This window comes from Melospiza georgiana, chromosome 1 (assembly GCF_028018845.1).
Source record: "Melospiza georgiana isolate bMelGeo1 chromosome 1, bMelGeo1.pri, whole genome shotgun sequence".
Lineage (NCBI taxonomy): Eukaryota > Metazoa > Chordata > Aves > Passeriformes > Passerellidae > Melospiza > Melospiza georgiana.
The window spans coordinates 87603477-87747655 of record NC_080430.1 but is presented as its reverse complement, the minus strand read 5'-3'; positions in this window follow the sequence as shown (position 1 = coordinate 87747655).

Sequence of the window (144179 nt, the reverse complement as noted above, 5' to 3'; positions counted from 1 at the left end):
GACTGCATGTCTCAGGAATTCACGTGGTAAATCCATGGTTTCTTCTTTGGTTTCTGACCCATGATGGTGGAAAATCAAAGTTAATTTCCAAGTGGTGATGAAGAAAGGAGTGATACTGGTGGAAAGAGAAGGAATTACTCTTCCTACTGTGGGCCCAATGGCATCCTGCCTTGTATCAGAAATAATGTGACCAGAAAGACCAGGACAGTGATTGTCCCGCTGTAATGGGGCATGCCTTGTATTCTGGTATCCTCAATTCAGGAAGGATGTTGAGGTGCTGCAGTGAATGCAGATAAAGGCAATGAAGCTGTTCAAAATCTAGAGAATAAGTCCCACACGAGGAGCAGCTGAGGGAGCTGCGGTTTTTAGCCTGAGAAAAGGAGGCTCGGGGGAAACCTTATCATTCTCTACAACCACATGATAGGAGGCTGTAGCCTGGTGAGTGTTGACTTTTTCTCCCTGGCAACCTGGGACAGGATGAGAGGACAGAGCCTCAACTATGCATGGTGAGGTTCAGGTCAGACACCAGGAGGAATGTCTATGGAAAGGACAGTTAAACCTTGGAATGGACTTCCAGGCAGTCAGCATCCCTGGAAGTGTGTAAGAAATGACTGTATGAGGCACTTGATGCCATAGTCTAGGTGATGTGTTGGTGATGGGTCAAAGGTTGGACACAGTGATCTCAGAGATCTTTTCTAACCTAAACGGTTCTGTGAATCTGTGAAAACAAAGGACAAATTTGGTCTGTAGGGAACTTGCTCTAACATCTCCTCACTTAGGCACTAGCAAAATCCTCTCTGGTTTATCAGGCAGATTTGTTCTGTTTCACTCCAGGGATCCAAGCTTGAGTCTTAGGTGTCGCAGACATTTTTTCATAGAAATCCTTTCTTTGGGATTTGTTCATCTTCTGGGAAGCCGAGGCCCCAGAAGAAGAATGTAAACAATTGTTATCGGCTGGTGTGGAATGTAACAGGTGCAGCGGTGATTGGGCTTCTGTGAGTGTTTGGATTTGCTGACCACTTACAGGAGAGTTTGTCCTTGCTTTCTGCTGGACACAGAACTTTGTTATTCGTTCTTTTCTATGCTATTCTTAGCTTAGCAGCCTCTGCAACTTCTCTCCTTATTTTTTTTAGTATAGTAATAATGTATTATATATCATATATCAATAAATCTAGCCTTCTGATCATCAAACAAGATTCTCGTCCACTTCTCTCACCCTGGAAGACCTCATCAGGTCTCAGTAATAGGTAAGCTCATGTTCAGTGTGTGCAAACAACACTGGACATAGAGGGACTCCTGTAATTGCTTATGCTGGCACAGCTGCTTGGTCCCCAGCTGGCAGACACTGTCATCCTGACCCAGGGCATCACACTGTGTCATGAAGATTCAAAGGGCTTAAATTTCAATGCAGAAAATGAGTTGTGATAGAAATGAAAAGCCTGTTGGTTGGTAACAGACAGCTTCCACTGTGCTCATTATTCAGGTTTGGGATCACTTGCATCCGTGAACACTGAGAATCTGCCCTGGCATGGGCTGGCTTTTTTAAAGACTCCCCATTGCCAGCAGCTCTAAATCTTTATCTCACACAGGAACAGATGGAAATCATTCTCACATCTGAGCAGCAAAAATCTCAAAATGGACTGGGCACAGTGGCTGACATTTGGCTGGCTATTTGTTGTTTTCTTTGCTAGTTTTTTTCCAAGGCAAAGTACATATTGTCAGGCATCTGGACACAGTGGGCATAAATCTACCATGGAAAAAAAACTCCATCAAAACACCTGGTATAATGAAAGAGTCTTCCAGTAGGAATAATTGCATTCTGTTAGCACTCCTGAGCAACACAGGTAAACCAGACACAATGACCTCTGGAAAATGCATGACTATTTACCAGTTCAGGAGTTCAGTAGGAAGATATATCCTGGGTATACACCTATAACTTGCCAGATTTAAAAATTGCAATTGAATTGGAAAAAAAAAATAGCTGATGGAACTGAGGAGTGGATTCCAGCATTGTTTTAATTGCCTTCAAAATACATTGCCTCTAAAAGAAACCTTGCCAACACTTACCCTATTCTGCTTTCATGCAGAGCGAGAAATACCTAATTTATTTGTTTAGTGGCAATGCTTTTTAAAGGCTCACTGTTCAAAGTAACCAGAATATTTAAGAAATATAAAAATAAACTATTAGATTTGAGTGAAAACTGGAAAGATATGAGTAGAAGCAAATATTAAAGGGATGAAGCCCTCCTGTTCATGGTTTGTGAAAATAACTTTACTAAGTGAACAAAAGGAGCCTATGTTTCAGAAAACCATTGGATTAAAAAACACCTGTTCCAAGAAATTTGTGTTGAGTAGGCAGCAGAAAGACAGGTAATTAGTTTTCTAGCTTTGAGTTTTGTTATAGACTTACTTTGGACTATGCATGATCTAATTTAGAGGTCAACAGTATTCTCTGAATAGTTCATATAGATGCTAAAGTATTATGTAATCTATCAAAATTATTCAATTAATGTAAAGTTTCCATTAGAAATCTTGGCAGATGTTCCTAAAGTTGTAAAGTTTTATTAATACAAGAAGCATCTGCCAAAGACAAATATTGGACTATATCAAAGACTGAGGTGACAGACTGGTTAACATCCACTCAGATAGGTTGTCTTAAACCCTAGTGTTTTATATAAAGGCTCCCACTGATTGCAGTGGATTTAAATTGAAACAGAAGGATAAAGGAAAAGATTTGGCTGATGGTAAAAATATCTACAAATTAAAAAAAAAAATATGATAAATAGTATGATACCCAAAATTTCTTCTAATCTTATTTAGAGGTATCTATGTTCAGGGGCATTGGTTTAGATAAAGAAAGAGTAATTTTATTATTAATGCACAAGGCCTGAAGATGTGTTAAATCCATGGTCTCTTCTTTGGTTTCTGACCCATGATGTAAGAAAATCAAAGTTAATTTTCAAGTGGTGATGCAAAAAGGAGTGAGACTGGTAGAAGGAGAAGAAACTGCTCTTCCTACTGTGGGCCCAATGGCATCCTGGCTTTTTTCGGAAATAATGGGACCAAAAAGATCACTATAAACTTCTAATTTCCATCATATTGAAAGCTGTGTCTTGTAATATATGTTTGTATCTGTATAAGATGAAATTTGGTAACTTCACAGTTCTGATTTACTGACAATGACCTCGAAAAAGTTTTACTTTAAATTTTTTGGGTCTTAATGGTGTTTCTCAGCTGCATTGTGGAGCACTGGGTGACAGTGACTGGGCTGTGGGAGTCTGGCATACTCACACTTCCAGGGAAGAGGGGCTCCTACATGTGACCCCGCCCTGGCCCTCCTTTCCAAGAGAGGTACTTATACAAGGTATTCAGGTGAATATTTCCAAGTGTTTCACTTTGCAAAAGGGTTAAACAGAGCCATTTAGAAGTGCTATTTTCTTGTATGTGTATAGTTTCTTTTTTCTGGCAGGGAAATAAACGACAATGAAAATTGTTTGAAAGACGATTTTTGAAAGATGCATCTTCTCTTTCAATGGAAGATCCTCCACTGCTTCTTTCTGGATATTTCAGGCTCTCAAATGTGACTCTAAGTATCAGGGGGAAAAAAAAAAAAAGTAATAGACCTTCTCAGAAGTGTAATTAGCACAGCCAGATCTTTGCGTATTAGCTGTTTCCATTCTGTTAAAAATGGTAAAATGTTCCTTTGAATGTCCCACATGCAGACCATTTGGCATCTATAAATTAGTGAAATGCATCTATTATATAACAATTGTAAATCATCAGTGATAACTGTGTCATCTAGGGCAACAGAAAAAATATGTACTTGATGTTTTATTCAGCAGGAGGTTATTATAATGACACCTTAGTGCACAGTGAATGCAGTTCTCTCTCTCTACATAAAATTTTTATTAATTGCATTAATTAGTATATTTTTATTTTTAAAGCATAAAAAGCTTCTTATTCCAGGCCCTGAATACTTGCATATAATTTAAACTTATCATAAAATGTCATGATAGTCTGTCTACTCATTTAGCTTCAATTACATAGAAATATGCATAACTGAATGTAATAAAACAGACCCATTTCAGACCAGCCATAATGAACCTTCTTATCTATCATTATGCTCTTCCCCAAGTACCAGAAAGAATGTTCTAGGAAATTAGTAACTACTAATAATACTAGGAACAGACTGAGAAAGAGTGAAGTTGTGAGTCTCTTAACATCAGTGTCAAGGCATCTGCTGATTTCCTGGAATTGAGATTTTACCTTTCAGTGAATGATGTAATCAACAACAACTTTTATAAGCTGTTTGCATCATCTGTAATTTAGGATCTTCAGATTTAATGAGTTACTGTTTTAAAACTTTATTTCTGTGTAAGTTATTCTCCAGTTTTCTAAGTAATTATTTTCAAGTCCTTCCTGAATATTATTAGTATCATAAAACCAGAACCCATGTATTCTGTTGGGGTAAATGGAGGGAGCAAGGTGACTTCAGTGGATATTTTACAATTTATGATGAAAAGAATTTTTTACAATTATGATGAGAATGTGATTACCTTTGCCTCTGATCTTCAGAGGCAAAGGTAATCAAATTCTTATTTATCAAAAAAGCTGGGAGGATGAGTGTATACACAAATTATATGTATCATTTTCACATATACACAAATAATATGGATCTTACATTTTATATATATACAGTGATCCAGTCCCAGTCAATCACTGCAGTTTTGAAATCTTAATGACTGCATCTTCTGGATTTAGCAAGACCTAAATTTAGCAAGACCTAAAAGACCTATAAGTATGCTTTTGATTTAATATCCAAATAGATTGATCAAAAAAATTTGAATAGTTGAAAATAACACTAAATATTGGTGCTTCTCAGTTAATATACATTACTGTTACCATATTGAATTACCCAGTACACTGTTTTTTGTATGGTGGTTTTTTTTTTCTTACAATGCTAGAGAAATTGTAATGAAATAGCTCTTTTTTGGTCAGAGTTCTCAAAGAATTGAACTTAGCTTTTTTCCACAAGCTAATGGTGGCAGCAGAAGTCCAAGTCTGCTGCAGTTATATACAGCATAGGATCCCCTTCCTTTGCTGAGGATTGAAATGATTAATGAGAGCATTACATCTCCAGAGAGTGGCCCTCAGCAAACTTCCCACTAAAAGTATCCATTAAAAGTTGGCATACAATATGCAGAAAAGATTTAAAGAATTATGCTGGAAAGCCGTCTGGGATTTCAGTGCTTCCCAGAGGGTAATTTTTTGATGGCATTAACGATCTCCTGTAGAGAAATCTGGGTCTAATCATTCTCCATCCCTGAATGACTCTGTGCAGCGTGGCATCCTGCAGTATATATTGCTACATATGGACTCTAGGGTATTCAGGGGCTGGCAAATTGCTTGAGCGGGTTATTTACTTTAGCAAGAAGTTATGACTATTTCTGCACTTCAGCTCCTGATGAAAGATACACTTTGTTTCCCAAAGTCTTAACACTGAAGCTATCTTCATACTTGGTAAGCTAAAATTTACAACCCTAAAATCACTGCAAATATGCTTTCTTGTACCATGGTGAGTGTTTCTTACCTTTCATACTAAAAAATCACGATCAGATAAATTAGTTTGAAGTAGTGATCTAAAGCTTGAAATGGAAAGAGAGAAGAAAATCGTGGAGTCATCAATGCACATCACTGTCAGATGCTTACTGCTGTCTGGCAGGGGAAAGTGTGTGGCAACTGGGCATAAAAATGAAAAATAATGCTCTCCCTCTTTCCTTCAAACCAAAGATCAGGAAAAGCTCAAATCAGGAAAACTCTTGCCCTCCATCCACAGGCTGTGCTTGGCTGAGGGGACCAGCCTAGGAAGGTGATTCCTGAAGCTGACCTTATAAATAAAAAGAGTCATTCCTTAAGCCAACATTCATCATATGAAGTTTTTGTGCCACTAGGGAGGGTTTTCTGCCTATCCAGTTTCTGTAAATGCACTTGCAGCTTCATACAGAAGCTTTCAGAAATTTTAAATTATTTCACTGGCCCATTTTCTCTTGAGGAACAGAGGAATAAGAAGCAGATGGTTTCAGTGACATTTTTGTTTGTTTCTTGTTTGGTAAAATCTGAATATCTCTGTGTCCTCTGTTAAAGATCCTCAAATTTGTAGAAGGCATGCATTGCAGCAATGAATAGTTCAAAATGAAATAAAGCTGCATTTGCTGGATTTTACATACAGTTTCTAGAATGAAAAAGAGATCAATATTTTAACCACTTGCTACTGTAAACTCTCTCCAAAAATTTCCTATTTGTATTATTATGTTAATGTAGTTCAAGTTATGGTTCATCATTGTTCTCAAACTTACTAGGAAAGTATGAATATATTTAGAGACATTTTATACTTTCTCTCACACTATAATAAAGTGACATTCAGAAAATGTCCATGAGAGAGCATAAGGAAATAATTTTATTTATGTCCCCTACCAATGTTTTTACCCAATTTATTTAGAAAATTGTTTACCAATTTATTAATATGAGCCAATAATAAATATATTCCTCAAGTAGCTTCACACACAATGTTATTGCTGTATATCAAATGTATAGAAGAGAATAACTCATTCTTCAGCTATACTAGTTATCATTTAAACTTACCTTTATGACATGAGAGTAAATATTGCATCCTATTTCTGGCCAAATTCATTTTAGAATTTAACAGCCACAAAGAGAAATAGAAAAATGATGGAATCTTTATTTTCCCAGCTAAGAATTCGAGTAGCTTGTGTGTGAAGAAATAATCTTTTGTAGATACATTATTGAGTCTTTAATGCAATCATAAAAACAGTCTACTTCATCGTATTTTCAGCTGTACCTTGTCAAAGGTTTTATTCTATTAATGCCAAGCTAATCTAATTATAACTGAGCTACATTTTCTGGAATCATTTAGTATATCTATTCACAGCATCTATAACATTGACTTCAAACCCTTTTGTAAGGTAATTGTTGTGTTGCAGTAGCAGGATGGGTAATTAGAGCCTGCTCTAGTAAGCATTGTGTCATACTATTTTCAATGGTGTGAGAATGATACCTGGAGGTGTAATTGCCCTTATGTTTTTATGGATTCTTTTAAGATCAAACCTATCAATTATGAGACACAAAGACATTTAGACAATAAGAGCAAGCATATACATCAAGCAAAGTCAGATAAAGGTAAATCTGAAATTGTTTCAACTTTCAAGACAAAACTTTTAATGTTTATACTAATACATTACTTTAAAATAATTTTAAAATCTCCATAAAATAATGAAGAAGGATCATGTGTTGTCCTTGGATTATTAGGCAAATGACATTGTTTCTGAGCAACTTTATCAGTTTGTATTACTGCTAGACTTGATTGTACAACTTGCAAAAATTCCCTCCTGCCTTCATAAATGTAGAGTCTAGCTTTATTATTATACTATACTATACTAGTTTTAATAATACACAAGTAAAGGTTTATGTAAATCAAGCTTTTTAAGAAGAATGAATTTATATTCATTCTTCTTAAAAAGAAGATATTTGGCTGCAATAAGAACTTAATGAAGAAGAATTATACAATCAAAATTTTCTGTTTTCATGATAACATAAACAGATTTTTAAAAATACACAGAAAAGATGAAAAGCATTCCCCTCTTTTTTGGATAAAAAGCTGTTCAATGTTGTGAATATTCTTTCCTTTCTTTCCTTCCTGCATTGTGATGAGTAATGAAGTTATTATCTTTACATAGTAAAAGATTTAGAAGAATTAATAAAATATCTCCTAGAAGTTTGAAGTGTTGAAATATAAATTAGCATTATTTCTTTCAAAAAAGAAAATGAATGGTAGGATAGTTTTGGCTTATTTCAGTTTAAATGCTCTTTTTCTCTTGAACTTGAATGATTTATATTTTTAGTCAAAAAAACCAAAAACAAGACAGGGTGATTTTTTAAAAATTTTATTTAGGTAGCCTGACTTCCAGAAGAATTTACTTTAATATTCACTGTATTAATTCTAAAAGTAATTTTGTTTTTAACATTTGCTGTATGTTTCCTATTCAGGAACCACACATGAATCTGCAGCATAAAGTATGCTTGTGTCATCATAAAAATGTTTGATTAAAATTAATCCATCTTGTTCGTATTAAGCTGATGAAATTACTTTTTGTCATAAATCCCTCTATTAAATTTATTTGGGGAGGGGATTTTAAATTAAACTGTTGGTACCATAGCTATGAATCTCACCTGGAATACAGTGAAGAGTAACCGTACGGGATCACAATGCTGGAATATTTGCCAGCAGCTCTCCACACTGGGGAGCAGACCAGTCTCACAGTTTGCACAGGAGAGAACAACACAAGTCTGCTCTTTGCAGTCTACAGGCAGGTGCAAGAAGGGATCCCCGGGTTGTTCTAGCTAGTTTTTCCTGGGGGCTGCTTTAGAAAGAGGTGTCTGTGTAGAAGCCTCCACAAAAATTGCAGTGGCCCATGAGGGTTCTTGGGGACCTGCAGCCTTGCAGAATGACCAGAGCAAGTCCAGTCCTCTGTTGCACAGTATGCCCTATAATCTGCTCTGCTCCACTCAAAGAAGGGAGGTAGTTTAAATCCTTACTTCCCTGGCATTTTAGGTGAAAACGAATGCCTGATGTCGTCTGTGGAATAAATATGAATGAACACTGTTCATGTGACTGTTTTACCACCCTGAATCAACTCTTGGTCTGTACAAGAAACATTACAGAAAGAGCTATTTTCCATTGCAGTGGGAGAGACTCCCCTGAACAGATTTTAAGGGCAAAACTTCTGAAAGAGTGGTTTTAAATTTACATTTCAGCTTCACTTATAGGTTCATTCAACTGTGAATGATGGAGGGAAGCTGCAAATGTAATGGCATGACTATTAGTGGTAAGGCACAGGTGCTAGGACTGTTTGAATGGTGATAAATTTACATTGCAAATGCGATAAATCTGGTGCAGTTCTAATGCTACTGTAATGACTATCAGCTGCATGCATGAGGACAGATAAAAGCTGTTAAATGCATACTCTTAGTGCATGGAAAATGTATTATCTCAGCAGTTTATGTAGTGCTTGATATTCATTTATGAGGGCTTCTCTTCACACAGGATCTTCCATTTCTATAGAAATTTACTTTGCAATGTTTTATTTGTAAATTACACTATTTGGTTGTTAAGGCTGAATACATACTCATTGCTTCTTGGTAATATGAACATGTATGGGAGTTGTGCAGGATACTTTTCCATTTCAAGTTACTTTTCATCAGCTCTTTCTTTTCTGGCAGTTTTCTGCACTGCAGCAAAGTCATTGCTGACAAAGCACCACTCAACAATTCCAGTGAAAATCAGAATCTGAGAGATGGCTGATATCTGTAGCACTAAATTCAACGGTGCATCTTCAGAAAATTGTTTTGGTTTACCTTTCGTGTGTGGTGCTTAGTAATCAAGAGAGAAAGCAGATAAATTATTCCCAATGTGCTTGAAAATCTGGCCTGAGCAGCAAGAAGAGCTAAGCTAATACAGATTGTGAATGTCTCATATAATATGAGGTTTCCTATACTGCTGACTGAAATGTTGGGTTCTTTAGTATATGTAGAATATTAGCTTTTGAGATTTTCCACAAAACTACTTGCCCCAGTTGTGCACAGAGACAGCCATCTCTGCCCCATGGAAGTTCATATTCTTAGCAAATGTGTGCACCTGTGGGCAGTAATGAAGTGAGAAGCTCAGTAAGTTTTCTACCCTATATTGCAACTTTGGAGGCATCTCCTCACCAGAGAGCCTGGACAGAAATGCAGCAAAGCTGGAAGACTGGGCATCAATGGGGGTCCCACTGCACACTCATGTTGCTGGGCTATGGTCCCCTCACTCTTCTTTATCCCTTTGTCTTCTGAGCTACTGCTGGCCTCTCGTGGGCAGAAACTCATTTGCACACCTCAGGTGTTCATCATCTGGAAGGGTCTTGGACAATGGGAAGAAGAAAGCCTTGGAGGAAGGTCTGCTCTGGGAAGTGGACACTCACCCTATCTGCCTGGCTGAGAGTTTTGAGCCTAGACAAATTACTGGTTTATATGTCTTGGTCTATCCCTGTCACATGTGCATTCATTATTACCGTCTGTTACCTTGCATCTCTTAATGTTTGCCTCAAAAATATCTCATTCCTGTGTCTGGATATTACTAATCCCTCTAAGCCTTGGACTTACAGAAAGGTGTGGTTGTTCAGCCTCTCCGGCCCCGTGTACCCCCTTCTCCCCCACTGAAGCCATAACCTCCAGTGGGGGATGTGATGGCTGCACCCAGCTTACTCTGGACTTTGGGAGATGCATGGCAACCAGCAGCTGAGGGCTGTCTGGAGAGGTGACCTAGATGTCTTGCCAGTATGTCAATATGACTATAAATCAATCATCTGACTTCATAAATTGTAACCAACATGCCCATAGCTTTTTGCACTTTTGGGGTTTTTTTCCAAATTCACTACAGTTGTGACTTTAGAGGTTCCCTGCTGCCCTGTGTGGAATTTTGTTTGCTTCTTTGTTTGGTTTATTTTTGTTTGTTTGTTTGTTTGTTTGTTTGTTTTCCTGTGGACTTTCTGTTTGCTCTTTAAGCCCCATTGCATCGAAACAAAGATTCAGGCCGTCTGTAAGGGACTCTGGGGGTTGACTGGTCCAGTGCCCAGCTTGTATCAGTGGCAACTTCTAAGCTGGATGTGTTGTATCTGTTTGAGTCCTGTAATGCAGCTTTGTAGCTCAAAACCTCTGTCCTTCCCAATCCTCCTCAAAATCCAGTTTGTGGAAGGACTACAGGGGAAGATGACAGAAGTTACTCTTTTCTTCTGCAGGATTGGCTTGTTTGGCATCATAAGGAAAATGAGAAGTTATGGCCTTTCCCCTCTATGGGAAATGAAAGAGATGTAAAGACATGATACTCCAATGACAGGACTTACAGTGAAACACTGAATGTTATGGCAAATTATTTGCTTGATGGCTGCATTTTATCACTTCAAAGTAAATTTAATCAGTGGTTTGAAATGTTTATAAAGTAATGCATTTCCCTGTGTAGGGAAAATGAAATAGTAAAAGGCAAAAACACAGTTACCAACCCTTTTATAGCCTAGAAATATTGAAAGAAACTAATGTTTTGAGTATAGAAGTTATCCCTAGTTCTAAATTTCTTTTTTATATTGAAATGGTAATTCAGAGTATTCACCCAGGCCACATCTCTACACAGAGTAAAACAGCACTGAATGGTTATTCTAATGTTGTTCAATGTTTATTAAGTCTATTTAAAACTGATGTTATTTTTTGATAGCCTTGTTTTCATAAAGCCCATTTGGTTTGGATAAATTAATTTGAGAAAAGTAGACAGTAATATCTTAGTTGACACTATTGCAAGGGTTTTACAGGCTAGGTTAATTATAAATATGAGCCTATTGCTGCTATGTTCCCTCCCCCCCCATCTTTACCATGCTTTAAAATAACAGACATTACAGTGCTCCAGAGCAATCTAACTAGACTTCCCATAATATCCTTCACAATATGAGCCTCAAATTTCCTTTATAAATATCATATAATTAGGTCTAGAGTCTTGGTGACTTTAGTATTTCCCTGATAGTAAAAACCGTGTTGTGTGTAAGAACACTCTACTTGACAAAAAACTACTTTTTTTTCTGAGAAAAATGAAATGGCACTATACACTTAAAACAAGATATTATAAGGAACAAAATAACGAACTTGTATAAGTGTGGTTAATTGGAGCTTTTTCATCATTAAAAAAATAACCTAAAGGTGATATTTTTTAAAAACAAATAATATTTTAGGAAATGCTAAAGAAGAGTAGTGAGAAGCCGTCGGTCGCTGAAAAGTTCCCATGTAAAAGTATCCCTTCCCTTGTGAGCTTCTCATGGCAGGCAGAAACTTACAACCTACTTCTGTGCCCAGGTGTAGAAGTGCCCTCATGCTTCCCCCTGTACTGATTTTCTCATGTGTGAACCCCAATTTGTATATTGAGCTCAATTTTAAACCAAACAGTGTTGTCTATACAGTGAACATGGTGATTTAAGGCCACTCTTACAGTTGCTAAAAATCAGATTCCTGAAGTGCTGCTGAGAAGGGGTGGGTTAAGCTCTTTCCCACTGAGATACCACAGGTTAATACAATTGACCTTTTGTCAGAGCTTGGTGAACACAGACGATGCTGAGCATTAGTCAGTGCAAAGAAAGTTTTAAAAGTATTTATGCTGTAGCCATAAATCTAGTGCAAATAAGATTTTGCAAGAAGGCAGATCAACTCAACTCAGTGTTTCTGCATGGATCCAAAAGGAATGAAGGAAATGTATTATAGACAGCTAGGAGCATCATTGCATCAGATTAAAATATTCATATTCTCTACTCCAAAGACTACCTAGTTTTTCTTTAAATTTTAGAAATTTTCCCTCTTGGAAAAATAAAAAACAATGGAATTACTCACGCTGCTCTTTTTTCTCAGTAAGGACAGATATATTTCTTGATACTTCTGTTAAAGTTCATTAAAAGAAGTCAAAAATATTCTAATTAGCTATGTGAAGTTTTGCTTATTATTCAAAAATTGTCTAGGCTCATTACATACTTCTTTTTTAGTCTCATATTTACCTCAGCTGGGGAGTCCAGGTCATATTTCTTTCATTAGAAGCATAAAAATTTTTGCCTTAATGTGGATATTTTTCTAAAACAATACGTACTGAATCAAGGCAAACAATTATCTTTCTCATTAAAAGTAGAATTAGAAGTGAATATATCACTAAAGTAAGTCTAGCAGCATTTTGAATAGAATGGATGGGGAAGAGTTTATACTCTGAGTTTTATTTTACTTTTTTTTAGTTGTAGCATGTCTCTTCAATGCAAGTTCATAGGCAACGCCTTGAGCAAGGATCAGAGTTCAGGATCACTTTATCTGCCAAAGGTACACTGAATAGATAGACATACATTCCATCTTTCTTATTCTTTTCTTTGACCAGCAAATTATTGCTAAGCAATGGCTTTGTCTCTGACGGGAGGGACAGGTTGGTTCTCTCTACAAGTCTAGTCTATTCTGGTAGAGCTGGAGCAGTTAATGAGACAGTGATTTTTAAGACCACATTCAGTTTTTCCTGTTTGTGACAAAGAAACCAAGGCCGCTCTTGAAATCCTGTGTAGAAGGGAAAAAAGAAAGAAATAAAATTTTAAAGTGCAATTCAAATGCTGAGATTTAATATTCAGCATATTGAATAACTATGTGGCTTCCTTTTGGAAACAAAAATGCATGAATATTGGATTTGCATCAACTTTCCATTTCATATGTTGGTAGCTTTACTTATGTCTGAGTAGAATTTCCTTTTTTTTCCTTTTTTCAGTGACAGCTCAGATTCTTAAACCCAAGATGCGCTTAAATCAAAATCAAAACTCTCAAATCACATCCTGAACCTGACCAAGTGTGACTCTAATTTTTAAATATGAAAACTTGACAAAGAAGAATAAATGAAAACTTTTATTTGCAAATAAATACCATCTGTCACATAAAATTCAGTAAAGTAGTTTGGGTAGGATGTCATTAGTTCTTCGGGAAGCACGGAACAGTAAGGAAAGGGGAGTTGAGAAAAGCAGGTTGTAATGAAAAGTTTTTGGGATGCATGCTTTAACTCACCCCAGCTGCATTAATATCTGCACCTGTAGTAGGTTTGACCTTATTTATTTACAGTTGAGAATGCCAATTTGTATAAAAAGTGATTGATTTTCTTTTAATCTGGAAGTGCGTGGAGTGAGAACTACTCTTTCTGTTCTGACTGCACATCTTGTTCAGTCAATGTCTGGGATCCCTAGGTTCTACTGCAGTAAAACCAAATCATCATAAGAATTACTAAATTATTATTTCTTGTAAAAGCTTTTTAGCCAAGAAATGATTCTGTAGGTAGTTTAAATCTTGTAATAATCTGAAAAGGGGGTTAAGAAATGCAAAAATAATAGATGATACAAGAATAGAGGATGGAAGTATTTATGGCATTACCATCCATATTGGGAGAGCAAATATGAGCTGATCATCTTATTACTTCAAAGCTAATTTCATCTAACATAAACCAAAATAAACATGTACCTCTAGCTGGCATTAGGGATGACTCAATGGAAACATCTGGACAGTGTTTAGCAATGTGTATGAAAGTGCCATCACATCTAGGGAAGGAAAATGCAGCCAAGAATATAATTCTTGTAGAAGGTGCAATCATGTAAACTAAAACCTGGATGAGGTGAAATACTCTGATATTTTCTTTAGGTCAGAGGAAAGAATGTCAGAGAAAGTAGATTGGGGAGGGTAATAATTAGTAGCTGTGGCAGAAAAGGAGTTCAGGTGGATACTTAAAATCACTCCCTTTGCGTAGGAGACAAAACATTAAATTTTAATACATATAAAATTATTTAAAAATAAATAATTTCATACAATGTATAATCAGCCCCAGGAATTTGGTGTTATAATGAAAAAAGCTTATTAGAGCAAGAATTGACAAAAGATTTTCACAAAGATAAGAACAACTGGTATTGAAAATACTGGTGAAATAGCTGAGAGAATAGAAAAGTTTTTGCTTTGGTACACAGAGAAACACTAGGTAGTGTTTTTAAGAAATTTCTTCATGCACAGTTTATCACTTTGCATTCTTGTGTGGTTTACTATAAGCTGGAAAGCATGGAAAACATGATTGTTGAACAGGGCTGCTTCATCTCATATCAACAACAATCCTTTTCTGATGATAATACCTCTAAAAACTTTTAAGAATAATTTTTAAGGTTTAAGAATATCTGGGGTTCTTAATCTTCTTTTAAGATTCATAGTTGGAGAATGGTGGAGAAAATTTACTTCTTTCTGTAACAGTTGTTTCCCCATTTTAGTAGGGGAAAAAATGAAGGCAGAAGGAAAAGAAGGGAGGGTACTAAAAGGACAAATAATTAGTAATAATTTATCATTGTTTTGCTTATATAGTAGATGAAAAAAAATCCAGAAACCTATAGCTAAACAAAATCAGAGCTGTCTCTTGAATATCTCTAATTGTAGGTATAGTTGAGTAAAGTATATCAATGTTACAGATACGCCATTCTACAAGTGCAATTATCAATTTACAGTTCTGCTCATGTATATTCTAATAATAATAGGGCTGGAGGAGATCAAAAGGTTGTCCTGGACATCTCCTAACCTCAATATAGTATCAAAACTATCTAAATCATACCCGACAAGTGTTTGTAAACATTTCCAGTGAGAGATTTTACAATATTCACTGGTAGCCTGATGTTAGAAATGGATGTGGGGGTTTAGATAAGACCTTGCCTTTTGCCCAGGCCTCTGGCAGCAGGCAATAGCTTTATTGAGGTGGCCAGCATCCCAAAACCCACTCTTGTTCATAAGTTCTTTAATAATGGCTGATTTCGTCTATTATAGAATGAAATATTTATCTAATGGACATCGAACTAACAGACATAAGACTTTAAACAAACTAGTACGACACTGGAATAAGGACAAAAAGAGACTTCTTGTAGATATATACAGTATGAGGTTAAAGGTAGCAATTAATGTAACTGCTAGCGAAGAAATGATATAACTTAGGACTGAATGTATCTTACCATACAGTTGCTGGTGGGGTGCACATCAAGATCCTTTCCCTCCATCCCCAGGGAAATAACCATGGAATTTGCATCCAAACTCCATTGCAAAATCTTCCACACTTTCAGTAAGGTGTGTAGAAGGCTTCTGCCTCTGTGATAATTTTTGTGCCTTTTATAATTTGTAAAACAGTGTCTCTCAGTCAAGAATATTTACCTCTTTCCACATCTGCTCTCCAGACTAAAATGTTGATTCTTAGCTGAGGTCTGAGCTCTTTTGATGCCAGAGATGACCCCTTGCTGGTGGTTTCAGGCCCTGGGTTATCTCCTTATGCACCAACTACCAGTGGTAGATGGGGGTAAGGAAAGGCAGGGATGGGTAGATGTCCTGCTACGCCCAGTTCTTCCATCTCTTTACTGTTAATGGAATTCCATCATAATGTCTAACCTAAATATGTTGCAATTCTATTACATTTTAACTGCCTTCCAATTACCCTTAATCTCAAGAATTTTTTTCTTGAAATGAACACTACAGTTCAGACTGACTCTCTAAAAAGAGAAAACAAACAAACAAAAAAGAAAAAAAATAAAAACACACCCCCCAAAAAAAAAAACCCAAAAAGCCCTACCAAAAATGCAACAAAACCCTAAAACCCGAAGAAAGGCTTACTCCTTGAAAATGTAAGATTGTGAATAGGAACAGAGCAAAAAGCTATTTGTTAGTGTCTTACTCAGAACGCTCTTCTGAGGAATGTCAAGTTTGTCCATCCTACTCCAAAAAATATTAACATTAATGTTTTGAAATCTCAGTAGTGAGCTGTTTAACTGCACATGGATATTACAGAAACCAGCAACCATTGTGCTCTACAGTCCCCTTGGCTAGTACTTTGAAGTACTAGCTGCATTACATTTCTGAATGTCCCCTGCCTTTTTTAGACCATATTTTCTGAATGAAATTCTGTAGAACACTGAAAATTTTAAAATGCAAGAATACAATGAATTTAAAATTGAGAGTCATGATGACTATTAGAATACATATTGTTAGAGGTTATACTATTTTTCGTATTTCATTCAGTTGCAATCTAGGGGTTTTACACAATACCATCGCCATGACAAAATTCAGGGAGCTCATCGCTGGTCCCATGTTTGAATTTACAAATATACAGTAGGTTTTGATTTTAGCTAGTAAAGTGAAATATAGTAATGTGAAACAAAGCTAGGTGACACATGGAATGAGGAGAGAAATGCACATATCAAGTTACCTAAAAATTAGTGAATTTTATTAAATAGGGGCAAGCTTGTTTATGGTTGAGTTGGACAAAATCCCAGACGCGAGTAACCTGGTTTGCAAGTTTGGTAGAGAAATGTCACCATTTCACTATTACTTTTTCATCTGTTTCAAGGGAGTGACTTCAGCTGAAGAGGATAATGGGTTTTTGAGATATTTTGAAAGCAGATAGTCTTCCTTAGAGGACTGAGAATCGCTATTTTTTCCATTAATTCTTTTCTATAAAAATATTTTTAACATGGGTTTACTTTCCAGAGTCTTGGTGAGAGACTAGAAACAAAACATGACTATTTTATAAGATTCTTGCTGAAATAATGAAAGAAAGGGAATTCTGCTTCTGCTCCACATAATCATTCCTGCTGAAGATTTAATCTCTTACTAGCTTGACTTTGAGCCTATTACAAAATGACAAAAATTCTAATTGTAAACTGTTAATCACCTTACCTGCCTGAAAGATAAAACTCAGGACAGGAATTGCCTCTTCACAGATGTACAGCCCTAGTTCTTCCAGAACAGATGTACAGCCCTAGTTCTTCCAGGTCTGCTGCAGCTAGATCCTGGATGCTGCAATTATATGAGTGCTGGTAGGTATTAAAATAAAATATTTTTAAAGTACTTTATGGTTGTGTTTTCCAGTAATGACAACTTCAAGACAAAAAAAATTTCTGGTTTTGGACATGAGAGAAAGGAGTTCAAATTCTAACAGTATGGAAAACTGTGCACTCCAGATTCCTAAACTGCAAAAAATGTTATTCCTGATGCAGTTTTACTTAGGGAAGAAAAACCCCCAAACATCAGAAAAGCAATCCTATTTGCTTCCAAGTATTTGCCAGGAAGAATTTGACTGTGAAATGACTACAAATCAGATGTGTTTGTACAGCCAGTGCAGTACTCCTTGCACAGTCAGTTGTTATGCTCTGATATCAGCCATTTAGAGAATGCATGTTTGATACCGCCCGCCCACAGCGATACCAGAATCTGTACTGAAAACCAGAAAATGCATTAGAAAGCTGTGTGTTTTCCAGCTGGGGCATGAATCATAATTTCAGGACCTTTGTTTCTACACAGTTTAAACCCCAGCTGTAACAAGCAAAGTCAGAAACCATAATAAGAGCCTTTAGCTCCTAGCTCTTTTGAATTTCAGGTTCTGGGCAGATTCTTGCATCAATATGAAGATTACCAGCATTTAGCTGTAGATGGGTCGTTTATCACTTGCTTCAGTCTCTGCTTTCATATTCATGAATCAGAATGTGCAGTGTTCCTAGCTGAACTTATGTGCTTCTGTACTTCACAGCAATTAACACCCCTGACATTGTATCTCAAGATAAGATGCTCATCTCAGAAGACTGGTAGGAAGTGAAATGTAATCTGTCATATTTAAGTCAGCTCTTTAATAATAACCTATTCTAATAAGGACAAAGTAAGTCCATTTCTTTCCAGTTCTTAACCTTATGTCTTTGTAATTTACATCATAATTGGCATGTTATCAACAGTATCACCTGGGTATCCCAGGACTTAACGGGCTTTTGAAGAGCTAATTAGCTAGAGATAAGGACTTCAAGTCAATTTGGAAGAATGGAATGCAGCTGCAGCATGCATACATTTTTGATGTACAGCATGTTCTTTTTTTAGTTAGGATTTAAACGTGAGGCATTTGCGGATTGACAGGAAAGAGGAAGGGCTGTGGAAAACTGCAAGTTTCTGCAAGTGAGCATTGCCTAGCACACTATACATGCTTTGTGCCAAAACTTGTGCTGTCAGTTTGCATGGGCTTGCTATTTTTCACATGGTGCTCGCATTTGTATTTTGTCTCTCTAAACGAGCAGATAAGATACCTGATGACACTCGATGCATAATATAATGAATGTCAAACACCAGTATTTCTGTGCCTTACCTATCAAAACGTTCCCATCTAGAAGCCCTTTCATGGTGTATGCAATCAGTAGACAGTTCTTTTGCTAACAATATTTAGTTGCACCTTTAGTTTCAATGAGCTGCAGGAACAAGGAGGCTTCAAAAAAAATCAGCTGTCCCCTGTACTGTTGTGGTGAGGACTAAGCACTTAGAGCAGCGGGGACTTCAGAAATTCACCCTCTGAAGTGGGCATGGCTGGAAATTCTATCCTGCCTGAAACAAATGGGGCAGGAGGTCTTTCTCTTTTTTAATGCCTTTATTAAAAATCATCTCAGCTGGAAGAAACGAGAGGTCGCGCTCACGCCACCACTGCTTCCAGGAGTGGTGCGGAGGAGGAGGAGGAAAAGTAGAGCTGTGTCCGCTGGTCTGCAGGCAGAGCCGGCGCTTCTGTCCTCAGGAGAGCACCAGAAGCTTCCCACTATTTTAGTTTGACATTTGAGGTCCTCTTTCCAGCCAACATCTTTAGGTTAGGGTGAGGGGTAAAAAGGGTCTTAGCAGATACTGGATTCTGTTGCTCACGTCTAGACATCACTTCAATCCCTTAATTCAGTGTTGGCTCGTTGTTTTTATGGGTTATTGCTAGGTTTGGTGAGGGGTTTCTTCATTTTCATGCCAACCTCGATGTCCCCTCCTCTTCACCATTCTGGGTGCCATTCTCCAGGAAGCAGCAGGGTGTTACTCGACAAAAAGGGGAATCCCCAACCATCAACAACAGGTAGTTAGCGACAAACTATTAACAACAGGTGATTACAACAACAAACAGTTAGAACTCCACCCTGGCAGCAACTGGCCCAATCTCTAAACTCTGCAACCTTTTAAAAAAATGGGCAACTTTTCTACTCACAACACTGCCTAAGTGCTTCCCAGTGAAATGCAAAAAGTGGATATCAGTAGAAAATTTTTAGATGAGATTAAAATAAAAGCTCAGGTAGCCATCCATTATTTTTCTACGGTTTGGTTTTATTTCCTTTAAATTGTTGAAAGAAGTTAGTGACTCCAGGAGATCCTGAGGCTTCCTAAGTTCCACCTTTCACTGGCATGAAGAAAGTTAAAGGCAGTGAAGCTAAAAATTGATGCTTGGTCTTACTTGAATATCATAAAAATATAAAGAGACTTGGAGCAATATTTGTTTTCAATAACTTCATCTATGTATTCATTTATGTTGAGTCACTGTTCACTTTAAAATCAGCATCATGAAGCTGACTTGAAGTAAGAAGTGCAAGTGCTATGTGCATCCTAAACAAAAACAGTTCAGTGACTCCAGTTTTAGCATTTTTCTCTCTTCTTTCATGATGTCTTTTTGCCATCGGCACCAAAGAGAGACTAAGAAGGAACTTCACATTTTGACAAGCAATCTAAGCTATTACCCAGCCTGAAAAGTGAATGGGCGTGGGAAACTTATTTTCCCTTTAAGTAAGTGCGAATGTCAGAAATGCTCTTGATATGTGACAAATAGCATTCAGTCAAAGTAGTGGCTGAAATTGCTCAAAGTAGTCATAAATTGGCGAGTACAGCTGGCTTTATTTCAATTGTGAATATAATGCTAAGCTGTCATTGTCTTTAGAAGATAAAAGCTAGCTAGAGGATGTTCTGGTGTTATTTTCTATATGAACTGTGTGCATAAATGTCTATTTCTTCTGGTGGCTATTTATTTCACTGAAAAAACCTACTGAAAGTAAACAATTCTTAAAATCTCAGGAAAAAGTCACAGAAGAAATAAGGGGAAAAAATATGACAATTCTGTTTATTGGCTCAAATACATGGATTGACCTAAAAATTCCTTATCAAGTGTCCAAGGAAATCTATGTGGTTTTACTCCCTGCTTCTCAATCACTAGTAACAATAACTAAACTCTATTGCTAATGCTGTAGCAATTTTCCTTGAAATTTATTTCCTTCTTTATGAAAGAGTATAAGTCATCCTTTCAAAAAAATTATTTGTGTTTTAAGGGGGAAATTAAAGCATTATTTTTACTCCCTTCTTCATGCATATAATATGGCTAGGGGAGCTACTTTTTTTTTGCTAGGAAATATTTCCCTTTCACATTTCCAAAGTTTGGTGGTCTGATGAAAATGATTATATTTTTCTTTTTTATTTTTAATATTAAAAATTAAAAGGAGAATTTTAAAATAATACTTAAGATCAAAATGTATCCATTAGGATGTGTTTCTTCAGAAGAACTACAGTTATAAAATATGCTTCTGCTAAAAAGTACTTATTATTTTGCTCCTTGGAATACTACTTAGTAAAGACTGCATTTTTCTTCTTATGTGGAGAATAGGTTAATAGAAACTTGCTTTGGACTAGTTGGTTAATGCAGGATAGAAGACTTAGAGGATCCAATTCCAATTAAACAAGGTGAAGTGATTTTCACATAGTGTTTTCAACCAGAGAGCTATAAGACAGCATCATATATAGCTCTGGGGGTATGAAACCTTCCTTATTCATGTTTATTAGATGCATCTGGCACTTTCTTATAATTTATATGCAGTAAATTTCTATAATAAATACTAAATATACATACCACATATTTACTATCCTGCTATTATGTCTTTTTGATAATTTAGTAGTGGATATGCTTTGCATTTCAAATATTTTCTTTTCCTGACTTTCTATAACTGTGAGTGGAACTATGGCTTAGGATGATTACTAATTGCTTAGGAAAACATTTCTCTTGGTATTCATGAAATCAGAAAGAGACCTTGGTTTTGCTATGCATGTAAGAAGTTGCATAATGATGTGGTATGAAAAAAGATAAGAAAAAACAAAATAATAAACAGTAAAGAATAACGGGGTTTTAAATTCTCTTGGAACTGTGTAGAGAGTTAAACTTTAGTACTAGAGGAACTTATTACAGAGTATTTGCCAGCCAGTTATTAGAGAGGCTTATTATACCGCAGACTCCCTGCATGGCCTTATTTGAGACGCCCATTGCTGGAGCTTCCTGGATTTATGCATCGTGTATCCTTTTTACCTCCTGGAGAGACTGATGCTGCCTCTGCCTACTTCCCACCCAGCTGTGAAGAGATGGATCCCCACATTCAGGCACAGGTTTCTCTGAGAAGTCACCTCCCTGAAACTCCTCCCTGTGTTTCTGCAGAAATACCTTGGATAAGCTGTGGCTTACTCCACTGTTGAGAAATGTGTCTCTGTATAATAGTTTCTTTGATTCAGATGAAAGGACTGGTACATTTGCCATTGTCACTTAGCTGAACTTTCACAGTACAAACATATCATCAGTGCACATCAGGAGACAGTGTGGTCAAACAAACGTGTCCTCTGACTCTCCCATGCAGATGACTTGTTAACAAAGAAATAGAAATCCAGGGTGGTACTGCCTGGTGTGTCCAAGCAGCAGGAACTGGTGAAATAAAGGATGAAGTGGTTCCTACCCATGCACATCTGCAGTTTCTTCTTGGTGAACAATGGGAAAGGTTTCTGCTTCTTCCCAAATACACATTTGACAGTATGGGAATTACTTCCTGACAATGCCAACAAAGTAGATAGTACTGTAGAGAACAAATTAGTCTGCTGCTGAAAAATGAGAAGGGGAAGGAAGGAACAGTATTGCTTTGAGCAGTGCTAAAACTAGCTAGCTCTCCCCTTTCTTTTTCAACAACTGAAAAATCAGTGCTAAGAATGTCAGCAGCTCAATTTCTGAGTGTTTTTCTCTTATGTTTTGTCTCAGAATCATTTGTTTAAATATAGCAGGTGGAATCTGTTTGCTGTTCTATGAGCTCCATCAGTCTTATTAATTCATAATCTTTTTATTTTTGTTCTGCATGCATCAATAACTCTGGCAGTAATAAGAAATTATTATAGAGAAGCATAGTCTAGGTAGCACTGTTATCATCCTGATCTCCAGTGAACCAGCATTCCAGTGTCACACTGGTCCCCTTTCTGCTCTGAAATAGCTATTCAATAAGTTAATACTGATGATGTCAGGTTAAGCACAGTTATATATCAGGAGTTCATCCTTTGCTAGAATGAGCAGGAACTTAATTTGAAAACAAATGGAACTAGGGACACAGAGAAGCTGTTAAAAGATGACAGAATAACTGAAATATGTCTGCAACTTGTCTAGAGAAGTAGAACAGAGGAAAAAATCAATCAGAAATATACTGGGTGCAGACATTGATTACACAAAGGAAGATCTTGGCAAACAAAACATCAGATTGATTTCTCAGATCCATGCTGCCAGAGTGTAGAGCTACTAATTGGAGTTGCTATCAGCTTATTTTTTGTGACCTTTTTTGATACCAAAATGCAAGTTACTTGAGTTATTAAAATAGAGGCTTTACAAAGACATTTGCAAGAGCCTTTGATGGTAGTACCAAGGCAGCTCTTCTATTGTGCAGACACAGCTGGGAGCTCTCTGACAGCAAATGGGGTGTGAGACCATAAATACTGCCATGTAGTACCAAGGGGACAAAAATTTTGCAACATGGTAGATTACGAGGGAGGGTAATATTGGATATTAGAAAAGATTTCTTCACTCAAAGGCAGCTGACACTGGAAGTAGCTGCCAGGAGAAAAGGTGGAATCATCATCCCTGGAAGCGTTCATAAAAACATATAGATGTGGTACTAGAGGACACAGTTCAGTGATGAACACAGTGATGCTGGTTTAATTGTTGGACTTAATCATCTTAAAGGCATTTCCCAACCTTAATGATTCTATGATTATTTTTGGCCCTTAAAATTAACACTTATGGCATAGATTCTATCCCTATTGTGAAGGAAGATTGGGTTCAATTCTCCTGTCTCTTAAAAGGTTGGAGCTCCAAAAAATCAGTTTATTTCTGATCAAAAATTATAAAACTACTTTATGATCAGCAATTATGGAATGATTTGTTTTAATATCAACGTAGCAGCAACTGGCACTTGTTAAATATTATATATTTTAAATTGTCTAATCATATGAGATTGAGGGGCTGTAAGCGCTTTTGTGGCAGGGAAGTTTTGGTTTGTGTCTTGGTTTTGGATTTTGTTAATTTGTTTGTTGGTATTGTTTTGTGTTCTAAGCAAAAAATTCTCCCCTTGTGCTTCCTCTATACAAACAAGGCAAATTTCAGCACATTCGTATATATCCACTAAAATGAAAATATCATGAATTACCCTGCTCTTTTCCTCTTAGTGGATACTGATTATTAATTTTGTAAGAATGAAAGCAAACTGAAAATAATCTATAGGCTTTACGATGATGAGATTTTTTCCCCTTGTAGTACTTAAATACAGAAATTTTTCACTTTTATTTTCAAAATTCGTCTTTTCTGATTTTAAAGCTAAGATTTTTATGTAAAAAATAACTTCATCCAAGTTTGAATGAAGGTGAATTTTGTCCTTCAAACAGTGGTCGAGTGCACCCTCAGAAATTTTGCTGATGACACCAAGCTCTGTGGTGTGGCTGACACACTTGAGAGAAGAGGTGCCATCCAGAAGGACCTGGACAGGCTTCAGAGGTAACCCCTTGAGGACTTCATGAAGTTCAACAAAGTCAAGGGCAAAGTTCTGCACCTGGGTCTGGACAATCTCAAGTGCAAATACAGGCTGGGCAGGGAATGGAATGAGAGCAGCCCTCTGGAGAAGGACTTGGCTGTGTTAGTTGATGAGCAGCTCAACATGACCCAGCAATGAGTGTGCTGGCAGCCCATCAAGAGCAGTGTGGCCAGCACTTTGAGAGAAGCGATTCTCCACTTCTGGGTTCAGTTTTGGGGCCCCAAAAATGAGAAATAGAGGGAAAGGGACCTGTTGAAGTCAGCCCAGAGGAAGACCACAAAGATGATCAGAGGGCTGGACCCCCTCTGCCATGAAGGTAGGCTGAGAGAGTTGGGAAAAGAAGGCTCTGGGGGTGAGCCTTCCAGTATAAAAAGGTAGGCCTACAAGAATGCTGGAGAGGGACTTTTTACAAGGTCACGGAGTGAGAGGGTAAGTGGAAATGGTTTTAAACTGGAAGATGGTAAGTTTAGACTATTTGGATTAGATATTAGGAAAAAGTTCTTTACTGTGAGAGTGGTGAGACAATGGAACCTGTTTCACAGAGAAGTTGTGAATATACCATTCCATTTAAGTGTTCAAGGCCAGGTTGGATGGGGCTCTGAGCAACCTTGTCTAGCAGAAATTGTCCCTGCCTGTGGTTGGTGGGTTGGAACTAGATGATTTTTAAGCCCTCTACCAAGACTAAGTGTTCTGTGATTCTATGATCTGTAAAGATCTATACTTCTTGAGTGATTTTATGAAACAAACAAACAAACAAACAAACAAAAAGCAAAACAGACAAGCAAACAACAAACCCAAACAAAATATGAACAATTATTTATAATTCCAGAGTTTCTGGTGGATGCTGCCAACTGGTCTGTATTAAGAACTCTCTGGAAGTTGGTGTATATCCCAATAAGGTGATAAATAAATCAAAATAATAAAAAAGTATGAATTTGCCAGTGTAAGAGCATTAAGACCTGGAAGTACATAGAAGCATTGATTAATGTTGCTTACAGGAGGAGAGACAAATGCTTGCACTTTGGGACAAGCCTCTTGTCTCAACTGCACCTAAGATGTAGCATAAGTTGTAACTTGATACATTCTAGTGCCCCAAATCATTCATAATTGAGAGTCATTCTGAAATACTTGTGTTACCTCACAGGCAAATCTGTTGAAAATCTAGTGTACCCTAATGCCAAAACATGCCTTTTTTATATTATGTCCCTTGAACTGTAGCATGTTTATATATCCTATTATATCTTACTTTTGGTAGACCTCAGGACACCTCATCCTTTTCCTCTAAATTTCTTATATTTTAAATTTCCTTATTTCTCATGTCCAGGGAGTCATTATTGTGGTTTTAGAATAGTAATTTCTGTGTAGTTAACCAGACAATAGAAATATGTTTTTGAGGTGACTTTGCAGTCATCAAGATCCATTGCTTGGGATCAAAAAGGAATTATTTTGTATTACCAATCAGAAGGTCTGCCTAAAAATGCAGCAGAGGAATATGTTTATTTGTCCATTTAGTCTTCTAGAATAACTTTGAAGTGCAGTTGAGACTGTTGTGCCATTTTATCTTTGTCTTTTATAATAATCTCTGTCATCTTAATTGTTTTTTAAGAAGCCTGTATTTTAAATCTTCAAAATGGATTATTTCTGCTTCAGTGTTCTTCATTTAATATTCTTCTCACAGGTGAGTCTTATTACTGCTTAGGCATTCCAAATATTGCAATTTCTGATCAGTTATTTCTGTTCCCACATGGCTTTATTTCTGCCTTTTCTTGTAATGTTTTCCCTGGCAATCAGATACTGAAAATTTCTTCAAAACAGCAGTTTGTGAAATGTTCATTGGAGAGTCTCATTAAGTTCTCAGTTTGAAATTCTACATAGGGATCTTTATATTTTATTGAATATTCATACCTTACTATCCAGAGGTTTTGGTTTTGTCTAGCTGGATTCAGGATTACAAGGTAATCTGTTCATTGCTATTCTGACTTTATTTCATTGCCAATTGCATCAATTTAATTTTTTTTTCTTTCCAAGACATCTGAAGTACCGAATTTCTTTGGATTTTTTCCCTCATTGCTCAGTTTTTTTGTTCATCAGTGAACACCAATGATCACCATTTAAGGGGTGGAATTTGGATGGGGATAGGGAGAGTTGATTTTTAGTGATTTGGTTTGGGGTTTTTTTGTGAATTATTTTTTTCAGTCCAGCATACCTGCTCTAAGGCATCCCTGCAGATACTTGAAATTGGCTTAAATAAATATAAATTTAAATTCCTAATATAATCACAACTGTGTTAATGTTTTGGTTATTTTTTTGTAACCTTCCATAATAGTGCAAGAATTTATCTAAATTTATTTCATAAATTCTGTTAGACACATTGTGAAAGTCCATGAAGTCTATGTAGAAATAAATTACATTCATTCATTTTTGTTGAAACAATGAAGTAGGTAATTGATCTTTATAGTTCCCATCTGAATCTAGTCTGTAATAAATTTGTATCTGGTAATTTCTTTAACTGAAGATGTAGTCTAATAGAATATATTTTAATATTGTAGTTGATTTGCAATCATGCTACTTCTCTCTAGACATTGTGTTGGTTAAGATCTGTTCTCAATGACAGCCTTATAGCCTTACTGTCTGTTTATATTTATCTATCTAGGTATGAATTAATAGATATCTGCCTAAAGCCACACACTACTAACATCTCCATACACAAAAGCTTTTGGATAGCCATTACAGATAAAAAACCATTGATTACTGTGAACATATGGCAACTCCTGGCTTCTGCAATAATCTGCATTTAACTCCAAAGCAGCAAATTTCAACGGCCCTGGCGCATAGGGTAGACAAAATTCTGCCATCTTCATTGTGTCCAAAATGCTAATGATTTCAGTGGAATGTGGAAAAATTGTGGTCAGATTCTAATCTTTTTTTGGGAAAGAATATTTTACCTTATGCAGGATAACCAGAGATTGCCCAGTGAATGCAGCAAATAACATGGAAGTGCAAAGAATAAACCTGTATCAGCTGCTGCTGTGCAGTCCAAAGTACCTGGGGCTTGACTTGTTAATCACTCTGCTATCCTTCTTGTTAAAGATTGGTCCTTTGGGTATTTTCAGTGTCTAAAGGATGACCAACGATTTCAGTGAAGATATGACAATTCAGAAAAGTTTATGCTACCCCAGTAGAGACATCAGGTGGTTGACAGACACATTAGATTGATGTGACGGAAATTCCTTCTCTCAAAAGTTAATGCATTTCTAGCTAGCAAACCACAGTCTGCAAAAGACAAACTTTTTCTGTCAAATTAAAATGCTATAATTGAAAGGAACCTTTCCAGTATGTTTTTCTGTACTCCATCACATGAACTCCATCAAATGCTGCTTTGCTGCAAAGTTGGATGCATTCAAAAGGAGGATTGATTAAGCCTCTCAAGTAAATTACTTTCAGCTGAGTTGCTTATGCGAGAAGAATTCTTGCCCTGACCTCAAAGCATGCTCATCTAAATATGTTAATTCTGTGCAAAACATTAAAAAATCCTGTAGGACAAATAAATCCTGTATTATTTCAAATGTATTCTTCAGCTAAGCTTTTAGGAAGCACTTAGAGCTCAGTGTCTGCATTATCATTTATATTTCATTAGCACCTAAAGGCCTCAAGTGAAGCCAGGCCAGCAAGCATTTGGGAAAGAGAAATACAGTATAATATGCTACTCCAGCCCCAATCATCTGTCACTGTAAAGATGAAAGAAGTAGGAAGGGGAGCAGTGTCGTGCTGACATGTGAAAGACGGTTTTTAGCAGATCCCTGCCAACAGATTCTCTGAATTGCCCTACTGTGCCTTGTTTTTTCAGAGATGCTAATGCTAGTGCATCCCAGTCTTAGAAGAAACAGAGTTGCCACAAACTACTCCTATTCCCCCCAGTGATTTTCATAATTTTGTACTATTGGGAAATGTTGCATAATGATCACAAGTGGATTAACTTGTGATCATTAGCTATTAAGTGAAAAATTGTAATCCATAACTAGTTCTCTATTCTGTCATTCAAGATACAACATTGAGGACATTTTTTGCAGCTCTTTGCTTGAGTAAAGCTGAATACTCTTTTGCATGTATGTTGTATTATGTGTGACTAGTAAGTATGATAAGATTATTTAGATATTTTAATGTTTTAATTATAAATAGATATTTCTTCATTAACCTGCTGCCCACAAAGTCAGAAGTCTGCTTCATCCTTAATGATTAAAATCTGGAATGATAACTGGTGCAGAATATATGTAAAAAACCTGGTGATGTGGTAGCTTCATTAGGTTACTGTCTGTGTCACTTCTGTAATTAGGAAAAAAAATGTTTATGTTTGTCTCATTTTGATTCTCTTGGGGCCATTGGAAAAAAGGAAGAAAACCTCTCCTTGTGCTCCAGTGTCTCACATTTATTTTGTGGGTGTTTTGCTTCATGCCATCCATCATGTTTCTGGTAAAGTGCTTCCCTGAGCAAATCAGAGGAAGCATCTTTATCTTGTGTATGAGGAGAAAAGAGAGGGTGAAATTGGATGCTGTGAAATTCAAATTCTCCCTGGGGCTGTCAGGAGTGCAAGCAGTCCCACTTGCCTGCAGTCCTACTCCTCCAGTTAGGTAAGTTGGGGCAACCATAAGGAAAATGCTATTGAGATTATCTACCTGCTTTCTGAGAATATTTTTGGACTTGTTGAAGTTGTAACAGAAGTTAAGGACAAATTATTCCTGAAACATGACAAGGTTAGAAAATGTCTAACTAAACAGTAATGTTAATTATATTAAATAATGATAACTGGTTTTGTATCCTTGCCCTTCCCAAAGTGTTAATCCTTTCTTAAGGGATTTAATTGCTTTCCTGTCAGTCTTTTCTAAACTTCCTTTAAAAAAATTATAGTGTTAAACTATTTCAGAATAGAAAACACTATATCTTAGACACAACCAAAACAATTTGCTGAAAGACATTTTGAAGAAAAAATAAAAAATTGAAATGTGCCTGACCTGCATGGCTCATTGGAATTCCTGTTTATCAAAGCTGACTTTGTGTGATCTGAAACAACAAGGAGTTCAAACCACACTGTTGTTTTAAACCATGATGCAGATGATGGACCTGTTTTACTTGCACATCAATTTCAAGAACAGAAGACTTTTTGTTATCACTTAAAAAATTTAAAGATGTGAATGAAGAAAAGATTACCTCTGTTTCTCATTTAAATGTATAGAAACTGAGTAGTACTGCTCATTGAAAACACATTATGAATAGTTGATGGAATTTGCTGTCAGGTGTTATGCAACATTACTTTAGCCAGCCAAAGAGATTTGCCTTTAAAAAGTGTAGCTGAGGACTTAGTTTTATTCTAATATCTGCATAATCTCTTAGCTGTCTTTTCACATGTGAATTTACATTGGGTAGCTGATACTGAGAAACTAGAAAACAATTATTTTTAAATGTCAAAGGCAATGCTTCCTCATATAACTTCATCTATCTGAAATTAAATGTGCTGAGGGAATGGGGAGATAAATTTATTCTGTCTTGGTTTCCTTTTTTATTAAATTCCAGAGGTCTCAAATAGTTTGGCTTGGAAGGGACCTTAAAGAGCATTTAGCTCTAACCCCCTTGCCATGGGCAAGGGCACTTTCCACTAGACCAGATTGCCAGAGCCCCATCCAATGTGGCCTTGAACGCTTCCAGGAATGCAGCAACCACAACTTCTCTGGGCAATGCTCCAGTGTTTCACCACCTTCACAGTAAAGAATTTCTTCCCAATACCTAATCCAACCCTTCCTTCTTTCAGTTTATTGCCATTACTCCTTGTCCTGCATAACACTGTAAAACAATTACTAGGGTTGTGCTTCTTAGTGTGAGTAACTTGGTTGTTAATTCATTGTTGTAAAGATTTGGAGTACTCTGGAATGCACTGCAGATGCATGAGCAGATTGCTCAGCTTTATGTCTAGATCTCCAAGTATGCTGGAGGATATGTAAAATAAATCTTGGGCAGACCAGAGACAATTCATTAGTGACACGATGAGCACCATGTGCTGAGTTATATGGGGAGTCAGAAGTACATCACTTCTTGTCTCTCCAAATGACAGGACAGTGGCCATATTCCTGACCAGAGTGGAGGTTAGGAAGGGGAAGTTTCTCCTGTGCTGCCTAGCAAGGTATGTGTGTATGCTCAGTGAGTGATGTGCTTGAGGGGAGGAGAGGAAGGAACTGCTCTCCCTGTAGCAGTCTACCCCTGTAGAAGTCCAATAATCCACACTCTCCATGTGCATTGATGATCTGGATAAAGTGCCACCATTTTGAAGGCAGGAAATTAAATATTGTGGCAATTGATGTAACTACTGTTTCAGTCTTTGGGAAAAAAAAAAGCACTTATATGTGAACCTTGCCCCACTGTAAATGTGATAAAAGTCAAGTGTAAATATTAAAGAAAGCATAGAAAAAGTTTTTTTTTATATCAAGGTGAAAATGTCTAAAAGGACAGTGATGAAAAGAAATTACCAAGTCCCCTTTCTTTTGATTATAAGTGGAGTTTTTAACTAGCCAAATTTATTATTTTTTATTATAGCAGCATATGATACATCATGGGAAATAAATTTGAGTGTGTAACCTGAATCACAAAATGAGAGTCATGACAGCTATGTATTTCCTGCAAAGGCTTTTATTTCCTGATGATGAATTGTTATGTTGTGGTCCTTTATTGGAAAAAAGGCTACAGCACACCACAACAGTCCTTGTTTTCTTCAAAATCACACCTGTTTTCCAACAGACCCCGTTCAAATTCCTGTGCAGGAATGGACATCCTGTTGGTCATGATGCCCTTGTGTCTCACAAGCAGTCTAGAGGTGCTACATCATGCAAGTTGCAGGAGGGCTGCCCAGACTCAGTGGCTGTGGCCAGGAAAATCCATTACTGAGCTCGTCACTGGATTTTGTAGGGATGCAGCTCTACAGGAAATCTACCTGTGTGCCACTGTGAGGTTGAAATCAGTATAATCTGTAGCTGTGAAACCATCCACCTCTCCTTGCCAGTAAGCTCTTTGGAATATGTTGACAAGTCTTGTAGCCCTTGGATTGTAGAGAGCGGGGCCAGGAACTACAGCTGTAGCTGATTTTGGTCTGAAATATTCCCCAATGTTTATTTCAATTTTCTTCTGAGTCAGCTTGTGCCTGAATGTACATGTGTGAGCTAAGGGAAACAAAAACATATATGGATATCCCAGCTGAGATGAATTTTCATGAGACACCATTGGAAGGTACTAATAAAAATGCTTTTCTGTGACTTTTGAACTTCATGATCTCAAAATCTTTGAGCAAGTTCTTTATAACTAAGATGCGTACATCTGTATATTCTTTTTCTATTGCTGTTTTCATTTTTTCAGAATATTTCTCATTTAGAACTTTTAAATAAATCCTTGGAGCATAGCACAAACTATTTTTATTGTACAATATTGCTTCATAGGCTATTTAACACAGTGGGCTATGTTTCACAGCTGGCTGGATTTCAGGAAGTTAACCAAATTCTGCTTTCATTTAGATGAACAATAACATTTACAAAGATTAAAGTGGGACTTGGAGTTTTTGGTAGGTAAATTTGGTTGTCTCAGCACTTACTAATATCTGTATTTTCTGACTATCTACTCTATCCCTGTAACAGAGGGAGCTAGCCACTGGCAATCATCAGTAATTAAATTTGGAATTTAGCTTCAGCTTGTGCTTATTTGCACAAAGCTATGTTTTCATGTGATGTTTGCAGGAAATAAACTTTGAAGGATGAACTTATTTATAAAATACAGATGTATTGATACATTCTCATAAAAATCTTGTAAAAATACCTGCAGAGATGAAATACTGAACAGTTCTGTAGACTCCTTCTCTCAGTTTGGGGGGCATGGGAGTGTTTCAAACTCTCTAGGCCAAGCAGAGAGATCTTCCTATTTTTGATTTATGCCTTGTATGTTCTGTAAACTTGGAAAAAAATACCAAAATTTTTCATTCAGGAAATACTGTAGTCTTTCTTGTCTCCCATATTTTGGATCCTGATATATTTCAGATAGTAATCATGAATGTATTACTGGAATAGTGTATTGTTTGAAGTCCATGTAAGTTAACATGTATTGAACTATGTTTTACATCTCTTTAATAATACTCTATAGAGCTATACATATAGAACTTCTGGATACCCAAAGGCATGGCAGATTATGTAATGATTTTGGAATTGTCTTATATAAACACATAAGAGGGTCAACATTAGATATTCAAACAGCTATATCAATATTTTTCTAACAGTAAGCGAGAAACATTGTTTTATTTCATTGACCAAAACTACAGCAAATTCTGAATGGCAAATCTAGGATTTTGTTTCCCCACTATATCTCCAGGTAGTCAATCCTCTTGTGATTGTTGATTGCATATGGATTGTTGATGCAGAGTTTTATATATGTTTGCTTTGATAATTTGAAAACTGAGTCAAGAATTGAGACTTTTGGGTTTTTTTCCACATTAAATGAATTTTGCATAAGACTGTATTTAATCCAGGTGAATACATGTGTCCTAGGAAGAAAGAGGATTGCACACATTAGTTAGAAAATAAATTCTATTTGTTGAATTTTCTACCTGGATGGTGGCTTCCCTGTGGTTGCTATGTATATAATTGATGTTTTTTTTTCTTTTTAGAGGGGCATACCTTTAAAGTTTGATCTTCTTAGAGTTTCACAGATAATGTTGCGCAAATTTGGTGGATATCATTGATTTATGTTTCTTGAGTACAAACTGGTATTGATTTTTAAGCGTGGAAACAGTAAATATCCTGAGGCAGCTTTTCAGTAATCCCATACTTCATTTTACTGAGTGGAAAAAGGCAGCATAATTATGGAAAAAGTTACTTTAGGGACAAATCTGTACTGAATGATTTCAAATTCACTAAGCTGAATAGAACAAAGAAGGAAAGAAAAATAAAAGAGAGGATATTTGCGTTAAACAGGAACAGAAATTCAGGTGTTGGCCTAAAGTGACAAGAATCCAAGTCACCCCAGGAGACCTATTTTAGACTTATTTGATGAAAGTACACATGATATATATAGGAAAGTTATATATATATATATATATGTATTTAGGAAGGTACATAGCCAGGAAAGAAATGAATAACAACCTTTACATTTTGTTTCATTAAAACTTTCACAGTAGTTGGCAGAATTGGGAGAGGTAGGCTAAATAAAGATCTCAGCTTTCAGAGTAATGATGTCTTAAAGTGCCTCAGGTGACATGTAATTTGAGAAATATATTGATCGAATTTTTTGTGTCCAGTTTTTTTTGTGTGTGCACATTTTGCACACTGAAAATAAATTGGGTATATCAAAAGATGAACCCAGAAATCACTGCATTACTTCAGCTTGCACGCAGATCTACTGTACTGGTCTGCATTGATTGAAGTACAATCAAATGCTGCTATCAAAGCATCCCCTATTGTTTTCTAAGGAATACCTAAAATTTATTTAGAACACACAGAAAAATGATTGCATTTTTACTGGAGATCAACCAGAATATTCTGTATATGTAAATGCTGTAGAAGTGTTTACTAGAGTTCCAGGAAGCCCCTTTGTTGTTAATACAGTAGACAGACTGCATATCTCTTGAGGAATCCATCTACTTGCATATTTTTTTATATGCCAGCTATGTTAGTTCATTATTTGATTTTTGTAGCTACAACCCAGACAACATGATGAAAGGAGAAAGAATCAACAGAAAGAAAAATATGATCTTTCGTATAAAGAAAAACTAAGTCATACATTTGAATGAGATTTGAAATGCAGTGGTTAATTGAAGTTCTTTAATCTATTTTTGTCGCTGTATTTGAGGAGTAGTTCACTCTTCAGGCTGAAGAATTATTCTGTCTGGATTTACAGCAGAAATAAACCTTTTGGACTGAGTTAACACAGCTGTTATTAATATTTTGAAGGAATAGCTTACTATAATTTGCTTTAGAATTCACACCCAGTTGGGGTATTTCATACCTCACTTAACGTTTTTTAACTCTCATTGATCTATCTGTCCCTGTTTGGTTTGGGATAGGAATTTGGACTGGCTCAGTCTCAGCTGAGCATATCTCTCCAAGGTATATACAAGGGTATCTGTAGGGACATTCAGGTTTTTTGGTTAAGAACAACCAAACAGATTCACAATGGTTAATGGGGGTGGGAACAGAGAAAGGCAATACTTTCCTGTGAAATTGGCACTGTTAGAGGAAACAGGACAATTCTACTTCTGCCTTCTGGATGGCTGTGTTTCGGGGTTAGTGAGCACAGGCGTTTCAAAATAGTGTGTGTAGTTTCAAAATAGTGTGTGTCTGGCAGCTGAGCTGAATGGAGGAGGTGATCATGAATATTGTGATCTTTACATCTTTAAATGGCATCCTCTTTTCAGATGTGAATATGCAAATTCACAAACTGTACCTTTGCTATGTTGAGCATTGCTGTGTTCTCTTTACCCAGTACCTACACAACGTTTTTTGTCCACATGGTTTGCTGTTGTTTTTTATTCCTTTTTAACTCTTTGGAGATAAAATTATTCTAAATGCAGACATGAGAAATAAGGTTGTAGCAGAGAAACAGGTAGAAAATGTTATAACAACAACATACTTTTAATGCAAAATATGATTATGTCTTGTAAGTCCAAATGGCAGATGCTTTGTAAGAGACTAGGTCAAATCATGTGGGAATGAATTCTTTTTAACAGGATAAGATATTAAATGACAGCCTTAAATTTGTAAAGAAATTGCACATGTGTGATCAGTCCCCCAAAGTCTCTAGTGTCTGAACTTATGAATCAACACAGGGATTCAATTAATTATATTTCTTAATGAATAGAGATTAATTTTATTTCAGACTAAGAAATAAAGAAGGAAAGATAAATACATGCTTTAAAAAAGGCTGCTGACTCATCTCTAAGTCTATGTTTGAAGGTGGGCAGGATAAGTGTTAATGCTTAATGTACAAATTTGGGAATTTGAAACTCAGGAAAACAAAAAATCACGATTCTGAAATCTCATCTACGTAATTTATAACTCCTGTCTTTTCTCCTTAACTTTTATGCAACAGCACCACGGATATAAAATTTACTTTTCCCAATAGTGCTTTTGTGCAGGTTTTGTGGCAGTGCTGTGAAGTACTGGACCTAAAGTAGCTGTTTTGGATGCCTGAGTTTGTTTATTCAGTGTGATCCCCACAGGGGATTCACTTTGCTGAAATGTTTAAATTTCTTTGGAGAAGCCTGGGAGGTTGAGTTGCTGCCTCTATTATAACACTAAGTGGAAGTCGCATAGCAAATGAAAACACTATCAGTGTGTTAATAACATTTACAAAACAAATTTAACAGGGAAGAGTTAAGTGCTTAATCTGTTCAATTAATCAATTCTCTGTAAATCCTGGCCTGAATACATGAGGGATGGAGGGCTTTGGGTGAGAATCATGTCTGTTGGCTCTAGGACTAGAAAGCTTCTATAGAGACCTATGCTTTTCAATTCACTTTGAAGAACTGATTTCTGTACGGGTCCCTTTTTAAAGATACTCTGTGTGTGGAGGATCTGTGCACTTGGTGCTGTCACTTGGACAGGGCTGCATGGTCCTCTCCAATCCTTTGTGAATGAGAGCTCTTATTTCTTTTCCCGTCCTCTATGCCTTTCTGTTGTCTAAACAAATGAAGCTGTAGACCCCAAAGATTTGCAGTGAGCACTGGCATTGGAATGAGCTAATAATGAGCCAAGCCAAGAGCAAACAATGAGTGCCAGACTTGACATTAAAAATGAGTTGCAAATAAGGCAATGGTATCTGATCATATTATTTACTTCATGCTCTAGTCTTTGTAGAGATTAGGGTGCTATTCTGCTTGATGAATGTTGTAAAAATGCTATGGCCTGACATGGTTTTGGCCTGGCACAGAGCCAGTGCCCCCATGAGTATACCCTCTTCCCTGGTGTCTGCTGTGAGATGTGACCAGGAATAAGCAAAGCAGGCTCCAGCTTAGAAATAAAGAAAACTTTATTACCTAAACTACAAGAAAAGAAGGGAAAAAAACTATAAGGGAGAAACTGAAAATCTTACAAAAATCACTTTCCTCCTTCCCACCACCAAAATTTCCCAATCCGATACATTCCCCCACATCACCAACTGCCCAGTCTGGCACCACCCTTTAGAATACTCAATCCTCAGTTCATGAAGAGGAGAGGAGTCCTTCTTGCACCATAGGCTTCCCCTGGAAACACGTTGATACCTCGTGCGCTTCCCTGTCACTCAGCACCACCCGGAAAGTCCTTTTGCCATGGTGACATCTTCCTTCCATGCCCAGTGCTCTCACCACTGTGCATGGACCAGAGCTGCTTCTAGGGTTGTCTTTTAAGGATGCCTTGTCTCACTCCAAAAAAGGCACAGTCACTGCTTTGGGACATCTGTCCCCCCCATTTTTTTCCACCCCCTGGGGCCGAGGGGTACCCACACTGAACCCTCCTGGTTCTGAGGCACTGCCTCTCCCTAAATGCAGTCTCTGTGTCACAGGAATAAAACTGGTTCAGTCTATGGACACACAAGAAAAGTCCAGCCAAAAGGCCACTCCATCATCTCTCCCCACTCAGCCAGTCTTCTCCACTTCCCTCGGGCCTAGTTCTTGGTTATCTCATTTCCTATCTCTCTTCTTATTCAGCTCTGAGGAGGATCAGCATTTTTGCAAGGCCCCAATCATGTAAGATAAAGGGTTAAAAATTTCAGTCTCTGCCTGTCCCAGAGCTCCGGAACTCCCACGCTGCCCTCCTGGGCACCTTCTTGCTGCACCCTCCCCTTCTCCTCCTGGGCCGGCCGCTATCACATTCCGCCGCCGGCTCTCCCTCTCTCTCTCCTGGGTGGGGGGGAATGGCTGCCCGATGTCTCTTGGGGCTCTTCCACCTTTCCATCCTCCAAGGCCTCCTCACCTCCCATCTCTGTCCAGGCCCAGGCCTACCACATGGCTGCCCCTGCCCCGCCCAGCAGCAGCAGCTGGACAGGGGAGGGAGATCCAACCTCTTTCCCTCGAAGTCCCAAGAGAGTCTCCTAGGGCCAAAGCTCTGGTTTTTAACCCCTGTGTGTTCTCGGAGGTGTGTCCAAACTGCACTGGCCACACCAGGTGCCAATATCAAAATCCAAGCACCCATTGGTTTGACCACAGCATCCCAGAATTCCCACTTCTTCCTGGTCAAACCACCACAGGCCTAAAGCACTTGCAGACAGAAAAACACTGAAGTCAGAGGCAGATATTGCATAGTAGGAAATGGTGTATCTGGGGAAATCTGTGCGCTGACCCTCTGCTCTGGGTCTCGCTGCCTGAGCAGCACTGCCCAACCTGTAAGGCACCTTTATCTACCTGGCTGTACATGCAATAAAAGAGGTGGGAAAATGCCAAGAAAAAAATCCAAATTGCTAGAATTGAGTTATGGGCTAAGAAGGTTGTGAAGCACTGTCTAGACCATGGAGGTTATATTTATATTCCAGGTTTGTCTTGACCAGGTCCTGTGAGACAGAAATAATAAATCAGCTGTGTTTTCTAAAAAGCTGAACAGTAAAAAGAGTGAAATGAAAATGGCACCAGACTGCAATATACAGTAACATTTCATATTCTCTCTCTACAGGAAAATACTTTCTCTCTCAAAATCACATATCTTTAGTACTTTTTATTTCCTACACTCTTTTCATTAAGCCATGAGGTGTCAAGTCAGAAAAAATTAGAAATATTCTAATGATAAAAAATAGGTGGGAAAATAGACTATTGACACATTTAATGATCCTGTTCATGTTTATATGTTTGACTTAACTACATTTGAATAATAATGTACATTCTTAGAAGAGTATTTTTAGCTTTTTAATCACTATATCAAAGAGCATCCAGAAAAATAAAAAAGATTGAAATGCACTTTGCAGTCAAAAACCTTTTAAAAGTCCAAGGGGAGTAAATATGCCTAAAACATATTAGGAGTCTAAATGCAAATGTAATAGAACTCCAGACTACAGACCTTTGGCTATAAAAGTTACTGTCTAGCTTGTGTTATTGCCACTAGGGATGAGGTAAACCAAGAAAACTGTAACTTCAGTTTAAATTTTAATACAAAGTGTCTCTATTTTTTTCTTGCTGTATTAATTAGCATTAACTAGTTAACACAAATGTGCAGACTTTTAAAAATCTAAAGTTCTGCATATACATTTGATGGCATTCTTATTACCTAAAAGAAGCAAACTGAACCTGTGAAGACACACCTATATTTACATATTTGTATGCATATAGATATCTCAGTTAACTACAAATATATTACAAAGAAGGACTATAATTGCTTGTCTAAAACAAAAAATCAAAACCCAAGTCAAAATTTAAAAAAAAACTTCAGACAAAAACAAACCACCTGAAACAACAAAAATACCCCAAAAAAGACACCATCCACAAAACTGCAACACCACAGGAGCCAGTGAGAGACTTCTGCAGAGTTGGAAATGGTTGATACTCTGGTTATAGCAAAATAAACAAACACACTCTAGACCCCAGAGAAGAGTAGAGTACATAATAAAAAGGCACAGAAAGACATAATTAATGTTTATTTTGTACTTGGGAACCATATGTGGCTTTGAAATAAAAATGCCAAACTGAAAAGTTGCCAGCAGGGATTGTAGCTGTTAACTGTCCTGGTTCAAAATGCTACAAAATAAAGCTCCCATCTTTGGGAATTTAACAGTGGTGTCCATGTGACATTAAGGCTTATCTAATTTTATGGCTAGATGTATTTATCTTTGAAGATATGTTCATGATCAGGGAGTATGGAATAAAGGAAAATTATTTGCCTCAGATAAATATTGATTTTAAATGTAAGCAATATTTTCTGTGAGGGTACTTTTCCATTGTAGAAAGATGAGAGTTGATCATTACACCCAGTGCTGGCAATTGCAGAGAACCATGCTGGAGTTGATTCTTCTAAACAGGATCATAGACTGTTGATTCCATACACAGCCTACCCTCAAATAACTTTAGAAATACTAGAAAAATATGCTTAAAACCTGAAAGCAGTAAAAACCACAGTGTTATGAAGACAGATCAACAGCTTTGCTATTCTCCCAGCTACCACATGTAGGGTTAATTAACACCACTTCACATTAAAAGAAAAGTACCACCAACAAAAAGGAAGGAACCAAGCAAAAAACAACCCCTTTATTTAGGGCATATACACAACACAGTTTTGTTTTTTTTCCAAAGACTATAAAAGTCAGGGAAATGTTATCTTGAAACTTGGTGTTTAAACATGGTATTTCTTTGCTGAAAGTGATTATTGGTCACATGCATGAGATGATATTGATTCGGCATTTTCCGTAATGGGTATCTTTAAGATGAAGAATTGCCAGTAATAAATAGTGGTTCTTCAGTAGAGGATAATCCAGTTGCAACGCAGACTTCCCGATGAATCATCATTCACACAACAATCTATTGAACTCTTGGGATTCACAAATATCTCCATGAATGCCTACCAGTCACCTGAATGCTCATAAATAGTGAATAATGTGGGCTCTAAAAAAGGAGGTAAATGAGCTGCCTGTCATTTTTTTCCCCCATTCTTTAAAGAGCAGATTCTGAAGAGAGAAAAATAATAAACAAATTAATACATATTTTCAACTCAGTGAATTAGAATTAAGGAAGAACTTATTGCCAAGGGAAAATGACCTGAAGAGCTGTACATTCCTGTAGCTGGTAATTACACAAAATTTCCTAGTTAGATATTACTCTTCCAAAAATGGTTGCATGTTTAGTTTCAAACAGTGAAGTTTCATTTGCTGCTGCTAATAGGTGGGGCACAAGTAGATGACATGTTATCTCTCAGGAGATTTCATTTGAAGAACAGTACTCTTTTTCAACTTAAAAATTTAGATAAAAGAAAAATAGAGGAGAATGTTTGGGAGGTAAAAGCTGAACTCTCTGAAAATATAATGGAAAGGGGAAAATGTGACAACAAAATTATTTGGTTTAGAAAGACTGAGTAGATATATGCAGGTGAATACTGCTAAAGTACTTGTAGCTGTAAATGTTTATTTTGCTGTAGCACTTGGAAAAATGAAATGGGACAACGGTAGAGACAGTATATCATGCCACAAAATATTATTCATAAGCATTTCCAGATACATGAAGGGTATTACAGATTGGATAGTATAGATAGTAATTGTGGCTTAGGGGCGCACAGGAACTGCTAGAGCAGAACTCAGTAGCCCACCTTGTCTGCTAACTTGTCTTTGACTATAGGACAACATTTGTATGAGATACCACAGTGAGAGCTATATATCCATAAAAATCTGTTTCTCTAGGGAAAAATATGAACTAAATGAACAAGGTCAGTAGGTTCTTGCTGCCTGAATTAGCACTCAATACAATCTAAAATGTTAAAAGACTGACTGAAAATATGTAGTTTACCAACAATGCAAAGTGTAAAAAGAATCTGAGTATAGTCACCATGGAGTATGAGAAAAAATATAATAATTATTATTTTTTTATAAATAGAGTAAGATTGGGAAGATGTTTATTGTTTGGCTGAGATGATGGCAAAGACAGTCCATCTCTGAATAACAGAGTACTTCAGTTCCTTTGTGCAGATTCTCTATTTTTCTGAAAAAGACATTCTGCAGTGATGATTTCATCTAAGTACCCAATTCTCATGGGATTTGTCCTTTTGTCTTTTATTGTTTTTAGACCCTTGAAATGCTAGCTTTGTTGCAGCCAATTTATCCTAGTAGTTTGAGTACTTTATTGACTTCTAGGGGCAGCAAAACATGTATGGTATATCAATAACTACAGATTTCTCTTATTAAAAATTTTTCTCTGTTTAATATTTATGGAATTTGCAAATAACAGACAAAGGAGAATTTTGTAAAGGTGGAAGATAGATGATACTTCTTTCTCTATTTTTCCCTCACAGAGCTGCTCATCTCAGCTGTAGTCAGAATACAGCAATCTTAAATCTTGCCTGAGGTAGGTTTAGTTCTGTTAATGAAATCAGATGCAGCAAGCTTGAATTGAACCAGTTTTGTGAGGACTCTTTATGCCTAAAACAAAAGTCAGTGTTAAACAGGCCATGAAGAATACGTAAAATGACTGAGAAACCAACAGGTTCTCATAGTGCAGCCTTGATTCTGCACTTGCAATTCAAAATGTGTCTACTCAGTAGCTGTCAGTAAAATAAATTTAGGTCACATTCCTCAGCCATCAGATGCTGATAGCTTGAAAATTTCTGTTGCCATTTGCTTCTAGTGTCTGGTTTTGAGGGAGAAGATGTTCCAAACATTTTGGAAAGGAGAATTGCTCAGTACTAAAAAAGGCTTTCTAGAAACTTAACTTATCAGGCATCAATACCTTTGCTCAGTAAGCAAAATAGTAGTATAAGGTAGATTGGATAGTTAATACCAATGTCCTTGTATTGCAGATAATGGGGGAGCATAATTACATTCATTAACAAGCCAAACTTCATTATGAAACAATTGGGTTAGTTGGGATTTTTTTAATGTGCTGATGCTCTTGGGCAGCTCCTCCTAAAACTTCAAGAAAGTTTAGGAATCTTTCTCTAATATCCAGATGTATTTCTTTCATGGGTAGTTTATACCCATTTGCTTTGTGTCCTTTGTGTTAAAGAGCATGTTGAGGTTTTTTTCTCAGACTCCTACATCTATTTATAAATACTGCACTGATAGTTTCCTAGTATTATTTTACTAATTAATAGAGAGATAAGTAGTCCTTCTGGATACTTATGATATAAAATACTATCTTATTGTAATATCTTCATAATACTAAATGTTGAAGAGGGATTTGCTGCAGCTCGCTCATGCACATAATGTTCTCTAATTTGTTTAGTGTACGAGTCTGTATGTCCCAAAAGTTTGGCTGATGTTCCAGCCCACAGGTACCCACAACTGGGCTGTGTACAATTGAGAGAGACCATCTCCTCATCACACCTTACACACTGGATTCTTAGCCAAAGGGGGATGAAAGGTCTTTTTTACCTGAAATGAGCTAATTTGTTTGTAGGCACTATACAATGTGGGCAAGGAACATGAGGGACTAAAACAGCAGCTCTTTTGCTGTTTCTCTTCCTTTCCATCCAAGTGTGCTTTCTGTTCTTAAAAGGTGCCTGTAAATATGCGTATTTTTTAATGTCACTGTCAGTTGAAGATTTTTTGTGATATTGTTGCAAAGTGGCATAGGTTGTTGGCTTTTTTGTTTGATAGGCTGTTGTCAAACATTTTCTCTTGAACATGCATTGAAAAACATTAAGATCACATCATTTTACTGGTAAGATGGAAATAATAAATGATTGTTAAAATCAAAATATCTTTTACTCTCAGAAGGGTTTTAACCCATCCTACAGTCTAAACCTCAGAGATTATTTTGTAGTGACTGATTTTTTTTGTACACATACACGGATTTTGGACTTGCCCACTTACAGATCAAGAGTGGCTGTGGTGGTTCAGAAAAGAAATTTGTGTAGCCCAGAAAATGCTCCCCAGCAGCATCTCAAGTAGATGTGAAGAGGTGTGCACGGACAGAGCTAATGTGCCACTTCACCTGATCACACTCTAAACATTTGCATTTGCAGAATAACTGGCATGGACCTGTTTTCCATGTGTTAAGACATAATGGACTTTTTAATATGGATTTAAAGGCACACCCCTATACTTTACAGTCTATATTTAAATAATTTTAATAGTCAAGTCTCTTGCTACATTTCTGCTTTATCTGACAGATAAAGTAGTAGTAGTGTAGGGGAAGGATGAGGGGGAGAAAACAGGTAAAATTAGTGAGCAATTATGTGTGGCCTGTGGAGAGTTTGCCTTGCAAAGTCATATATGGAAAATTCTGCTTGTAGAGAAGTTCCTGAAAGAAGATGGAAGCATATGGAGCTTCAGACTCACTGGCTTGGCTGAACAGGTTTGCCCCATGTTCTTGTGCTCTGAGCCAGACCTGTTATGGAAACTATTATGGCTGTTTGATCTTAACAATTATTCAGTGCCTGTTTCTGTCCAACCTTGTGTGAGAACAGTTTGAGAAATCTTGTAGTCCATGCCATGTGATCTGTGCAGTTCTACTTGATGGCAACTTCTCTGCTCTGTCCCCCTCCTTTATTTTTCTTTTTTTTTTTCTGTTTTTAATTTTAGCTTATTCTGTTAGGACAGTAAGAAACTATGAAGTGCAAACAAAGTGTCTTGATAGACTAGGTTGCTTGATTGCCTGCTGAAGATCCTAACTGCATTCTTTAGGATGAATTGTGAATTGTATAATTCATATATAACCATACGATTTGCCTGGTCTCTCTTAATATTAAGATATCAATGTAGTACAGCCTGCTCTCTTTTGATTCTCCTCCGAAGACTGCAGAAGGACAGAGAATAGGGATATATTTAAGACTTTTAACTATCTCCCATTTGTGGTTTTACGTATGTTTAAAATACATAATTTAAAAACCTCAAAATGAAAAAAAAAAAACTGAGGTAGATTTTAACAGGGAGAAAGAATATACCAAAACAGTTAAAGAATAGAGGTAGGGATACACATCTAAATAAAATGGAGAGGTAATTGACTAGTTTTACTTTACAAAGGCAGACTGTTGGCATGCATTAAAGACATCTGGTGGTGGATTTGAACTTTCTTTTAAGTGTGATATTTCTCGCCAAGGAAGAAGATCAAAATGTTAATAAAAATGAAATCTTTATCAAACTTCTTAAAAAAAAATAGATTTCTGAAAAAAAGATGGCTGTAAAGGGTAAGGTTCCATGTAACCCCTTGTTGAAGAGAAACGTATTTAGTGTAGTATGCATCTATAAAATAAAAGATGGTCAAGTATGCATACTGGGGCAGTTTCACAATTTTCAAAAGGACCCTGACTAGCAGCATCCTCTTTTATTGCGAAATTTTCACAAGATGTTATGAAAATAATGCTGGAGATACATACAATTTTAACAACCAAACCACTGAACAATTTGCTGTAGAACCTGCTGTTCCTACCTTTCCTAGCTGCCATTGTTGTTGACTGGGGCAAGATAAGAAGTATATCTTATATAAGAAGAGACAACACAATCTCAAGCACAAATGTCTTTCTCTGATGATTTTTTGTAACACAGTAGACCTTCCAAAAGAGTTGAGAATGAGATTTCATAAAAAGCATGTAAGAAAAGCAATAAGCCAAAATGGACTCAATTTTTTTTCAGAATTAACATCCTTGAAAACAACAGCTCAAGAATGAACAATGTTCCAGGAAGCATCTTTCAGATGGACAGAAAATGGCTTACTTGTTTTGTTTTTTTTATTTGGTTTGGTTTGGTTTTATTTTTGGATTTTTGTTTGTTCATTATTTTTTTGCTACTGGAGATTTCAAGAAAGATGTAATGTCAAGACTAGAAATGCTTTCACAGCATTAAGGAAGTCAGGAGCATCTTGAAATCAGAGAGCTAATATCTGACTAAACTGAGAGTTTCTAATTGAATAATGATATCTGCAGTCCTTCACAAATGGATGGCCTGATTAAATGTCAGTGAAGAAATTAATATCTTTTAAAGTATGCTGCAAGTTCTTAACACAAGATTTTGAGGAAGTCAATTGATCTGTTTGGGGCAAATAGACATAGTCTTTGGGCCTTTCTATGAAAAATAATCATTTGAAGAAAAGTGTCAACCAAGACACACTTTAAAATTAATCAGGGGAGGTGAAGCAATAGACCTTCAAAATAGAATTATGTTTTATTATTTAATTATTTATTATTTTATATTATATCATTATACATTATATCAAGAACACAATCCAATGTTACAATGAGACATTTCAAAAATAGGGAGTTTGATGAGACTCTTGCCTTAGGGCCAGACATCTACTACAGCCTAGGGCTTTGTCATCTGTTTCCCTACATCCTCTTTTGGTTTGCTTCACAGTAGTTAACCAAACTCAGATGCTAAAAAGGCATAAGTAGGAAGGTAAAATTTAATGAACTGTAAGTTCAAAGTGATATTCTGAGAAATACTTTTCTCGGAAGCATATGGTCTGATCATATTCTGCCACCTGGACTTTCAGAAATGTAGTGTCAGCAAAAGGATGAAAAGCAGACTCTTCTTTTCACATGGCTATAGGAAAAATACAAAGAAGACTCTTCATCCCTCTCCAAATCTGCTAATTTGGTTCTTAATGTGCAACAACTTCTCTACACACTCCAAGGCACTTTACAATATTAGGTAGTGTGATTAAAGAGGTAATTAAGAAACTGTGTAATAATGGGATGAGAGAGAATTGGTGTTTTAAAGCATGTACATTATAATCAAAGCAATTTAATTCCATGAATAAATAAATCAGATCAATTTCTTCTTGTAGAGATACTTCATGCTGCAAGTGAGGTTGGATGCTATGATTTAAAGTCAAAGTGGATATATGAATCTTTATAGGACACAATTCATTCATTCTCAGAAAGCCACCCAAAAAACAATTCAGAAGGCTGTTTGGCAGTGGGTCAGCACTAGAGCTTGTAGACCCCTGTGAAAGGAATGAGACACAATTACTTTGGTAATAACAGCAGCAGAGAGCTTGTGTACAAATTTTTACATATATGTGGAAATTATTAAACAAAAGCTTTCAGAATGGATGGAAATCTTTAAATTTCTTCATGATGTGAGAAAACATGAGGTTCACAGGTTAAGAAAGTGCTTTGTTGGCATAAAACCTTGAGGGGTTTTATCCAGAAATCTACCTTCTTGCAGCTTGCTTCTGCAGTTGCTTTTGAATTACTTTAAGTTCTCTTTTATCTTTGGTACAATGCTGGCAGTGGGGTGCATTAGGGGATCTAGGACATTCTCTGGATGCATTAAAGATGCTACTGCACTTTTTGAAGGAGATGTGCTTCTCTAGACTATTTGCAGCCTATTTCCTTTGCCAATTACTAGCCCTTCTTCCATCTACCTTGAGCCTTTGTGTTAGTTTAGGCAACTTGTTCCTGTGTCCAGATTAAAAAAAAAAACAACAACAAAAAAAAAAAAACAAAAACAAAAACAAAAACAAAAACAAAGAAGATCATTGGGAAATACCATGAGGCCGTGGTTGCTTTCAATAGCAATCATATAAATGGAGTAAAAAGAAATTATATTTTCAAAGTGGTATAAAGCATACATTTATGATGGCTCAAAATCACCGAATTTATAATTTCCACAATCAAAATGTTAGTGAGCAGCTCTTTGCACTCTGCATGTAATATGGAAAATATGGATGAGGCTTTTCTTATTTGCATGTATAAGATCTTGAGACATGTCAACAGGAATTGCGGCTTCATTTGACTACTATAGAGGATGTTACTTAGCGTAGGCTGTGCATACCCAAACAGCCCTGATTTTAGTTACTATGGAAAATCATGCCATTGCTGACACAAGAAATCTGACCTAGGGACCTTGTGAAAACTGCCTGTCTCTCTACAGCCTGCACTAAAGAGAGAAGCCTCTTTACAAGGAAAAGTCATGAATCCATAACGTATGGAGGTGAGAAAATACAGCACAGGATGAGATTTACACAGGTTAAAATACAATTGCCTCCTGAGAATTTCTGAAAATTTGTAGCTTACTAAGAAGTGTTTCTGAGAGGATGTTCCTGTTGATATCAGGAACAGAGTTGATTAAAATATGTATGAAGTCTGATCTGAGGTCTGATTCTCTGAGTTGTCGGTGCTACAACCTGTTACTAAACACCTTGAGCTGAAACTGATGCTCATCAGCATAGAAAACTCTCATGTCTCACAGGGCACACTCCTTGTCATCTAATTTCCAGGACTATAATGGACTGGGACACACTACTATGCACAGAGAGAGGCAATGGCAGATATTGCATTGCCATAAACAATGAATGAAATGAATTTGTGGAGCAGGGAGTTGCATGCATTTTTTATTCTACAGAATACTGAGTCTTTTCTTTGGTTGTACTACGCATTAAAAAAAAAAAAAAAAAAAAAAAGAGAAGATGGAAATGAATAGCACATCTAAATTACATTTAGAAACACTTATGTTAAGCTGCATGTTGTAGCTTCCATGTAGAATTTCCATTTGAATTTTTTCAAATTATGAACACCAAAAAATCTTCTATACTGTTTAATTGTGAATAGTGCTAATTTAGTAGTTTGAATAGGGGCAAATAGGGTTTGTTTATAGGAAAACAGCACACTGTCCTTGAAACATGCATTTAAATGACACTCTTAAAAAACAATATATTTTCTGCCATGGAGACCCTATACATTTGTGCATTTACCTAAAACACTTTGATATTGAGGGTATACTTTTTGATATCTACTTTTCAAGAAAAAGATGAGGCGTTTACAGATGGGAACACAGTATGCAGACTTGAGTCCTACTTATTTTACCCTTGTCATTAGAGCCAACAAAATGAGTGAGAGAGATACAGGAATGGAAAAAGGTACTAATAAAAAAATTATTGCTGATAATTGTTTGATAAATATTGTAATATATTTAGTGTGGCAGCAAAACTTGCTGTCCAGCTGAACTAATTTTCTATACATGTTTAATTCTGGACTTCAGTTAGGAGAAGAGATAAATATTGTGAGAAAAACACAGTTGTTAAGCTATCTGACCGTTTGTTTTTAATATGTGCATAGCTTTTCAGACATTCTAGAGGGTGAATAACATTTGACATCCTCCCAAAAGAGGCTCAGTGTTTATGTAGGAAGTAATGAATGCATTCACAGCATGCCATGCTTTTTTGTTTGTTTGCTTGTTTGTTTTTGTTTTTTTATATAGCCACCATAAATCATGAATAATGAGTTCCTTCACTTTTTGAGTTTCTACTTATCATAAGTAGTAGTACCTGAAGGGTATTGTAGTTTAGCTGTAGGAGAGCATTGCAACTCATGTAGGTCTCAAAAAACATGGTGCAGGATAATGAATGACTAGATCTTTTATGTAACTCTGAAATTGCACTCTCTTGCTGCAGCATTATTTATTTATATTTTGTTAGTAACAGAGCTGAAAGCTGGACATGGATCACCAGAGACCTTTTCTAGTTTACTCTAGAAAAGGTTTCCAGCTAATAGTCCCCAGTCTTACTGGTGAGACCTAAGCATATTGCAGATGAATTTTTGGGAACAGGCTGATAAGCTGTGGATGATCTCTTCTGTGGGAGCAGCCGTGAGGTGATGCAGTAGTTCTGGAAATTTGGTACTCTCAATAAAGCAGTTGGACCCCTGCTAGATGCAAAAAAACCCTAGATATTCTGAAAGAAAAGAAAAGAAGTGGAGGCGTTTCATGTGATGTTACTCCTTGCTTTCTGGTTACATATTTGCAGCAAATAAATGGAATTTTTTTAGAAGAATACCTATTTTTAAAATACATATTCTTGTAAAATTTTTTTTAATTTTTTTTAAACTAAAGATGGCTTAGTAGCTCACTTTGACAAAGTATTTTTTTTATAACTCACAAGGCAATTAACCAGTATTCTATTTTTATTGGCCTTGGGACTTCATGTAGTTTAGGCAGTTCCCTGTCATTTTTCAAGGCATTTTTACTTCTGTTCAAGACATGTCTCCTAGAAAAAGGAGATTAGGGGAAGTAGTGCACACATCAAAATTTTTAGTACATTTTTCAGTGCTAAGGCTTTTTCTTGGGTCTGTAAGTAGACTTTATGTTGTGACAGCTGTTCTGTATCAGATCTATAAGTTTCAATCAGTGTTGATCAAGTAAATGACCTGAACGAAATCCAGGAATAAAATGAAATTGACAAGCTTTAATTTTTTTTTAATAAATAGCTAACATAATGGCGTAGCGATAAAGGCAGATAGGTAGTTGTTATTTCACACTATCTTACATCAAAGTCACCCAGTTGTTTTCCTGTTTTAGTTTGCTATTTCTGGAACAACTTTTTGTTTTGGTATACCCTCTCCAAAGTTTTCTCTCTCCTATTTAGTTACCTCTTTAAGCACCAGACCTTCAGAATTTTTAGAAAATGCCCTGCCTATAGATCTGAGACTCTCTTAGTTTGGATGACTTGTTAAATAGCAGACACTTCTAGAATAAATTGCATTTTTGACTTTGGAGCAATGGAGTAAGATCTACAAAGATGTTTACACATCTTTGGTCAGTAAGATTGTTTTGGTTTAAAATAGAAAAATTAAAAAGTCATCTGGTTACAGCGGAATTATCTCATATGTTCTTACTACTACTTACTGCTGTAGATTTCATGCCAATACTTATTCTGACCTATCTGAGATGAGCTCCTGACCTTTTCATAGTGCATGAGATAATGTTTAACAAGATCATTTGTCATGGTATTATCTAAATTGTTATGAGATATATAAATCAAATCTGCATGCTAAAAATTTAGACCAGTTATGTTTTAAGGCAGATTAGAATCTCATATTACTTCACCTAGAAGCTTGCAAACATATTCACTATTAATTATTGTTAAGAGCAAGAGGAAATCTTACGGTAAAATGAAGTGTTACACGCATTTGCAGTCACACTAAGAATTTGTTGCCTGTAACTTTTATGTTATGAGCTAAAGCTGAAGTCATATTTTTAGCTTAGTCCATCTACAGCATTTCATACAGCACATTTCTTGAGCCCACAGTCTCACAAATACAGGAGAAGGGTGTGCTCTTAAAATGACAGACTGCTTCCATGAGCCGTTTCTCTTACGGAAAAACCAGATCATGTCATCTTGCAAAGCACAGCACCAGTGCCTGAAAAGAGGGTAACACATTGCAGTTGTTTTGGTACAGCTAGCTCTGTTTCTTTGTGCACAAGATGGAAGATTTGGTTTTGCACTGCTGAGCTTGTCAGAAAATGCGGAATGTTTCATTTCATGAACTTGATACTTGAAAGTCTTGTCGGTGCTATTTTTTCCTATATAATTTTAAAGTCTGGATAGGTTAACTGCTCCTACATAGTCAATAATTCTCTAGTCACCTGCTTTTCTCTGTCTATAAAAGACCAATATGGTAAACTGATTTTTCTTTTTTTTTTTTTTTTTGATGATTCATCCAATTATTGATTATCTACAATGCAATCTCTTTAGAATCTTCCTACAACCAATTATATTGAGATAGATAAGTTTTCTGCCAGAGTGGCATGATCTGTGGCATTGTAGGCACCTATGTACCTGCAGTGGGGTTTTGGAAGGTCTCAAACTTCATGTTTGGTTTTCTATATTTTGGACAGATTTAATTTCAATTTGGAAAACTCCTTAATGTCTCTGAAGAATTCTCTCACCAGAATCTGACAGATCCAGTAAGTTTTAAAGTAGGGTAGCAATCAATTTATACTCTTCAAAAAAAAAAAAAAAGGAGGAAAAGATTAGTGGTTTTTCGACAAATCTGATTTTTTTAGTTTGTTGGAGGGGAGGCCTGATTCTATTTTAAACTGTTGCTGACTTCATGTGTATGGAGGTGCACATACAGGAAAACACATAATTCTTATGCTAGGCATCTATAGGGATCAAACTAAACAGAGACTTTTCTTGCAATAGCAACAGAGCATTTCCACTACATATTACACAGTTACTGTGTCTATCAAAACAAGACACGTAGGAAGTTGGAGTCTTCAAAAATCCCAATGGACAGTATTTCTGCAGCCTTTCCAAAACAAAGGAAAAAGCTTCACATTAAGTGACACACTTGACAGTATTGAATTCGTTAGATCAATATCCAAGTTATAATAAACATTTCTATAGTTTGTGAACGCAGCAAATTTTCTGGGTTTGGGTGAGCTGACTTTTACTGTCACTTGAATTTATCAGTTCAGAAACACTGAGAAGCAATGGTACCTTTTATATTTTATTAGCCAAACAAAGATGAAGTGCTGTTGTGGCACCATTTTGAACAAGGTACAATCCACTGAGAGCCCAAAGCTTGGGTTTAGTACCACCGGGTTTGATGCAGCTATCAGTATTTACAGCAAACATAAGATTTAGTTTTCTCTGAATTCCCTATAAGAGCTTCACTCTCAAAAAGGATTACAATATCACTACAGGAAAGGAAAATTTTAGTCCTTTCATTGTGCTTACTTTTCTTCAAATTGCTTTTCAAGTACTTGGAAGATTATGTACTTATACTGCACAAGAACCACTCTTAAAAATAAGTAACATAATTATCTAGTTAATCAGATAGAGGATTTTTTTTTTTAATTCTTATTTTCATGGTAGCTGGATTTTTTTTTCTTCTGAGTTAAATTTCTGCTTTCATCTCTTTAGAAAAAGTTTTGTTTTGTCCCCTAAGGAGGCATAGCAGCCATAGGCACACATTGCAAGGTGTATTTCTATAGGCACACATTGCAAGATAGATTTAAGGCCCCATTTTCTGGGAGGAAATGAGCAGGATTCAGTAAGTAAGTAACTCTTACATGTCATTTGAGAAAATTGTTTACTTTTTACATATGTGTTTTGAGCACCATATGAACAGCTGTGCATCCCAACAGCTGTGGCAGGGGGGGCAGTGGGCAACACTGCTGACAACACAGTGTTGTCAGGTTCAGAGAGGCAGAACATATCCATCCTTGGAAGCCTGTGCAGCTGGCCACCTCCCAAGACCAGATTGAGATCTTATTACATGACACTGCTTTGGACAGCAGAGATTTATTTAAAAATGTTGCCAGTGGGAAGTATGTCAAAAGCACTCCTCTATTCCCTCAGAATGACAGCTGCAAATTGATATCTGGATCTTCCACCAGCTGTTTGGAGCTCTCTGGCCTTTCTGTGTGAGGGGGTCACACTGGGCACACATGTTCCTTTCTGACCTTAAAATTAATGGACTCTAGAGGTGAAAAATGAAAGTTCAGGCTAAGGAAAGCAGGGTTTGGTTCAAGTCAGATAATGCACATTGCAAGTATACTTTAGAGGAAAACAACTCAGCTTGAGTGAGTTTGAAAATGGCTTGAAAATAATAGCTACTATTTTTTTACCAGGTATGCCTTTCATTGCTGTGTAAGATAGCATACTTGATAAAGATATTTGGGAGAGTAAAAGTAGGGAAAAGGTGGTGCTCTTGGTGCACTTCCCTACTTCTCTTGAAAATCTAGTTTTATTAACTAATAGTCCAGGTGTTCTTTTATTTAGGGCTTGAATATTTTATCTTCTTTTTTTTTCCATTATTTGAGTTTTTAATCTTCTTTATTTTCTTTTTTTCTTTTTTTCTTTTTTTTTTTTTTTTAACTTGTTATTAATTGTGGACCAGTGACCCGCTTGCAAAATAGCTCACAAAATTCTGAGAGTTCCTCGAGTAATCCATTTTTCAGTTTGGTAGGCAGATACCAGTCAGTAAAATATTAGGGCTCAGGAGACCTCCTAAAGGGAATTACTTAAAATTGAGATAGGAAAGGTGAGGTGGTTTTCCTTTAAGCAAAGATCTTTTGCTATTTGAAATTATATTTAGGTAAGCTTGTCTCTTTAATGTTAACTCTTCTAAACCACACTTTTTCTGTAGTGCTGTTTGAAAAAAGTAATAATTATATATGTATTGGTTTTGTCTACACTCAGAATGAAATATTTATCTTCAAAACTTTAGTCTCTGCATTCTAAAGCTGAATTCACAAATAGGCTTATTCCTCATGATGCTGAGCTTCTTGATTAATTTTCAATTTATTAAAAAGTTTTATCCATCTCTCCTGGGAACCAAATGTACCATTGCTCCAGCATAATTTATTAGATTGTTATACTTATCAGAAAGGCCATGGAGCCTGGCACAGAACTCTGGCATGTTGCCCGTGTTTGTTAGAAACTCAATTTTGCAATTTCATATGTGCTAAAGTATGGTAAAATTGCATTCTTAACAGGGTCGAATTCTTCGGAATTTTCAGAGCTTTTATTTAAGAAAAATAAGCAAGAAAAATAGGGGTTGTGAGTATATGTCCAGGTTTTATTTAGGGCTTGAATATTTTATCTTCAGTACTAACCTTTCCTTCAGTGATTGTAGCAGAATGTTTGATCATATTCAAAAAGAGAATTTTAAAACATCTCTCTTCCATTATTGACAAGAATCCTTCTGACTTATTAGGAACAAGTTTTAACCTCAAAGTTTAAAATCAAAAGGGATTTTAAAACTTTTAATAGGGCTTATAAAACAGTTGTTGATTATTGTAACTTTAAATACTTCTCTCCATTTCTAAGTACAAGCTTATGTGCACTCCCACAAAAATGATCAGATTTATTAGTCAAGATTGCTATGGGAGAGAAATTTTCCCTGAAGGTCTGGAATTTTCTCTGGTTTCACTGTTGGCAACATTTGGATGGGGCCACTTTCTCCTTCCTGTAGTCTTCCAAACCTATTGTCCTCAATCTACTTTTACCCCTTTATTTAGGCTTCATTAGATGAGCTGTCTCCAGTCAGGGATCCATTCCTGCTGGAAATTTTGACAATGTTAGTCAACTGATGCAACAGTTTGGATACATATATGTGCATATATGCATATATAATGTATATCTATTTCCCCTGTCTCTTCATTCTTATGCTATTTAGAAAGGTGGGTATGTATAGAATTTAAAATTTTTACCAGATGTTTTTGAGAAATTGAAATAAACAATTATAAAATTATGGAATAATGCATTATATTGAGGCTAGAGTAAAAATAATTTGTGTTACTGTTAATTTTGTTTCAAACACTAAATTAATTATCTTAATATAAAAAAATTAAAGAACTAATATGATAAAACAAGTAGCAGCTAACATGGAGATGAAACATTTTGTCATGTTTCAAACAAAATATTTTAAATTTTCCTCTGAAAATCTGATCTGAAGTCTCACTTTCCTGTGACGTGTTTCTTCAGAGAAACAGTATTTTTGGTGAAAATCCATCTGCTAGAAAATAAGGAGGCCAGGTATGCCCTGAATGTTTTTAAAAAAAATTCTCCTTCATGTTAATACTTTAATTCAAGATGACTGTGTCATATTTGGTTGGCCCTCCCCAGATTTGGATTCCAGGCAGTTATTTCAAACCTGTTGATGTACATGAACAGACTCCTATTAATTTTAAAGATGAAGGGAAAGAGAAGAAATTGAATCTCACACTTAATTTAGGAGCCCACTTCTCTTGATTGAATTAAGCTCTCTTACTTCTGCTAATTCTTGTAAACTCCTAAGTGATTCTTAAAGCATTTTTTCAGAAATGTAAAGTGTTTTATGTGGCTCCCTGCTGTGCTTCTGTGTCTTGAAAAACAACACAAAAAAGTCAAAACCCATTAAGACTCAGAGGCTGCTAATTTTCAGTGATCAAAAGAAAGAGAAGAAAGGAAGTGACTTTTTTGAACCTAGAGAATAATCAAATCTGAGCAGAAGGTATTACAGATCTACCTGGTATATGGCCCTCAGTAGTGATTTGAACATGTTATTTCAGATGCAATACTACTTATTTAATGTTTGGTTTCTCAATTGTCAAGAAAGTTCTTTCCATGCAGTCAAATAATTTGAATATGCTAAATTGTATCAGAGGCATTATAAAGGCCAGAAGTGGATTTGGTACTGAATTAACAAGAGTGAAACTTTACATGAACTGATCCACTTTAGTAGCTATGTTCAAGGTCTTATTGTTTCCTCTTTTCAAATACAAGAAAAATTGAAATATTAGTTTAAGGATTGTTTGGTGATTTGCCAGTTTGTGTTTATTTTTCAGTTTATGACTATTTTGTAAAGAATGTTGGAAATCCTAACAGCAAAAAAAAAATCTTTGTAAAATGTGTACATTTAATATAGGGTAGCTCCTCTGAAGTGTCTTCACCTGTTTCTGATAAATTTAGCATTTATGTAACGCTGGATCAATTTTGTAATGAAATATTGGTGCCATATATGATCCTGATAAGGGAGGAAGATAATTTCAGAGGCAGCTACTATTTAATTTTTTTCCCCCTGAGTTTCTAGGATGTCAGATTCTGAAAAAAAAAAAAAAAATCAAATTCTTATACTAAATATCTATTGCCATTTTAACTCTTTCAATGTCCTCTCAGATGTCATCTACCTCACTAGAAGAATATAGATCTCCCATAGTTCCTTGCTTAGACCTGTTGTGGTTTGAGTATCCTTGGATTCTGAAAGAAACACTGCATGTCTGTGGTTAGTCACTGTGTCCACTGTATTATTTCCTAAGAGTAGATGCTGATAGATTGTTTGAAGAGATATTCTTCTTATGAAATGACATGACAAAAAAATACTTTGGTGTTCAACACCTCAATGATAGAGCCAAGAGGCTGCACTTTTTTTTATGTGTTTCCTGAATTGCACTTCTCTGAGGAAATTAGTAATCAAATGAGCAATTTTCATAATTTTTCATGAGAGATATAGTAGCATGTTCTTATTAATGTGTGTCTACTTAGCACTCAGTAAGTGTTTTGTATTCAATGAAGCTGCCACGTACTAACTGTCTAAGACCTGGTTAGAAATGCTCAGCTACTCTGGGATTTTAAAACTGCTTTTGCTCTGATCCCAACTATAGTTGCCCTCTCTCCATTCTCAGGAAGAAATTCACACAAAAAATCGAGACTGGCTGGATTTACATAATGTTCTTAAGGTCTGAGCAACAGGTTACATAGCTGTTAGGTTTTTCCTTTGTCCCCCTATGCCTAGTGACTTTTTCTAAGTGAGAATTATTGATTCATTTTCAAGTTGGCCTACAGCAAAAGTAGGTTCAGTTAATTAGAGTATCATAGATTAAGGATTTAACAGGCACAGGATTTATATATGTACTGCTGGAATGAATCTCTTTATAATAAGTGTCAGGAATAAATTAATTCCAACTGTGAAACACAGCATATATTTGAACCAATGTCTAGGCAAAACATTTGCTAATGTGTTTTCAGGGCATGTAACAGGGTTATTAGTCAGTGGAAATAAGAATGATGACAATAACACATGGAGGTATATATAGTATTTGATTAAGAGAATCTGAGAAATCAGGGACCTGAGTAACCATTTGACAAGTTCTACCTTGTTCTATTCAGTTCCCTTTCTTAATTAATTATTGATATTTGGAATCCAAAGTTCTCTGAGCTATGTCACATAAAGACCTAGCTAGTGAATTGAACATATTTTTGTAAATTCTGGTGTAATGAAATTAATTAGAACATAACATCATGCTACTGGTCACCTTTGTAAGCAATTACTTAATGCCATAAAATATAATTGCAGACGTTATGCCATTACTCACGGCAGATTACATAAAGTTAAGAAGGCAGATGATCTGTGAGATATCTCACAAAGCACAGCCTTAAAGTTTGAGAAATATCTCTTATTAGAATTATTTTCTTTTTTTTTTATTTCAAGTATACGTATTCTTGCATAATTATGTTCAGTATTCACTAATTTAAAAAGAATTTTTTTCTGCCCTAAACTTCTCCTTTTCTGCAGGCAACTTGATAGGTTTCATAAATTAAAATTTTCAAAAAAGTGTTTTGATCCTGTATCTAATTAACACCTTTTGTTTGTTTCAAAGGGCAGCCATACACTTTGGCTTGTCTAAGCAAATTTTTGAACAGAAGTAAAATTGTAGCTTACTAATTGTTTTTTCATTCCAGGTGATATCTCTGCCTCTAGGTGCTGTGAGTGGTTAACTTATTTTCTGGTCCTTGCTTCTCTTAATTCACTTTTATTTACACATTAAATAGGTTTATGATGAGACAGCTCTTACAGCAATTAGAGACCCATCAAAAATATGTTCCTGGGTTACTTTCAGTTAGAATTGATGGGCTGACTTTAAGCCACATCCCGTCTATTTGAATCTACTCTCTGTAAATACATACTTATGCCTCTCTTATGGGAATCACACTTACTTACATGCAGATATTTCTAAATCTTTTGCAGAAACACTTCCTCCCTTTTGCATTTGCTTTATTTACTTTGATTTTGATTAATTTATCAGTGAAATCTCCTATTTATTCTGCTGTTTTGAATGGTTTCTAGAGTACTAGGCTGTACATCAATACTGAAGAAGTCCAAGAGGTATTTTGAAGAGCGCATGGTTTTGAATATTTTGTTCTCAAGGCATGGTTAAATATATGATTTAATATGTCTTCACTGTACTTCAGTTCATGAAAATTTACTGTCAGCATTCCATTTCTCTGAATGCTTAGATTTAGCTGAATAAGTGGTTTTAGTAATACTTTGCTTTAATTTAGCTGAAATATTTCCTTATTTTGGTTTCTCTGAATAAATACATTTCACTTTCCTTTATGGATTATTCAGTTTTCCTTTCTGACCTTTTTATTTTTAATCTATGCCAACTATACAGACATAGTTGTATAAGACTTGAGGATCTTAAAGGTCATTTCAAACCCTAATGATTTTCTCTGATTCTAGTTCTATTTGATTCAGATTGTTATTTGCTGAAATTGTTTCTGTTTAAAGAGTAAATTTAGTTGTTTATTTCTCCATCTGTACTTACATGAGAAAAGTAAAAAAAAACCAGTTCCTTGTATGCAGAACATTAGCTACTGTAGAGATAAACCTAGAAAATTTTCCCTTTTTCTTTCTGAAGATCCTTTCTTTTGCATTTACTCTTTTTTTTCTGAGATAATCCTTATCTATCCTTATATCTATCTATCCATAGATAGATAATCCTTATCTATCTATGTTGATCCCTTATGAATTCCTCCAGCCATCATCTTCTATGTAGCTGTCTTTTCCTAATTTTCTTTTTCAAGTTCCTCTTTGTTTCTTCAATCTGCCTCTAGCACAGTCCAGCAAAGGTCCATAGAGAAAGGAGAGGGAGCTTCAAACCATCATCTAATTTTTCACCCAGCATAAGCACATTGGATAATCATATAGTCTACTTGGATTAAGGCCAGTTGACAGAAAAAAAAAAAAAAGGTTATAGATCTTGATGGTAATGCTGCAAAACATTGTAGCTTCAGAGCAACATTACTGGCAAACACTTCTGTGCTTTTGATGTAGAGTTTTAGCCAGTATTAATTTTAATGCAGCCCCAAAGAGCCTGCTAACCAGACCTTTCATTTAGTAACATTACAATATCAAAATGGATTTTAAAGATCTTGGCAGAACCAGTGAACAAAAACAGGAGGGACATAATTTAGTCAGGAGACAATGCAATATGATGCTATTACACCAACTCACAGTAAATCTGAGCAGTTAAAAGCAAACTTGTCTGAACCTGGAAAAAACTCCTCTGACTTAGAGCTTGGAACTCTGAAATGGCAGTGGGCTTGTTTTTCAGAGTCATTTGGACAATAAATCTCTTTCTGCAGAGTTAATAACAGCTGGGACAATGAAGGTGCAGCTGGGTATGAATATGGGATGCCCAAGAAGTCAGGTTTAGATGGCCTTGGGATTTTATTAATGAAATGAATCATCAGTCACAGCTGAATTTGATGGAGTGTTTGCAAAAACGCATCTCAGTTATTTTTAGCAGCATGGTCGTTCTCCAACTTTGCAGTATCACAGAGCCTTTTTCATGGATCCAGATGTACTTGATTGATTCAATTCCATGGATTTTAAATGACCACATATGTGATGTCTCAGCAGTGCAGGCTTAAAGTAGGAAATCTCTTACAAGTCTAAGAGCTCTGGAGGTTTATATGAACTCAGAATGTGACCAGTACTGGACTTGTTGATTTTAATAGAGATCTCATTGTGATTAATCATACCTCAGTTATTACAACTTACTCCACATGGAAAATGGGAAATCTTTGTTCTTTGCACATTGTGAGATCCTGTTGCGATGCCCTTGTTTTACTTTCTTCCTATGTCTTGTAACTTTGCTCTTACAAGAGAACACAGAGCTAATAATAAAGATATGTTGATTTAAGTGTTCTTTCATGGAAATAGACATAACTGGTTTTTGCTGGGAGAGATCATTCATCAAAGAGAAGTTTCCCAGAAAACCAAGCTATCAAACTGGAAAAGATCATGTGAAAAACAGGGCTCATGCTAAGCTAATAAAAATTCCTAAATGCAGAAATATTAAAATTATTTAACACCTTCACTTACTTATCAGGATCTATTTTTATCTCCATTTCTCCTCCAATGTCTCCCTCTCTTCTGAAAAACTGCATTTTCTGGAAGTTATGTACTCTTTTCAAACTCCTGATTTGTAGTCTGGGTATAATTTTTTCACTATAGTAATAGTGTCTCTAGAAATAAGTTAACTCTGCTTTTTCAATTTTCTCATACTTAGCTATTTGCTATATCTCTAGTCAGTACTCATATGTCCTCTGAATCTACTTTTCAGGCTCAAATAACTCAGCCAATTCCTAGACATCAGTTTTTAGATATTACCTTTCTTCTTTGATTAACCCTTCTTTTGCTCTTAATAACTAGTTCAGTTTGAAAAAAACAAACTGAATATGTGTGACTGAATATGTGTGAAAAAAAATGTGCAACTTGACTTGCATCTAATATTTAGGTGAGGTCTAACCAATATTTTATTTTACGGTACTAATACCTTTCCATATTTATTCACTTTATAATTTTATGTCTCTTTTTCTCCCGGTTACATCATACTGACAACTTACATCAGCAGAGGATTAATTAATCCAAGTCCTGCTTCTAATGTGTATTATTCTTCTTTCTGTGTAGTGTGATGATAAAAGAAATTCTTGTTTTAAATCTGCTTTTGTTTTCCTCAACTCTTTTAATTTCATATAATTTTTGGTATTACAATCTTCAAGGCAAGTCTTTTTTCTAAATTATATGTCTACCCCTCTGGGTTGATAATGCCTTCCATGTATATTTTGCCAGAGTATATGGTTCATTAATGCTAATGTGTAATACATAGTAATTAATTGGTTTGATTTGTCTGAGGATCTTCAACCGTCCAGCTGTCCAGAATCACCTGGAAAAAGTCATCTGTTGACCAGAAACTAAAACATCTTACGATGGGGAAGATTATGCTGCATAAAGTTGCATTTCAGAGTCTGAAACAGATTTACATTATCTCAAGTTTAGAAGAGGGAGAAATGTGAGAATGTTCACATACTGTGTAACAAGGGAAGGCAAATATGCTTATGTTGTGAACATATATCTATATATATAGATATAAATATATATATACACACACACACACACACACATATATATATATATATATATATATATATATCTCATTGATAGGACTTTGTTTCCTAAATGAGGAGTAGGATAATGTTCATGCCAGCTCTTTTACTGTGTTTGCTATAATACTTGCCTATTCCTGTGTAGATATACTATAACTACAAAATCTGTGTATTAACTGGAATTGTGCAGGGCAGGCAAGAGTCAGAGAGCCATGTAGAAAGTCTCCATTTCAAGAAAGAAATATTTTACTGTGAGACTTCAAGTGCCACCAAATGACAAGACATAGTGTCTGCCTGCACATGACAACTTACTCCCATTCCTGCCCTTTCTTGAAGTACCATCCATCTTTTTGCCTCCTGTGATCCATTGATTCTTTGCCTACAGTTTTTCTTCCATCAGCCAGTGACTTTAATCTCCCTTTGCCTACAACTCTTGATGCAAGTGTTATCACAAGGAGTAGGCACTAAAGTGGAAGAATATAAATGTTGCAGTAGTGGTAAATTGGCAAAGAATCTTACTTTTTTCCAGTTTTATTTAAAAATCCTCCATAAATATTTCTTTTTCAGTTTCTAAAGCTGCATAAATTAGTGAAATTATGTTTTCTATCCTTCATAATTATCATACTTCTGAGGGAAAGTCAAAATTCTTTGCTGTAGCATAGAAGATTTATATTTTTCTGTGTTCTTCCTTTATTCTGTGGTTTCCAAATTAGTCATGAGTCCTCCTCTAGTAACTCTTAGTAGCATGGGACCCTGCTACTTATGGCTTGCTTCTTTTTCTATATCCAGACTGGGAGCTATAATGAACAGGGCTAACTTGACCCTGTAGGACAGGAAGAGATATTTTTAGGCTGGTTTTTTGGTTTTTGTTTTGGTGGGATTTTGAGTTTTTGCTTGTTTGTTTTCGTTTGGGTTTGGTTTTTTGTGGTTTTTTGTTGTTTGTTTCAGCATATCTGCCTCTGTAAGAATTTTCTACTATCAGGAAAACCACAAGGCTAAGCTAAGTGTTATTCCTCATGGCATTTTGTCAAACTTATGCCTTTATGATTGTCATCTTGTCACTGGATGCTAGAGTGTTCCTGATGTTGTGTCCTGAATACTACATGTATTTGTCATTTAGATTTGTCATTTTTGCACAGGAACCCTTTCCAGGCAAAAAAAAAAAAAAAAAAAAAAAAAAAAAAAAGGAGAGGGGAAGTCTCACTTTCCTTCTTTTCAGTAAAGAGCAGTTGTAATACTAAATTATGCAAGGGGCACACCAGATGGACTGTGGAGAGTGCCTTAGGAGTGCATGCAATAATAATAACAACAACACAATTAATCATTAATAGCTACACTGGACTGGACCTTCCAGCATTGCTTTGTTTGGAACTTACCAAATATTTCTGAATAACATAGGTTCCCTTTAACACCCAGTAAGTCAGCTGTAAGCTTATTACAAAATTGGCTCAACTTGGAATGGGCCTGATAATAAATGTGATGTCGGTCACCCCACCAGTGCTGTAGAAAAAATTCAATCCATTTTCTTTGAAAGTCTGGAACAGCTGCTGAAATTAGAACAAAGTGATGTGTGATTTATGATACCATACATACCCTTAAGAGTTTTCTTAGTTGTTACTGAATTAAGGAAAATCTTAGTGTGTGTCTGAAATCTTAGTGTATGTCTGGGAATCTGTGGAGTTTTTGACCATCTGAAATGCTGACATAGGATATAGTTAAAAAAAAATAAAAATAAAATCCATGAAACATGCCCAGGTTTTAAGTTGTCTGCAAAAAAGGGGGGAAAAGGTATAGCTTCTTAAGTCTTGTAAAATGTCAGCAAAATATATTCTAACTAGACAATAATCCAATGCAGACAATGTTTCAGTTATGATTGCTAGGATAAAAGGACTTGTTTTATCTCTAACTTTGGGGTGCTTCATTTTTTTTTCTTGTGGCTTATAAAGCTCTTTTTTTGCTTTAGCTGAACCGTTCAAATTTTACTACTTGAGAATTTAAAATCTGACATTATAAACTTGAATTTTGAAACTGCTGCAGAAGCCTGTAAGCATCCCTGGTGGATAGATTGGAAGTGATGGGTGTGTAGGAGGATACAGCAAGTTTCAAGACTGTTGTTTCTTGAGCTGTGTTTTAATATTACGCCAGACAATTCTGTGAGCACTGCGGGAGTCTTGTCTTCTGCAAATCTGACTCTTGTCCAAGCAACACTGGTTCCTAAGAAGATTTAAATGCCATCTGATATTTTCTCCACATTTGTGGCATTTATAATGATTTTGTCCTTCCAGAGACTCTGATCTCTTGCACATTTCTGCTCATACCTGCAGATTTCTGTTGAGAGTGTAAGACTCTCAGTGGAAGACTGAGAGAGGAAGGGTCAGTCTTTTTAACTTCTGGAATTTGAGTGACATCATTTGGTTCTAGTCTCTCTTTTTTTGTTCAGTCTGTTTTGGCTTGTTAAGCAGTTGTAAAACTATTTAGAGACAGACATGAATCGTAATCAGATGAAAAAGTCCTCACAGGAATTCTGACTGAAAACCAAAGGAAACCCAACAAACAAACAAACAAACCCCAAACAAACTAAAAAAGCCAAAAAACCCAAAAAGACTCCCAATAGTTAGCATTAATTAGCTTCATGGAATCAGTTTGGGGTGGGGGTTTTTGTGTGTGTGTCGCAGCTTCTCATTCGCAGTCTGCACTCTGTGGCTGTCTTCCCTATTTCTCTCCTTCTTAATGACTTTATAACCTGATTACCAATTTGACCTGGGGTGGAAATGGCCAGTATTTTTTTTTCCATTAATGTCATTACAATAGATGCTCAGGTAAATTGATTTTCCCTCTGAGCAAAAAGATGTAATCATTATCAGAGAAACCTCAATGGAAAAAAAATCAAATGTGCTTGTTTACTACTGCTGCTCACAGAATGAGTTGTTTTCCTACCAATGAAAGAATAAGAAACCTTTTTTAAAAATCTCATATCTTTAGCATTTCCAATAAAAGCTAAGGGTCAGTTTTCTAAATGTGGCGGTGATGTGCTGTTTTAGCAAGAATGTATTTTGGATAAGATCCTCCCAACTTTAGCCAAACAGCAATTCAGAGTGTTTCAACTTCAATACATATTCATTGTTTTCCCTGCAAAAATAAGCAATGACAGCAAGGAAGAGCAATTTCTTTTAAAAAATTTTTAAATTGTTTCACTGTAGTAGAATATACAGTTGTGGTTGGCAGCCTCACCATGCTCTGACGGTTTTGTTTATAACAATTCATTTACATCTGTATATGCATCTATTTACACACAGTTGCTTAATATGAAAATAATCTAATCAGGTGTCTAGGAATAGATAATGATTTTTCTGGTCAGCACAGTTGTTCTGTGCTGACAAAGAGTTCTCCAGTGCTGCTTTCAGCATGTGGGATGCCTGTTAGCTCATGCTGCTTCACAGCGGCTGAATTACTGCAATCTCAGGTGACTGCTGTGTGCTGCAGCATCATCCAAGTCAGGACACGCCTGTGCCAACCGTTTGAGTCATGCCACTGATGGGGAGGGAATTTAGGTCCTCTCTTTCTTTCACTGGACAGCCTCTGCCTAGTTAGGCATCAGGACATAAATTTGTATTTTGAGCATTGGATTGAACGCTGCCTTCTCTGTGTGCAATTCATTTAATGTATTTCAGGAATGAAAAGAAAAACCTTCAATATTATTGTGATAATTTGGGGTTTTTGTGGAATTCTTTTATATGGAATTTATTGGTGTTCTTAGTAATGAAGAGATGTAGCAAAATTATATTTTTTCATGTATTAAAATGCTATTGGAAAGTATATATGGGGGAAAGATATCCCATGCAGCAGGAAAATTGTATTCTGCTAAAAAATGCAGGTTATTTTCTCATATTTTCTCCACACCTAGAGACTATCTTCCTTCTCTTAAAGAGCCTTTCATCTGGCAGTTCTAAATGGCTAGCACATAATCTGTGAGATGGTACTAGCATAAAAGTAAGGGTTTTGCATTATTTTGAGGGAGATAAGGTAAATTCTTCCTCCATGTTGAAAAATATGTCAGAAAAAAACTACAAAAAATATATTTTTGAAAAAATATGAAAAAAAATTTTCTTCCAATCTGAAAAATGTGTCAGACATTCCAGTCTGCTTTTAACTTTTAAACAATTAATGTCATTTTGAATGTGAGATGAACTATAATAAGCAAACTAGATGTGTTCAGTTTGTATTATTTTTCTAGTGCAATTTCAAAAGTGCCTGAGAGAATTAAGCATTCAGTTCTCAATGAGAGTAAAGGAAATTAAGATGCTCTTTAAAGGAGTTAAGGGAGCTTTTGAAAATGTAGCATAACATCTTTGCAGACTGTGAGAGTCTAATGCTTTTTATTGATTTTAATAAGAGAGAAATGGCCCAGAAGACTGACTGAATATTAAGATTTCTGATGAAGTGTCCACAAGAATTGCTTTATATTGCTATGATAGGTTATTGGGTAATTGGGATATAGGTTATTTTTACTTCAGATTTGTTCTGTGCATGGAGAAAAAACATATTCTTTTCTACAAAGCCTCTTTTGTTTTGGAATTGAAGTAGACATCTCTATGGAAAGTAGAATTGATGATGGTTGATTTCCTACAATTCTCCAAGTCCCTGGTACTTAATTATCCAGCTGAGATATTCTGCAATATTTCCCTCCTCTGAAAGAATTAATGTCTTCTACCTAGGTGCCTTTTCCATTTAAGTTTCAGTATCTTAATGATTTTGATACCTCAGTTCTTTTCATCAATTTTGATGGAAAGTAGAGATTTGAGAGAGATAGACATATGAAGGTCCTAAGGCTCATTTCTCTGGGAAATGAGGTTAACTAGCTAGAATTAATAGAGGGATTGGAAAGGATAAGAGTAAGGAATGAAATAACATGAGTTTACAGCATAAAGTGTTGAATCTTCCTGAGCACCCATGACCTAATACATATTAGAAGAAAAACATTTGGTTTTGGTGGGTTTTTTTTCAGTAATATTATTCCCTTATGGCTAGATATGCAAGACATTTTTATTTGATATCTTTATTTTCCCCTGTTCCATGAATTTAGGATTGAAAATAATATGGAATTTTTCACTGTTGTCTGTTATTTTACTTAGGGAATTTGCCTGAGTAATAGTGACATGGCCTTCTGATTTCCCCATATGTTATCTAGATGAAGACTTGTTATATAAACAAAGATAAACAGTACGCAGTTCAGATTTATGATTTATGTATGATACTTTGGTACGAATTAGCTAATCTGTTTTACCCTGGGAATGGATATTATTCTGCTACGCTACCATCAACCTATGAAATAGAAAAATGAAGTTTTATTTTGTATTCAATAACTAATTCTCATATTTTCTAAGTACTTTCTCTTTCTTTTAGAGTTTAATTTTATCTTGACAAGTAAATTCTGAATGGTAAGAAGGATTTTTTTTGTTTCATCCCAACCCTCCCCTCCACTACCCCATGGAAATCTCAAGGGGAAGTTTATCATCCATGGATTCCTTTAATCAGTGTCGCTGAATCACTGTTTTCATAGTAGTGACATGATAGCACAGGCTGTTGTTCTTGGCTTTAAAAATTACCTCAGGATAAACTACAGTCCTTTGGAAGTGCTGGAAAACAGTTCAGAGGGCCCAATGAATAAAGATGAGAACTAGAGAGGTCAAAGAATCCCAGAGAAAGCATGGATTTGACAAATATACTGTGTGTAAAAAAAAAACCAAACAAAAAACAAACAAAAAAGAAAAGAACAGATGGAAGAAAATTCAAGAATAATTAAAGACAATTCCTTCATCCAGGAAAATGTCCAGAAGAGCTCCTGGTCTCCAAAAAATCTTTCAGGTTCAAAAGTGAAACTTTGTGCTAAATGAAAGTACACCTGGCCAATAGTTTCTTCTTCCAAGTAAGCAATGATAGTGAAGACAACCAGAAGATCAAGTTCTTTCCTAATTATTCAATGTGCGAGGAAGCAATGCGCACCACTGAGTTTATAGTTTGACCTAGACTTCATATCTGGATAGATAAGACATTATCTCAGTGGAATGTGTCCTGTTTTGATACTTTCAGATTTGCTTTTGATATTGCTAAATATAGAGCTCATTGACTTGCAGAACCACTTGGCAACCCTCACTCAGAGTTGCTAGTCATGCTAAAACTGATGACATGAATAATATAAATATTTAAGTTATGGACATAGGAATGGTAACCAATGCAGAATCTATCAACTGGTTCCAGACCAGTTTTGTACTTTCAGTATTTTCTCCACTGTAATTATTAGTTTGTCAATTGTAAATCACCTTTCTGGAGAAGGTATGCAAGGTAACTAGCTTTGGACTGTCTCTATGTAGCACATTAGCTGAGAAATTCTATATATTCACTCCTTAGAGTGAGAGCATGCATGAGGCCATGGTGTGGAACGTGGCATATTTTCATAAGTGTCAAGAATTCCACACAGATTTAGGTTTCACAGTTAGAGGTTCCTCGTCTCTCACTCGTGGAAGTGCTGGAAGAAACCGCAAAGAATCTTTTTTCAGTGGTAGTTCTGTATGGTCAAGCTGTACATCAGTAGTCAGTCACACAGTTCCCTGGCTACTTGTTAGTTAGACATGGCCTTACAAGAATGCAGCTTCTAATGAGAAAAAGAAGCAATTTGAGGGAGAACACCTTGCTACTGAGGAATACAGAGGTGATGATGCTATTTATGCAAATGGTACCTATGCTTGCATAGTTGAGTTCTTGAACTACTTTCCAAAGTAGGTTCTGAGTTAAATGTTGAGGGTATTAAATCTTGACAGGTAGGACTGCATACTGACAGTTCCTGCTGAGATATAACTAATTATATGCAACCTCTCTTTATGTATCTCTGGTCTGACTCTGCATTCACTTCTCTAAAAATACTGCCTTTAAAAGATTTACATGTCTGTAGAAGATATTTCTATTTATATAATACATTCTGGGAACGTGCATTTACTCATCTAGGGCTTCTGTGTGGATTCTGCTGAATGATTGCATTTATCTTGGTTTAAATTGGACATAAAACTTCAGAATGGAATGCTTTGCTGTAGTCATAAGTAGGACATCTCAGATAAATATTATATGCAGACAACATTACATTATCATTTACTAAAATAATAATAAAAAAAAGATTTTCTGGTTTGTTCCATGGATAAATCCTGAGTTCTCTTCTTCCTGAGATGAGTAAAGCCGTTAATATTTATCAGACTATTACTGAATGCTTTTTTATGTATTGTGCCTTGGAACCAGTCTATTTGTTTATTAGAGATGTTATTACATTTAAATTGTCAGCAAGTTCATCTGGAAATAAACTTAAGCATTTTGTTAGTGTTCTAGATGTAAATAAGTACCTATGAAATATTCATTATATATAGGAGATACTGGAGATATAAATCATTATCATATAAACTGCCTCATTTTCAACATATTAAAATGAAACATTGATTTGCTTAGATAAAGTACTTCATATAAATAATTGTAAGAAAAATAGAGAATTTAAAAACAGGAGTTAGTAAAATAATACAGCACCTTTAAATCCCCTTTGGTTTGTGATTTACTGATGGACAGAATATAAATTTTTCTCCAATAAAAGCTTATAACTTAAACTGACTTGTAAAAAAATGTTAAGGATTTTTTGTTTTGCCTGCACAAATTTTTCAACAAGACATAAATGTTAATATATGAAAAAAATAGGCAGAGGTAATCACAATGGCATAAAAGGGAGAAGTTGCCATTTATTTCAGTAGAAATCATGTTAAATCCTGAAGACAGATTTTCATTTGACAAGAGTTCTCTATAGGTAAGTATACACCACAAGAACTGACTTGGGCTTACTGGCAGGAAACATGAAAATGCAGACTAGGTCTGAAGCTATATCTGCTTACTGAGATTTGATATCTGTGTATTTGCAGGATCCAAAAATGTTCCCATGGGTAGGAACCTACATTTCAAAATATTCAGAACACTCATCTTTTAGACTTCATAGTGGAACTGTCTTGGAAACAGATGTTCTTCATGGTAGACAAATAACTCAGGTGTTGATCAGACACCAGTGTTTTGGTTGTCGCAGCACTTGCGCAGCATCAAGGCTTTTCCCCACTGGAGTCAGGCTCCAAGTGAGCAATAGGCTGGGAGGGGTCACAGCCTGGACAGCTAACAAATTGACCAAAAGGATATTCCATACCATATCATGTCGTGTTGATCAGTAAAAGCTTGAGGAGAGGAGGAGGAAGCAGAGGATGCTTGTGATTATGACACTGGTCTTACCAAGCAACTATTACACGTGCTGGGGACTTGATTTCCCAGGAAGCAGCTGCAAATCCACCTGCCAGTGAGGAGTGATTTGCTTCTGCGAGCATCTTTTGATTTTCTTTTTAAGCTGCCATAATTTTGACTTGAAGATTTCTTTGTTCTACTTTTCCTTTGCCTGATGAGAGAAGTCAGTGAACAAGAGTCTGGGCAGGGGTTCAGCTGCAGGCTGCAGCAACCCACCACACCTAGTTTCAAATCCATAGTGCTGCGATTTTTTGTTCATTTTGTGCAATAACTGTTTAAATACACAATTTACAAACTATTCTGAGTAAAGACTAGAACCAGAATACCCTTAGCTGCCATTTCTGGTGTCATGGACATCAGGCTATTGAATAATTCTCTGTCTTGTGAAAAGTCATCTGTGCATTTCTATACATATTTTTCCTTAGGAGAGACAGAAAGAGATTTTATTGCTTGCTGCAAAATCATGAAAAGAATCTGACTTAAATTGACACTGAGATGTGATTCTGCCAATGAGCCCCTTAGTGTGCAACCCAGGGGTTTGTGTAGCATCCAGCAAAGCTCAAGCTTAATGAGTGATGCAGCCAGCTTCCTGTGCATTTCCTCTTGAGGCAGAGTGGCACTCCATGCTGATGCCAGAAGAATATACTCTATCCCTTCTGAGTTTCAGCTGGAGAGCTTCTTATCCTGATAAAGGGAAAAAGAGAAAACAATATTTTCATTACAGATAGATCACTCACAAAGTTTGGGCTTTTAGGGAGCCCCACAGTTGCATTGCAATAAATAAGAATGCTTTTGCAAATTATTTTTGCCTTTAGTTACTAAAAACTATTAGTCAATATAAATCATGTGTGCATTAGCAGCCCTACTATAGATGGGAAATTTAAACTACATAAATAACATATTTACTTGCTTCAATTTAACCCTACAAAGAATAATTCTTGTCTCACTTGAATCTGCAGTAAGAGGGATTTTCTTACAACTCTTCTATTTCTACTGTATTTAATTCTTCTGTTTCCAAAAACTTCTGTTGATTTTAGAGGTTACATTATTTTTTTTTAGTGACATTCCCATGAAAAGAAAATGCTAATAAAAAGAGGCAACTATTCTTCTTAGTTATTTCCCTCAGTCAGGAGTAGTTACTGAACATTAATGATAGATATTTGCATCTTGAATAAGGAATCATTGGCAGAAATAAATGTATCCAAGAGACACATATGCAATGCTAATTGACAACTGTGTACACAAAGAGCTGCCATTTATTTTATTACAGTCAAACATAACCTTTGTAAATGTCAGCTTTGTGTTCTGTTGACCAGCATTTTAATTTAGACATATTGTTCTTCCTTTTTAAGTAATTATTATTTCATTTCTTTGCAGCACATGGTTCATTCTTATTAGTTGTCATTGCCTATTTAGTGATTATTTTGAAAGTAAATTATGGTTTTTTATGGAGCAAATTATTAAAAAAACAACAAAAAACAAAACAAAAAACCCCAAAAAACCAAGCAAACAATGAAACAAAATGGAGAAATTATCTCTTTTAATTACTTCAGTAGAAGCTTTATGCTGAATGCAGAGGATTTAATGTTTTTAGTATTTATCTACAGAGTCCAAAATAAACCTTACCAATAAAAAGAGAGAATGGTGATATTACCAAATTGCCTTAACAACAAAGAGGTAGGGATCAAAGGCTTGCAGAGTGGGCAGTTCAAACTTTTACTGCTGTCTGCCAAGCCTGACTCGGGAAAGGTATCAGATATGAATGGGTGTCAGAGTCTCTGTGAAGCTTAATGAATCTCCATTATAGAAGGAAATCTCACTACAAGTGAGATGATATGGGTAACAGCTTCTAATTGTGGCTTCTTGATCTCAAATCTCTTGTCCTTGGAAAATTTAGCAGAGGGAATTTAAAAGAAGATAGTGTAACTTACACAACTCAAGGACCCTTTACAGCTCTTTACTGGCAAGCTTCCCTCTTGCTCTTAACAGCGGTGTTGTGGTTTGGAAAAAACATTCCCCAGTTTAGTGCCTCACCCCACCAAAACTCTCCTAAACCAGATGCCATCTGCTTGCTTCTCTCCCCACTTCTCTCTTCACTGGGAGCAAAAAACCAGAGATTATGGTTGAGACAAGAACAATTTACTGGAAACAACGATGCCATAAGTAAATGAACAGTAACAGAAATAATACTAATAAAAACCATGTACAAAAGAGAGAGCAATTCACATGTCAAATGCTCATCAAGATGAGACAATGAACCATGAGTGGCTGGACCCTACATCCACCACATGTTTTCCCATGACCAGGGAAAGCAGGTACATTCTTTGATGGTCATGATGTAAGATGGTGACAACACGTCTTGGCCACATCCACACATCTCCAGGTTCTGCCCTCCCCCAGGTACTGTGAAAAATAAACCCTGTCCTTGGCCAAAACTAGAACAGGGCATCCTTTATTTTTCCCAGGGGGAGAGCAACTTGCAGAAAGTTTGGGATGTTTGCTGTTTCCCATTTTCACAGGGAAACTGTGTATTGTGAGCTCTTGTGCAAGACAGTACAAGCTCAAAGGGAAGGAGACCCCTCCTATGTTTCACAAATCATTCAGGCAAAATGCTGTGTGTTATCATGCAGAATGGCCATTGAATTTTATGAGAACCTGCAGGATATTAATTTATTACTCCACATTTATAAGAATAAAAAATGTGTTTTGTGTTCCTTCTTAACTTCTGTGTGACAGAGTGAAGCAAAGAATCTCTCTTATTCACATTTAAAAACTAATGCATTGTATTCCATATCTTAGGACTTGAAAGATAAGGCATGTGAAAAGGAAAATCTTCAATATTTAGATTGCAATTGGTTATTTTCTGGTCAGATGATAATTTGAATTTCACCAAAGCCATCTTTTAGAACCAAGTAAAATTGAAAAAGGCACTGAGTCAACCCTGAAGATAAAAGGCTCAAATTTCAAATGAAACAGTTTTGTGATGAAAATATCTTATTCTTTTTGTCATTTTTTGATACACTGAATATGGTTTAGATTTTGTTTTTGAAGACATACAGATAAAACAACTTCTGCTTTATTTCTGAGTATTTCATTAAGTCTGGTTCACAATTTAACTGGAAAAGTTGTAAGTATTTAACAAAACATGTAGGCTAAAATTCAACACCATTGGAGGAGCCAGAAACACATTGGGATTTAATGCTCATAGCAGAGCAAACAGTCAAGGTTAGATCCTGTTCACTACTCAGTAGCATGTAGTCAACATGGGAAGGTATGGAGTGGGGCTCTTAAGTGCACTTAACTCACTCCTAAAGAATATCTAGCAGGTTCTGGAACTAAATTGCATTCAAGGTAACTCTTGCCAAAAGCTGAGGATAAGTAGTGAGTAAAGCATTACTTTTCTTTTACTTTTTCCTTAGGTGTGAACACTTAATTATGCTTGGAAAGAGGACACAGGGTTAGAAGAATCATTGGAAAGGCTGTGCTGGTGCTCTCAATTGCAGATTTTCTACTGGAAAATTTAATTTTGTTATAGAAACTGCTGACAATTTAAAACATTAAATGGCAAGCAAAATATTAGAATAATAACAACTAATGATTTTTTCCTACCATTGAGAAGTTTTACTAAGTAGATTGAGAAGTTTGACTAAATAGAAGTTGGAGTAGAGAGCTTGCAGTAAGGCAACAATATTTGTTTTATGAATTGCATTATTTACAGCAGAATGTACTAAATATTTCAACACATTGTTTCTAAAAATTGGTAAGTAATATTATTGTTTATGGCTTGCTACTCAATGACATAAAAAGTTAAATCATTTATGGAGTAAGATTTTGAAAAACATTGTTTTAAAAAACCCTATTTCTTAGCACTTGTCTGTTGATTAATATTGGGGGTCATACAGGCTTTGGAAATACTGTTTTCAGAAGCTTTAACACCAGAAAGTGATCACCAATTAAACCATTATCAAAACTAAGTGAAAATAATTTTTTTCTTTGTAGTTATTTCTCGCACACATCCACCCACACAGCACACCTACATTCCACCTCTATCCAATCAAGCTACTTCTCTTCAATGTTTAGCAAAATGAGAGATAATACATCTTTTTTCTATTTAAAAATGCTGGAATGTTGCTGAATTATAATGGAACTGAACTTCACTGAAGCATTAAAATAGGCAGGAGATGATAGTGACAAGTCACATTGAAACTTTTTTGTTACTTAATTTTGCAAACAGTTTTTTATTTTGCATACCTACTCAGTACCATTTTTTAAAATGTGGTCAGTAAATGGAGACCTTAAAATCTGAAATCTGCATTGAAATGATTGTAAATTACTCTAGATGATAAATGTTGCAGAAAATGGGAGATTGCAAAATGCATTTGAATTGTTTTCTAAAAGAAATATTGTTGTAGCTATAGAAGCATAAAAATGTAAGAAATAAAAGGGCATGCAGAGCAATAATATGATTCAGTAATTTAATATCTAATCTCCTTTGTCAGGCCATATGATACCCCTGAAGATGGTGATAGGAAATGAGAAAAAGCCAGCACGCTCTGGGCTCTGTCTGTCTTCTGTCAGGTCCAAAAAGAGGTCACAAAATCCAAATTAAATATCACTTAGACACAATGTTTTGTTTAATTTTTTTAAATATTAATATTGCCCTAGTTTCTATCCATTTTTTTCACCAAACCCAGTGCAAAACTTGTATGAGTGATGTAAAACTGTGTCTTGTAATTTCTTCAGTGCTATAGCTTCCTTTAATTTATTAATCAAGGTTATGTAGTTTCTTTATGATTGTCAGGTGGGGCAAATAATTGATTGTATTTTCAATCAACCCTTCAGAAACCAAGGGATGAGAAAGACTGTTCCTGGTAAGTCAGTAACTGTACAAAAAAAGACAAAATTTTTAAAGATGGGTGTGCTTCGCCTTACACAGGCCAATAACCTCACATTAAGCACAGTGGTGAGGACTCACAGGATACCAAAGACCGAAGCATGTGAGTGAAAACCTTGTGTTTGTAGCTCAGCATTTAACTGCTAGCTTCTTGCTGTTTTGGTCATGACTTTCTGACTGTAGAGTGGAGCTGTGAAGAGATCACCGAATTAATTTTCTGTTTGACCTTGCTTGAGTATAGGTTCCCAGAGGTGGAAGGCAACTGTGATTATTCTCTGCAAAAGTTTACCTCCCACTTTCCTTCTGTTACCTATAAAAAATTCACTGTTGCAGCTTATATACTGAGTCTGATTCCACACTCTCTCTCACCTCTCTCTCCCAAAGCCAAACAAAACCAGGGACCCCCTCACCCCAAATTAATATGGATTTTCTTCCTGGTAATACAGTTCTATTTTATATGGAACAGGAGTTGTAATAAGTAGTGCTTTGAATGAATTGTGCTCAATTCTACTAAGAAATGTACCAGTTATTATTTTTAAACTGTTCCCATACTTCTAGTGCATTTTAAGGTGAGTAGTTCTTGAGCTGCAACTAGTTTGTGTTGTACTGTGAATGTTAACTGATATTTCGTTACTTTGTTAGTTAGTTATCAAAAGTGATGCCTTGGAGAGGGTGCCTAGAATGGAGGCTAGACAAAGATAAAAGAATAAAGTAGGCATTTATTAAAAGGTCTTCAAAAGATGCATCTTGGACAGTGCAAAGCCTTGCAGAAGCTAGACTCAAGGTGGATAACAGCTGCAAGTTTTCTCAGACAGATATTAATTTTGGTCTATTTCTATATCAGGGGTCAATTGTCCAATTATAGCTTTAGGTAATGAAGACACATTTCCCTGGTGTGCTACTCTTCCCACTCTTTATTCTTGTTTATACTTTGCAGGGCCTGAGGCAAATGGAATGACCTTGGTTCCCAGGCCCAGAAGGATTGTTTAGTCTGACCAAAATGTAAAGAAAGCTAACTAGCATTCTATACAGAGTTCAGAGGCATACATTAAAGCAGTAAAGAATCTGAAAAATAGAAAGGCTATAAACTTAAGGCATCAAAAGCATGTAATAATGCTATGGTTTATTTCTGGACTGGTTTTTTGTAGGTCACCTAAGAGACTGAGAAACATAAATGCTAAATAGCAAAAGCAAAAGTCATGGTATCTTACTAAGATGGTTTTTCTTTTTAAAGAATATATGTTTTGGATAAGAAAATGTCAGATACACAGCTAAATAAAGGGAAGTGATTCTCTGCCTACTGTCTTCATCCTTTGTCACCTTAAAATATTTTTTATAGCTTGACTATTGCTAAAATACTTGGAAAACAATACTTAACCTTCTAGTGTAAATTATTTGCCTGGTGAAAATCATGTCTTTTAAAATAAAATTACACTAAGAATCATTCCAGTCTCTAACAGTATGAAACCTCAACTACCACTACAATTATTTCTTTTTTACAAAATGTCAACTTTACTGAAGGAAGATGATGTTTGGTTTCCTCTGTTCTCTCATTAAATGTCGATGGTTTAACCTTCTGTGAGAGGTAGGGTGATGCTGCATTTCATTCTTTCCAGGAGACAAATAACATTACATTTACATGTCCACTGAATATTTTCCAACGCCTGTTTATATTTCCATAAGAATGTTTTTATCTTATGCTTCCCAGATATTACAAGCCGTGGTGACTTTTAAAAGAATGGATTTATAAATACACATATACCCTCACACATCTAAAAAGAACCTTAAAATCAGGAGCTCTTATAGCACCCTAAAAAAATCCACCGTGGTTTCTGATAACACATTTCTGTTCTTGCTTGCCATGGCAATGGAATATTCCATATCAGTGCAAAAAAAAGGCACTCTCATAAAGCAGGAACCAACTGAGCTCTAGCTACTGATTTATTTCTGAAAGTATGAAAACACCTCAATTTGTAGCTTAGATGGGGATGTATTATAAACAAAAATGGGTTAAAGAAATATATTTTAGGAGTAAATTCAGAACAACTGAAAACAGGTGGCAGGGGAATAAAACCAACAATGTGACCTGGAGCATTTAGGCAATGTAAAATTGCTTTAAATTTTTATTTGGAAAAATTGCTAATCATCTTGTGTTTCTCAATAGAAATTTGAACTTAAATGCTTAGCTATTTTTATAAGAATTATCTCATGTGAAAGTGACATTTTTCATAAAATGTCTCAACTACATGTTGAAATAATATCAAAATAGACAAAATGACTTTCTATTAAAATACTGCTTTAAATTTCATTAAAATTTGTCTCTCTTGATTGGAAACCAAAGTTAATTGAAATCAGCAAGAGAAAATTCTATTTCCATAAAACAGCCTGGTGAAGAGCAATGAGATTTGAAAATTTTTATTGATTGACTAATTTGCAAATACAGCATAAATTTTCTGTCACCTGAAGATAGCATGTATTGTTCTACATTGCTAATACAGCAGAGACAGAGAGCAAAAATATCTACACAATTTAGTAATGTTAAAGGTATTTGTTGTCTGTCAATATATTATTTCACTTTTATTTGCACTTATATTTTGCATCTCTGTTCTGTTTCAATTTTTTTAAAAAACTTGAGCAGTACACATTCTTTAGTTCAATTCAATGAAAATTTGAATATTTTATCCAAAAACAAGCAAACCCTGATCTTTCTCTATTCTCCACAGCCGAAGAAGCCATGCTAAAAAAAAGCGAACAGTACATCTTTGTAAGTAACTTAGATATGCAGTGATTGACCTAGTGATGCTACATCACAACAATGAGCTAAGAGCTTATAACAGGTCCTATTTAATAGATTTTAATCTTTAGTTACTAAAAGTGGTTATGCCCAGGTAGTTGTGGGAGCATAGGAGAGTACAATTATCCATCTGCAGACAAAAGCAGATATTTTCACTTTAGGGGTAAGATCTTTTTTTCCCTAGAATTTCACACTTAGGTGTTGGTTGAAGCCTTTATTTTTTTTTGAAAGTAGACAAAAAATGTTAATTAGCTAACAAGTTAATGCGTGAGTTGGACCTTGAGATAAAAACAAAAAAGAAAACAAAACAGGGCCATTGAAAATGTTCTTTATCATTCTCCTTCCTTCCTTAGACTAAAAAACAGACCCTAATAGGACCAAGGTTGACACATAAATATCCTAATCATCTATAAAATATTTTAAGACATCCTGTCACTGTAGACTAACAAAGGCACAAAGATGATATATTTGTGTGGTTTATAGGATTAAATTTTAACTAACCTGCAAGATTCTGGCAGAAATGTCTGATTTAAGTTACTCTGAACAATACAGGAATATTCAATACAAAGATAAAGGTAAAATATGAAGAGAAACTTGCAGCTTGACTGCAATTTGGTCATGGCCAAGGTTTACCATCCACATTTTGAAGGAGAGAACAAAAAACCAGATGATCTTATGAATGATTTCTTGGGGAAAAATGTTACATAAATAACAGAAATATATTTTGTTGTTTGCTCTGATTTTTTTAAAATAAAACTTCCCTGCCTAATTTTCTCAATATCACTGGGAAAAAAGCTGCCACATAGCTACTATGAATATATATATAAAGTAATTCATAGTAGGTATAACAGAAATGAACAGCATAATGACATGTCCACCTTCAGTGCAATTTACATTGATTGTTTCATTGGTAAATAATTCTGTTCCTGTAAGATATAGCAACATTTCCATGATAGAGTAATTCAATCAGAATTGGATATTGGATGCAACCAGAATAAAGCTCTGGAGAACTTTGAATTAATTACTTAACCTGGTAGACTCTTTTCAAGTTCTGACCTTTGCATTCTGACCTTTGTATTTGTATATACATAGAATCACAGAAAGATTTGGGTTGGGAAGGACCTTGCAGATCATCATTCCAACCCCTGTGTCATGAGCAGGGACAACTTTCACTAGAAAAGGTTGCTCAGAGCCCCATCCAGTTTGGCTTTGAACACTTCTGGTGTGCAGTGTTCGCAAGTTCTCTGGACAACCTGTTCCAGCATCTCATCACTCTCACAATAAAGAATTTTTTAATATCTGATCTAAACCTACTCTCAGTTTGAAGCCACTCCCCCTTGTCCTGTCACTACATGCTTCTGTAAATAGTCCCTCTTCATCTTTCTTGGAAGTTCCCTTCAGGTTCTGGAAGGCTGCAATTCGGTCACCCTGAGCACTTCTCTTTTCTAGGCTAAACAAATGAAAGGCTCTCAGCCTTTCTTCACAGGAGAGGTGCTCCATCCCTCTAACCATCTTGGTGACCTCCTCGGGACTCACTCAAACAGGTCCATGTGCTTCCTGTGCTGGGACCCCAGAGCTGGATGCAGCCATTCTAAATGGACTCTTACCAGAGTGGAGCAGGGGGACAGAATCCCCGCCCTCACCCTGCTGGCCATGATGCTTTGGATGAAGCCCAGGGCACGTTTGGCTTTCTGGGCTGTGAGTACACATTGCTGGGTCACTTTCAGCCTCTCACCCACCAGCCCTTCTCAGCAGAGCTGCTCTCCAGCTGTTAAACCTCCAGCCTGTGTTGATACCAGGGGACTGGAATGCCTTTCATGACTTTTTCACCTGTCTGCCATGACTTTTCAAATGTTATGCAGAGTGGCTTGACAATTACACCAGGACTCTTCCCTCAACCGACAATTCCCTCAGGTCTCTGAGATGAACTTATTGGGCCCAACAGACTTACATGTGTTCAGGTTCCTCAGGGGCTCCAGAAGCTGTTCTTTACTTCCATTCTCATCTCTAGCTGTTTTTCCTTGCCAACATTATCAATTGCTGCCATTATATTTTAATTTAGTAAGGTACATGCACACTTTAGAAAGAGAGGCAAGCTTAACCTGATCAGGAATGAGCACTTAATGTGATCAAAGCAGCCAAAAAATACCAAGAGGTTTGGGTTATTAATTTAGTTTTAATTTTGCAAAATAATTCCCAAATCCTTCTGCTTGGATATTTTTTTCTTCATAGTCTGCTCCTTCACCTTCCCCAGTCTTCTTGGAACTGAGTCAGAGCTTGGGCTGCTCCAAAAGGAAGGGTTAGAGATAGGGCATTTTGGGAAAGGGGTAGGTTTCATTTACTCTATTTTGCTCAGTGAAAATGAAAGTGGTCTGCCATGTGAAGCCATAAAAATCTGGCTTAGGGGAGAATTGATGCAATGATGCAGTTCCTTCACCTTTAGAAGTGGAAGGGAGAATTGATCTATGTCAAAAGGGGGCATTGCTAGCAATTGAAAAGTCTTATCTTTCTAAAACCTATTGACTCAAAATGTTCTTTATGTTTTTAGTTTTGTTGAGAAAAAAGAAACAAGGTTTGGACACAAAAGAAAGTTACAACATTTTGCTTGAGAAATATCTCCTGTCTAGACTTCTTCTAAAGGTAAAAATAAAAGAGATGTGGTGTGTTTTTTTAATTTTTTTTTAAGAGCAAGAAAAAAAGAATATAAAATTACTCAATCAGTTTTGGCATTTTGCCACTGAAAACCCATAAATGTCATCATTGTGTTCTGGAAAAAATGTAAGTCAATGAAAATATACATAAATACACATAAGCATGCCTTAATTCCCTCTAGTTTTATAATAATAGAATTATTTAAGTTGGAAAAGACCTCTAAGATTATCAAGTCCAACCATAAACTTTACAATACTAAGTCGATGCCTAAACCATATCCTCAAGTGCCATATCCGTACATCTTTTAAATACCTTTAGGAATGGTGACTCAACCATTTCCCTGGACAACCTGTGCTAATGCTTGAACAACCCTTTCCAAAGAGAAATTTATCCTGATACCCAGTCTAGCATAGTTTGAAGTAATTTATATTGTCCTATTGCTTTTTACTTGGGAGAAGAGACTGATCCTCAGCTCCTTATAACCTTCTTTCAGGCAGCTGTAGAGAGTGATTAGGTCTCCCCTAAGCCTCCTTTTTTCCCCAGCTAAACAGTCCCAGCTCCCTCAGCCACTCCTCATGAGACTTAGTCTGTAGACCCTCCACCAGTTTTGTTGCCCTTTTCTGGACATGCTCCACTGCCTCAATGTTCTTCTTGTAGTGAGGGGCATTCACAAAGAGCAAAATGGAACGGTTTATTTTAAGACATGGACAGACTTCACAGCAGAAGCAGAAGAGTAAGCAAAACAGTTATCTTTACAGAAACAAAAAATTTCTGATAGACAGCATGGAGTAAGCTGAGAAATAGAAGTGCAGATCATAAAAAAATCCATCATGAACTGGAGTACAAAAAAATATCCACAAATCACAAAACATGGATTGACCTTAGGACATTCTATTAACTTGAAAAACAAAGTAATAGCTACTACTTTCAACTACATAAGGAAGAATGAACTTTGGCTGGAAGGTTAGCAAACTCCTCTGTGGTTCATTTATAATTGAAAAAATGCAGGAAAATGGTATACAAATAAAGAACAATTTAAAAACTATCTAAACATGATTCTGTATATACAATTGTAACTGCATATATATAGATAGATGCATAATGATGTTTTCAACTTTGATATGTTGTATCAAAGTAATTTTAAAAAATTTAAATTTTTAGAAAAGAATTTATCTATTTATTTAGGACTTACTAGAAATCATAATTTCTTTAGTCTGATATTCTCAATTCCACTAAACATTCTAAAAAAATCTACAGCAAATGTACAAAGATTAATATACGTGTTTAGTGAAGCATTTCATTGTATTACGAGAAAACAAAGAGAGAATTATGAGGCTTTGTCAGCCTTCTGTTTTCCCAGTTGATTCTGACTATCTGCAATGTTTCTTTAATAGGTGCCAATTTTCAGTTAAAAAGTCAAGTCTATTCCTTTGTTTCTTCATATTTCCTTTTTGTGCATAGCAATAGACAGTGCAAATTTTTCTGACAATTTGATTGTAATTCTGTAGAGCTCTTCCTTGCAGAAGCATGTGGAATTCTCCACCAAAATGGTATTTTAAGAAACTGAAAGTCCTACTATCCTTCGTAATTTTTTTCAGAATAATATTTTCAACAAAGCAAATAAAATTCAGTCCACTGAGTGTAGTTTGCAATGGGGAAAATTTACATTTTTGCTTAGAACTTCAAATATCAGGGGCTTTGATGATAATTGACACAAACCTAGATCTCCCAGAACCAAACCCCTACTGCTGTTGATACTGTCATGGTCCTCCTTTTGTTGTTATTTTCTTCACATTTGTACAGTATTCCATTATTGATTTTATTGTTCTCTAAGGGCTTACTTCAAAGTCTAGTTTATTGAATCAATTTGTAGATAAGTCTTCTAAATTGCTAGTCACTTTCACAACCTTACCCTCTACCCTACCTTCTATTTTGCTAACTGGTATCGATATGTAAGAATGGAAAAAAAAATCCAACTTCACATGGTTTTCTATAGAAATTAAAGCACTTACATCTTCTGTATCATCACTGATGGATTTTTCTTAAAAGGTTTACTCCTAAAAGTAGAAAAGGGATGTCCTTGGATTTTCTTCTAAATATTTTTATAGTGCATTGGTGGGTTTTGTTTTCATCATAATAGTTAAAATATTTTAGTGGATGTATCAGATAATTTAGTAGCTAAAGCTGCAATTATTCATGCTTAGGGCTATAAAATCTAAAGGAGAGAATCAAGAGTAGGATATTCATTACACTTCCCTACATTTACCTACAATCTACTAATATATTAATAAGATTTCATTTAGTTGTTTTCTGTTTGAGTGGAAACAATTTCACTAATTTTTCTATTGCATAATAATGAAGCAATTTTCTAGTTCTTCCAGTTCCATCCACTTATGATGTGGATGCTGAACTGTTGAACTCTTACTGCACCGAGCAACCATGATACACTCAAACCTTCCTTCCTCTGAATTACTTTCTCCAAATGGTCATTGTTTTGCAGTATCAAAGTGTCCTATTAATATTTTCTATATAACATCATTGTGATTCCATTCCTTAGGTATCACACCAAAAGGCCTTGAAATTCTCTTGTCTTTGCATTAGAGTTCTCTTAGAAACTGCTTTTATAAAATGAACGGATGTTTTTTCAAAAGAAGTGGAAACTAATTTTATCTTCAGGATCAGGAATCAAAACTCCTTACCAATGCTGTTAAAATTGCAAATGAGATCATTTGCCTTCAAGCTAAAGAACATTGTGTTGTATGCCAACACTGGAGTATTGTATAAGAGGAAATATTTAAAAATCAGAATTAGCTGTCATTTCAAGGATAGTTACTGACTTAGAATTTAGCTAGTAAAAGTAAGATCAAAATTCATTACCATATTTTTTTAATTTTTTTTTTCTTCTTTCTGGTACACTCACAGAACTCCATGGTTTAGAAACTACCATGCATTTTGTCTGCTGCACAGTGATCTTTATGTTAGAGACTGCTGGAACTGAAGTGTGAATTAGAAACTAAGTAGCAATAAGCATTTTGCTTGTTGTGCCATGAGAAATGCTCAATTAATATTAAGAAGAGTATTCCAAGAATATTTTAATTACTGAAATTTGGAATGGAAAGTAAAACTCCATAGGCATTCAAATTAGTCACATGAGAAATCCTACAGTATTTAACATCTAAATATATGAAATGTTTCTACATCTATCTGAAAACGAATTCAGCCTTTGTTCATGGTGTTAATCACTTTTGTTTCATATACTACTTCACAGTATCCAATTTGTCACACAGAAGCTTGTGTTTTACAGAGTAAAGTAGACTGAAAATAGAAAAGAACCTTTCTTGGAAGGAGAAATGCATTAATTTCTGGCAATTTAAATACCATGTAATTATCCTCTAATACTGTCTGAAAGGTAAAAAATGACAAATGGCTGCAATAAAGAGACATCACACATGCAGAATGAAGGTTCAGAAGAGCTCATTCGACCTCCATTTTACCAGCAGTTTGTTTCAGCCAATAAGCATTACTAATAGATTCTTGGTATAATCTAGATAAATGGTTAAAATAATAAGTTATGATTCAAAGAGACTGAAAGGAGACTTTGAAAAAAAGAAACTTGACTTAAAACTGTGGTGAGATTTCTGGTTTTGGGACACTTAGCAAAATGCAAATAGTTATTAATAATTACATTTTATTTTACATATTTTACATACTTACAGCCTTGCTTTTTCTAAAAGCCAAATGCCACCCAGACATTTTGTTTCAGCTCCTGTCTTGTAAATGGAATGGATCGTTTAAACCATAAGTATGGTTTTCTCTAAAAAATTATACATGTGAGAATCAATTACTGTAACAGTGGTACAAGATATTTTTCCTGCCCTTCTTGTCTCTTTCCATCACCTTGTGTAAGAAGCAATAGAAAACATAATTACCTTCAGGTATTCTATAATTTACAATACACTTCCATTCATCCAGGTTAAGTACTTGATTTGTAGTTGGGTAAGGAAGGAGTATAGAAATGAAAGGAAGATAAAAATGAAAGAGAACTGTTAAATCAGGACAGCTGTTGGTATGGCAGAATTCCTAGGTATACCACTAGTGGTTAAAGAGTGCACACATTATTTATTCTGTGCTTAGTTGTCCCTAAATCCTGCTCTGTAGGGAGGATGACCACATTATTGATATGATTAGGTGGATGGGTTTTCAGGAATCAGAGACTGCCAATGTGTGGGACAACTGCTGGAGATTCCCATCCCTCCTTAGGAATAGGATTATTTTGTCCAGCCTTGGGCTCAGAGAAGAAGTAAGACCCCAGGAATTTTCTCCCTTCCCCTCTCAGGTTGAAATTTTGCTCCTCAGTGGGAGTGGCCATTGGTGCCATCACCATGAGCTTCTCCTGCTGCAAACAATGGCCCTTGACAGCGGCCTGTTGTCTTTCCTCTGCGACCAGCTGGGCAAAGAGTGAAGCCCACCTCATCCTGCTGCAAGAGCTGACTGCATGAGTGGGCTGAAACAGGGATTACCAAGGATTGGAGTGTGAGTGTTTCAAACTGGTTTGTGGCTCTTGTTTTGAGGAAAAGGGTAATTCTTGCCTGAATCGGTTGTTTCAGTTTTAATTCGACTATTAAGCCTGAGAAAGACGGGTCAGTGAGAAGAGCACAATTCACCTTCTCTGTACAGCTAGAAAACAAGTTGTACTCCTCCCAGCTGCATGTAGGGGAAAGCAAACAACTTCTGACATATGCTCTTCCTTGTAGTGTCTTATGTGATAGTTATTCACATAAAGTGAAAAGTGAAAGTTATGTTGAAGTTATTTCTGCACCTGAAAACTCTACCCCCTCAGAGATCACATTTTTACTGTTGCCAATATGCATCTTTTGCACTACATTTAGTGTTGCTTCGGTCATTGCATCACTGGTATGAGCTGTGGGTTTTGAGTAAAGTGCAGTATGCCTCCTTGAAGCACAGTATCTTCTCATTGTCATGTCTGTTTACCTCTAACGGACCTGAAAATTTTATTCTTCCCCCAAGTCACTAAATGACCTTGAGGGGAAAAGGGTTGGAGCTTAAAGGCTATTCTTTATAAAGAATAGCCTTTAAGCTATTCTTTATGTGCCTCTTTTATAATTTAATCTAGCTAGTAAGTATACATGGGCCCATCTTGGGTGATAAACCTGTTGTTTTATCATCCATGTTGCGTGTTATGGAGTTAAGATTCATTGCCATGAGTCTGATATGGTGGCATTAACACATGGATGGTGAAGAAATGGTAGATGGTGGTGTCAGAAATAACTAGTGCTTTTTAAGGAATACTGTAGCATTTTTATTTTTAGAAACTATTCAGTTAAACATTTGGAAGGGTGATCAGGACCTACTTCTGAAATTCTGTCTCAAGGCTTATCTTTCACATATCTGCCTAGATTCAAAGGGATTATTCATAAAATTAAGGATTTTCAGAAGTTGTTTTACATTAACTTGAGTGGCAAATAACTAGAAAAAAATGAAGTGGGTGGATTCTTTTTCCATAAAAATATCTAATGTTTAGAGCCTGCACATTACAGAACTTGAATAATAAAATGATAATTATTTTAAATACCAGATAATTATATGCTGAGTACTGTTTCTTCACTCAGGATAGAATCTAGTCTTCTATTTCCTATATTGTATCTTCACAACTTTCCAGTTATCCAGTTATCACACTTTAACAGTGTGATATTTTGTTATTATTATCTTCTAGGCAGTTCAAAATGCTGTTCTCTTTGGAAGAGAAATGTCTGATTTCTAAACATAACTTATTTCAAAAAGAGATTGTCTAGTAATGGTAAAAGAAACTGGCCTCTGAATGAGCTGCTCCCATCCCTCTTTAAAGAAAGATGACATTCTGCAACTCTTCTTTGATCGTTTGGATTATAAAGTAGGCCCAGTTTCATAAGCTTCAGCTCTAAAGCAGGCCCATTCAGATATTTAAAACTATTTGAGCTGCTTCTCAAGCCAGAAAAACTAGACCATTACTTTTTTATAGCAGAGATACAAGGTGTTGAGGAGGGTAAACTTCCACCATTTGTTAAAACTACTTAAGGAATTGAATCTTATTTTGGTGAAAATGGAATATTTTGTTTGTTTGTTATCCCAAAGGTTAATTTTAACAATGTTTTTTGCTTGATTATCGAGTAGTTTCTTTGATTAATTAAGTATTCAGCTTGATACAAGACAGTTGGAGTCTCACCTATTTTAGTGGGCCATCTGATGACCAAAGTTTACTGAATTTGGAGCCACTCCATCAATGTCTTATAGGTTGTTGAAATTTACATTCAGCTCAGCTTTAGGTGTGGACAGCTGGCTAACAGGAAAATACAGGAGTTATTGCCTGCAAAGAGGAATCCTTTCTAAAGTCGAATTGTTTGGTGAAACAACTCAAATAGCTCTTAAAGAAAAGCCCTGAAGGATTTAACATGACTAGAGCCTATCATGTTCTACAGAAATTACTCTTACTAACCTGTAAGACTGAATACAAACCACTATCCTGTCCGTTGCATTTTTTTAATCATATGCTTAATATTCTATAGAGAAAAAAATCCCAGGATTTTTATCTTCAATTACTTTAGAAAAGTAGTAATTTTATTGTAAATATTGTGTCTTTCTCTGAGTATCTATTTTGTGTAGAAAAAAAAAAAGAAAAAAATGAAGAAAGAAACTGCAGTTTATTTAAACTGTCAAGTTTTCAGACAAAGCTAATAAAAAGTTGAAGTGAATCTTCTGAGACTGTCTCTTGGTCCTCATTGAAAGGTTCTGGTTTTTATTACTGATAATTTCATCAGAAGTTAGCCATTTTTGGTTGAAATGTTAATTGAAAGATATTTACATGAGACTGACTTAGAAAGTAGGACAGTCAAAATACTTCACCATTTTGAAAATTCTAATGTTTTTCAATGGCACACAAGTTAATTTGGAGAAAAAATAATAAAAAAAAGAAACAATACCAAAATTAAATGTGGAAGATTTTGAGGCAGTAGTAGTAAGAGAAGATTTTTGTGAGGATAAAAAGATAGAAGCAAGATACGAGGAACAAACTAGGACTAACTGGATAAAGCCTGGTGTGAGAACAGGACCTATAAACTTGGTCCTATATTTAGGCATGAGTTCTGTGACAATAACATTTATTTGTACCGTGAAATGAGCCCTAGTAAAAACCAATCACAATCAAAGGTAGTTCAGATCTACATAACTACAAGTTGTCACCAACATCTTTTCATAAAAATCCTTTCTTTAGGATTTTTCCCCCTTCTGAGAAGCTGTGGCCTCAGCAACAAAATGTAAACAATGGTTATCTGCTGCTGTGGAATGCACCAGGTGGATCCGTGATTGGTCTTGGGTGAATGTTTGGATTTACTGACCACTCATGGCAGAGCTGGGTCTCGCTCTCTGCTGAGACACAGCCCTTTGTTACTCATTCTTTTTTTTTCTATTCTTAGCTTAGCTAGCCTTCTGAGAACTTTTCTCTCTATTTCTTTTTAGTATAGTCATAATGTATATATATATAATAAAATAATAAATCAAGCCTTCTTAACATAAGGTCAACATTCTCGCCTCTCTCTTCATCCTGCAACCCTTGTGACCACTGTGACAACAAGTCTTGTTCATGAAAACATAGAAATTACTTTTCTGTGCCGTAGAGGGTTGATGCTGGCTGAATGCCACACACCCACCAAAGGAGCTCTCACTCCCTTCTGCAACTGAACAGCAGAGAGAAAATATAAAGAGAAAATATATGGGTTGATATGAGGACTGGGAGAGATCACTCAGAAAATATCATTAAGGCCAAACCACATTAAGTTTGGAGATAATAATTGAATTTATTTCCAGGAAAATCAAAGCAGGATAATGAGAAGTAAAAACAGACCTTCAAACATCTTCTCTCCATCCCTCCCTCCTTCTCATCTCTACCTCCTCCCCTCAGTGGTGCAGGAAGACAGGGAATGGGGGTTATGATCCATTCATCCCATATTGTTTCCACCCCTGCTCAGGGAGAGGAATATTTCCCCTGCTCCAGCATGGGGTCCCTCCTAAAGGAGACAGTTCTCCATGGACTTCTCCAACATGAGTGCATTCCACAGGCAACAATTCTCACAAACTGCTGGAATGTGTCACTCTTCCAAAGGGTGCAGTCCTTCAAGAAAAGCCTGCTCCAGCGTGGGTCCTCCACAGGGTCACAAATCCTACGTGTTCCAACAGGGGCTCCTCTCTCCACAGGTCTGCAGATCCCTGCCAGGACCGTGCCTGGCACACGCCTCCCGCAGGATCACAGCCTCCTCTTGGACATCCTCCTGCTCTGGTATGGGCTCTTTCATGAGTTGCAGGTGGATCTCTGCATCCACATGGATCTCCATGGAAGTCTTCTGTTCTGGTGACTTTGCAGGCACTGATATTGTCCCCAAAGACTTGAAACAATGCACCGGCCGGGAGAGGGAGAAATTCTGTGGATATTTAACATGTTAAAGAAGACATTGGCGGAACCAGCAACAGAAAATGGGAGATAATCCCTTAATGTAGCTGTGAATGAAACTGGTTCACTTTTGCATGAGCTTTGCTTTAGTATTTGATGCATCTTTATGAAGGAAAAGGTAGGAAAACTACAAAAAATCTAGTCCCAGAGCTGTGTTTAAATATCAAATGTTTGAACATATAATATGTGACCAGTGAAGATAAGCATTTCTCTCAAGATGTGGAAACATCATTAATTAAAAAAACCAAACAAACAAAAAACCAAAAAGTAAATCAGAATTTAGAGTTCTATAGATTCAGTCTAAGCTGAAATGGGATGCTCTGAAAGAAGAGCTGAGTGTTCCTTCATCAGGAATCCTCCCCTTCCCAGCTGCTCATTTCTATCCTTGCACATTCTGCAAAAATTCTTGACACCAGTTGTAGAATAGCAGGCTATGGAAATGACTGGTTCTTTCTCAATACAATGTACTGATCTCAGAAATAAGCACACATAAAGGTGAGTTGCAAGAGACAGGATAAACTCTGCCATATTACAGCTCTGAATACTTTACTGGGGAAAAAACACAAGTCTGTCTTCTTCAATTTTCCTGGCTCTCCAGGTCACAGAACAAGTTATCTGTGCATGTTTTGTGGTGATATTGATTGAAGGGGAGACAGTGATTATGACTGACCAGAAAGCTGCTGTAGTCCATTATGTAATAGAAATAGGACAGATGTTTATATCTCTCCAGCTGTTCTCTAATGACTCTCTCCTTTTATTTTTAATTAGTAGGTAGCAATTACTTGTGCTAGTCATCCAATTCTTCTGTAACAGAAGAGGAAGAAAACATTCCTAATCCACTAACCAATTTTTTTTTTTTTTGGTGGGACTGTGCATTAGGTCTGGCTGGGATGGATTTAAGTTTTCCCACAGCAGCCCTCATAATGCTATGTTTTATATTTAGAACAAGAATGGGGCTTGGGGTACTGTTGTGCAGTACTTGCTGTCTCTCCAATCATCCCTAAGCCAAGGTTAGCCCATCACAGACTGAGAATGGCTATATGACAATACAAATGCCTAGGATGGGTAGTTTTTCTGTTGAGAATACAATGACTAATATTTTTCAGCGTTTATGTTTGCTTGTTGAGAAATATTGAAACGATTCTACCCCATATGAAGTGCTAATGAGGAATAGTACTGCTCAGCAGCATTTCAATCCCAGAAGATGGGGATGAAGCTGATTTTTCTTTTAGTGTTCTTTTTAGTCCTTGCTCCATGATTACTGTTGATTGTTCTCTAATATATTACAGAGAGAAGGACCACCAGTGTGCTATGACATTGCCCAGGCTGTATTTTGGACATGTTTTCCTATTTATTGTTGATGTTTTAAGCTGCCTAACAGCTTGGTATCTGCGGTAACTCATCAGTGAAACAATATTTCAGAAAGGTTTATGGTATGCAGAATTGTATTGAGAATGAATCTGAATTTAAAAAATACATTCAGTTTTGAGTTTACATGCATTTTTAAATTGGTCTTGAAATTTATTTTTTAGATCTAATAAACAGCATATTTCCATGGTTGAAAATAAGAATTACTAAGCTACTGACATATTTAAAAAATAACACTGGGATTGCTTCAGCTGTAATGTTTTGAGTAATAATCTTTGGAACATAGAGAGAAATTGCACTGATGACACTACATGCACTCAACCCAAATAAATCAGAACTTATTTGATCAAAGTGCAATTTCACATGCAAATTTTTTCAGTTTACACAGTGCACAAAATGACTGTGACCTCCAAAGGATGCATAAAAATGTGGTATTAATTGATATATTTCTGCCCTGAAAAATCATGTGACAGCCAATCTCATTTAAGCAACATAAATGCTACCGGTTCCTGAAATTTAAAAATTTTCAGATATAATACAGATATTTAGGACAGAGTGTGAGAGCCTGAAATGTTACAGTTAATGGCTTAAACATCGTTATGAAGGACTTTTTCCCCATTATGGCAAAACTGTATGAATACGATGTGACCACTGAAGCGCGCTCCTCCCTGAAGAGGCCTCCTGACTGGAACTTTGGACTGTGAGTTAAGTCACCTCAGGAAATGTGAGGTAAGGTAAAGGTGACCCTATTTTGCAATTATCTGAGGTCTAGGGGAAGTAAACAAGGCTGAAAGGGAAGAAAGCCAAACCAGCAGCGTTCCTGAAAATCGGTTCTGTCTGGATTTGGAGTGGAGGAGGCCATAATCCACAGACCCTTGAGCTGAGGCCAGGTTTGCACACACACACACCCCCAGCCAAGAGTGGAGGAGAGTTTTGGGCGTGTGGCATTACCTCTGAACATCCATCCTCTGTTATGCAAACCAGCTCAGCTGTAAAACTCCACAACACTGGAATGCTGTATCCATAGGATATTCACATTAGAGCAGCTGGGGAATGTCATAAAACATCATAGACCTCAGAGTGCTCCCCAGTGTGGTGATGTTCACAGGGGTCCCAGGATGAGGGAAGAGATGAGAGTCTTGACTCCATGTTTCAGAAGGCTGATTTATTATTTTATGATATATATTATATTAAAACTACACTAAAAGAATAGAAGAAAGGATTTAATCAGAAGGCTTGAAAGGAAAGGAATGGAATAATAATAAAATCTTGTGACTGACCAGAGAGCTCGAGAGAGCTGGACTGTGATTGGCCATTGATTAAAAACAACCACATGAGACCAATCAAAGATGCACTTGTTGCATTCCACAGCAGTAGATAATTATTGTTGTTCTTTTCCTCTGAGGCTTCTCAGGAGAAAAAATCCTAATGAAAGGATTTTTCATAAAATGTGTCTGTGACACCCCAGACTCATTCCTGAGGCCTTGCACCAGAAGACTGCACCTGATTTTCCTGTTTTGACAGTGGCCCAATGCCAGGCACCCACAAAGGTCACTTGGTCACCCTTCACTGCCACAGCTGGGCAGAGGAGAGAGGAAAAAAAATTAGCAAAGGTTTCATGAGTGAGATAAGGACTGGGAGAAACACTTCATGGGGGCAAAACAGGCTCAACTTAAGCTGCAAAGTGAAATGTATTATTAACAGAATCAGAGGAGGATAATGAGAAGTAAAATAAACTGTTAAAACACTTCTTTCCCCCCAGCCCCTCTCTTCTTCCCTGTGCAGGGAGAGAGGGCATGGGAGTTTTGGTCAGTTTATGACCAAGATTTTCTTGTGGTGCTCTGGGAGAGGAGTCCTTCGCCTTTGAGGCTGTGAAGTCCTTCCCATGAAGTTCTCTGGTGCAGGTCCACTCTCACAAGCAGCAGTCAAACCGCACCTGCTACAGCATGAATTCCTCCACAGGCAGACAGTCTTCCCAAAAATGCTGTAATGTGGGTCTGTGTTTCCATGGGGTGCAGTGCTCCAAGGATAGGCTGCTCCCAGCTGCTTCACCATGGTCTCACCACGGCCTGCAGAGGAATCTCAGGTTCCTTCTCCACGGACCTTGGTGTCTCCATGTTGTTTCCCCTCACATGTTCTCACCTCCTCCTCCTCTCTGACTAAACCAGATCCAGCTAATGGGTTTACTACCAGCCAAATCACACCCTGTGACTTTGTTTTAATTTTCTTCTTAATATGTCATCACAGAGGCGTTACCAACCTCTCTCATTTGCCCAGTTTTGGCCAGCAGCATGTCCATCTTCAGAGCCATCAGAGATTGGCTCTGATGGACATGATGGAGGCTTCCAGCAGCTTCCCACAGGAACTTTCTTTGTGCCCTCCCTGCTACCAAAAGCCAACCCCTGGCAAACCAATACAGTAATGCAAAAGGGATGCAACTGATCCAGACTCTGTTGCAAGAGAAAGTGTCAAACTTGCCCTCTCCTAGGGAAGGTACCTGGACATTCCCATATGGTCCCAATGTATATAAATTAATTGAACTCTATGTTTTGTGGGGCCCTCCCTGCCAAGAAAGAAGAAGATGATCAACAGGATGCCATTAGGATCCACAGAGTGGTGATATTTTCTAATTAATCTGTCTTTCCATCACTCTCTCTCTCCCTGCCTTTTTTGTTTTTCTCTCTCTGCCTTTTTTGTCTTTCTCTCTCTCTCTCCTCCCACTGCCTTCAGATTTAATGTTAAATATAGTCCATAATATTGACTTTGACATAATTTGTACCTTAATTCTTAGAGGGATACCTTAATAATAAGGTATCCCTCTAAGAATTTTAATTACTGGATAGTAGCACAAAGGGAAATATAAAGTATAATTGCTGTTCAAAACAAATACATTTAAACCATTATGGGTATCTATTAATCTATCTAGATTTTTGGTTGAAGAGCAGAAAAAGATTAAAAATCCTTCCTTACAGATTTCCTACAGGTTTCCTCCTATGAAATATAGCCAGTTTTCAGAACTATAAAATGCCTGTTCAAGTCCCAGTCAAAGTCTTATGTCCTTGTGGTGGAATGAAGAGCCTTGTTCTTTGTGACAACAGAGGAGGTCATTCCCTCATCTGTCTGTCTGTGGTGAAATGGAAAGTTCTTCCAAGATGTTTGTCTCCTGGGATCTTTTGGTGGTGCAAGATAGTAAGGCAAGCTTTTCTGATTGGAAGACCTCGTTCTCGTGCCCCTTCTGTGAGAAGGACAAGACTGTGTCAGAGATGAGAATTGGAGAATCCCATACTCTCCCTCTGCCGCTGTGTGTGATTAGACAAAAGATGCTTCTTTAGCAGGAAGCTGGTTTAAGAATGTCAATATGTAGATTACTTCTTTCATGCTTCATAGAAAGCCTCTCATCTCATTTGTACTACTTTGAACAAAGAGTAACTCCACTGGAAATACACTGGTGTCTCAGAGGTTAAATTTTTTTAATTTGATCACTGTTGTTGCCTGTAAATAACATAAGTTGCCAAATATCAGCTTACATCACTTCTGTGGGACTTCAATAATTTTTTTTTCCTAATATGTTTGGCTACTGCCCTGTTAATCCAGTGTCAAAATGTACCCAAGATATCCACAAGTGAGAAAACTAATGCCTCTAATCCCTTTCTGTATCACCAGTAAGAGTTTACATGACATTCTCTGGACTGTGCTTGGAATGGTTGCCTTCCAATTACAGGGATTTAACACTCAAAAAATGAATTGACTTATTTAAATTATTTGTCTGTTTTTAGCCACCTGTCGTATTTGAAACAATGAGCACTTTTCTTAGGAAAAACATAAACTGGAGTTAAATCAATTGACTATACAAATATGTAGCAATATTTTTGTGTACTGAACAACTTGCATGACGTCAGTATTATAAGGATGAATGGAGAAACACAAGGATGAGTGAAGAAATGCTTAAATGATGCCTATATCTCAAGTGCTGGTGGCTAGTGGCCATGAAGGTGATTAATCTGCCTGGGGAGCAGCTCTGAATGAAAATGAAGCAGCTTTTGTCAGGTTTCTTAGAGGCTTGAATTAAGGGTATGACTCACTGGTCTCCTAAGAGATATTGTGGATCTAAGCTGGGGTGTTTACAGTGCCAGATGCTGCAAAAAAGTCACACTTGATACATATCCTTTCAGAGAGGAGGGTCTAGTCTTTCTGCTTGACAGCAACTTTCCCCTTGCATGATTCAGGCAAGCCTCAGAATTTTTCCAGAGAAAGGAAGAGGAGAGAAGAGAGAGATTTCACACAGGCTGCTGAGTTGAAGACTTGTCCACATTCTACTATCAATGCTGTACCCCATTTTGATAATTTCCACATCAAAATACTGTTATTCTAATATATAATAATGTCTTTATTAAATAAGGTTATTTTATTCTCCTAAATTATTTCATTTTAAATACAATAGCAAATTAATTTTTTTATGAAGCCTCTTTGGCATTCCAAATGATTTTTCAGTCACACACTAAACATTGTGGAGAAAACACATATTAACTGAAGTTTATACAAATTGATTATTTCCAAATGTAAAGGCATTAATAGCTCAACAGATTTGGAGTGGTGTCTTAACAAATGGTAAAACTTCTATGAAACTGTTGTTGCAGTCACCTTCTTCTTGTTACTTAGAAGCATAGAAATGGATGAACAGTTGTCAAGACAGTCAGTCAGTGGGCCAAGAGGACAACACGTCCAGAAGCATCACTCTTATAATGTAATTTAATTTTCTTGATAGGAACCGCTGTCAAGAAAATTAAACTACATTATAAGAGTAGTAGTTCCTGTTCTGTTCCTTGATAGGAACAGGAGTGGAAAATCAAAAACATCACCAAAGAAAACACTCCAGTCTGGGGTGGGGGAACTTTTGGGCATAGCCCAAGATCCTGGTCGTTCTAACTCTGGGTATGGTTTGGCATGAGTGCAATAATGCAGCTCTCTTCAGCACCCAGGTTTCCCTCCTGCACATGCCAGGGCACAGAGGAGATGGGGCAGCATGTCTTATGTCCAGCACGTAGGCAATGTGGGCATCTGAACTTGACATTGAAGTGTTTGGAGGCCTCATATTTTAGGTGTAACTTTTTGCAGTCAAGCTTAAATTTTGCACTTGAACAGAAAGCAACAACTTTGTGTTTGTCCAGAGCCCAAAAGCAGTACTTCCATCACAAACCCACATTATTTCAAACTGTGTGAGCATGCCCGGTTCACCTCTCCTTCACTCTTTCTCCTCTTGTGGCCTGAGAAATAAGTTTCTAACCCCCCACTGACTTCTGATAAGAGATAGAGAAAGATCAAAAGGAAAAAAGCATGAATTTCATTTTAAATCAGTATATCTGGGTTTTGCTAATCCCAAAGTGCTGGAACTATTTTATTTTAAACATTATGTGATTGCTACTTGTGATTATGCACAATGCAGGCTCATTTTAGAAGTCTGAAAAGTTTTGAAAAGCAAGTGCAGTTAGCATTCAGTGAAGAGGAGGTCCAAATAAGAATTGAGCTGTCTGTTCCCGTTACACTGGGGTCACAATGTATAGGGTCAGATTTCTTCATCCTTATATCAGTTTTATAGACGCATAACTCCACTGATTTCTTGGTTACTTGCACATGAAAGGAATGAGGTGCAGCTCAGTAGAGTATTTTGTAAGGCAAGGTCTTGGCTCTCCTCTGCCTTGCATGCACACTGCTGAAATACAAAACCCCTGAAGTCAATATGAAAGTGGCAAAACATTCCTCCCTCTGAGGTGAGGTGAAAGTCAGAGGTGGTTCTTTCCAATCCTTTAAAGGGATACAGCTTCCCTCAGTGTTTTATTTTGTTCATTTTTTTGGAAAAAAAATTGTCCTTTAAAGAATTTTAAGGAAAAGAAGAAACTTAGTACTCTTATTTTGCTGTGAGCAGATTTTGATCCTGAAAAGAAGAAAGAAAAATTAAGATATTCACTTAGTGTTTATAACTTTACTCTGTTTTCCTTGCTGCTGAAAAATTGATGACGTCTTATGGCTAGAAATGGATTATTTTACAAAAAACAAAATTTCTTTACATATTTTTCTCATTGTTCTGAAATATCAAAAGTTGTAATTTCAGATTTTAAAAAAGCTGAAAATTAAAATAGGTAGTGCTGTATATCAGTGTGGATCAGAAAGAGTGCTAATGAAATTCAGGTGAATCAAATTCTTCAACTCTTTGAGACTGGTGCACTTGTCTTTGTCAACAGAGTCAACACAATCATATAATAGGAAACCAAGCATTTAATATCTCTGTCTGGAATATAGTAACCCCAATTTGGTTAGCTTTGACCTTTATGAGATTTCAGTTCAGATCTGTTTTAACTTGAAAGGCTTGAACTGGAAAGGCCAGATGGCTGTTTGATGGAGCGATATCGGGGTGGAATCTGACATTTTCCTAACCCTGTGTCATTCAAGTTGCAGCACCTTGTCATTCAAATCTCCCCTGTCAAAGTCAAATCTCCCTTGTCAAAGTCAAATCTCATCCAACTCTTACCTTATTATTTATTTCTCTGAGAGTTGATTAAAGTTTGAACAGTGAGGTGCAGGAGGATGCCTCATGACTTTTCACCTTATCTCTTGGTGGATTCTGCTTCTGATCTCCAGTTGTTTGAGACTGCAGAGCCTACCACAGTCCAGATATAATGAGAGGCGATTTTCTAAAAATTCCTCCAACTCCAAATATTGGCACAAGAAAACACTAGCTAACAAATTAAATATTTATTATACAGACAGAATAAATATGAAGTAAAGGAAGAAGTACATTTTTAAATTACTTTCTTCTCTGGGGGGATGGGGAAAAGCTATTGAAAACAGCACCCTTGTTAGCTGTACTCTTCCCTTTTAAAAAAGCATCATTGTCTAAGCAGAATAGCTTATGGTTTTGAGGCTGTGGGAAGAGACTAATGATACTTATTATTTAAATATGAACCATCTAAAAATATTTTTAAAAATACCAAACAGAAAGCCCTAAATTGAGAGAGCTATAATATTTTGAGAATCAATCCATAGCATTAAATCATGGTGCCACTTATGCTGAGGTAATGCCAAAAATCACAGTTCTTATGCTATGATTTAAATGTAAAACTGTCAGTTGTAGCTGCCACAGGAGTGTATCAGATATTGTAGGGTAGATGAGAAGGGTGTATTTAATTTTTCGTAGCATTATCATCCTGCTGTGGTGCATTTTTAGCTAGACTAAAATGAAACAGAGTTACATCAAATTGTGTGCAGCCTAAATAGCATCTATACAATTCAAAATAGATGTATATTGTGTTTCAATAGGTAACAAGATTTCTATAAAACTTGCTCATCCCTCGCTTCTTAATTTTAGTAGTAGTCTCAAGAGGTGCAGATGTGTGGCTTGGTTTGAAAAAAAGAGATGGTCAGGTAACAACAAATTTTTAACTCATATTTCAGCCTGAGTCAGTTCACCTGAAGTTTTTTTCTCAGTGACCAACCAAAGCTTAGACAAAGCTTAACTGAAGGGTGATTAATTGACAAACAGGAGAGAAATGACACAAGGGAAGTATGTAAAGAAAGGTACTTTTGTCCCATTTTAAAAATAATTTCTTTGTCCTCAAAGCCAGACAATATCATTTTCAGTAGGCCTTATGTGGAGTGGAGCTTAAAGTGGTAAAGTAAGGTGTTCTTTACTTTGTTGGAATTGATTTTTCTAATAAAATGCATATTTTTCTCTTTTCAGGATAGTTTGACAATGAACCAGACCTTTTTGGCTCAGGATTTAGAATATTGCAAGGTACTTTGAAGAGGGCAACAAAAGGAAGAGTCAAAAGCTGCATCTACAAAACACTTAGGCAGTGGCTGTTCATCTGTCAGGTAGAAGGAGTTAGAGGAAATTCATTTCAAAATGCTCCAATATTTGAACTAACTTTCACTCTTTTTCTGGGTACAGTTTAAAGGATTGCAGTTTAAAGGATCTGGTCCTACAGAGGATTAAAAGGGGATTAAGAGGATGAACAAGTCAGTTGATGGAATTTTACCATTGATTTCAACAAGGCCAGGGATTTCACCTCCAGTGATTGCCCTCTGTAATCAGAAAAATGTTCCTCCTCTTGGGCCTGTTACAAAGGACAGCATCAAGAGGATTAAATTTTTGCAGTTAAACAATCAAATGCCTAGAAGCATAGGCAAACTCAACAGCAGATATGAAACCATTCCTCTCCTCCCTTATGAATGTAAATAGCAGAGAAGCCTCTGACTGTGTAAATGTGCACAGGCTGGTTTGATACCCAGGAGGGAGAGGAGCAGTGGGATCCATGAGCATGGGAGGAAGGGAGTGATGATCCTTGCAGAGAATGCCTTTGTTCCAGAGAGATAACCCCAGGCTCAGTTAGTGACTAAATAGAAGTCCTTGGGCTATAACATGAGCAAGTAACAGTAGGTGAAATAGTAAACCTGATAAAGTGTAGGAAGGAGCTGTATCAGAGAAGTACAAGAGAGATCAGAGTTATAACTTGAGACCCAAACAACTAAAATCCTCATCTGCTTGTAGGACGTGTCGTGTCACTTCTCACATCTTGGGAGATGCTCAACACAAGGGTTTGTCATCCCAACACTCAGCCTGCAGAAGGATGGTCTATCGTTCTCTTCTTGGGTTTTTTCCCCTTTTTTTTTGTGGTAGCTAGTGAGATGTCTCTCTCAGGAGATGCCAAAAATCATAGAAAAACATAGCTTCTTATATATTGGCTAGTGCTTTGTCCTAACCACCCTTTTCCTTCAAAATTGAATAGTATTTCACCCAATGTGTTGTAATGAATTTCCTCAATAGAACAGTCGTGTCTTAGATTACAGCTTTACCTGATATCTGGATGTTATAATGTAACTTTAGCAGATGGCATTTGGGGTATTTTAAGTTTATCAAAGAAACGGAACAAGATTAGTTATAAAATGGTGGGTTGAAACGGGATGATAGATCCTTCTGATCAGTTGTTAAATTTATCTATTGACAGCCTAAAGAGATTGCTTTTTCAGACTTACAGAGATTTTTATTTTTGATGTCTGCAAAACAAGGGCATACAGTGCTGTTTATAGAGCTCATGAAATCCTGGTTGTACAGAAGTAGGTGACAAAACTTCAAAAGAGACAAGTTGTACCTTGATTTAATTAGATGGGCTGGCACTGTTTATCTTGTAGAGTAGAGCATTTTTTTAATCTGAATGGAATAGCATTTTTATTATCTTTTTATTCTGTGAATTTTGCACTTTTCACTTGATTTGTTTGAGCGTAGTGTGAAGAAAAATGCCAAATGTCAGGGACAACTAAGTTTGCTTTAAGAAGATGGGAGAGAGAAAACCTATTTCAGTCATTTATGCCTTCTAAAGGAGCACTAGTCTAATTTTTTCATTATGGAACAAAGAATGATACCTTAATTGAATATATTGATAGGTTAATTTTCTTTATTTGCATAATAATAAATTAGAACCTAATTTTTATGTCCATTAATAGAAATGAAGGTAAATGTACTTTCATATTCGTAATGACATCTAAATGCTTTTCCAGTTTTCTCTCCCTGATTATGTATGAATATTTCCTTTTAATTTAATGCATTAATTATATCATTAGAAGAGGATTATTATTCAATTGAAGACAAATATATTTGGCTTTAAAAGAACTTTGGCGTCATATTATTTAAGCTTATCTTAATATGGATGCATGATGTATGACATAATTTTACACGTGTTTGCAACTCATCCTCGTTATATCAGAATTTTAATGTTGTTCCAATCCTGTGAATTTTTTAATGTACTGGTATTGTTTTCCAAATTTAAGATAAATCTCTTTGTCCAATCTAACAGTTTTTGTTAGATTCACCATGCTGTAAATTAGGACAGATGTTTACTGAGGTGTGGTATTGTTTCAAATCTTGCAGCCTGGGCCTGAAGTGCCTGTTTCAACAAATTTTATTTGACACAGATTTTTCAGGAATTACTCTGATGCGTTTTATTAATTTTTTTCCAGAGCTGATCAAGGGTTAGTTTAAGTAAAAATCTATCTGGTCACAGGTAAAGAAGGATTTGCAAAAATATGACTATGAGATAGGCATACATCCTCCATAACATCTTTAGGAATTACAGAGGGAACACCTGTATAGATATATGTACAGCTATCTGAATGTATTTGAAAATCCAGCTAATCATTAAGCCAGCAAGCTCTTGCATACACAAGACTCTTTCTAAAAATGAGACTAGGCAGGGACCCACAAAGGCGACTTCTCCTGAACTCATTGGAAAACAAGCCCACAGGTAACATACCTGGTGAAGGATACTCAAGGTGTAATGGTTTTTCTTGGAGAACTGGGTGGAATGGCAGTGAAGTATCTCAGTTTCTTTGTGGGAATGGACCTTACAGACTTTAGGCACAATTGGTTCTGGGGACATTATGCTAAGAGTCAGAGGCACAAACATACAGTTTCTGCCAATTTCTCAACCTCATTTAGGTAAATATATTTGTATAAAATTTCATATTGTCATCTAAAGAACCCTGTGATTTTCACACCGTCTAATGTCACCTTGAAACTGCCATGCAAATTTTTTTTCCAATTAGCAGTGGAGAAATTTGACCTCACTTTTATGGGGCAGGTGACAGCCTTTCTATTCTTTAAGACCTTAAAGCTCAACAACTTTTCTTTATCTTTGAGTTTATTTTCTTAAAGAAAATGAACTTTTGTATGTAAAGGAGGGGGAAAAACACACTGGAAGAATTCAGGGATTAAATAGGTTATGTAAAGACAACATTTTTTCTTCTACTGGAAAGTCCAGGGGCCAAGAAAAAGAGTGAGAGGATGAAGGAAACAGCTCTATTTGTTTCATAAGGACTTTCCCCCTAAATACCATGAGAGTTATGAGAATGGAGAAACATTACAAACAGGCCTTCAGGCCATCATTCATGGTCGTATTCATTAACGTCAGGAGAAAATAGACAGAGCAGTCCATGGCAGATATGTTAAAAACTCCAACAAAATCACCTTAGACAAATGCATTACAGGGAGGGAAGTGATTTGAGTCGTATATTATCAGGGCGTACTGGGGAAAATACTGTCCAGTCATATAATATACTACTACTGGCAATGCCAACAAATAATGCTGGAGTCTTTACAAAAATCCTCCTCATACCTCCCTGGATTTTGCTCACATCCATAATTGGTTGCATGTTAAGACAAGGCAGAGAGTTCTGCCATGCCTCTGTGAAAGTCCTAAAGCCACAGTTCCATATATTATTTAAACAAATGAATGGGCTTCAGTAAAACATAAAAATATCTCCATCTGGATACATTTAATATAATAAATCATATGAGCTCTGGGGTTTTTTGAGGAATATGATGTCATCACAACCCATCAAGAGAATTATTTTGCTGTATCTCATATATTATTCTGTATATTAACACAGAAACAGCTGTCATTCTGATGAATGTCCTCAGGATACTCAAAATAATGGCACGTAAAAGCATAGCCAAAAATATCTGGCATCCACTGCAAATCATTAGTGCAGTTCAGTATCACGATTAATGTTTAATGGATTATGATCAATTTTAAGTGACCATTTATCATCTCATATTGACTGGCATGCTAAATCTTTGACAGAATAGCAAAACAGGCCTCCTGCTAGTTGTCATCAAAGTCAGTCATTGACTGAAGACCCTCCTACGCCATGAACAATTAAAATACATCAAACTGGAAAAGGCACTCTGACCCCCATTTAAAGACCTGTTCTAACTCTTTTTGTTCTAAGTATGGGAAAGATACTGAAGTGCAAAATAGAAGTGATAAAATATTTATTTTGCTTATATGCAACATATTCATTATATAGAAATATTTAAAATTTTGGAGGCAATGAGATTAGTTTTCCCACTAAAAACAATTTCTGTCTAGCTAATGTTCTGTTGACTTTTCTGAGGCATTCTCTTCTCAATTTGAATTTCTCTTCTGTCATTTAATTAATTTTCATATCTTTATTCATGTCTGCAGCATCAAAACTCTGATTTTAAAACCTTGGTGTGTTTTGTTTCATGAGAGATAGATGGATTCCATGACCTATTGCTGCCATTGAAATAGTTAGGCTTTTAATAAAAATGGTGGCTCCCCTCTTTGCAAATAAGTCTTTTGAAACACTCAAGTAAAGGAATTGAGACTTGGAAGAAATGCCTGCAAACCATTTCAGCCTTTGTTTTCATCCAGGTGAACGCCTATAGCTGATAATGCTACCTTAAGGCTTGGCAGAGACCTTTGCAAATGTTAAATCCTTCAAAGGCTCTCATGCAAGCTCTTGTTGAGATAGTGGGTTTTATTCATATCACATGTATATGTAATAAAACTTTTTGATGAATAAGTTAAGAGTTATTTGTTTGATAAGTAATAGTAATTAATTTTATTAATTGGAAACACCTAAGTTTGCCAAAGTTGCTTCATATTACTGCAGCAAGTCTCTCAAACCTGAAAATTGATGATGGCAGTGATTTCTGTTGCACTAATTATGGTCATAAACAATCTAAGCCCAATCCAAATTCCAGTGTATTCACTCTGTGTGTTGCATCCTTAAATAGTCTTTTTCTAATGCAATGTCTGAAGCTTGTCTTTAATTGGTCTTGGTGGATGTAATCCAAAAGGAATTTAGTTTACATATTTCCTTAACAATATTGTCAACAAAACCACAACCTTCTAACGAGGAAGCCATTACAAAACTTTAAAATGGGCGAGACAGGAGACTGATGCATACTGCAAGGAACTGATTTATATGTGCATTTATTTGCACTGTCTTGAAGGAAGGAAGCACCATTATGAATGGTACAGTGTAGCCAAAGAAAGCCTACCACCAAGAGAGAGGAAAGTGAGTGGCCAGCAAAAGAGAGGAAAACCAGTGATTATTCTCCTGATTTCCCACTGCCAGTAGGATGCACTTTGAGAAGTGCATGTTAATAAGAAGCCTCAAAGGTATCTTCTTTCGTGAAATAATTTTCCTGCTATTTAAATTCATGTAAGTGTTTAGAGTCCACAATACCTTTTCGACAATGATTTTACATGTAACACTTAAGCACAGTAGGAAAAAAATCTCCTCTTCTTCATTTGTAACCTGCTGCCTCATCACTTCATGTGATGTCCCCATCTCTCTGTATTGTGTGGACAGTGATTAATGCTTAACTTCTCTTCATCTTCTTTAATCTGTTTGCAATTTTTTAGCTGTTTAATCTTCTTTTCCCTCAATCATTCTTTTCCAGGCAGGCCAGTACTGGTGTATTTGCTATAACAATATCAGAGAACATCTCCTTTACCTCGAATGGTTTTGTTTGGACACAATAGAGCAGCATGGAAACAGATCAGTAGGTGCAGGTTAGTAATACAGGAGAGAATTTCATAGTGCTGGACTCTATTTTTGTGTCCTGTGAACCGTCAAAGATGAGCTGTGGCTCTGCAATGTACTATTTGATTTGATATTGTATAACTATTACTGCCATTTACTTCACTGTGAAGCCCTTGCTCATTAAGGGCATGCATCACTGTGTCAACCTGAGGAGGCTGCCATAGATTTGTTAAAATATCTGTTATGGATTATTACATGGAAAAGCATGTGGGCCATAATGTTTTATTCAGCAAAATTATCTCATGGGTACCTGGGGTTTGAATGAGGTGCTTAAAGAGGAAGATTTGCTTGCTGACAAATATCTTCCCTTTTTGTGTGTATTAAATTAATGGGAACCATATGGTGAAGTACAGGAAACCTCTGTGTTAATATCCCTTGCTAACTACAGCCACCTGTTATAATGGCCAGACTAATAGCAGGCCTGTTGGTGGTTGCTATTAACATATTCAGTGCCTTTCTTGGCATTTTTTGGCAAGAGGATTATATGCCATTATATATGCCATAGAGAATTATATGCCATTCTCAAGACTGAAAATCCTGGGGTTAGTTTTTTAACAGATCCTCAAGGCCAACATGGGACACCCATACATAACCTTACTATTTAAAAATCTGCTTGTTTTGGGTTGTAATCACTTTATTATAAGTTTGTTTATATGGCACTCAGCTTAGAAAAAACTCATGCTCACTAATTCTCAGGTTTTGACAGGAATATGTTATTTTTCACTGCCATCATATCCCAAATTCTTTTTCTCTGTGCCCCATTCTCTGTGATCATCCCTTAGCAAATTTGATTCTCTAATTTCAGTTGTTTGTCAACATGCCAGAAAGTTGTACAAGTGGATTGACTGGTAAATTAATAATTGGAACCTATTGAAAATGTGAACTCATCCTTTATAATCACATCTGTTCCATCAGTCTTGTTCTTTTGATAAATAGGCTGCAAAATAATTTTGTGTAATGAGTTTCATGTACTTGTTGACCATTATTATTAAGGTAAGCAGCACCCTCTGCAATATGTATTTGAAGCAGAAGTTGGGCTTCCTTATCAGACTTAAAAGTCACAGGAATGAATTTGTAAATAAAGAGGGTAAAACCTGCTTATCACTCCTTCTTATCTGTTTGCTTGCCTCTGGTCCTTAAGGTCTACCAAAATGAAAGAAAAGGAGCAAACTAAGAATTGTTAAAACTAGCAGGATCAAGAATGTAGTTGGTTTACAGCGCCCTACCAGTCATTCATTTGCTGTCCAGACACTGCATCCTGTGAGCAGCAGCAGTCAGTGACAGAATTGAGAAAGAAATAATTAATCACAATTTTTTTTTTTTTTTTTTTTTTTTTTTTTTTTTTTTTTTTTTTTTTTTTTTTTTTTTTTTAATGCTGGAACAGCAGAGAAGCATGAGCTGGAAGTGTGGGGCTAGAAATTCTGCATAGGTGTTCAATTCCTGTGTGAATTGGCCAGGTCACGTTTGGAAGCCTCGTATCTTCATTGAGATCAAATTGCACCCCAGAACATAAATTTGTATAACAACAATGGGAAGGAACAGAATTTCTAGCGGCCATCCCATCTCTCTGGCCTATTTTACATGGGCTATAACAAAGAACAGAGAGAGAATTACATACAAAGATAGGAATCTAGGTTTCCTATGTCTGATTTTCTCTTTTCACCTTGAAACTTGAGTGACTTTCCACCTCTGAACTTCTGCTGGCTGGAGGGATAATATTTTTAGTGAGACCCATAGTGACAGATTCACAGACAGATATTTAGCTGTGTGAGAGATAATTTTGTTCAAATTTTCAGCATTAATAATTGTCTGCCTTTGTTGGTTGCCTCTTCAGTGTGCTGGAGGCTGAATATATTTTTCTTGGCATGTAATTGTTGCCTTTTAACGTACAGAGGTGATAAATTCTTAATTCAGGCATGGAAATTTCCCTCAGTAATGAATATCCCTGGGCTATGACCCCTCTTTGAGCTGTCCCTTTGTATGTACCAGTACTATTTCCCTATCTTTGAGAGTTATTATGAGTATAATTACATTCAAGATTGTGATTTTCTGTGACAGTAATAAAAGCTAGACAATATAACAAGTATCTAGAGGACAACTGGATGACATAATTTGTCTGCCATTTTTGCATGTTATAGAAAGAAATAAACACATCTTTGGTGATGCTGAAATACTTTCTGAATCAATAGTAAGTCATTGAAATATTTGTATTTTGGAAAAATGCCATGTAAAAATAGTCAACTTTTCATTCAGACATTTCCAATTGGAATGTTTAGTTTATTATAAAGTTGAGAATTAGTCTTTTACCTTCCAAAAGTTTCAGTCCTGTTTGCACCAAAACAAAGGGTAACAAGCAATCTTCTTCATCTGAAACAAGGCTGCTTTTCTACCCAGCTTTTCAAATTTCCATATTTTTCAAGAAAGGGTATTGTTTCAGGTTATCTGCAAAAAAAAAAAAAAAAAAAAAGAAAAAAAAGAAAAAAAAGAAAAAAAATCTAATTTGTTTTTTTTTTCAGAACTCCTAGGGAAACAAAATATCTAATATAGAGTGAATCCTATTCAGTAGCTGATATTGTCAGCTTGTGCTGACATTGACACTTGAGCTGTGTAATTTGCTGTTCCTCTAAAGGTCTATTATGTTCTCTGTTTTCAAGCATATGTATTTATGACAATGGTGTACAACTGTTAAGGACAGATAGATAATTAAGAAAGGAAGGGTAAAATGTTCCCCCTTTTCATGCGAGTTAGCAATATTACATTCCTGCTCCAAGCTAAATACTCTAAGAAGCACACAATTTAAGACAAATATAAGATAAATTATTCTTAAATGTAAATGAATTCCTAAGGTACTTTATCAACAGTTACCAAAATACAAATATGGTTGATTGCAATACTATAAATTTTTCCTCAATGCCATTGTATATAGTTTTTATTATTGTTATAAATTCATCTCTGCTTCTTTTTATGTATAAACAGGGCATTTTATCTTAAACTATTTTCTTCAGATATTGCAATGTTTTTACATGGGTTAGTTTTAAATGTATATTTCCAACTTCATTTTATCATCAACCTTGTGTATGCAGGCAAAGACTATTATTACTGCTTTCAATGTCTTTGCTATTTGCTTAATAGCAGGTTTCAGTTGATGTGACCTTTTACTTGATAAAAAGAAAATACAGCATCAATGGATTGCTATCATCAATAGGATACAATTAATCAGGCAATGATTTAATGAAAGAATAATGTCAGAAGAACTGTGTTGGAAAAGCTATTTTAAGACTTGGAGAAAATTTTATGCAAAAAGCATATGCAGAAGGTAGTGATTTCATTAGCATAGTGCTTAGGAGTTGACAGCAACCTTGATTTTCTTCTCTTTTCTCTAATTTTATGCTTAAGTGATCATTGAGGTAAGTGATGTGGAAAAGAGAAGCACTTCTCCTTTGTCTTAAAAAGATGAAGCACAACATTTAAAGAGTAAAAGGAGGTTTCAGTCATCTGCTTTCCCTGACACTGTAGTTGCCAATGAAGAAATCTGTGACCTCCATTAACTGCAGCATGACCTTTGACTTGCTGTCTAAGTAGTACTTGATCCAAGAAGTTCTAAGCAGCTAACAAAAAGATGCCCTGAACATTGGTTTTAAGGGCATTGTTTTGTAAATTTCATGACCTTTATTTTGGATTAAACAGCTCAAAGAAGGTAACTAAGGGTGTCTTGACACCAGTGGAAATAGATTTTATTACGGAGTATTGTGTACTGAAGCACTACATATAAAGCTTTCAATTTCATTTTTTAGTTCCATTTGTATATTATCTTTAACATTAATTTATCATTCATATTGAAAATATCTCTTTGCTCATATTCATCTAGAAAGACTTATCTCATTGCACAAAAACAAAATACAGCTGGACCAACAACCATCATTCATTCATTAATCAATTTTTCAAAATTGCAAATACCTGCCTGAAATCAACTGTGTGTTTACTAAATTATTCTTCATTATATTATAGCCAGAAAATATTTTAAGAGACTTTTGTTATAGTAAGATTTGTAAGTAAGCATAATAAGTATAGTCTCAGAGTTCAAAAGCTTGCACATTAAGAGGTTAAATGAGAGAAATATAGCATTAATACAGGAAGATAAAAGTATATCTGTCTGTGACTCTGGAGAAAAATCAGTCATGCCAAAGGTAGTTTGTGCTGGCAAAGGGGCTCTGTCATTGGTCTGAAAGGGATAGGTAATTTCCCCTGTGAAGGACAGTGGAGAAATGGAGAAGTGAAAGTATACAAAGTGACCACTAAAACTAGTTTCAGTATTTATGTCAAAAGCCAGGCCACAGAAAATCACACTCCAACATGAGTAATAAAATGATTGTATTTTTAAATATGAGTAATGGCAGGAAATATATAAGGAATTATTATGTTGCTAGAAGAGCACACAGCCAGCAATATTTGTTTTCACTCTAAACATTTGGGTTCTTTCTGGGCTATGAGAGCATGATGGATTTGAATTCCAAATTTCAGACTATGAAACATACGGAAATATAAGGACAGCAACATATGGTAATACATAGGGACAAAAAAGTTCCATGCAAGCGATCTCCAGATGAAAGTCTTATGTGCATTATTTTGCCCCTCATATTTCAAGATAATTGCTTTGGTTGAAGCAAAATTAAGTGCTCTGTTAGGATTTGAGTGAAGATCTCCTAACAGGGCATCTATAATGTACTGAGCTTAAAGCTCAGGAAAATTTGTTGCAATGAAATTTCTGTTCTGTTTCTGGGCAAAACAGCACAAATTATTCCTTGCAAGTTACTTGTCATATTAACACATTACATCTTGAGTGGTCCTCCTCAAGTCACTTTGGTGTGCTCATATCTCTTCTTTGAATGTGTAGCATTGCTTTCCCCTAAGTATTGAAGTGCTTGCTCTTGAAAATTCTAGTGTAATATCAAAAGCAATTGAAACTGTAAGAGCTTTTTATTGAGAAAATTATTTTGTATCATGTTCTGACAAACCTTTTACTGCGTTCTGTTTTTATTTTTTTTGTTTTAGGTTTCTCCCACTAGACCTACCTCTATCCTAACTTCATAGGCTATTTGTTTCTGCTATAGCACTCATGGACTTAGGTAATTGCTGAAGAGTCATCTAGAGTCTAGCGTGCTAATTTGTTTAAATTATAGATTATATTTTAAATTCCTTTTTTGCCTCTGCTACTCTATATGAACTAAGAAATATTGATATGTTGTTAAAAATTCAGGCCTGAGAAATGTCCTCACTTTTCTGAAAGAATCAGGCAAATTATTAAAACAATCAGGAAATGTCATCTGGTTTAAACTTGCTTTACTTTTTTTTGTTACTGACCATGTTTCCATCATAGATTCATATCATTCATCTGGAGTTTTATATTGGACACCACATGAAATATCATTCTTACAGGAACACAGATTCTGACATTACATGAATATTTGCAACATATCAATAACCACCACAATGGGCACAGAGAGTCATTAAAAGTAAATATTCAGTGCATTACTAAAGAAAGAAGGAAAGGACAGTATTTTTTTATACTGCCATTACATTGTTGTGGATCTTGGTGTCAGGTAAATAGTACTTTATTTATGCCAAAAAAAGACAAAGTATATTTACAGAACAAGGTAAATTTGTACGTTTCAAATTCAGGGATGTAATTCAAAATGTCTAAGTTAAGAGACTGATCTCTCTAGCACCTGCATATTCAAACAGGAGGCAGAAAGGCTGCAATAGTCAGTGACTGGGAGCAGGACATTTAATAGATGTCTAATGCACCATTTTATTTCCATATTTCTGTTCTAATTAATGTATATATGAGATCACTCCATTTTAATGATGTGTTCTTCTCTGTTTCATTCCAGTACTGCAACTTAAATATGATAACATTCTTTCTATTTGTTTGTAGTCCCGTGGGAGAAGCAGACAGGCTAATCCTACATAAATTTTACCACATTAAGAGCCATGGGCATTCTATTAAAGCTGTATATTCTGAACCTCTACTTGACCTGGAAGAACAGCTTGTTATTGAAGTAAAAAAATGGAAATGCAAAATTAAAAAAAAAAAAAAGAGGAAGAAAAACAAGGGGACATTTAATTATCAAGTTTGCTTCTGGCAAAATGAGCTTCCAATTTTCTTCCCTTTTTTTCATTCTCTGGAAACCTGCAGAAATGAGATAACCCTTAATCCAAAACTCATTCTCTTTGTTTACTCCCATAGTATTTACCTTCCCTGTCTTGCATTTCTCTGCTTAACCAAGTATTGCACATAAAGGATGGAAGAGACTTCAACCCCGGTTCTTTAAAGCAGGAGGTGGCAATGGCTTTAACAGCTATGGCATGAGAGCACAGTGTGCCAGGGAAAGGTAAGTGATACCTTACACCACCCTCAGTAACATCTTTAACGAAACACCATGAACTCAGGGGTTCATAGTTTAATTTATGTCAGAAAAGAACTTTAGGATCAACAAGTCCAACCATGAACTCAGCACAAAGCCCACTGTTAAGCCATGTCCCTCAGTGCCAAATCTATGCATCTTTTAAGTACTCCCAGGGATGTTGACTCAGCCAGTTCCCTGGGCAGCCTATGTGAATTCTTGATAATCCCTTTCATGAAGAAATTTTTCCCATTATCCAATCTAAGCCTCCCCTAGTGCAACATGAGGACATTTCCTCTTATCCTGTCCCTTGTTACCTGGGAGAAGAGACCAACCCCACCTGAAAACAGCCCCCTTTCAGTCTGTTGTGGGGAGTGATAAGGCGCCTCCTTTTCTCCAGGCTAAACCCCCCCAGCTCCCTCAGCTGCTCCTCATAGGATTTGTGTTATGGACCCTTCACCAGCTTTGTTGCTTTGTTCCCTTCTCTAGACCTGGCCATGCAGCCAGTTGTCTACTCAGTGAAGAGTGCACACATCCTATCCACGAGGAGACCATTTTCCCACAGAAATCCTGTGGAAACAGTGTCAGAGGCTTTACTGAAATACAGTGAGGCTTCACCCACAGCAAGTCAGCTTGTCATATATGGACACCAGATTGCTCAAACAGGGTCTGTCTTTCATAAACCCGCACTGGCTGGTTCTGATCCACTGGTTGTCCTGTTCATGTCATACACCTTTAGTATTTAAAATAATTTAGACATTTTATTGGTATTTGTCTTGATGTAGCCTTTTTCTGTATAAACTTAGTAAAATGCTATCATGCAAATTCCCATTGAAATGACATACCATATTCAAGTTTGGCAAAGTAATAGCAATTATCCAGCAGGAAGAGCAAACTGCTATTTTTAACAGTGCTTTGAAAGGTACCTACATTTGTTATTACAAACAATAACTTGCTCCAAATTCCTTTTAATTGCTTCAGTCAAAATATCATATACATACATGATTCATGCAGTTCATTTACCACTTACTGCTTAATCCTGATGGACATGGAAATATAGGGGAGTTCTTGAAAGATGACCTGAATAGCTTGATTTTAAGGCTAATAATGAGATTGTCCAAAAGTATTCATACTTGGAAAGGAAAAAACCCAGAAGCTTGTTATTCACATTGACTTCAGTTCTACAAAACTGAATTTATGATACATTGTAAGTAAAGCAACTTTACATTTCTGAAGAAATTGCTTTTTTAAAAGCATGTATCTGGAAGGAATAATAACACTGAAAGCAAAATTGATGCAGATGAATTTATGTGTCTTATCTTCAGTAGTCTATCTCACAGCTTATTTCTATACTATGAAAAGATGCACAGCAATCTTTATAATGGAATACATATGCTATCTGTAATATATTTCAAAATTACTTCTTATTTGTAGTTAACAAACAGCTCCTTGTGGAATTCCTGTTTAAAGTTGCATTTCAGACAACTCACATTGAATGTTGTGCAATTCTCAGCACATATTTGAGGAAGAAGAAGTAGCATGTTCAGTGAATGAATCAAGAGTAGTTTGCTAGGAATTGCCTTTTTTCTTTGGTATAATCATGGAAAAAAGTTTGTGGATTTTTAAAATAATTATTTTAAAAGGTAAGTTTTCTATAATGCTTTCCCATTAGTTACATACTTATTAGGATCTGTAGCTCTTCTTATGAGGTTCTGTCTCTCTCATTTACGGTATTTATGGAAGAGAACTGGTTTTGAAACAAGAAAAAAATTCATTGTCTAATTACCAAGATGACAGTAAAATAAATTTGGAAATCTGATTATAAGAAAGACACCGTTTGCATCTCTAGAGTTTCTTAAATTATTAAATCTCACTGAAGATAAAAGAGCCCAAAATTCATTTAAAATGTCATGATTGTGTTGTGCCTGTTGTCTGCATCACTAGAAATGGCATTGAGGATAATTTTATATCTATCTGCAACATTTTTTAGCAATAAATAACTGTCAAATGTAACTTCTCTTAATGACTATATATGATTACATTACATGGTTACAATTTTGGAGTTCAATTATTGCTACTATAACTTTAATGTAAAACTTTCATACCTGTTAAACTTCCATACCTAGTACTATGGGTATTCCTTGCTAGAGATACTAGCAAGTAACAGTTCTTGAGCATTCTAAATATTTTCCCCTCATGCATCAATTTAGTGGAGCACTTTCCAAGACACTTTCCAGAAGTCATTCATTTTCCAGTTCTGACAAGAGCTATTAAAAACTCAGTGAAAAAAATAGGCATTCATATGGCCAAACCCCCAGATTTAAGTTTCTGGCTGTCATTTGGGGGCAGGAAAAAAGAAAAAGAGAGGAAACAAAATTCCCAAAGCAGACATGAAAATTACAGGGAAAAAAGTTTTAATTTTGCCTCTTTTATCCAGCTAGTTTAAGTCAATCATTTATAGCCAATATATGTACCATTCCATTCCAGATTCCATGTAAATAGCATTCTACTACAGTAGATACCTAAACAGGGAGAGACAGGTCTGTTTTTAGATTAGCAATGACTAAGCATTATTTGTTTTAGAAGTTAAACAGACTAAATTTAAAAGCTTAGAAATAATAAGGGACTATTTAAAGGATTCCCTTCTTTTTAACAGGGATAAAAGGAAATCTGAAGTCAAAACACTTTTCAGGAAAGTGTGGATTTTAGTTATTGTTTAAACTATATGGACTTTTTTAAACCACTAACATGCCCTATTTGAGTAATTGATTTTTTCAGTTCTAACAATGAATGTACAGGATAATGTTATGTGACTCCAGCTGAAAATGTCACCTGTATTTTGTAAACATAAAATAAATAAATGGACGAAATTACACAAGAAATATTAAATTATTTAAATGATGTGATGTTATCTTTTTGGTGTTTTTTACCTTCTAGTTAGAATTTCATGTAACAGGAGATATATTGCTAAACTGGAGGCAGGAAAACATGTTTAAAATGTAGTTTGAGAGACAACAGGACTGTATTTAAAAATAAAAAGATAATAATCAGAAAGCATTCTGTGTCAAAATATAAATAGAGATAAACACTACAATCTGGTCTGTGTGCATTCAGCAAATCAGCTATTTTTTCTGTTGTTTCCTCAACTCTTTGGAAACTCTTAGTCCCCCGAGGGGGAAAAATTTTCCCAAAACCAAGAGCAAATTTAAAGTCAAATTGTCTGCAAAAACAGAGCCTCTCTCTAGTGATATTGCCTTTATCAGATTCAAGTTTTATGCCTTCAACTTTTAGCCTGGGTAGTGCACAGCTACGCTAGAGTTTCTTAAAATCAACTGCAGTGTTTTTGTTCCTGAAGAAAATGCTATTCTCTGAGGTACAGACAAACTGACATAGAGCAAAATGAGGAATGATGGCATTTGTACAATGTGACCACACAACTGAATGTACAGTGAGTGCTTAACGGATTAAATAAAGGTAGAAAAAATTTTGAGCAACACGAAGTGGAAATGGGAAAAATAACCTGAAGTGGTTTGTGACTAATCACAGTTGTACAACTTGTAGGTTTCACTGCTCAAAACACCTCTAAAAATTTCAATCTGAAAAATTTTCTGAATCTAAAGGCAAGGAATTATTTAGTGAAAAAATAAATACCAAGGCACAGGAATTTTCTAGTTTTCTCAAACTGGAACTGGATGTGTTATTTTATGTATTTGATTATGAAAACAACATAAAGACGTGCCTATCTGTAGGCATAAACCCGATAAAATGATTTCCATCTGCCACATCCCTTCAGTGCTCCAAATGACCTTGCAAAAATTGATACCAGTGAACTAGGAAAGGGAATGGAAAGGTAGAAAGATCTCCACAGGCAGAGGTAGAAGAAAGTTGATGGACAGCCCTTAACTTCCCTTATAGGCAATGTTAGAGTGAGGAATGTTATATGGATTTCTGTGCCCAGCTTTAGGCCCTTTTTCTGTTTTAACCTGTGCAAGTTTGACTGCAAGGTCTTTGAGGGCATCCAGTTGATTCTGTTTGAAAAATTTGTACAATACCTAGAACTATGGGACTTCCTGATTTTCTATAATAAAAAATAGTACAGAGTTGTGGTGAAAATAGTCTATGACAGGTGGGCTAGTTGCTCTAGCCCTTCTATCTGTGAACACAATTTTTTTTTCTCCTCTTTTATGCTGAGTGCTGGTTTGTTCATGAGGCAAGTGTGGCTATGCAATGCTGCTGTGTGCCTGGCATCTTGCATGTCCTGATGCAAGGAAATGTCTGACTTCTTGCCCAGATGAATTTGGGGACTGACCTAAGGTAAAACATTAGCTTTAAAATAATTCTGCACATCATAAGCATGAATTCCAAAGGGTTTCACTGAAAATATTTCCCACGGTCGCTTTCCACAATTACAATATAAGGAAATTTGACAGGAACACAAGGAATTAAATCACATCTTCAGTCCAGGTGAGTGCTCCACCTCAGACTGTGGTGTATGGCTGAGCACCTGCACCAGCACTTCCAGGTGTCCTCTAAAGCATGTAAAACAATTGTTATGTTCTCAGTAATGCAATGAGCATAGAGATAATCTCTGACTTTGCTTAGTTCACACTTTGAAAGCTGAATGGAAAGGAAAGACCTGGACTTTTAACTCACAAGTACAGCTCCACAAAAGAGAGCTTTATTCTGAGAAAGGTTAAAGTATCATTGGGTCCTCCTCTCCCTCACTAGCATGGCATTTTTGACTCATGCCATTTTTTCATGAATTGCACATCAAAAAGCAGGTCATGTGGAGTGGACAGACACAACCTTAGAAAGCAGAAGAAAGGATCATTGTTGATGGTGTGCAAATTATTTTAAATCTGAAGACTAACAAGGAGCATTTAAAAATAATGGGCTGTGGACTAGCTTGATGGAGTTTTAAACTCAAGGTTGCTTTCCTAAATTTCTTCTCTAGCACAGAAAGCAAAGATGTGAGGAACAGTTAGACATAAATGCAGATTTATTGGATCTGGCAAGCTTTTTGACTGTGAAACAGTAAGCTCAAAAGCAAATCCTTTCTTCAGCATTATTGTCAATCAGTCCAGAGGGGAAGCTATCCAAACTGTTCACCTTGAATGAACATCTTTTAGCAGTGCATTGAAAAACAATTCTGCTTCAAGAGATTCTGTCAGTAAAACAACAGTCCTGAAACAACATTTAAAAGCTGTTGAGAAAAGCAATGAGAAAATAATGAATATACAGAAAATGTCAACACAGTACTTGATGAACAGGACAAATCTTTAAGAAAGAAAACTGTTTAACAAAGCATTTTAAATTCCATTTTATCTTTCCCAAGATGTAAAGAAATAGCGATTTCCCTAAATAATACTGCATTAGGTCAAGCGCTGCATTTTTAGAAATGTTTGGTGTGCAGATTTCACTTAACAAATTACTTTGTCTGCCGTGGCTAAAACAAATATTCTGTTAATATTTTTCATTAAACTGCAAGTTCATTCCAAAGTTACAAAGCACATTTTCTTACTGAACCCTTCTCTGCTAATCTGGACATTTGAATGCAAGCTGGTAGAGACAAGCAATTTCAAATACTTCAGTGAACACAATATTTTTTTTTTTTTAAGTAGGGTCCTTCTTTGGTGATGTTTGCTAAGAGCTCTAAAGAAAACTAGAATGATGAGTAAGTAGTGTCACAGGCCAGGGTACTGCTCCTATATCCTGATATTTAAAAGACTCCTCTGAACTGTAGCACAGCTAGTGTAGCATATGTCATGTGCTCTTATTCTGAATCCATGTTATGGTGCTGCTACCCATATTCTTCATACCTTAATCCCTAATTAATCCCTAATCCTCCTTGCCTCCCACCTGCCGCTCAGTTCACCATCTCGATCTAAGGAAGTGTCTGTCACATGCACATCCCATGCAGGAAGACTTTTACACCAGCCAGAATTAGTTCCTGGAGACTGAATTTGGACTACTCTGAAAGGAGCCCAGGGTATAAAATGCAAAACATGATCAGGCTTCTAAAAAATGGCTGTAACAGTTTTGTGTGTGGGGATTGGTTGGACTCTTCAAAAGAACTTTGAATGGAGGATGAAGATTCTGGATGCTACAGTCTGGCAGGTTTAGTAGTTTTCTTTGAAAAAGTCAGGTTTTTTCTTTGTCATCTATGGCTAAGACATTCCAGAAAGGGATTGCAAGTCAGTATAAATTAAGAATATATTGCCATAATACAAGATTTTTCAGCAATGGTGCAGACTGCTTTTCTTGTAAAAACCCTGTTATTAGCTGTTGAGAGGGAATAATATTAGGTCCTTACTGTTATGCCTTTGTTATTCTTCCTGAATGAATGGCAGCACAATAGGAATATTTCTATATGTTCTGATGTTCAGTAGTTTGCAATCTGTAATTTAGAGGAAAAAACCCAACCAAACAAAAACCAAGCATATTTTATAACCATAAAAATTCTCTGTGGATTTTTTGCACCTGCTAAAAATTTCCTATATTTCCCTTGTCAGATGTTTTATTATATCCTGTCCTCAGAAGATAGGCAAATTTAAAATCAGCGGCCTGAACGACCAAACGTTTTGTGAAAGAACAGTTAAGAAATTTGAAATTTTGGTGTAAATAGAGTAGTTTTGTAAATAGAGTAGTTTACTCTGAAATACTAATCCAACAGAAAAATTAAGACATACTTTCAAAGGGAAATGAACAACTATATTCCAAACCACTTTGGTAATCCTACAAGGTCATTAATATCTGTTATTTAGCCAGCTATAACCTGAACACAAGTGCTTATTGTAAATGGTTCAATGATGCATAGGAACAGATGTAAGAAACCTATTGTATCTGCTAATACTGATTCATCACATGTGGAAGCAACTATTAAATCAGTACATTACAAGTTTGAAATGTCAGTGAAAGTTCAAGCTCATATCATCTTCTTCAAACACCAGACCCATGGATTGATTTATGCTCTTCCAAATTATTCTGGTTACATCTGATCATTTACTGTGACCTAATATTGTTTCAGATTCAGTTACAAAGCTGGGAAAAGATACATAAGGAGAAATTTTCTGAGGCAAACTCTAGTCACTGGAGAATTATTTGTTTTACTCCAAGGCTAAAGATTAATGTGTTTCCAGTAACAGGAAAGTAAGTATTTATTGAAATTTTCTCTTTTCTGGGTAGATGTATCTATAAGGAACTTGCTGCCAAATTTTTTGTAATTATTACTTTTCCACTTCTTATGAATTCTTGCTTTTTCCTGTCTCCTCGCCCTTCCCTTTTCCCTACTGTGTTCCTTTCAGACCAGTTGTCTCTTTGCACTTCTGTAGTGAGTGGAAGTCAGTCAGAAAGAGAGAAAAGAAATAAAAAGGTTAAAGAAAAGAAACAAACTATTCTTAAAACTGTTCACTGGGTGAAACTATTCACCTGAAGCCATTCAAGAGCAACCTCTTTGAATCCCTTTGAAATGCCATTCAAACTTTTAGTTGAACTCACCTCAGTAAATAATGCTCTTTGAAAGCCAGGCTCAGGGCACAGATGAACTATGAAAGGAGATGATACCAGGGAAAAAGAAAAAAACTGTCAGAAGCAAAGAAAGGCAGGGCAAGGAGGTATGATCCAGGCCACATACTAAAATGTCTTTTATATTATATTTAAATTTATATTTTATATATTTATGTTTATATTATTTTATGATATTCTGTACATAAGAACTGAATGCAAGCAGCTCTTATATAGATCTATATTTTTTTTTTTACAATTTAAAATTTGATTAAAATCTTCTTATTTTCTTGTCCCCATCATTTACATTAGAAAATTGCTCTCGAGTTTATTTGCTAAAAAAAAATAAAAAGGTAACTATCATTGTAACATGTATTTATCCCTACAGGAAAAAACGGGCATATATATGATTGTGCCTCATTCAGCCCTGTCCCCTCCACCAAGTCTTCCATATCCTCAAAATGTCTACACAGAGTGCCCATACTGTGCACATGAAGCAAAACATGAACATCAGACTGCAAATTCTATTCTGAATAAGTTCTCTTATAATAAAATACTCTTATTATTATGGCACTTGGAATGGGACACCCTCCAACCCATGTTATAATTCAGTTTAACCACTACAGAAGTACCACATAGAACCAGGAGGAGACCAGGCAGTATGGACAGGGCCAGCCTACTCCAGTGGCCTTGGTCCCAGAGGTGCATCTCTCTGAGGTGACAAAGTGGTGACAAATTCCTTGTTACGTATATAAGGAAAATTTTGTCATAATTAGGCTTATTTTAGTTGATCTTGATATGTTTAATTTGGGGTTGTCACTGTCTTCACTGTTACTTATTACGATCTTGGCAATGTTACTGACACCTCAGTGTTAGAATGAATGAACCTGAAAAAAGACTTTAGAATTTTTTCTGTGAATTAGGATATCCAATGAATTATTATTGCTGTAATAAAATAACTTGTGAATTAAAATCATGAAATATGCCTTAGTGGGTAGAAAAAATAAAAGAGGGATGAATAGAGAAACTGATTTTTTTATTTGAAAACTTTTTTTCATTTAAAAATAAGCTTCATAAATTTAATATCGTGTTATTTGTGTCAGTTATAAAAAATCCTTAGGGGGATGATAGTCCATTTATCTGAGTGCTACAGGTTTTGTTGCACCTATCAACTAATTCTTTTGTCAAGCTGTGCTCATCTGTGTTTGAACTGAACACACCATCAATCAGCAGCTCATGCAGTTGAAAGGTCGCTTAGGCGAACTGCCCATCACTGCAGTTGGTAAGCAAGAGAGTTAAAATGTAGGTAAGAAACAAAAGTAGAAAAAGAAAGTGTCTTTAGATTATTGTTTAATTCATATTAATGCAATTAGAAAGACGGGATGGACAGGCTTTCATCTGTATGACTAGTGGAGAAAAAACTGTTCATACTTTGGGTTTTGCTCTCCTTAATTTTGAAATGACACAGCAGGCCCTAAATAAATTCCTCAAGGCCCCAGATTAGCCAGCACTGCAGCTCAGCAGAGGCAGATATGTGAAATGGAATACCAACAGTCGGTACCTCTAGACAGTGTGCTCTGAACTTATATTAGACTGGTCCTGCAGACCAGTGATTTTAGTCACTGTAGCCCATTGGAGAGAATCTCCAGGTCTAGTTGCACAAATTTATTTTAGGAAATAAATACGTAATGTGCATTGAAATGTCAGCTAAGGTGTGTTGAATGGTGACATTTTGGAACACATTAGGAGCGTGCTTCTGACCTGAGCTGAAATGTAGCATAAATGCACCCACAGGTAGGCAGCAAGCAGTGAAGTTTCTTGCAAATGCAGTGTTTTCAGAAAGGCAGTCAGAGGATTACAAGAGCCACTAATGAATTCTGCAGTCTAAGACAGAATCAATATGCAGCAAAGCTGGAAAAGCTTAAAGCTTAGGCAGCCTGAACAAACCACCTGAACAAACTAAGTAAACAACCTTCAAATTTCTATCTCTTTTTTTTTATCAGTATACCTAATTTGCTTCTTTTGAATCACAGATTTGCAGTTTAATATTTTACTAAGAACAGCTATGTCATTTTCCCTGGTCTACTTTTTAAAAAATTATACTTCAGATACATAATCAGATTTAACTTCAACTTCTAACATTTCAGTAAAATGTACTGATTAGTTAAAACAACAGTGAATCACCTCTGAGTTAAATACGAATGAGATTGATACACATAGGTAATTTGGAACTGTTATGCAAAGTATTGGTTCTGTTCATGGCTGTTCCCCTAGTACTGAAGGCAGTGTAGGTGCAGGGACAAAGGTACTTTGCAACTGTAAATATAACCCATATAGGTGAAGAAAGTATGTTCATTAGAATGTTCAGCACACAAATGACATAATTTACGTCTGGAAAACATGCTGACTTGCTATTTGAACTTTCCTTATGTCAGAGAGGGTGTGGTTTCACAAGAGGTTGTTGAAGGTCTTTTGAAGAAGTCATACGCCAGAATCTTGTTTGTGGTCACAAAGAAATTTTGTCTGCCAAAAAGATGTTTTAAATATATTTCTAAGAATAATGAAAAGGAGCAGCCTCTCTATTCTGGCTTTTATTTAAGTCTGATGACCAAATTTCCAGTTTCAGTTTGCACTCCATTGCTCTTGGTGTAGTCCATGGAACAATTGTATTTGGAAGCTCTTGTGAAAAGCCAGTATGAGCTACATTGTTGGGCAATGAGATCACAAGCCTCTGAAAAGATAAGATATCATACATGTACTAGCCAGCTGTCAAAAGATTTTGTAATCTTTTTAAATCAGAAAAATTCCAATTTTTATACCCCAGAAGTTTTTTTCAGCTCAACAGTGTTCTTCTTTGCAATTTGGAATTTCTTTTCTATTCCTTCTAAACTTCTTCAGAAAATAATGAATGATTTTGCAGAATTGCAGAGCAGTGTTCACTGTTCATAGTAAACATTGTTGGTATTGAGAATCACAGAAGATAAAATTCCTGCTGCTTCTGGTATGTTTCATGTGAAATGATATTTTATTATAAGGATCAGTTTACAATTATGTTTTGATTTTATTGCTTTTTTTGTAGGCACAATTCCATATCTATTAATTTTTGACTTCATCCACAGAAGTTAGATTACTACAGCTAGTAAAATGGTGAGGAAAACAAACGATATTGAGCCTGTTCTGCCTTTCAAATTTCAGTCAGATTTTTTATCAAAATTTGAGTTATGCATTTGTATAGTTATGTGGGTGAAAAATGTTCACTGCTAAGTGTACATAAATATAATAAGACCCATTATTTAACAGACCAGTCCTCCAGACCAATTTTTATAACACAGTTATTGCTTTAAAGCTTAATAGGGATCTTACTTGATATAGCAGAATGTCAGTGTGGGAAAATAATGAGCATTCACATATTCTGCAAAGTACAATGCATATAGATGGATTTTATGTTATATCCTACTCTGTCTCAAATATATTAAATCAATCAAACAAACAGAAAATCATAAGCACAATCATTGTCATTAAAAATTCACTTAAAATAACAAAAAATCCTCTTATCCAATCTAATAACACAGAGGTTAATGATTGTACTAAGATGTATGATACAGAGATAGAGGGATAGAGGAGTTCTATCTACCTCTGTTATTTTTGAGAAAATAAAATGTTCCTCATGAGGAAGACTTGCCTTTTCTTAGATTACTTCCCTTGAAAACTACTGACGTGTGAGAGTGGAAGGATAATGCTTCTGTTTTTCCTTCAACCTCTCATACAGCTAAATCACAGTTCTTCTGAAATTTTAATAACTGATGTGATGGGATTATAATAATAAGCATCTGTCAGTTTGGGGAAGATACCACAAGGAATCCCCATTCTACAGATGCTGCTACTGCAATATTCACAGGCAGTATCAGCCTACTACATGAAATGCATGGAATGTATTGAAAACTTGTCTCCTTGTATTTTAGTAGAAAAATGGTTAAATTAAGTGCTCAGAAAATTAGCTTGTATTTTTTTTACTGCACAAACATATTAATGGAGAAAAGCGGTGCATTGCAATTTGAGAAAATTGTTGTAGCATCCATAAGTTACATCTGTTTCAGTGGAAGTGAGTTTTTTCCTTCCTCAAGGATCTATTCTTAAGTTTATAAACTAGCAGGTCCTTGAAATAGATGTTTCATATGTTCTGTACTGCAGTTAATAAGATGAGTCTAATCAAGGCCTGAAGTGGTATACTGTTGCTACCATCAAAGAAAGAAATATTTTTGATGTTATATCTGTAATTGAATCTGAATTACTCTGTTCCAAAATTCCCATTATAATGAACAAAACTTAGAATAACTTGCATATTTAGTATTTATGCATATATTGCAATCCTCCCTTAATTAGTGGTTAAGAGAACCGAGTAGAAAGAGTTAAAGATTTGCATGTCTTTAACAACTATCCTTGCAAAAGGGGCTACATGGATGAGAGCATCAGTAAAGTATTGCATTTGCTTATTATACCAAATATATTCAAATAAAAGAAATGTGATGTAGGTTTTTTTGTGTCCTATGCCGCCATCAAGCCTTGAGCACTCATATTCTAGTGCATGGGGCCGTTAGTCAATCGCTAAATAAACCATAGATATTTTTTAATAACTTTTTGTTCATTCCATATTTTATATACAATGTGTTTGCAAATAAAAAAGTGGATTCCAACTTTCAAGTTCAGGCAATTATATTGGTGTCAGTATGAAATGCTGTGCTGGTTGATTTCACCTAGATAAATAGCTTGACAAATTGTTTAAGGTGTTCTACAGGCAAGGCTCTGTATGAATAATATATCTCATGAGATATGTACTTTTGCTTGCTGGAAGTTGTTCCAAACTTATAAAAAAATATGTTGTAAGCTGTGTAGAAGAGTCAAGCTGCAGGCCATATTTTGCTGAAATCAGTGATTAGGATATGGAAACAAATAAAACCAACAGTCTTTTACAGATACTCTCTGAAAGGAGATGGAAAGGAGTATATAAAAAAATATCTTCTGGAATAAAAGTGAGAAACTATGGAAATATGATGGAGAGGGAGAGAGAAAAGAGTTTAGAAGGAGAATGAAAAACATAAAGGAATAGACAAACATTTATCCTTACTTTTTTGCTCTAAGTGGAAGGGAAACAACTTTAAAATGTTTTGACATGCACTCTTTTTATTTTCAGAGATACCCGAAAGGTTTTCCAGCTCTCACAGAAGACAATTGGAGAAGAAAGTCTCTAGAACAATGCCCAATATTTTCAGAAAATTCAAAATAAAAATGAACAAAATTATCTTTCCTTTTGCCAAGTCCTGTAAAACATATCAGAGCAAGTGTTTTAGGCTTTCTGATACATACACAGTTCCTGTATATAAAGGAGTAGCTTAATTCTCTGGATATGCATCAAGATCTCTGTTGAAGTTAAGTACAGTCAGCTAAGTGAAACTGGTAGTAGTAATGCATTGGTGACAGTAGGAGGCCACACTGAACTTGAGTTTCTGTAATTGACAAACTCAAGTTTGTCAATTTTCTTTTTTATTATTTTCTTTTTTGTCATCAACTCAGAAAAAGAGATATAAATAAACAAAATTAATTAATAAACTAAATAAGAGGGTCTCACTATATCTGCTGCTGTTCATGTGACTGGCTCTACCCCTGCTTACCTGGTAGTGACTCTCTTATAAAAATGTAAATATAAGTTAGAGATGACCAAACTGATTACTTCAGTGATCTACATAACTTTTTCAAGATTCTATTCATAAGAGAAGAAATATAAGAGCAAATAATCCTTTCTTTAAAAAGAAGGCTGAAATTCAGCGACTTTTAAAAGTGAAACCTTTATCACATATCTATTATATCTTCAAATATACGGTCAATTCTTTAAATTCTGCATCTCAGTTGTTTGCTGAGCCTGAATGCAAGGAAGAAGAGGTTTCTGGGAATTCATCTCAATTTGTATTGATACCACTGGGAGTATCTTCACTGCTTCAGTGGGACTATGATAGCACTTTATTAGAATATCATTTTTTCCTTGTTGGAATCATATCCGTGGCTTGTTTGTCATGTTTTGAATGTAAACGGATCAGGTGCGTGTGAAGCAGAGATATGGGGAGAGTGACAGAGGCAGGGTGTAGTTTGTTTCCCAACTGTGAAATAAACCTTGCAGTATCTTTGCTTCCAGTGAATCTTTTTCCTCCAAAAAGGACGATAAACCATCACAACTTTAAAAAGAATTTCCTAAAAACGGCATAATTCATCAAAGAACAGAGGTGCACTGTGTGTGAAGGCCTGTCATCCAAACATCCACTGATAATACAAGAATAAAATGCACAACAAACACTGTAGCAAATTTAACTAGAAGCATCATCTGTTAATTACTGATAAATGTTTTTTGGTATTCAACAGTTAGTTTGGCAACCGAAAAAAAAAATAAATTCAGAATATGCTGTATCATGTTACACTGGGCAGTTTTCAATGATAAGATTTTGGCCTTAAGTCAAGAGTCATTACTGCGAAGTGCCTCAATACAATGTGCAACATATTTGATGTTGTTTGCTTTTGGTGGGTTTTTTTTTTTTTTGTTTTTTTTTTTTTTTTTTTTTTTTTGTTTGGTTGGTTTATTTGTTTTTTTTGTTTTTTTGGGTTTTTTCCAGATTTTATTTGTCTTGATGCCAAACGTATCTGTTGTTAATTTAGACAGGCACTGCCTCACCTCTTTTGGATTAAAAAAACCCCCCAAAACAAACAAACAAAAAGATAGTATTAAAGGAAGAATTAAAAAAAAAAAAAAAACAAAAAACAAAACAAAAAAAAAAAAAAACAACCGACAAGCCAGGAACAACAAAAGGAACCAAAACTATTTTCTCAAATTTACAGGGAATGGAATGTTTCAAGACTGCTTTCCCTGCAATTTTGCCTTTACAGTTTTCTGTTATTATGTTAAATGTAAAAATTAAGTGTGCATCCTCTTCTAGCTGTTCCCTGGATACTCTAGTGCTCATTGAAGATGTGTCTGCATTTGTGCCTTCAACTTAATTCTCAGAATAAACAATAAAGAAGTAACCCTCAAAAAATGAATGCACAGTCCATATAATGGACTAACAGGATTAGTTAACAGGGTTTTTAACAGGGTTAATTTGAGAGAAGTGTTAAAAATGGTTAATCTTGAGGCCAAAAGGAAACAGTTCAAAACTATTTTCCTTTTCTTTTCATATGCAAAACATCAATCATGACAGACTTGAATTCAGACATGTTTGAATTCTGAACACCTACTTCATTCAGCAATATTAATATGAGACCAGCAGATCTGACCTGCTTAGAAAAAGACTTGTTTAATCCATTACAGCAGTTCCTAAGTTTTAGGCAATAATTCTAAGACACTGAGGCAGCTATTTGCCAGAAACAGTCATATGCAGAGGACATAGGGCCCTTGAACCAAAAGCCAAACAATAATGTAGGAATGAAATATAGGCAGATATCAAAAAGCCAAAATAAGATTCCCTCAAATCAGGTCATAAAAATGGAGAGAAAAATTGCACAGGCAAGGTCCCACCAAGACCTCTTTGTTAAAGGACAACAGTTTAATGGCTCCCACTCCTAGCATCAGGGAATGATTCTTCAGTAAATAATTTTTCAAAGGGGGTGTCTAAAATAGCAAGTTGAACTGGATGAATAATGAAAAATATTATGTCTAAATACTAACTTGAATTTTTAAAAATTTTTGTTGAAACAACATTTATTCCCCTATGATGTTTGTCTTCAAGAATTATTCCATGGATATGTTTTAATTGTACAGGTGTGTCTGTGGTGGGTAAAAAAGGATTTTGATGGGAAGTTTTGGATTATATTAATCAGAAAGCCAAAAGCAATATCACAGGACTTATCTCAAATGCAAAGTAATCTACTTTTAATTTTCCGGTAACAAATCCATTTTGCAAGTTACTTCCAGAATGGATTCACTGAGTCAATACACTGCTAGAAATCGAAAGCTACCCATGACACTTCTGTAGGCTTGAGAAGGGTCTGACAAAGCTGTTGTGCACTGTACTTAGAAAACCAGAAAGGTTGCAGCTGAAGTCACTTTCCTACAGAAACTAATCCCAGCATACCAGTTTTCCATATTAAAGGGTTTCTCATGTCAACAAAACTGTGTTTGTATGCACATTTTAGTTCAGATCTGCAGGTAATGTGAAGGGTTCTAAATGGTTTTAATTTCTCTTTTGAAAAGTGGAAATAGAAGGATAATCAACTTGTTACAGAAAACATATTAATAATATTTATGTAAAATAAAATAATCTTTCCTTTTTCCAGGAAAATATCCTGGAAAGCATGCATACTCTAAAGGCCTTGGCTTCTTGTTGTGTGGACATACAACGGTTCAATTTGCAAGCAGATGAGTGAATGCTACAGTAAAGCAGTAGTAAATCATACTAGATTATGTGGAAGTCAGGAATTGTCTTGGGTATCAATATATCTGCAACTTATTGCATGATATGCTGAGAAATTATAAGTGATGCCACTTTGAAGTGTTTTTTTTTCTTTTTTTTTACATAGTTTGTCACCTTATTTTACACAAAGACATGGCTTAATCTCTAGAGAGGGGCCCCTGACTTTTGATGAGAAATCTGTCCTTCTACTGAGGTTTAAGTGTGCTATGTTGTGTCAACTTCAACCTCAGTGTTGTTGTTTCTGTATTTCACACAGTCATGGATTGGTAGGGTTTGGAGGGTGGGAATACTCTGGAGGTCACTTAGTTCAACCTCTCTGCTAAGGCAGGTTCTGGAACAACTTGCACAAGATTGGGCCCAGGCAGGTTTTAAATACCTCCAGTTAAAGAGACTATTCAACCTCTCTAGGCAGCCAATTCCTGTTCTCAGGCACTCAATAGAAAGATTTTCCTCATACTGAGATTCGGTGTTTCAGCTTGTACCCAATGCCCCTGTTGCTGGTTACCCCTGAGGAGAGCCTGGCTCCATTCTCTTGGCACTCTCCCTTCAGATATTTAGAGACATTGGTGAAGTTCCGTCTCAGATGTATTTTCTCAAGGCTCACCAGGCCAAATTTTCTCAGCCTTTCCTCATAAAAGAGATATTCCCATCTCTTAATCATCTTTGTAAAACTTTGCTGGACACTCTTCATTAGTTCATTTTTTTCACCTGGAAAAAAATTTAATTCTGGGAACTGGGGATCTCCAGATGCACCCTCACCTGGGCTGAGTGGAGGGACAAGATTGATAACCTTCCTTAATCTGCTGGCTGCCCTCTTCCCAATGAAACCCAGGGTGCCATTTGCTTTGCTGGCACAAGGGCGTGCTGGTGGCTCATGGACAGCTTGTTGTCCACCAGGACCCCCAGATGCTTCTCCACAGAGCTGCTTTCAAGCAGGTACTGGTACCTGTGGTTATTCCTCCCCAGTCTCTTCATATTCTCTTTGTATAGTGGAGGTTAATTAATGAGTACATGACTTAAACTTTATGAGAAATTTACATGACTGATGTTGTAAGACATTAAAATAGGCTTATAAAATTATTTTTTCTGATATCACTTTCTCTAAAACCTAGTCTTGAAGCATAATACTAGCTTTTTTTCTGGTAAGAGGTAAAGAGGCTCTCATTCTCCAGCAAAAGAAAAAGGTAAAATAATTAAAATGTATTTAATTATTACAAGATAAACGTCTGAAAAGACTAAGCAAAGATTTAAACAGTGAGCATAGCTATCAAAAATATTGAGAGAGTCTATCCGGCTTCAGCAGCATTGTCAACTTATTTATTGATAAATTCTGATTCCTTGTAATTATATTACGTACAGTTTCAGAATATGTAGTAAGACACTAGAAATTTTTACTTGGTATGAAAATCACATAAGTCTTTAATGCCAATGAGAAGAATTCTAGCACAGTTTTCTATAGGAACTCATTCACTAGCATATTTTGTTTTAAAATGTGTTTTTCTTTCGTGTATAAGGTTAAGGCTCAAGTTCTACCAGGTGCTTTCCTTTCAGCAAAGTGCCTAAGTACTTCCATTGTTAACTATATCAGACATCTGATAAAAAACACCTGGCCAAACAGTTTTCTATATAAAGGTTAATACCAGGTCATATTATATCTAGAATGCCAGAGGAATAGCACTGTAACTGTAATAATTAACAGAAAAGCCAGCTGTGTTCATAGGGTTGGGTTGTCACAGTGATTTCTACTCCTGCACGTTATAGTGCTGGAAAAAAAATGATAATACGTGTCTCCAGTAATCTCAGTAGATAAAATCTAAAAGGAAATAGAAGTGCTTGACAAGAATGATATTTCTCCAAGTTTTCTGTATTTATTGGAATAGGACTACACAAACTACTGAATGTTTAAGAAATATATGGTCCAGAATACTTCCTCTAATAGACTGGCTTAATGCTTCACCACCACAAATCGGCCATAGGTTATTCTCTTTGCTTTTTGAAACTGATACAAACTTGAGTTTTCATTCCCATCAATAATGTTAGCATTTTAATCCATAAAATGCTAATATCCGATCGTCAGCAGCTGGTCTCGCCTAAAGTGGATCATTATAAACAGGCAGGAGAGCACGTATTTATCAGCCAAGAAGGGTACGATGGAATATTACCTAATAAACAATAATAGACAGTTAATAACAAATAAAAATCGATATGCTGTCAAATGGGAAGCCAGTGCAAAGCAGCTAGGTTCAAAAGATATGAGTCCTTTTAATCTGGGTGAATACCTAAGCAGTTACATTCCAAATGAGCTAGAATTTATTGACAGCATTCTGGGAGAGACCTATAAAGAGGGAATTGTAAAAATACTATCTGGACAGTAAAATCCAGAGATCATGAGTGTGCTGCTTTTGTGAGCATTTAAAAGAAAACTATTGGAGAGATTAATTTTGAGTAAAAAAAGCTTTTCTTCAGCAACTAGAATAATGCTGGTAGGACAGGATTCACAGTTCCTAGCCTCCTACACTCACGTGGCCATCATTCTAAATGGAAAGTTTAGTCAGAGAGTCATATAACAGCACTAGGTAAGGAAAACACAGATTACTGTCATCCTGTTGTGACTTACAAGAATTCAAAGTCCCCTGATAAAATCTAGATGTACTCTGTTATGTGATTTCATTCCTATGCAAAATAGTTTCACAGTCTCAGTGTGAAAAGTACATCACTTTATCTAGATTTCAAGTTTTTTTAAACAAACTTTAAATGGATAGAGAGTGTCATTAATGCATGGGTTTTTTTCTTAAAATGTTTTTTATTTGCAGAAATATAATGAAATAAGTTCTCTGGAATAAAGAATAGGTCGTATGGAAATAGCACATTTTCTGGTTTTCTGTTTTTACCCCCTGAGGTAGAAAATAACAAATAGCTGTTTTGATTGTAGATGAAAACTTCTCATAAAATACAGAAAACATTTTTTTTAAAGTATTGGACTGGTGGAAAAACTGTGTATGGGAAATGGCTAAGGAGACTAAAATTTTTCTCTTTTGCCCTGTCATTTCTAGTATTTCACACTTGGTTACCTGAAAAGATTCCAACTTACCACAACCAAACTCTCCCAGAGGAAGTATACCACATGAACTTTTTTCTTCTATATATTCCCATGGGAGAAGTTTTTGACTGGTCCCCTTGGATCTGTGAATCCAAAATTCATCAGCTAGTTTTCTTTCCGGAAGTATTGCAAGGCAATTTAATATATATGCTATATATATATATATATATATATATATATATATATATAAGTAATGCATTTATTTATTAAAATTTAAACGTTTCTTTGGTGTCAATATCAAGACTGAAAGAATCTTTATCTGGTATTGTTATATTTTAAAACCCTGAGATTTCTCTGTGCTTTTTACTGGAGTGTATACAACTTCAGACTCCACAGAATATTTTTGGGGTTTTTTCCTGACATTACAGTGCTTCTTCCCAAAAAAGATAGCAAGGATATACAGTGTGAAGTCTTTTCTCAGTTCAATAAACTTGGAATTCATTTAATGCTTTTCATCCCTGTTATGATGCTGAGGTGATTTGTTGAAGGGAATATCCCTCATAATACATACAGAAAAGTAAAAATGTGAATGCAATGTGAGTAACTATTTCTGATGATCAATTTAATTATAGGAATCAGCTAATTAAACAGTAAGAATAACCTCACTTACAGAGAAACATTGTGCAATTTGCAAATGCCAAATGGCATTTTTTACAAGCAAATATACAAAAATCAGAACAGGCACTCACTTGGAATATGAATATGTTATCTATGTCTGTTCAATTGTCTGGTTTGTAAATCTTTGAGTTAAATATGTGATATCAGCTCAACTGGCAAAGAAAGTTATCCACTAGGGCTGTTAAATATGATGATGGTGGAAACACTCTGACTGCAAGTACTTATATTGAATACAAATATGTTCCTCTGGTCATTTAGTCTGTGTACCTCTCAGCAATGTAACATTATTAGGATAGTTTAAGTACCAAATAAATTATATATAAATATATATATATATATATATATGCTAGTGACATGCCACTGTGTTAGTAACTTAGATACCACTGTGTCTCTGGTCTTAAATCTAATGAGAAAAAGTGTAAATAATAAATAGAAAAAAAAAAAAAAAAAGATAAATTCAATGTGTGCAGTGCTTTAAAAGTCCATTTTCCTTAATAGATTTTCAATTTATTTTCTCAAGGACTGAGACATTTAGAGTCCCTAAATAGGTACAATATGTAATGATTTCATTAAATATATCCTGTAGAGATAAACAGGAACATCAGGTTATATTTAGCTAGCGGTTGGTTTAAAGTGTTAAAATGAGAAACAGAAGAAAACCTCAACAAAATCAGAATTTTTGGACCTTTATTTTTTAATTTATTTCTTTTTCATTATCTGTCTCCCTGCATCTCTTCTTCTTTCTTTCTTCCTTGCTTCTTCTCTTTTCAGGTGCTGTGACTTTCAGTTAGGTTCTAAAAAAACCTCTTGGAGGTCTCAAGCTGCTCTGGTGATTTATCCTGTAAGCTACACTAATAAAGTTAGGGAAGACAAGCAGGGGTAAAGGGGAACACAGTCTAAAGTTTATATACATGCTTTATGCATATATTTGTTACCAAGAAGGCAATATAAATCAAGGAAAGAGGTAGATATTAGTTCATTGTATAGGGATTTGAGATTGCATTTGCAGCATCGTTTACATTTTTTCTTGTAAGCTGTCACCTTATGTCTGTATACCTCAATTTCTGCACTCTGTATGAGTAATGACACTTGAGACTTTCCTTTCCTATGAAGCACTTTGAATTTTGTTTTGACGAATAACAGCCAAGTGTTATTTTCTGTATATTATTCCTAGTACATTTTTTGAGTTGCATTTGCCAGAATACTGATGCTTTCTTACAAAAAGAAGTCTATTAATAGGTCTAGTATTGTTCAACTAATTAGTATTTTTTATCTTTTCTTTTGGGAGTAAGCCTTAATATCCTTAAAATATCTCATACAAGAAGGCAGCATACTGAAAGAGCATTGTACTATTCACTACTCAATCTCCTATTTCTAAAATCTGACTTTATGTGCTCAGTTTCAAAGTGCATATTGAGGGATGATCAATTGAGTACTCAAGCCCTCTATAGTGTCACAGCACAGTTTATTTTCAAAAACAAAATAACTTTTCTAAAATAGATATGTTTCCAGTACAAAAGGATAGTATGACAATGTTGTGATGCATAGGTGGAATATGTCTAGGTCCAGGCTGCTGAGAAGAAAAAAAAAGCCCAAACAAATCTTAACTAAAATTAACTAATTGAAAATTACTAAGAAGTTAACAAAATGGGGAAAGATTATTCTTCTGCAGAAGCTTATGCCTCATTCATAGTATGTCATTCTTCATAATATGCCAGAGAGAGATTGCAAGCAGCAACTTAATGTGGGGCTGTTTCATGTACCCTGTCCATGTGCTTGCTCCTTTTGAATGACTTCAGACGGAGTCTAAGCAATGAGCTGGCTAATATAGAGAGCTGGTTTGAATGCAGTGAATACTTTCTTGAGTTTGTACTCCAAATGATGCCTGAAGGACTTATCTGTCTGCACTGTCTACACTGGGAGTGGAAACTAGCCTCCTAAATTAGGCGTGAATGTGTGGGGGCTGTTAATGCCTTTCACAATCTCAAGGCAAATTTACGTCTGAGTATATTTTCAAGTAGCATGGGATAGCATATGCATGTTCAAAATGAGTTGGGAGACTCTAAAACTTCAATTTTTTTCGAGATATTTGCTTTTACCTAAGTAAAAAACCCAAACCCTAGTGGCACTTTACAAGTTCACTTGGAGAACAGGCAGTTAACATGAACAGATTTGACAATGAAAGTGTATTTTGTGGCTTTTACATTTGCATGGATAAAATGTTTTAATTAGAGAGGGAAAAGTGCTATAAGTTCAAAATAGATGTAAAGCATCATTATGTTGATCATGGTTAAGAAAGTTCCTTTTTGAACTTTATTGAAAGAGCTGTCATGACATAAGAATCAACATCATTGCTCAGAGTTGTTTTTTCTGGAAACCAGAAAGGCTATATAGATAATGTGTTACTGTAGAACTTCAGTATGACATGTATAGTAGCTGGATTCTTTAATAAAAGCATGTGTGGATTTTAAAACTTACCAAAAAAAAAAAAAAAAAAAAAAAAAGCATTTCACCATGATCTTGCTCTACCAGCCTTTTTTCTGAAGGTTTATTTTCTGGGACTGATTTTTTCTAAAGGTTTATTTTCTGGGACTGATTATTATGAGATGACCCTCAATTTCTGATTAAATTGGCTGATATAAATCAACAAATCTCTCTACAGAGTATAATATGAATCACAAGAAGTGAAGGTGGAAGTCAAATCACACAGTATAGCTTAATTGTGTGAGCTATTCAACATCTTGAAATTATACTGACTCCATTTTCAATGATACTGTTTACAGTGAATGTAAGAGATAAGATGGCTTCAAAATACAGACTACTAGAACAAATCTGGATCTAGAATGGAAGTTAATGTGACAGGGTTTTCTCACTCTTCTCTTCTCTTCTCTTCTCTTCTCTTCTCTTCTCTTCTCTTCTCTTCTCTTCTCTTCTCTTCTCTTCTCTTCTCTTCTCTTCTCTTCTCTTCTCTTCTCTTCTCTTCTCTTCTCTTCTCTCTTTCTTTTTCTTTTTCTTTTTCTTTTTCTTTTTCTTTTTCTTTTTCTTTTTCTTTTTCTTTTTCTTTTTCTTTTTCTTTTTCTTTTTCTTTTTCTCCCCTTCCCATTTTGTTTTATCTACATCATCTACCTCTACCTCTCTCTATATATCTATGCAGCTATTTATATTTATGGTAGTAGAGTCACAAAATGTTCCAAATCAGACGTCAGAGTATAAATAAATACAATAATAAAGTTCTAATTTTGTGTGGAATGAGAGAAGAAACACTAAAAGTAGACCTTATGTGGGAATGTAAAGCATCTTGTACCTGAAAAGAAGTATTCCTTCCTCACTAGAAGCCCTTAAAATTTTTTAAAACAAGTCAATTCCATTATTCTTTTCATAACTACCTTTATCTATGTATGAGATGCAAAATATGATAATAAATCTTAGAACAGGCTATTAGAGCTAAGTTGGTATTGATCGCAAGGAATGAAATTGCTATATTACATGTTGTAAAACTTATTCATATCCCACAAAAATATTACATTAAAAGTATAATAAATTGCAACACTTTAATCACTTGGCAAATGATTTGACTCTTTCTTTTCAATTTATAGTATCATTTCAGTAGCACCTGCTTCATAAAATGTGCATATTACTGATACTACTCTGATGGCTTTTATAGGAACGGTATTGGAATAATTTATGCAATTGCTCTTTTTAACTAATAATTCTTTTCTTCCACTTTCCCAGATAGCTTCACTTTTACTTTTTCAAAATCTTTTCTATTATCTTATATTCTTTCTGATTATGCTCACCATTGTCCCTTTTTGAGCTAATGAAGTAATTTTTCTCCAAGTAACTTAATCTTTCATTAGCAAAAAATAAGCTTTAATATTTCTACTACTTTCCTTAACTATAAATCACAAAAATAAAAGCTTATAAAATATTATTGTCTCTGAAGTTACACTTTTGTTTCAGCTTTGTGATACTACATCGATTCCTTTTAATTAGGTTCTTATTGAATTTTCCACTGAAGAGTAACAAACAAACCATAAGATGTGAATTATACATAAGCTGAAGCATTCTGCATTAGTCAAAGGGAGAAAGAGTTCATATTTATTCAATGTGAATTTTTCTCATAAAGATTATAGATAGAATCCTATCTTGAAAAAGAGATATGATCTATTCCACAATGTGCATTTAAAATCTTGATATGTCATCCCTATTCTGTGGCATAGAAGTGTGTGATGTACAGAGAGCTGCATTCAGATTTCATCTTGGCCTTCTGGAATAACTTCAGCAACATGAATATCATAAGCACCCTGGAGAGCAGTTGAAATGAGATTATGCCAAAATCCATAGACCAAATACCAGACCCCAATAGAAATCAAATCTTAGTAAAGGATACTACACATACATTTCTTAGAAAAGCAATAGAGAGTATATTATTTGGGGTGAATATTCTTTTAATTGTATGCAAAGTTAATATGATTATTAATGAAATAAACATTTTTTAAATTATTAACAGACGTAATTTTAAATAATAGACTAAATAGACTAAAATATCTGAATATCCTTTTGTTCTTTCCTTTTCAACAGTTTTTTCTTGGGAATGAGGTACAGGACAGAGAGAAAGGGGAGAATGTGGTCAAGTAACCACATTTTCACTATAAGGCTCCTTATCTCAAAACACCTGTTCCTTAGAAATTATTATCTGAACAGCTGAAGTGCATCCAATGTACAAAAACAATTATAAGCATGCCATATTCAGATCCCAGAAAGTTTAAAAAGAAGGAAATAAGTTCTCTCCTACCAGTGAGGCTTGATTTACTCTGACCCCAGAACAGCCAAGAAACATTCAGTAATACAAATTTTTTAATAAGCCAATAGTCCTGCTTCTGGCCAGTACAGCATTAATTTTTGCAGTAGCCAGAAGGGAGGCCTAGCTAGGACATGGAGGTTATTCTGCACCACCTCACATCATTTCCAGGGGCAGGGCTAGGGAATCTCTTCCTGGGTGGTGTGGCCATGGCTCGCGTATTGCGGGTTCCTGTGTGGTGATGTTTTTTTTTTTTTCTGTGTGAGTCATTCATCTTTCTTGTACACCCTTTTATTGATATTGTTGCTGTTGCTGTTACTCTTTGTTTCTTATCTCATTGCTGTTTCCAGTAAATTGTTCTTATTTTAACTCATGATCTTTACTTTCTGTACCTTCAATTCTCCTCTCCATCCCACCTTGCAGGGATGGGTAAAGGGAGGGAGGAGAGAGCAACCAGAGCATGGTTTGCAGGTTTTCAGTGGGAGCACTAAATTGAGGAGCACCATTCCTAAACCATGACACCAAAGCACGACCTAAAGAGAGAAACTCTTCCATCTAAGGCTGCTAAGAAAGAGGGATTGATACTGTAAACATGGACTTTCAAACAAATTGAAACCAAAAACCAATATCATTGTATGAAAGATAGCTAATTCTTGAAAATGAGGATATATGATTGCACTCCTTACCAAAGGATTACCCCTATAGTGATCAGTTGCTATTATTTATAGTGATGAAATTATACAAAGAGAAGATAAAGATATTTTAGCCTACCTGATGCTTTTTGCTGACACCATCTAATTATATTTTTCACTGTAACTATATGACTACATCAGGTGTGGTAATGCTCAGTTCCTTGACACACAGTCAGCTCTGCCACTGCATTTAATAGCATAAAAGGAAAAAAGAAAACATACCAAGTAATTAATTCACAAAAAATAGGCAGTCAAAACTTGAGTAGTTGAATATTTTAATTAATCACAGGAAAATTGCAGAATATACCTCTTAAGCTTAGTCTAGTTGTGCAGGAGACATGAAGAGATCTTGAGGCTTACTAAAGGATGAAGTTTTTACTATTTAGTAATTTAAAATATTAATAGTCCAAGAGATTAATGTAGCATAAGTAAGAGATGCATGTCTAGGAAAAAAACCTCTATAACTACGGTAGTATCTTACACATACAAGTCCATCTAGGACTAAAACCAGGAAAAAGTTCTCATTTTAAACATTGTGAAATAAACAGTTCCACAGCAGTACTAGCTCTGTTCATGTGTTTGAGAATGTTTGCATGGATAAAGAGATATCCAAAGGAGGCAGATGAGTGTAAACTATGCCACACTACACTGCAGTGCTATGTTGGATGGCAGTGTTAAAGATATATTTTACTGAAACTCTGTAGTTAAATAATGCAGATGCTTCTCTCAAGATGAATACATACATATTATAGTGTTATCTATAAATAACAGATAAAATTAAATCAAATTATAGGGAAAATATTGTTCTAAAATGTACTGATGACTAATATTTTGGCTTTACATGGGAAAAAATTTGTGAAAAAAAAATTCCTAAAGCCTCAGCCATTCTGTTACTTTGAAACAGAACTGAGACAGAAAAAGATGGCAGGAATAGACCATAAATAGTCTTTCAAAATAGCAATAGTCAAAATTTAATAAAAATTTCTAAGAACATTAAGTCCCTGAACTGCGATTCTTTAAAAGAGACTGTCAACAAAAAAGCAGCTTCGTTGCAGTCTGAAGATTCTGCCTCAAGAATAAAAGTTCACTAGCAACTAATGAAAGATATTACTAACAAAAATAATACATGAGGCTGGTGGTATAAAACCAGCAAGCAAATGAGTATCAGAAAATGGAAAAAGACTTGTACAGAAACAAGGAACAAGAAACAAGCAGGGAGAACCAGTGTGGAAAAAAAAACCCAAAAAACAAAGCAGACAAAGACAAGAATATTCTAAAAGTAGAAAAGATGATGAAGTGAGAGTTCAGAACATGCAAGAGCTCTGAACAAGCTGTTCCTATCCTGGGTTATGATAGAATGGAAAATGAACCAGATTCTAGTTTTAAAGCACTTTAAAGTGTTCTGACACAAGTGAATTTATCTGGATTTTTGCTGGATGTGAATAAGCTCAACAACTGATCAATCAAAAAATAAATACTGATTTGGTTTTCCTTTTTGTGTTGTTTTTATTTGGAGCTTGTTTATTTGTTTTTGTTGTTTTGTTCATTTGTTTTGGGGGTTTTGTTTGTTTGCTTGCTTGTGAGTTTTTGTTTGTTTTGTTTTTGGGGTTGTTTAGTTTTGATTTTTTTGGTGTTAGAAACATTAGCATCCTGGGCAAGAGAGAAAGTTTGTACAGTAACAAGGCCACAATTTAATACATTTGGGAAGTTATCTAGAAAATATATCCCAATCTTAGTTAAGCTTCTTTCCCTAATATATGGTTATATCACTTGAAATACTTTTAAATCTGCGTTGAGGGATGACAGAACACTGGTTCTTTTGTACTGGACTATCTGTACGTGCTAATAACCAGGTTAAAAAATAGAGCTATCCACATGGTCTAGTTCTTCTCTCAGCTTCTTTCATTAACATAGTACTACTAACATTAGCAATTTAATGTGGTTTTGATTAACTGACATGCAATGAGAACATAATGGAGAATATAATTCCTTAAGATGAATTCTCAAGAAGACAGCCTTGTTTAGACCTCTGATTCTACCAGGAACTGTCAAGTAAAGCTAAATATTAAGGGTATGACAGTTTTGATGTTTTTACAGATGAACAGGTAGACCTTCACACTATAGACAATTCCAGCTCAGATTCCCACCTCTGTTGCTGCAGATTACAATGTCAGTTCTGACCACAGTTTTGATGATGGGCAAGGGACAGCAACTGATGATGTGGGGCTACAGCTGGGATGGAAATTCAGCTGTGTCCTGTAACACCAGCATGTGATTAAGCAACTCAAATTTCTTTGACTTATGTACTATGAATAAGAGGTTTGTGAATTATGTGCTAGGTGGGAGACTGATATTTTAAATTCCTTTTTCCCCAGACAAGTATCAAACCAATATACTGTTTCCAATATTAGGAAAGCTAACACAGTCAACACAACACTTCTCAAAATTGTGTCCTTTTCTTTATGCTAAATTACATTGTAAAGTATTTTTCTTCTCCTTTAAGTTTTTCTGTCTATGGATTCAGAATAGAGCATGATAGAAGCTTTGGGCCTGACTCTGCCTCAATATAAATCAGCAGAATCCCATTGTCTCCATTACTACTATGCTGATTTATGGGGCTGATGATTAGACTCTTCCTCCTAGAATAATAGAGAACGAGCGGAGTGTTGTAGATTTTTACAGGGAGACTTTGAAGCAGACGGACCCATCGCTTTGAATTTACTTTGAGCCACAGTTTTCTTCTGTCTCTAATAACACATAATTCTCTAAAGGAGTTTGCTATGTGAGTTCAAGCAACATACTGCAAGTGCTCTACTTAGAAATTATCCTTGTAAAGACCTGATGTTCCTGATCAGACAATGCACAGAAAATGAGGAGAATATAAAAAAAGAGGTAAGAGTTTAGCTAGATTTTGTTCTGAAGCATTAACAATTCTCTATGAAATAGATCTAGAAAGATTTTTTTTTTTTAGTAATTTATTATGACTTGTAATGGGTAAATTAGATTCATAAATAGAAAAAAATTAGGATGATTGTTTTGGGGGTTTATTTTGTGGGGGTTTCTTGCTTGTTTGAGGGACTTTTTTGTTTGTTTGGTTGGTTTTTTGTTGTTTGTTTATGAGATCTGTTTTCTAGATGCTAGTTTACTTTGTATAGAATTTTTTCCCAGTGTACTTTTCTGGTGATTCATTATTTCAGTTGGAAAGCAACCAAAATACATAACTTCCGTATGGTCATTTTGTGCCTGGCTAATGCAGCTTGCTCTTTCCCACTGGTTGCTGTAACTCGCTCAAGATTTAGTCCTTTCATTTACTTTGTTCCTCTTGATCAGGAGAGTTTATAGTATCATAGTTACTATTTGAATTCTATTTCTAGAGTATTCACTTGTAGATAAATAAAAATTGCTTAACAAAAGATTTAAACTGAGCTCAGCTGTGGATTCCAACTATATTCATTGCTGAATACAAAATGAACATTATGGTGTTATGCTTTCTTCCACTCTACATACCTAAAATTTTAAGTGTTTTATGTAATTGAAGGTCACTAAATTAGTTATCAGTTACGATCACATGATCCTGTCTCAAACATTGGTCTCTAGAAATATCCAGATCTTTTCAGAAAAAAAAAAGAATTCCTGTCCATCATAAAGAGCAGCTTTTTCATACTAGCATGGTTTTTTCTTAGTCTAGAAGTGAGTGAAAACTAATATAACCCATGGGAGTAGCTAAGAATTGACAGTAACTGATGCAGTATTTCTAGGAATGTGATATGTTTTCAATCTACTGTTTGGTGCAAAAAACTGAGAGCAAGACACTGTGGTAATGGAAAGGGATGGGGAAAGGGGACAGGTAAAACACAAATAAAATAAAAAATTAAAACTGAGTATCTTCACTGTTGGGAAGACATCATAGACTTGGTGCCTAGAGCTGATATCTTTTCAAATCAAGGTCTAAGTCAAGAGTTAGTCTACATGGAACTGAAATGGTGGGAAGTTCTGCTTAGTGTCTAGGTTGTGGCGCTAAGCTCAAGGCCCATTGTCAGTTCAAATCACACTGGATAAATTTCCAGATTTTACTTTGGGATTCAGGGATGTTTTATCACTTTTGCCTACATTTCATATTACTGTACATTGACTGTGCAGAAACCAGACAGTTTTCTAAAAATGAAGGAAGGTGGAGCTTCCCTAATGTTTCTGATGTTAGAGTCATACTTGTCTATTATATGCACAATTATAAATAGCAATAACCCCACAGAAAGAAAAAAAAAAAAAACATTTTTACAGTGCCTGTTGATTATTCTTGCAAATTTCAGCTGAGAAAATCTCATCTAATGGGGAGAAAAAAAGATTGATGAGCCTTAAAACTGAATTAAGCAGAAACCATTTGTTCCTTAATTATAGCTGTTTGTTTTGTATAAAATATCATAGCTCCAGCAAGACACTAGGGAATTTTTTTATAAAAGCAAAAACAAAATACATTCTTGTTTAATGTTTTCTGGCTATAACCCAGTTTGTGGTGGCATATATTATCTAGATATATCACTCTGCCATATTGAAAAAGAAAAATCAAGTCAGTTAATCACACTGGATTTGAACTCTAAGATATGAAGTCTAGGTTTTTTCCTTACAGCACAGCACTCAAATGTTCTTAGATGAGACATTTGATTCACTGCTGGATAGAAATGAGTTTGTGTGACTTTTAGGTTTCTTTACTGCTCTCCAAAACATACAAGACAATTCTTCTGTACAAGATGATTTACTGTGTAATCCAGGTCTACATTTTGCTGAGTACAGCGCCTGTGAATACTTCCACCTCCTGTTGATAGTGGAGAGGTTACACTTTGTACTGTTGAAAAAGCTGGGGTGCACCACTGGTCTATTGCTCACCAGGGGCATTCTCAGATCTGCTTATGCTGCAAAAAAGAGAGTGACTGTGTGGAAATAACTCAGCAAGTAACCACAGGAGCTTGCAAGTCCGTGCAGCAGTGCAGTAGTGTTATGGTTTCTACATCAGTGCCTCTGCCTGGATCTCTGCTCCCATATAGGTTCCCTGCTGAGGTGTAAAGCTCTGCTGAAATAGCTATAGTGCTTCTGGTTCTGGAGCAGGCATAGCCTCAGCTTTCTTTAAAATTTCCGCACTGGTCTCTGTTGCTTGATGTAAAAGTGTTGAGGAAAATATCTCAGTGTGCAGGTGTACTGAGGGCTGCAGACTGAGCTCTGGGTGGTGGGAGCCCCAGGCAAGAGGCCATAAACTGCCAACCTTTTGGAAAAAGAGCGCAGGGACCTATGGCCCAGCCAGGGCACTGGACACTCCGACATATGGCAGGAGCTGATGGGACCAGACCTTCCTGCACTTAGACTGTGACAGTAGAAAAGCCCTGTGGCACACACAGTCCTGACTATTTTCAATGGATGCCACACTGCAGACCTCCCCAGCCTGTCTTCTGCTCCTAAAACCTTGCTGCCTATGTTCAATACACTCTCTGAGCTCTACCTGATGTCCTTGAGACAGGATTGTTTTCAAATCGAGGATTTATATCAAAAGTTATTTGCACTTATTTCTTGGTAATCTTGGCTTGGTTTGTTTGAGGTTTTCAGTTTTGCCATGCATTGCTTTCATTAGGCTGGATCGTTAGTTATGAAAGGGAATTTTATAGCCTGGTCTAAGTAAATAGAGAGTTCATATGACAGTTAAAAAAAGACAAAAGCTTTGTGATTTGTAGGATTGTATTGCTTCACCTTTTCCCCCCACTCTATCACTCTTCTCTCAACTGATTTTTTCAGGTTTCTTGCCTTCAAAAAGGAATAGATTCTTTGAATCTTGACACAAGGCTAGCAGTTTTTCCCTCTTGTACCTTATACCAGTTTCTAGCCAGCTCAGGAACTCTAGCTTGCACTAGCATTTATTCTGAAGGTACATCATTTTACTGCAGTGTGTTTGGACCACATGTGCAAAATTATCTTACTTTGGATCAGTGCTACTTATACTGCATGTAAAGAACCCCTACTAGTAACTCAGTGGATTTAAAATACTGCATTTAGTTCAGCTTCTGTGTTTAAACTGTTTTCTGTTATTGCATCTTTTTCTCCAAAATGACCCAAGACATGCACAATTCCACAAGAAGAATCTAGAGCTCAGTGTTTCAGCCACATGCTAATATAACTCACTTTTCCATATTTGTATGTAAGTTGTATCCACGTGTCCATATGTAACTTCTGTGCTTTTTATCTGTGTGGAATGAGAATTAAACTGTAAACAACATTCTATTTGCAGTGTTAAATTTGATATATGCTGAAGTATTAAATTATCTTTGTGTTTTTCAGAGGTTAATATTTCTTAGAGTGTTTGAACCTATAATAAGACATCCACAGCATGAAATGAGTAAGCAAGTGATGAACCTAATGTGTTTATTTTCTATTTTAGCCTTTTCAGTAACAGCTAGTTGATTAAAAAATCCACTAATAGAATTTAAATATAAATGTGGTAAAAGTAATTCCTATCTCTAATATTCCTATGTACATGCCAATCACTAATCCTTAAATAGTTTCAGCTTAATCAGATTGCTTTTAGATTGATTTGAGATTATTCATTTCACCCCAAGCATGTTCTTTGGTCTTTATTCTAAATCATGTTACTGAAACCAAGTGATTTAATCCAAACTTTTGACATAATTTGATTTAAATGTTGTTGAACTGTAAATAAATCCAATACCTTTCACTACTAGCTAAACTGAAAGCTGCTTTCAAAATTGCAAAACAGAAGGCAGTTATTTAAAATAAATTATTTCAAAATAGACTTGAATCTCCATTCACACAATTAACTTGTGAACTGTAAGTGTGAAAAAGATTGCAATAGTATTTCCTAGAAACTGAACTGATAGTATTTTCACATCTTTACTTTGGCTGACACTTCTGCTAGGAGGACTTCTAATTCTCAGTTCTTCATGTTTATGACCACCAGACTTGAGATATTTGGGTTGTAATATTCCAGAGTGGGTGTCTGCCATATGATGATATTTTTGATTAATTTCCTCTAATTACTCATAGAGTTCTGAGAATGGAATCAGGAAAAAAATGTATTACTTCGGTCATGGTAAGAACAACATATGCATGCTTTCACTAAAACATTCGCTTTGAGGGAGGAACTGAAACTTTCCAGTGTATTAGGGTTCGGAACTTTATTGCTCCTGTCCAAACATTAAATCCTAAATAAATGTTATATGCTTGTAAATTTTTGTCAGATGAAAAAAACAATCCATCTTCTCTAAGAATTGTCTGATCTTGCATGACTCCAACACAGAACTGTTCTGATATTTCCATAAATTAACTGGATATGAACTGTTCTCGGCAGAAAGATCAGGGCAGAACTTCCTAAGTAAGTTTCTCTTTAGATTTGCTCTTGACTGCTCAAGATAATATACCAAGAGACAGAAGAATCGAGAAAGACATCTGGCTTTTCTAAGAGAGGCCATGCTAGGCTTGGATAGCTTGAGAGAAAACCAGTTTGACTTGGCCAGGGAAGATGAAATTAATAAGTAGAGCGGCACTGAAGTTCAGTCTGATAAGGACTGGGATCAGCATAGGGGTATCAGAAGCAAAGCTCATGGAGAATCTGAATAGCAATAATTGGTGGGATAAATTAGATTTAACAAAAGGCCAGGAAGAGAAGCTGGCAGTCAGGTACCAGATGGTGCCTGACACTATTCTGTGGCAACTAAGTGCCCAACTTGTGTTTCAGAAGTGTAACTCCAAAAATATCACCAGCACAGATAGAAAGAAAAGTCCTGACATGAGTCTGTAGCTAGAAATCCACATTACTGACATTTCTGCAATACAAAAATGGAAGTAGTAGCTGGAATTAGAGTCCTAATCAAAAGCTGGGAATTACTTTATAGCTAGATTTTTAATCTGTTGTAATTAATTTTGTGGAGCTGTCACAAAACATCTTTATGGACTTCATCTTCTTTAGACCTTAATTAATATTTCTTATGCTACAGTTAATTTTTCAAAGCTATACAAACTGCCCAACATAAGTAATTTTGGGTATAAATAGTTTCTGAATTTTTTTACTGGTTTTGTCATATTTGATCAAACTTTCTGTTACAGGATCAAAATGGAACTTTTCCTTTTTTTAAAGATGGAAGTGATCTCACTTTAATGGATTTCTTTGAATGCATTCAGATAAATTGATAAAAGACCACATGAATATGACCGAAGAGATATGAAAGTGAACATAGCTGGGGAATGTAGTTTTAGCATGGGCTTTGCTCAAGTCCTGTGATGGGAACTTTGACTGAGGACTTAAGCCATCAGGTCTGCTCTGAGACTCACAAATTCATCCAATGATGGAAAAGTTCAGAAAAGATCAGCATGAATCCTCCAAATAAATCCATCTATTTGGATTTGAAAATAGCACTCAATGGTAATGTAGATCCAGAACAGCCATCCTAGACTAAGTGATTTATCATTTCTTGATCTGTGACTGTTTCAAAAGTTGGCATTTTGTAACAAGTAAGCTTGAAGTTATTTTGGTGCCTTCAAGGACTTGTCGTTCCTACAACTATGATTCATGGTTTGTTAGGATATCAAGGAAATCCTTTTACTGTGGAAAATCCATGCAGTGCTATCAGTTTTACCCAGGCAGACCAGGAACAGCATCAGTCACTCAGTTTAATGATCACCAGGTCAGGTCAGGTAAGGTAAGGTGAGGTGTGCATACTTTGTGATGTCATTCCTTAAGGAGACAATAACATTTCCTGGAGACATAAGCAAGACCCCAAGGCTGTGGTTTGAGCAAACATAACAAATCAAATTTTAAGGCATCTAGGATCTTTTCTGTGGCCGTCTGGGTGATTCCCTGCTGGCTGGGTTCAGCTTGACATATCTTAGGGCTGTATAAAAGTTCACCTCTGCACTGTGTTCATTGACTAAATTGACAAAAATGAGACCATTGCATTCACTTCTGCTTCAGACCATGTTTGTTCAGCTCTTGCAGTTGACAGATCTGTCACTAGTAATTATGCACCCTTGGACCAATGCAGAATCTGCTAATATTACAGTTTGTCCTTTGCTGTTTGTCTTTTCAACCAGATAAACCAAGATTGGGTCAACTTTGATCAGAGAGTGACCCCACAATTAGGAGAAGCTGCATAAGCACAGAGAAAAGCAGAAAAGTTAAATAGGAACTTAGGTATAAGTTAATATTTTGCAGAGACCAGTACATTTGGTGGTGGGGAAAAAATATTTGGTTTAGAAATCTGTAAGAAGTCTCTGCAGCGGCTATAGCTCTACCAGCCCCTGTTAAATTGGGGGAAATGTCTGTAAAAGCAGTTTGTGGTGGTCTTGGAAAGAGATGCAGAGTAAAAGGCGTATAATAAATCACTCTTGGTAACCTATGTCTTCATAACATGAGGGCAGTGTATTTTTATGCACAGAAAATGTGATGCAGTGCTGAATCCCAATGAGGCTGAAGGAAGATGAAGTACATGAAAGATACATTGAAGAGAAATCTAACATAGCCTTGGGACACTTATGTGAACTGAGTCTGTAATACTTCTTGTTCTTTTGAAGGATCTTTCAGTCACTGTAACCTGGCAGGAAGCCCACTGTATTCCCACCTTTCTCAGAGTTATGTTGATGGGGAGATAATAGATATGCAAACACTGTGGCCTGGAAAGAGAGACCTGAATTCAAAGGTGGATTGCATTTATGATAGTCAAAGGTTGTTTATTATTTATGTGTAAACTCTGTTCACAGTACAAAGGAATTAACAATTTCAAAAAACATGAAAAACTATATTTACTAGAAGTTTTTTAACCTCTTTAGTTCAAGTGGATCACTGTTTAGATAAATCTATAAAATTCAGATTTCTTTCCAGGTGTTCAAATGTAACTCATAACACTGGGGGGGAGAAATATCTTTCTAGCCTTTGAAAACATCAAAGACGTTACTTTCTCCCTGATCTTTGAATATGAGAGCCCCAGTGAGAACTGAAAATGAAAAAAATGTCAGCAAACACTGGGACTAGCACTGGAGATTCTAGATTTGGGCCATGAAACAGAATGACAGCAACAGATGGTCATTGATAAATTTGAAACCCTCCGTGTAAGAGAATCAAGATCATAGGACTCTTAACAGACCTCAAAGGAAATAAAACCAGACAGGAAAAAGGAATGACAACATTTCATTTTGTCCCCTTAGAAGTCCATGGATTTAAAACACACTGAGCGATTTATAACAGCTAAAGGCCACTGTAGCAAGAAGCTTACTGCTGCATCCTGATTGCTGGATTTACTTTTTCTTTTCCATAAA